This window comes from Armigeres subalbatus, chromosome 1, assembly GCF_024139115.2.
Source record: "Armigeres subalbatus isolate Guangzhou_Male chromosome 1, GZ_Asu_2, whole genome shotgun sequence".
Taxonomy (NCBI): domain Eukaryota; kingdom Metazoa; phylum Arthropoda; class Insecta; order Diptera; family Culicidae; genus Armigeres; species Armigeres subalbatus.
Window position 1 is genome coordinate 88,500,541 of NC_085139.1, and position 144,179 is coordinate 88,644,719.

Here is a 144,179-nt window from a genome sequence, read left to right on the forward strand (position 1 = left end):
ACCTGGACTGGACCTGGACCGGATCTGGACTGACCTGGACTGGATCTGGACTGGATCTGGACTGACTTGGACTGGATCTGGACTGACCTGACTGACCTGGACTGGATCTGGACTGATCTGGACTGATCTGGACTGACCTGGACTGGATCTGGACTGATCTGACTGGATCTGGACTGACCTGACTGGATCTGGACTGACCTGGACTGGACTGGATCTGGATCTGGACTGGACTGACTGGATCTGACTGGACCTTGGACTGGATCCTGGACTGGATCTGACCTGGATCTGACTGGATCTGGACTGACTGGACTGGATCTGGACTGATCTGGACTGGATCTGGACTGATCTGGACTGACCTGGACTGGACTGACTGGACTGACCTGACTGATCTGGACTGATCTGGACTGGATCTTGGACTGACCTGACTGGATCTGACTGACTGGACTGGATCTGACTGACCTGACTGGACTGGACCTGGACTGGATCTGGACTGGATCTGGACTGGATCTGGACTGACCTGGACTGATCTTGGACTGGATCTGACTTGACTGGACTGACTGACTGACTTGACTGGATCTGGACTGACCTGACTGACCTGACTTGACTGGACTGACTGACTGGATCTGGACTGGATCTGGACCGATCGACTGACTTGACTGGACTGACTGGATCGACTGGACCTGGACTGACCAGACTGACCGACTGGACTGACTGGACCGGACTGATCTGGACTGGATCTGGACTGACCTGGACTGACCTGACCGGACCTGGACTGACCTGGACTGGATCTGGACTGACCTGGACCGGATCTGACTCCGACCTGGACTCGATCGGGATCTGACCTGGACTGACCGATCTGGATCTGACTCCTGGACTGACTGGACCGGATCTGACCGACTGGATCTGGACCGATCTGGACTGACCTGGACTGACTCTGGACTGACCTGGACTGATCTGGACTGATCTGGACTGGATCTGGACTGATCTGGACCTGACCTGACTGGATCTGGACTGGATCTGGACTGGATCTGGACTGACCTGACTGGATCTGGACTGACCTGACTGACCTGACTGACCTGGACTGGATCTGACTGGATCTGACTGATCTGGACTGATCTGACTGGATCTGGACTGGATCTGACTGGATCTGACTGGATCTGACTGGACCTGGACTGATCTGGACTGGATCTGGACTGACCTGACCGACTGACCGACTGGATCTGGACTGACCTGGACTGACCTGACCGACTGACTGGACCGACCTGGACCGACTGGACCTGATCTGGACTGACTAGACCTGACTGACCTGACTGGACTCTGACTGACTGACCGATCTGGACTGACCTGGACTCGACCTGGACCGACCTGGACTGACCTGGACTGACTGGATCTGGACTGACCTGACTGGACCTGGACTGGATCTTGGACTGACCTGGACTGATCTGACTGGATCTGGACTGACTGGACTGACCTGGACTGGATCTGGACTGACTGATCTGACTGACCTGGACTGACCTGACTGGATCTGGACTGACTTGGACTGATCTGGACTGACCTGGACTGACTTGATCCGACTGGACTGGATCTGGACTGGATCTGACTGGATCTGGACTGACCTGACCGATCTGACTGGACTGACTGACTTGACTGGATCTGGACTGACCTGGACTGACCTGACTGATCTGACTGGATCTGGACTGGATCTTGACTGGATCTGGACTGGATCTGACTGATCTGACCTGACTGGACTTGACTGGATCTTGGACTGACCTGGACTGACTTGGACTGACCTTGGACTGATCTGACTGGATCTGGACTGGATTTGGACTGACCTGGACTGGACTTGACTGGACTGACTGACCTGACTGGATCTGGACTGGATCTGGACTGGACTGACTGGACTGGACTGACCTGGACTGGATCTGGACTGATCTGGATTGATCTGACTGGATCTGACTGGATTTGGACTGACCTGACTGGATCTGGACTGACCTGACTGGACCTGGATTTGACTGGATCTGGACTGATCTGGACTGGATTTGATTGACCTTGGACTGGATCTGATTGATCTGGACTGACCTGGACTGACCTGGACTGGATCTGGACTGGATCTGGACTGGATCTGGACTGGATCTGGACTGACTTGACTGACCTGGACTGATTTGGACTGGATCTGGACTGGACCTGGACTGACTGGACTGGATCTGGACTGATCTGGACTGGATCTGGACTGACTGATCTGACTGGATCTGGGACTGGACCTGACTGGACCTGGACTGGATCTTGACTGGATCTGGACTGATCTGACTGACTGACTGACCTGACTGGATTTGGACTGGATTGACTGGATCTGGATCTTGGACTGGATCTGGACTGACCTGGACTGGATCTGGACTGGATTTGACTGACTGACCTGACTTGGACTGGATCTGGACTTGACTGGATCTGACTGACTGACCTGGATTGACCTGGACCGGATCTGGACTGGATCTGACCTGGACTGGACCTGGATCGACCTGACTGACTGGACTGGACTGACCTGGACCGACCTGGACTGACCTGGACTGATCTGGACTGACCTGGACTGATCTGGACTGGATCTTGACTGACCTGACTGACCTGACTGGATCTGGACTGACCTGGACTGGATCTGGACTGGACCTGACTGGATCTGGACTGATCTGGACTGACCTGACTGGATCTGACTGGATCTGACCGACCTGACTGGATCTGGACTGACCTGGACTGACTCTGACCGACCTGGACTGACCTGGACTGACCTGACTGGATCTGGACCGATCTGGACTGGATCTGGACTGACCTGACTGGACCTTGGACCGGATCTGACCGACCTGACCGGGACCTGGGACTGACCTGGACCGACTCTGGACTGGATCTGGACTGACCTGGACTGGATCCGACTGGACTGACTGGAACCTGACTGGATCTGGACTGGAACCTGGACTGACCTGACTGGATCTGGACTGGATCTGGACTGACCTGACTGGATCTGGACTGGACCTGGACTGACCTGACTCGACCTGACTGAATTCGATCCTTGGACTGGATCTGGACTGACCTGACTGACTTGGACTGATCTGGACTGACTGGACTGACCTGACCGGATCTTGGACTGGATCTGGGACTGGATCTGGGACTGACCTGACTGGATCTGGACTGATCTGACTGGATCGACCTGGACCGGACCTGGACTGATCTGACTGACTGGACTGGATCTGGACTGGATCTGGACTGACCTGGACTGGATCTGACTGACCTGGACTGACCTGACTGGATCTGGACTGACTGGATCTGACCGACTGGACTGACTGGACTGACCTGACTGACCTGGACTGACCTGACTGGATCTGGACTGACTCGACTGGACCTGGATCTGACCTGGATCTGGACTGACTGGACTGGACCTTGACTGGACTGACCTGGACTGGATCTGACTGACTTGGACTGGATCTGGACTGACCTGGACTGGATCTGGACTGGATCTGGACTGGATCTGACTGGATCTGGACTGATCTGGACTGACCTGGACTGACCTGGACTGACTGGACCGATCTGGACTGGATCTGACTGGATCTGGACTGGATCTGGACTGGACCTGGACTGACCTGACCGACTCTGACTGGATCTGGACTGGACCTGACTGGATCTGGACTGACTCTGGACTGGATCTGACTGACCTGACTGGATCTGGACTGGACCTGGACTGACCTGGACTGACCTGGACTGACCTGACTGGATCTGGACTGGATCTGGACTGACCTGACTGACCTGGACTGGATCTGGACTGATCTGGACTGGATCTGGACTGGACCTGGACTGATCTGATTGATCCTGGACTGGACCTGGACTGGATCTGGACTGATCTGGACCGACCTGACTGACCTGGACTGGATCTGGACTGGACCTGGACTGATCTGGACTGGATCTGGACTGGATCTGGACTGGATCTGGACCGATCTTGACTGATCTGGATGGATCGGACTGATCTTGGACTGACCTGGACTGATCTGGACTGACCTGGACTGGATCTGGACTGACCTGGACTGGATCTGGACTGACCTGGACTGACCGGATCGGACTGGATCTGGACTGATCTGACTGACCTGGACTGACCTGACTGACTGACTGACCTGGACTGACTTGACCTGATCTGGACTGATCTGGACTGACTGACCTGGACTGACCTTGACTGGACTGGATCGATCTTGACTGACTGACCTTGACTGACCTGGACTGATCGGATCGATTTGACCGATTGGATCCTGACCGATCTGGACTGGATCTGACCGACCTGACCGGACCTGGACTGGACCTGGGATGACTGGACTTGACTGACCGACTGGAATTTGGACTGGACTGGACTTGGATTTGGATCGACTGGATTGATTGGATTTGACTGGACCTGGACCGGATCTGGACTGACCTGGACTGGACCTGGACTTTGGACTGGATTTGGGACTGGATCTGACTGGATCTGGACTGACCTGGACTGGATCTGGACTGACCTGACTGACCTGGACTGATCTGGACTGGATCTTGACTGATCTGACTGGATCTGGATCTGACTGGATCTGGACTGGATCTGGACTGGATCTGGACTGATCTGACTTGATCTGGACTGGATCTGGACTGGATCTGACTGGATTTGATTTGGATCTGGACTGACTTGACTGACCTGACTGGATCTGGACTGACCTGGACTGGATCTGGACTGGATCTGACTGGATCTGGACTTGATTTGATCTGATTTGGACTGGATCTGACTGGACTTTGACTGGATTTGGATTGGATCTGGACTGATTTGGACTGATCTTGGACTGATTTGGATTGACTGGACTGGATTTGGACTGGATTTGGACTGATTTGACTGGATTTGGATTGGACTGACCTGGACTGGATTGGATTTGACTGATTGGACTGACCTGGACTGGATTTGACTTGACCTGGATTTGATCTGACTGGATCTGACTGATTTGACTGGATCTGGACTGACCTGGACTGGACTGGACCGACCTGACCGATCTGGACTGATTCTGACTGGATCTGGACTGGACTGGACTGACCTGGACTGGACTTGACTGACCTGACTGACTCTGGACTGGACCTGGACTGGATCTGGACTGACCTTGGACTGGATCTGGACTGATCTGACTGACCTGACTGGACCTGGACTGGACCTGACCGATCTGGACTGGATCTGGACTGACCTGACTGACCTGACTGGATCTGGACTGGATCTGGACTGACCTGGACTGGATCTGGACTGACCTGGACTGACTGATCTGACTGGATCTGGACTGGATCTGGACTGATCTGGACTTGACTGGACTGGATCTGGACTGACCTGGACTGGATCTGGACTGGATCTGGACTGGATCTGGACTGACCTGGACTGGATCTGGACCGATCTTGGACTGACCTGGACTGGATCTGGACTGACCTGGACTGACCTGGACTGATCTGGACTGGATCTGACTGGATCTGGACTGACTGACCTGACTGACCTGGACTGGATCTGACTGGATCTGGACTGGATCTGGACTGGATCTGACTGGATTTGACTGACTTGACTGACTTGGACTGATCTGACTGGATCTGGACTGATCTGACTGGACCTGGACCTGACGACTGGACTGGACTGACCTGACTGGATCTGACTTGGACCTGGACTGGATCTGACTTGACTGATCTTGACTGGATCTGACTGACCTGACTGGACTGACCGGATCTGGACCGACCTGACTGATCTGGACTGGATCTTGACTGACCTGACCGACTGGGACCGACCTGGACTGATCTGACTGGACCTGGACTGGATCTGACTGACCTGACTGACCTGGACCGGATCTGGACTGGATCTGGACTGGATCTGGACTGACCTGACTGGACCTGACTGGATCTGGACTGGATCTGGACTGACCTGGACTGACCTGACTGGATCTGACTGGATCTGGACTGACCTGACTGATCTGACTGACCTGGACTGGATCTGACTGGATCTGACTGATCTGGACTGGATCTGGACTGGACCTGGACTGACCTGACCGATTGACTGGATCTGGACTGGATCTGGATCTTGGACTGACCTGGACTGGACCTGACTGGATCTGGACTGACCTGACTGATCTGGACTGACCTGACTGGATCTGGACTGGATCTGGACTGGATCTGGACTGGATCGACTGGATCTGACTGGATCTGACTGGATCTGGACTGGATCTGACTGGACTGACCTGGACTGACCTGGACTGACCTGGACTGGATCTGACTGATCTGGACTGATCTGGACTGACCTGACTGGATCTGACTGACCTGGACTGGATCTTGGACTGATCTGGACTGGATCTGGACTGGACCTGGACTGGATCTGACTGACCTGGACTGACCTGACTTGATTTGGATTGATTTGGATTGGATCTGATTGACTGGATTGATTTGGATTGATTTGGATTGATTTGGATTGGATTTGGATTGGATTTGATTGGATTGATTGGATTTGGATTGATTTGGATTGGATTTGATTGATTTGATTGGATTTGGATTGGATTGATTTGATTGATTTGATTTGGATTGATTTGGATTGATTTGGATTGATTTGGATTGATTTGATTGGATTTGGATTGATTTGGATTGATTTGATTGGATTGGATTTGGATTGGATTTGGATTGGATTAGTATTTGGATTGGATTTGGATTGGATTTGGATTGGATTCTTTCTTTTTTCTTTTTCCTTTTTACGTCTTCCATCATCTTTCACTTCTCACTCTTCGCATTTCATTTCTTATTTCCACTTCTAACTTTTCACTACTCACTGCCCACTTATCCCTTTTTACTACTTACTTTAATTTTTTTTTTTCATAGGAAATAGGAAAACTGCTCCTTGAATTCATACCATGTACCCAAATCAACAACATTCGAAAACAAAGAATTGCAGGGCAATTTCTTTTGTTTCTCATTCTTGTGATTTTTTTCAGCAGTGCTCACTTTGGATAACAACAAAAATGACTCAAATTGAGCTTAAATTACCTGTTTTGCGAATGTTATTGATAAAGGAGCATGTTATTAATAATGGAACAGATACCCTAATTTCCTTTATTTTTGTAATTTTTAAGTTCTAAATTGCTAATTGCTTCTTGGCTTTCGGAAAAATCTCTGGTCATTATGACATTTTGGCATTATTTATGAGAGTTCTATAATACTCTTTCGCATCTGTCCAATTTTTTGTCATTTTCCTATTTTTCAATGGAAAAATTTGAATTCTTCATGCAAATTTTATCTTAATGCTGTCAAAAGATTTTTTTTCAAATGATAGTTCTTAATAATGGTTTTCAATAACATAATCAATTTGAGAAAAAAAAAAACTACATTTATAAAATTCTTTTGACTAAACTTATTTTTTTCAGGGAAAAATTCAGTACCGATGTCTGTTATCTCTGGGAGAATTAATACATGTTAGGGAACTCAACGGAACTGTAGTTAACGGAACTTAATATTAAAGATATGTACCTTGACCAACAAATTTTGAAAGTTGCTGATGATAGACTGTAATCATTGTCCAGCCATCCTCCTGTCGTTAATCTATTCGTTTATCATACTACCAACAAAATGTTTTTCGTACAGACATGAACATTCGTCAAGAAGGTTGACATTTAGCATAGAAGAAATTTAAGCACCCTATTTTCCCTTCAATCAAACCGCGAGTCCAGAACTAACATTATTTAAATAATTAATCATAACATTATTTATAAGAATCAAAATTAAGCTGCATGTTAAAACTTGATTTCGGCTTCGCAAAGCTTCACGGCAAATGAGCTTTTCAAATTTTCAATTTTTTTTACTATGCTATTTCTACTGGAAATACAATTCAGTCCGACAGACGTAACCCGTACTGCTCAGGGCTTTGATTTATTGAAATAAGAAATGGTGATATACATCTTATTTTCAACCTTTCTTCATAACAGGTTCGATGCTAGTTATCACGTGGAATCCCACGGCTAATGCCTTCCTATCCCATACAATCACCATTTTCCCAGCTTCCACCGGATCAAACAAGCTAACTAACTATGAAGTGGAAACTTTCCACGTCGTTGCTCAACTGTTGTTGTCGCCCACCTTAATCATCCCATATGTCGCGTTCATCCCATTCATCATTTTACGTACACCGGCCGTGCCAGCAGCATACGGCTCAAACATTCGGTGAAAAACGCGAAAGTAGATGCGGCCAGTCCTTTGCAGAGGTTGTACGCAAATCGCGCGAGAAGGCCGGCCGCCACCATCCTGTTAGTCAGGGGCCCGTTAGTTTCTATTCATCTCGTAGCGCATCGCGTCGTAGGTCGTTAGTGAAAACGGAGTGTTCGAAGTGTTGTAATTGAAATGCATTGTAGGAGTTGTTGTTTGCTAGTGCTGGTACCTGTACTCCCGTTGACTGACGTCGGAAGCGATAGAATACAGACTTTGAAGTTTACATTTTGAGCTTCGTTTGACACAATAATTATCGAAACGGTTGCTCACGGAATAGGGCATTGAGTGAGTTAATTGATTTGCATTTGAGACAGGTCGCGTGAATCGCTGGTGCTGCTAACGATTCGCAAGTTATAATGAGCGACTCAATGAAACAGAGCCTGCCGAATGGCAAGGATTCGGCGAACAAACGCGCAGAAAATGGTTGTAATGGGGCATCAACGGTGGACTGCGAGGGCGGTAAGTTGAGAGTTTCAGAAGGGTAATTGAATTTTTGATCATTAATTTTCAGGCTGCTTTCGTTGAGTTACAGTTTCGGAAGCAAGATCGTGAAAATACTGCAGGGCATTTCAATGTTCAGTAGAACCTTTCCAGAGTTTATGCGACTACGCATTATGAAAAACTGACGTTGTGAGCATGAAATTAACATGAATGGTTTATCAACACAATCTTTGAACAAGAACATCCTTCAACAAATAAATAGAATTAATTTGAAAAAAGCCACTTTCCACAAGTTTAAAACTCAAAGAAGTACTTTTACTTTATTATCATAACACTGCACACATACTCGTGCTATTGCTAACGATATTATGATGCGGATTAGAACTTGCTTTATTACAATATAACACTGTTTCACCGAGTAGTATCTTATCTTAATATCCGCATGCTGGAGTAATCCTGCGCCCTATCTCTCGAGCGGAGCAAGACCGAAGAAATGTGAATTGAGAGGGGCTGTCCATAAACACGTAGATACTTGAAGGGTATGGGAGAGGGGTTCCCGAAAAGTCTACGTTTGTCTATGAAGGGGGGTTTATCAAGAGTCTACCTACGTAGACTTTTCATGTTTTATTTTGGTATAATACAATCAGTACAACACACACCTACGCGCAAAGTTGATTTCTTTATTTTTTTATTTTTTCGGATTTTTGTGCAATATTTTAACGAGAAAATCTAATGAATTTTGCTTAAGTTAAAGTCTGAGTTTTAGCGTAAAAATATTCTGGATTTCTCTAAAAAAAATCATCTCTGTTAGGCAGGAAAATTAATTAATGGTTTTTGACTGTCATATTTTTGGAAGTCTAGCATTTAGAATAATTCTTCTTCTTCTTCAGACTTCCGGGTTCTTGAAATAATTTATTATAAACAACAGACGATGAAAATCATTAATTTATTTAGTACTATTTCTGAGTATATAAAATGTGGCAAAATTGGATCGTGAAGAAATCATATTAAAACTGTCATAAAATCAGGGGCAAACAAAACTTGAACATGTTAAAAATTGGGTAATCACTGTATCTTATACACATTCATTTATAGAATATTGATGCTATGACAATTTCTTTACAGAGAATTGAAAACAATCTCATTTGATGTTATATTATAAACAAATAATTAATCAGAAACCTGAATGTGTCCATTTTTGTGAGAATAGTGTGGAATTACATATGCCCTATAATCTGAACAAAAAAATTCACAATATCTTCAAAAATATTGAGAATGTGGCTAACACTAACCATGGCATTTCCATATCATTGACAAATTAAATTTTATTCGCTGAAAATATACTCTTCTGGGCACGCAACCGCGGACATATTTGTCACGTTCGTTCGGTTACGGTTTTTTAAGCGTTCTAGACTAGCTACCCGTGCAAAGCTTGAGAGCAAATCGATAACTTGTTTTGATGTTGTGAAATCGCCGAAAATGATATCTTGATGCATGTTAGTCTTGATTGATATCTTTTTGGTCGTTTTAACAGTTAAAATAACAAAATGTATAGCAGAAAAATCTTATTGTGACATCAAATCGAAAACTATTCCTGCTATCGATGGGAGCAGTGTTGTCCTACACTCAGTGCGAAAAATTCTGCTCTTTGATTTTACTCCATCTAAACGATTTTATAGTCTTAATCAAGTAAGTGCAACTAATAGAGAGATATTTGAATTTTCTAAATGTCATGTCAAACTATGGAAAAAATGCACACCAGAGCAACAGTAGCGCGCGCTGAAAATACACTGGAGTGTTTTCACTGGAGTGTATTTTCAGCGCGCGCCTCCTGTTGCTCTGGTGCATTTTTCAATAGTTTGACATGACATTTAGAAAGTTCAAATATCCTCTATTAGTTGCACTTACTTAGTTAGGACTGTAAAATCATTTAGATGGAGTAAAATCAAAGAGCAAAATTTTTCGCACTGATTGTAGGACAACACTGATGGGAGCAAACCAAAAACTAAATTTGATATTGGTTCAGATAACAAAATAAGTACACAGTTTGATGACGGATCATACAATTTAGAAATCTACAGCAAAATGAGATCAAAATATGTAATCAATCATGATGATTCATATTTGAAAACAAATAATGATTTCAATTTGATGTCAAAAATAAAAAATGTTTTCTATTTGAATCATTTGTTCGAGAAACTGCATAGGTATATCAATTTTCACAATTCCACAGAAAGATAGAGAGAAAACAAAAAAAAACTGTTTTTGAGCAAATTGGCACCGAATCTTTTGATTTCTTCGATACAGATCAATAGTTTTTGGCAAAACTCAACATTCTGAGGCACTTCCAGTTTGAAAACTGCAAGCAGTACTTCATAATTGCTCTTCAGAGTGCGTGTACATATGTAGTTTCTCAAACAAACAAACAAAATTTCATACACTTCCGATTTTTTTTTTTTCGTATTTTTTGCCAGAATACGTATTTTTGAACGAGGATTCAGAATATATGAAAAACTTATTTTGGCCAAAAATGTCACATATGCAGTTTCTCAAACAAACGGTTCATTTGCTCTCATTATGTTTAACAAGTGTCAGTGTGTTGTCCAAGATTGGTGAGATTTTACGCGTTTTGTATTCGTTTAAATTGCAAAAAAAGGAAAATAATCGTGGTTGTTAAGTGTAAAATGTCCCTGCTCCCACAAACCCTACGAACGCAGCCAACACTACACTACCCCATGGAAGGACGACAGTGATACCGCTACTCACCACCAGGGACGCCAAGAAAGACATCGAATGGGCGGCCATGGGGGTGGCGAACTGGGTGGTCAGCATGTGGCGGAATTCATGGGCGACAACGGGTCAACGGCTAGAGGCTTGGGGTCAACGGTCACAAGAACGACAAATCATTAGCCTGGTGATTGTCGAAAGGAAAGGTTGATTTGAGAGACAGAAAAGTTATTGAGTAAGCAGAGAAAAGTTATAGAAGTTGGAAAGTTGAAGAAATTGGAAAATTGAAGAAGTTTGTAGAAGAGAAAGTGAAAGGAAGTTAGTGGGAAAGACTGAACATCCAGGTAATTCTATTACTGTTCAGAAAGGGCCACGAAACCCTAAGCCAGGCCCTACTCAAGATATATTCGCTAATCGCCATTTTGTGTTCCCTATTGTGCCACCAGGTCCTCGCGGTTTTATTATAAAACGCCATCGCGGTTTCCCGCCGTTCTGAAACCCGATACCTGCCCTAGGAGAGTGTGTCCACCAAGTGCGCCATAAAACCAGTTTTTTTCCCAGTAAGTCTACGGACTACTGAAGCCTCGAGTTCGCCACTACACTCGAGGGGTGCACGACACAGGCAGAGGGTCCACGAGAGGATGCAGTCCGCCGAGAAGAAACTGGTTATTTAGGCATGTTCGACAAAGACCCCGGTTCGGCGCATGTTTAAAACGCTCACTCAAGTCAAGCTTTTTGAATTTCGAGCAGTCAGCCACTATGTGGCCCTCGCTTTCACAAACTGCAAACATCTTTGCTGGTCAGTCAAAAATTCGCCGAAGATTGATACATGATACCGTAGCCTGCTGCTTGAAGATCTTCTTCTCATTGGTATTAAATACATTGCCGCTTTGCAGCACTTTATTAAGGACATCCACAGTTATTAACTGCGAGGTTTATAACCCAAGTTACCATTTTTCATGAGGCTAACACGATGATACTTTTATACCCAGGGAAGTCGAGAAAATTTCCAACCCGAAAATTACCTAGACCGGACCGGGAATCGAACCACAGCCACTTTCAGCATGATCTTGTTTTGTAGCCACGGCTCTGGCAAATTCCTCCAGGTGTTCCTCCGGAAGTTCCTCCAAGGAATCCTCCGGAAGTTCATCCAGGAATTCCTCCGGAAGTTTCTCCAAAAATTCGACTAGGACTTCTATGTGAATTCTTTCAAAAAATCCTTCGAAGATATATCAAACATTGTTGCCAAGTATGTTTCCGTTATTTCTTTCTAATATAACCAACAAATATCCTTCTTTTCTCGGTGATTTCTTCAGCAATTTGCTTAGAAATTTCCACGTCTCCTTTCACAGAACTTCCAGCAGTAAATCATTTAGAAATTCCCATGTAAACTCCTCCTGACATTCTCTCTGAAGTTACTCCAGAAATTGATCTCTTCAGATCTCTTCATTAATTACTTCGAGGTCTTCCAGAAATAGAATTTGAATTTTAAAAATTTTCTTCAGAAACTCGCGTGGAAACCGTCGATTAGCACTTCCCATTGGGTTAGGGACAAAAGGTCGAAAGACATAAGGTCGAAAGGACAAAAAGTCGAAAGACAAAACGTCGAAAGACAAAAGGTCGAAGGGACAAATGGTCGAAAAGGACAAAAGGCCGAAAGGGACTAAAGGTCGGAAGACAAAAGATCGAAAGGACAAAAGGTCGAAAAGGACAAAAGGTCGAAATGGAAAAAGGTCAAAAGAAACAAAAGATCAATAAGATCAAAATTACACAATTTTAACAATTAATTAAAATTTATTCAGTGAGTACAACTAATAGATGGATGTTTGGGTTTTTTTTAAATATCACATCGATCCGTCGAAATGGCGCACGCCGCACATCAAATGCATCAATGCGCGCGCCTGCGCGCCCTATTTTGACAGATCGAAGTGACGTTTAGAAAACCTTGATATTCATCTATTATTTGCTCTCATTGAATGCATTTTATTTAATTGTTAAAAATAGTGAAAATTAAAAGGGCATTTTTTGCCAACTGTATAGGACAACTCTGTCTCGCGCAATACAAGTTTTATTCATTTCCAAAATCAACAATCTGCTTTATCTCTAACAAAACTATCTAGACAATCAAAATATTGTTTCATAGTAATTTCTCCTTCTTTGAAAATGGCTAATTCTTCAACTTTGATTAATGAGATGAGTGTGTTATTATTTCTGCTTGAAGTTAAATGCATAGCACAAACACCCAACTTGTTATCAACTTATTCTTGAACGAAATTTTGTCCCTTTCGACGTTTTGTCCTTTTCGACCTTTTGTCCCTTTCGACCTTTTGTCTTTTTCGATCTTTTGTCCTTTTCGACCTTTTGTACCTTTCGACCTTTTGTCCTTTCGACCTTCTGTCCCTTTCGACGTTTTGTTTTTTCGACTTTTTGTCCTTTCGACCTTTTGTCTTTCGACCTTTGGTCTTTCGACCTTTTGTCTTTCGACCTTTTGTCCTTTCGACCTTATGTCTTTCGACTTTTTGTCATAGATTCCTTCCCATTCACGCCTCTAAAACTCTCCTAAAAAATCCTCCAAGAACTCTTCCGGAAACTCTTTCGGAACTACCTCCAAAAATACCCCTCGAAATTCCTCTGGTATCCCCCGGAAGATCCAGCCGGAATTCTTAAAATTTCAGCGGATACTTCCCCTAAGAAACTTCCCTTAAGAAAAATCATCGATTTTCATGATTTTGCGAGATTTTTTCCAGAGATTATCAGCAATCCCTTCCCATTTACTCTCCCTCTTTTCCCAATGACCATTCCATCCCTTTGTTATATTCTCCTTAGGTTAGAGAATGTGTATCAAATTTGGTTGAAGTACCGAAGGGGTTCAGAAGTTACACTGAATTTCCCGTTTTCTGAACAATACCCCTCCCTCCAGACCTCTTCTCCCTTTTACAAATTCCTCCCCATATAATCGGCTCCTCATAGTGAATATGTTTACAAAATTTTGTTGAAATCGGTCCTTGAGGTTGGGAGATACATTTAATTGTTCGTTTTCCAAAGACAACCCATCCCCCTGTACCCTCCCCTTTTCCCAATGACCATCCCACCCCCTTTGTTATCTTTTCCATAGGGTAGAGAATGTGTGTACCAAATTTGGTTCAAATCGGTCCAAGGGTTCATAATTTACTTTGAATTACCCGTTTTCTGAACAATACCCCTTCCTCCAGACCCCTCTCTTCTTTCCTAAATTACCCATATGCGTCTCCTCTAAGTGAATATGTGTACACAATTTGGTTGAAATCGGACCTGGGAGTTGAAAGTTACACAGAATTTTACGTTTTCTAAACAAAACCCCTCCCACCACACCTCCCCCTTTTCCGAATGACCATCTCACCCCCTTGGTTAACTTTCCCTGAGGATAGAGAATGTGTGTACCGAAATTGGTTGAAATCGGCCAAGTGCTTCAGAAGTGGTTAGCGAACATACATACATAGATTGGTTTTTATATATATAGAAGATAGATAGAAGAGAAGAAGAGAAGGAGATAGAAGATAGCTGTATGTACCCGGCCTTGCTTGGAGTTGCCAGTTTGATTCGCAGTTTTTTCACAATCGGAAAATGGATAAACCAATTGGTCAACAGGATAATTATGTTTTCTTATAGATACTTCATCATTTGATTAAAAGAAGGCAGATTTCATTTGAAAACAATGACTGATTTTGAAAAGAGGTATCAAACCCAAATTCGCATTATCTATTTTTAAAGAAGGGATCACAATCACCATCCAGAATGAAACACATTAATCATTGCTTTTCACAGGGCAAACCATGATTTCGATGAAGGATTGAGATGATCGATAACTAAACAATACCACTCCCCCACACTCTCCCCTTTTCCATCCTTTACCCACTATCGTCGTCTCCTTAACATGAGTGTGTATTCCAAATTTGGCTGATATCTGCTAAGGAGAGATCAGAAGTTACACTGAGGTGATTGAGAGCTAAACAATGCTAGTCCCTCCACAACCTTCCCGTTTGCTAGATATCATCCCTAACACCTACCTTCGTCTTCTTAAGAAAAAGAATGTGTGTTCCAGAGATGAATGATTTAATCATAACAAATTTATTCATTCGCTGGAAGCTTTATTCATTAACTCTCTGATCTACAGATTTCTATACCCTCCCTCTTTTTTCCAATGACCATTCTATTCCTTTTGTTATCTTCTCCTTAGGATAGAGAATGTGTGTACCAAATTTGGTTGAAATCGGTACAGGGGTTCAGAAGTTACACTGAATTGCCCGTTTTCTGAACAATACCCCTCCCTTCAGACCCCTCCCCCTTTCCCAAATTACCCTCCCATATGATCGGCTCCTCATAGTGAATATGTATACAAAATTTGGTTGAAATCGGTCCTGGGGGTTGAGAGATACACTTAATTGCTCGTTTTCCAAAGACTACCCCTCCCCCTATACCCTCCCCTTTTTCCCAATGACCATCCTACCCCCTTTGTTATCTTGTCCTTAGGATATAGAATGTGTGTACAAAATTTGGTTCAAATCGGTCCAGGGGTTCATGATTTACTCGGAACTTCCCGTTTTCTGAACAATACCCCTCCCTCCAGCCCTCCCCCTTTCACGAATTACCCTCCCATATGATCGTCACCTCATAGTGACGATGTGTACAAAATTTGGTTGAAATCGGTCCTGGGAGTTGAAAGTTACACAGAATTGTTCGCTTCCTAAACAAAACCCCTCCCACCACCCCTCCCCCTTTTCCAAATAACCATCCCACCCCCTTTGTTAATTTCCCGTGAGGATATAGAATGGTTCAGAAGTAGTTAGTGAACATACATACATAGATTGGTTTTTATATATCGGGACCAATTTGCGATTTGGGCGTAACTTATTTTGTAATTAAACATTGTTTCATAGATTCCGAAGAATGCAAGTGCTTTTCCCCAAAACTAATTCCCTTACCTGATAGAGGAAAACTCATTCTGTCGGATACATATCGTGGTTTTTCCGGGAAATGCTTGTTTTAGGAGGAATTTGCCTTCCAATGTTTGTTTACAAAATAAGTTACGCCCAAATCGCAAATCAGTCCCGAGATAGAAGATAGAAGAAATAGATATTCTCTCTTAACTCAAGATTAAAAACAATCGTTATTATTTACATTGGTTCAGTGTTGTGCTGAATCATTATCAGACGATAATGATTGCAATTTTCATGTGAATACTTTTCACGTGATAACAGTAGGCGAGTTGTCGCCGGCGACAACTTCTCAAATTTTGTACTTAAATGGAGTTTTAATATCACGCCGACTGCGACGAATCTCTGATGGTCGTCTTCAACATTGATAATATCATATTATGCATATTATGCCAGAGGAACATTTAATTTGTTTTGGGATAAGCATGGTGAAAAGCGTTTGAAGTGAAATTTTATGAAATTATTCGTACAAAAATTACTTTACTCTTACATATAAATGTTTGTTTTAGTAACAACCACTTTCGTGCAATACAGAAACCAATTATGTATATTGTCGATTGCATGTGATGCGAGCTTTATTCAGTTCTAGGTACGCAATCCTCATTTATTGGTTAGACAGTCATCTCATAATACCCCTTGGATACTTGGAATACTTATAGAAATGGTAAACATATCGTACATCGTACGTGAACCTCAAACTAAAAACTCAATTGCAGTTCTGATTGAGAATACTGTAATATGTATAAAATATATAATATGTATAATATGTATAATAAGTATGAGAGTGCCAACTCTTTCGTGGTGCAACTTATTCTAATTTTGAACGATTATGGAGTAGCAACAATTCACAAGTACAGCCGGTCATCAAGGGACGCCGTGATCCGCACTTCTCACAAATTTATAATTGAAGCACTAGGGAAATACTTTTGCTATGTAACAGAAACACATCCAGAAGACTTAGGGTTAGAAAATTTTATATTTTACCTCTAAGTAAATCACTAACTTGACAATAGAATAAAATTTTACAAAAAAAAGTTGTACGAAATACTACGAGTGCTGAAAACTCGAGTTTTGCAACGAGTTGCACATGCTATTTTTGCAATGACGAAAAATGGACCATAATATGATAAATCTGTACCAAAAATTGTACAGTCTAATTTACTCCACATGATCATTCTTGCCAATAAATTATGTTGCTGCAGAGAACAATCAGATTCCATATTACCGTGCCACAATGCATAGTTCGATAAGACGTGAAGCGATAGATGTACTTGCCTTTGGAAATTTTTGATGTCACGCGTAATTATTGTTGATGACCGCACGGGGTCCTTTGGACCACCACATCATGTCCATCAAACTATTTAAATTGTTACGCGACGCAGAGAATACACTATCTAAACACTTACCCAAGCTAATTCAGCAAAATGTAGTCCTGTAACTACTGTTCTGATATTGGTTTTTCATTATAGCACCCAAATGAGTGCTATACTGGATTTTATGCAACTCATTTGAGTTGCATAATGTTTATTAAAGAACTCATTTCGTTGGTATGGAAAAGTAGGCCGTTTTATCACTCAAAGACGAACTGTAAACCAGGTATTATGATCAGAAATTGCAAAAAAGATATTTTTGTATCGAATATCGAATATCGACTCTACAGTTTAGGACCCAATTGCGGTTCGATCACACTCATCCATATTTTTTTTTCAAGCACGTATTTTCTGTTGTAGCCCACAATATCGAAGTGTGTTTGCTTACCTGTGTGCTCAGGAAGCCTCCTTTCAAGAGGCTCGGAAGCCTCCTTTCAAGAGGCTCAGGAAGCCTCCTTTCAAGAGGCTCAGGAAGCCTCCTTTCAAGAGGCTCGGAAGCCTCCTTTCAAGAGGCTCAAGCCTCCTTTCAAGAGGCTCAGGAAGCCTCCTTTCAAGGGCTCAGAAGCCTCCTTTCAAGGGGCCAGCAGCCTCCTTTAAAGAGGCTCAGAAGCCTCCTTTCAAGAGGCTCGGAAGTCTCCTTTCAAAAGGCTCGGAAGCCTCCTTTTAAGAGGCTCGGAAGCCTCCTTTCAAGAGGCTCGAAAGATTCCTTTCAAGAGGCTCGGCAGCCTCCTTGCAAGAGGCTCGGAAGCCTCCTTTCAAGAGACTTGGCAGCCTCCTTTCAAGAGACTTGTCAGCCTCCTTTCAAGAGACTCGGCAGCCTCCTTTCAAGAGGCTCGGCAGCCTCCTTTCAAGAGGCTCGGCAGCCTCCTTTAAAAAGGCTCGGAATCCTCCTTTCAAGAGGCTCGGCAGCCTCTTTTCAAGAGGCTCGAAAAATTCCTTTCAAAAGGCTTGGCAGCCTCCTTTCAAGAGGCTTGGCAGCCTCCTTTCAAGAGGCTCGGCAGCCTCCTTTCAAGAGGCTCGGCAGCCTCCTTTCAAGAGGCTCGGCAGCCTCCTTTCAAGAGGCTCGGCAGCCTCCTTTCAAGCGGCTCGGCAGCCTCCTTTCAAGCGGCTCGGCAGCCTCCTTTCAAGAGGCTCGGCAGCCTCCTTTCAAGAGGCTCGGCAGCCTCCTTTCAAGAGGCTCGGCAGCCTCCTTTCAAGAGGCTCGGAAGCCTCCTTTCAAGAATCCCGGTGGCCTCCTTTCATGAGGCCTGGAAGCCTCCTTTCATGAGGCTTGGAAGCCTCCTTCAAGAGGCCTGGAAGCCTCCTTTCAAGAGGCTCAGGAAGCCTCCTTTAAAAAGGCTCGGAATCCTCCTTTCACGAGGCTCGAAAAATTCCTTTCAAAAGGCTTGGCAGCCTCCTTTCAAGAGGCTCGGCAGCCTCCTTTCAAGAGGCTTGGCAGCCTCCTTTCAAGAGGCTCGGCAGCCTCCTTTCAAGAGGCTCGGCAGCCTCCTTTCAAGAGGCTCGGCAGCCTCCTTTCAAGAGGCTCGGCAGCCTCCTTTCAAGAGGCTCGGCAGCCTCCTTTCAAGAGGCTCGGCAGCCTCCTTTCAAGGGGCTCGGCAGCCTCCTTTCAAGAGGCTCGGAAGCCTCCTTTCAAGAATCCCGGTGGCCTCCTTTCATGAGGCTTGGAAGCCTCCTTTCATGAGGCTTGGAAGCCTCCTTTCAAGAGGCTCGGAAGCCTCCTTTCAAGAGGCTCGGAAGCCTCCTTTAAAAAGGCTCGGAATCCTCCTTTCAAGAGGCTCGAAAAATTCCTTTCAAAAGGCTTGGCAGCCTCCTTTCAAGAGGCTCGGCAGCCTCCTTTCAAGAGGCTCGGCAGCCTCCTTTCAAGAGGCTCGGCAGCCTCCTTTCAAGAGGCTCGGCAGCCTCCTTTCAAGAGGCCCGGCAGCCTCCTTTCAAGGGGCTCGGCAGCCTCCTTTCAAGAGGCTCGGAAGCCTCCTTTAAAAAGGCTCGGAATCCTCCTTTCAACAGGCTCTGAAGCCTCCTTTCAAGAGGCTCGGAAGCCTCCATTCAAGAGGCTCAGAAGCCTCCTTCAAGAGGCTCAGGAAGCCTCCTTTCAAGAGGCTCAAGCCTCCTTTCAAGAGGCCTGGAAGCCTCCTTCAAGAGGCCTGGAAGCCTCCTTTCAAGTGGCTCGGAAGCCTCCTTTCAAGAGGCTCAGAAGCCTCCTTTCAAGAGGCTCGGAAGCCTCCTTTCAAGAGGCTCGGAAGCCTCCTTTCAAGAGGCTCGGAAGCCTCCTTTCAAGAGGCTCGGAAGCCTCCTTTCAAGAGGCTCGAAAGATTCCTTTCCAGAGGCTCGAAAGCCTCCTTTCAAGAGGCTCGGAAGCCTCCTTTCAGAAGGCTCGAAAGCCTCCTTCCAAGAGGTTTAGAAGCCTCCTTTCAAGAGGCTCGGAAGCCTCCTTTCAAGACGCTCGGAAGCCTCCTTTCAAGAGGCACTGAAGATTCTTTTCAAGAGGCTCGGCAGCTTACCGTCGAGATACTCGGAGTTCTTCTCTAATGAGGCTTGGAAGCTTCCTTCCAAAATGCTCAGAAGCTTCCTTTTATGAGGCTAGGAAGCCTCCTTTCAAAAGACTTGGAACGTTTTTTTTTTCAAGAGGCACGGATGTCTACTTTCAAGAATCTTGGAAGCCTCCAAAAGTTTTCAAAGTCTTATAGGAAGCTTGAAGTACTTCTTCTTCAATGCCTCCATATTTCAACTGAAACTTGACCTGCTTTTCAACTTAGTATTCTATTAGCTTTTCCTCAGTTATTAATTGAAAGCTTTTCTATGTCCGCCATTGCATAAGTATGTAGCTCGTGTGGCAAGTACAATTGAATACACAGGGTGTCGAGAATGTTTCCATCCCGAAAACATCCTAGACCGGACTGAAAATCGAACTTGCCATATCCGGATTGTCAATTCTACGCCTTTGCTAACAAGGCCACTGGAGACCCCAGTAAGCTTGACGTATAAAAAACTTGATTTTAATTGGAAAGTTTCCAAAAATAATTAAAATTTTAGATAACTTTCTGAAGAGCCATAAATCCCGGTAGTAGTAATTGGCGCACTCCAGTCTGTGCCCTTTCTTAAAGAGAGGGCAAATGAGGCCGTCCAACCAGCTAGCAGGCATTTCCTCGTCTTCCCATATTTTCGACATAATATGGTGCAGAACTTCATAAAGCTGCTCACTGCCATGTTTGAGAAGTTCAGCCGAGCTGGTCCTTCCCGCAGCCTTATTGTTTTTCAGCTCTTTGACAGCTTTTTTAACCTCATCTAGTGTAGGTGACTCCACAGTTTGTCCATCGTCGCTAATATTTATTCTGTTCACCGATGCACCGTCACTTCCTCCATTCAACAAAGTCTCGAAGTGTTGCTTCCAGCAGGCAGCTACTTCGGTTTTATCTGTCAGCAAATTCCCTTGTTGGTCGTTGCACATGACGGGAGATGGCGCTGTCTTTCTCCGCACGCCATTGACAGACTCATAAAACCTCCGCATATCGTTCTGCTCATTTTTTTCTTGCGCTTCACTAATAACTTGTTCTTCGTACTCTTTTTCCTTCCTGCGGTGGGTTCGTTTTTCGGCTGCTCTTGCTTCCTTGTACCGATCTCTATTCGATCGGGTACCTGACACCAACATCCGGCTTCTGGCAACGTTCTTCTCGTCTGTCACTCTCTGACACTCCACATCGAACCAACCCGTCCTGGGTCGCCTCTGTGCAGTGCCTACCACTTCTCGTGCTGTTTTGCTCACCGCTCCATGGATCGACTCCCATAGATCGTTGATGTTGTCGCTAACGTTGATTGCACTTATCCGTTCGTCGAGCTTCTGGCGGTACTCAGCCGATACTCATTCCGCCGACAATCGCTGGATATTGTAACGCATCGTTCGCTGTGATCTTTCGTTCGATACAGTTGACAACCGTGATCGAATTTTACTGACAACGAGGTAGTGATCAGAGTCAATGTTTGGACCTTCTGATTGTCCGCACATCGATAACATCTGAGAGATGGCGCCCATCCATCTGGTTGCAAGTTTCACCATTTGGGTGTCTCCAGGTGTGCTTTCGGATATTTTTTCGTGCAAAGTAGGTGCTAGTGATGGCCATCTCTCTGGCAGCAGCAAAATTTCCTAGCCGTAGGCTGTTGTCATTGTTAGCGGAGTGAAGGCTCTCCCTACCGATTATGGGACGGAAAAAGTCCTCTCTACCGACCTGAGCGTTAGCGACCCTGCTTTGGAAACTCTCCATAGGCTTTATCAAGACATTCATAAAACGTGTTCTTCACGTCGTCGGATGTCGGTGCGTAAACGTTGATTAGGCTGTAATTGAATAATTTGCCCCGTATCCTCAACACACAGATTCGTTCGCTAATAGGCTTCCACCGCATCACTCGCTTCATCTGCTTGCCCATCACTACGAAACCAACGCCATGCTCTGCTTTTTCACCGCCGCTGTGATAGATGTTATACTTGGGTTAGGGACAAAAGGTCGAAAGACAAAAGGTCGAAAGGACAAAAGGTCGAAAGACAAAAGGTCGAAGGGACAAAAGGTCGAAAAGGACAAAAGGTCGAAAGGGACAAAAGGTCGAAAGGACAAAACGTCGAACGGGACAAAAGGTCGAAAAGGACAGAACGTCGAACGGGACAAAAGGTCGAAAGAAACTAAAGATCAATAAGATCAAAAGATCGAAAGAGACAAAAGGTTGTAATGGGAAAGGAACTGAAACGGAGAGAGTCAATCTAGCTCTAGAGTTGCCCTACACAATTAGCAAAAACTCTGCTCATTTATTTTTAACAATTAAATAAAATTCATTCAGTGAGTACAGCTAATAGATGGATGTTGAGGGATTGAATCCTGAAGAGAAAGAATAAGTCTCTCACTTATCATCTCTCTATACATATACGATATGCAGCATACCGCGAGAGACTTTTTTCGCAAGCTATCATGATAGAGAATCATGGCTTGTTATAATTCGGAACAGTTTTTGCCTCTCTTTTATCGTTGTTCGTTATCTGTTGAGAGCGATTTCTGCAAACCCTGATATTGAATTTTCTAAATGTTACTTCGATCTATCAAAATGGTGCACGCCGCAGATCAAAGACACCGGCGTATATTACACGCCGGTGTATTATCTATGCGTGCGCCTGCGTGGCTGCGGAGTGCACTATTTTGACAAATCAAAGGGACATTCAGAAAACCTAGATATGCATCTATTATTTGCACTCATTGAATGAATTTTATTTAATTACTCAAAATAATTTAAAATAAAAGAGCAACTTTTTTGCCATAGGACAACTCTGTCTCGCACAATACAAGTTTTATTCATTTCCTAAATCATCAATCTTTTTTATCTCTAACAGAACTATCTAGATATTCATAATATTGTTTCATAGTGATTACTCCTTCTTTGAAAATTGCTCATTCTTCAACTTAAATTGATGTGATGAGTGTGTTATTTCTGCTTGAAGTTAAATGCATTTCATAAATTCTTTTGGAATACACCCAACTTTTTATCAACTTGTTCTTGATCGATCTTTTGTTCCTTTCGACCTTTTATCCTTTTCGACCTTTTGGCCTCTTCGACCTTTTGTCCCGTTCGACCTTCGGTGCTTTTTGACCTTTTGTCCGTTCGACCTTCTGTCCTTTTCGACGTTTTGTCCTTTCGACCTTTTGTCTTTCGACTTTTTGTCTTTCGACCTTTTGTCCTTTCGACCTTTTGTCTTTCGACCTTTTGTCATAGATTCGTTATACTTGAATGCAGTATTGGTCGTGGGGTCCACGGCTCGGAATTCACGTTCTCCGGATCTAGGCCATCGGACTTCTTGAATAGCAACCTTCAGCCTTCTGCAGTTCACGAGTCAGAAGGCTCTTTCGACCAGGTTCATTTAGGGTCCTGACATTCCAGGTACCGAGTTGCCAAAAATAACGCTCTCTTTTTCTTCTATCTCCATTTTCCGTAGTATTTGAGAGGCTTCAGTAAGCTGCCTCGCGTTACCTACATCGCGCTGATGGGGCTGCCACCTTAGGTATAGCTGACGCGATGCAGCATTTCGCTAATCAGCCGCTGGGTACCAGGCAGACGCTGTTTGAGCCGCACCTCCTGGTGAACAGACGTTCGAGGTGTACCTTCTCACTCTAGCTGATGTAAGAAGGATTACAGTGCCCAGGCTGCACTACCAGCTAAGTACACAACCCTTAGCTGGCGGTCTTTTGACATCGGACGACCCGTGGAAGCGTGAGATAGGGACTTGTGGGGACCAGAGCTCTGTTGGGCGCTCCTTCCTTGATGTCAACCCACCATTTTGCAGCCTCATGATATACAAATGCAAAAATGGTAACTTGGCGTAGAAACCTCGCAGGTAATAACTGTGGAAGTGCTTAATGAGCACTAAGCTGCGTGGTGGCTCTGTCCCAGTGTGGGGATGTAATGTCAATAATAAGAAGAAGAAGATGCGTAATTATTTTCATTTCCAACGAAAAAAAATTTGGGTACCTCAAAAAATGAGAAAGTTCGAAGGGGTACCTCTCATGAAAAAGGTTGAGAACCGCTACCTTAGTGATTTCGACGGTAATGTTCCAAAGATTCCGACGGGAATCTCCAGATATTTTGCCGGGAATCCTCCAAGCATACCGAAGAGAACCTCCAGGAATGCTCCGGGGATTCCGAATCCTCCCGGGATGTCGACAGGAATGCTCCAAGATTCCAACGAGAACGTTCCAGTAATTCGGACGGGAATGTTCCAAAGAATCTGACGGAAATATTTCATGGAATATTCCAGGAATTCCAAAGTGGATATTCCATGGATTTTGTAGGCAATGTTTCAAGGATATAGAAGCAAATCGTCGAAGGATCCCGAAGCAAATCGTCAAGTGACTTCGAATTAATCCTCCAGGGACTCCGTAAAGAATCCTCCAATGATTCCAAAGGGAATCCTCCAGGAATGTTGAAGCAAATCGTTGAGAGATTCCGAACCAAATTTTCGAACATTCTGAAGCAAATCATCATTTACACCAATGATAACGGTAGAATTACAGTCCATGATGCTTTTACAACTAACAAACAAGCTTCAGAACCTATGAATCACTCTGTTGGTCTTTTAGGCCTCCAGTATCAGAACTCATGTATGGTTCCGTAGATATTCTGGGAATGTCGTATTTTGTATATACTGAATCTGATCTGAACTCAAGAATAGTTTTGAGTACTGTTGATGTTCTGGCACCACTGCAATTTGATAAAAAAATAGTTCAATTATGTCTCAAGTGTAGCATTGCGAACTTCAAATTAGGATTGAGACCCCGTAAAACGCTTTGTTGTTTATGTAGATCATCAAGATCTAAACTCAAGGAACGTTTGGAAGCCATAGAGGATCTCCAAAAAATATTTTTCCCTATATTTCTACTTTTTCATGGTTTGCATCCGTTTCTGAAGCAGCATGTCCATAAATTTGTTAAAATACGACGAAAAACAAAAATCCGTATTGAATAGATTAAGGAATTCTAATTATATGAAGAATCTTGGATTCATATTAAAACACTTAAGCATTCCTTGGAATTACTATCAGGAATCTGAAATTCCAATAATGTTCTATCTATCACTAGTTCTTTTTTCGGGAGTTCTACTAAAAAGCAGAACTGAAATGTCCAATGCAACAGTTGAGTGGATGACTTGAGAGGTCAGCTTCAAGCATCTCAGCTGATATGTGATCAACCCGGGGTTTATCCGATTTCACGCTATGAATGTCCGTTTTATTCACCTTTTGTAATGACGGACGTTCGGTTTTGACCGTTTTGACGATAGGCGAATCAAGTCGAGGAGGTGGTGGCCTGATTTGCACATGGAAAAGCTGTTCGAACTGCTCGAACCAGCGTTTTGGCTGGTCAGTTGGGTCAGTGAGTAGCTGACTAGACGAGTCTTTTACAAGCATCGTTGTATTCATCTTTGCTCGCTTGTAAAGTGCAATAGTGTAGTACCGAAATAGTGCTTGTCCTCACCTTGCAAGAATCAAAAGAGATAATTTCGTTTCCTACAAGCGAACATCCATGTCTTACGTCCACGAGCTACGTCACGCTCTAAGAGAGGAAAAACTGATGTGATGTTCAATGATTTCGTACAAAAAGGTGTAACAAACAATTTTTCTTTTTTTTTGTGACGTAATTAATGGGCTTTCTTTTACGTAACTTAGTTTCTATTCCCAGCTGCGGGAGCAAGCACGAACGTAGCCAATGGCCAACGTACAGATGATGACTGCTTCCACCAGCAGTAAATTGCTTTAATGAGTTAAACGTTCTCCCGCTTTACGCTGTACCTGAGCCAAACGTTCGAGCTTCCATGTAGGTAAACGCGTTTCAGAAAGCATTCAGAAGCGCTGAAATATTCAACGCCACTGCTATCCCATCAGAAGCATCATTTCAATAAGAGCTTTAATGATTTTTCCTCTCTTCTTATCCGATCCTGTAGGACCAGCAGACTTCGAAACGGCCATCGCGGCCACCGGTTATGGCAAGTTTAACTTCCTGTTGCTGCTGGTGGCGCTGCCCTGCTGCATGGGCACCGTGTTCGAGACCACCACTATGTCGTACGTGCTTCCGAGTGCTGAGTGCGATCTGCACCTTTCGCTGGTCGACAAGGGAACACTGAATGCAATTACGTATGGGGGTAGGTACTGGCCAAGATTGTACTTGCGAACATGTGCGATGGGAGAATTCAACATATCACAACGGCTGGCGAAATGCAATTTTCAAATCCCCTATGCACTTCCATTATACGTAAAAATTTCAATTTTTCAATATAGATGCGCTATTTGTTATCCTATTACTTTACAGTGAAACATGTGAAATAATTTTTGATGGACTTATATACCAATCGGTTTAGCTAAAAAAAAGCAAATGTTTTTCCGTTTCTAATGGAGTTTCAATGTCAAATGGGGTTTTTGTGTCAGCACTGTATTTCAATACTATCCCTCATTTGAAAAGATTCTTTAAAATCTTGTGCACCGTTATTTTGATAAGCTACATTGCTTGGAAATAGGCTAGGAGAACCGGATGAATTCTGTCATCAGAGAAAAAGTAGAATCACGAAAATTTGCCATGGCAAGGTATAACCAACGGAATTGAAAATAATTTTAAAAATTACAAGCTGATTTTTTTTGAAAATGTTTTGTTGCACGACATTAGAAATTCAATAAACATCAAAAATAGTACCTTTCCGGAATCAATTCGAGAAAAACATTTATTATCATGAACAATCAAATAAATATAGGGTTTCTTACCCCGTTCCCAGCCTAACATACCTACGAATGCATTATTTAATTGATATTTATGACAGGAAGCTACTTTTTCTGAATTTTGTGGGCCGTGCAATACTGCAAAGGGTTCACTTCTGGTTAAAAATAGCTTTTCTTGGTAAACATCGTTTGAAAAAGCTTTCATTTGATTTAAATTAACGATGTGCATCACTTATTTCTATTTCAGTCATAGCGATTGCAAATCCGGCCCACTTCCAGACCAGTTCCCGGCCTAAGCAAAATTTCGCTCAAACTCTCAACATTTTACTCTCATTATCTTTCGAGATTTAGAAAATGCGACGTAAACAAAAAATTTGAACGTGCATATTTTTGTTTACGTCGACATGATGCCAGATGGTATTGTTTATAATAGTATGTTTTGTTTGTTGAAAAGATATATTCACTCATCCAAATTACTTTCAAACGCTTAAAAACTATATTTTTTCACTTTTTGAAATCGAGAAAATTATAAATAACATGATAGCGTCAACGTATTAGATAGTTTTCCTATGAACGATGAAGGATTTTTTTTCATACTAAAAAAAGACTCCTGGCCTTTTGGCAGCACGGTGCGGCTAGAAGTTCATAAGCCAAGATGAATTTTTGTTCGGTTTGAGGATACAGTTTTAAATGTATTCTAATTTGTTCATATTAGTTCTAGTGAAACGAACAAATAGAAAAGATTAAAGTGCGTGAGTTTAGATATATTGTGTGATGATTAATAGTTTCAAGCAATGATTGTATATCGTATCGAGAACTGTGATGATTTTCAGGTAGGTGTTTATATGAAAATACCGTTTTGTAAAAGTGGAAAGATTCACTTCGGCTCAGTGGTGTAGCAAAGGAGAGCGAATGTTCGGAATCTACATTTTTATTTTCTATAATTGGACCATTTAGAAGTGAAATAAATGGTTGAAAAATATTGAGTATTGTGCGAAATAATTGGGAGACTTTTAAAATTATTAATCATAAACCTACGGCTTCCAAAAAGTATAAATCAGTTGACACCTATCATTCCCAGACTTCGGACGTGTTTATTCTATCACTTCAGTTTTCTTTGCTTTTGTTTCACAATGAGTGTTATGCGAAAGAACACTATGGTGGTTGATTTCGGCATTCTTCCTAAACGCCCTGACGCAGGAAAAGTGCAACAGTTTCTTGAAAAAATATTCAACTGCAGCTAGCGGACGTGAAAAACATCCAGCTGCATAATATTAAAACTGTGTCTACATCGAGGTAAAAGATGGCAAAACAGCAGAGCGCTATCAGCGGCCTCACAACAACAGGCACATGGTATTTCATGAAGTCAAAGGCTTCAAAATATCTGTGTATGTTGAAAGCGAATCCATTCCGGTGTGACTATATGATCTTCCTCCGCTATGAAACACACCACAGTGATTGATTTTTCGAAAAGTTACGGAGAAGTTATGTCAGTGACACGTGAACGCTGGAAAAATTATTTTCCTGGTATTTATAACGGTGTGCGAATTCTTCATATGAAGATCAAGCACCCCATTCCGTCCTTTGTAACCATTAATGGCCAAGGGACGACTATTTCTTATCCGGGGCAACAACGCACGTGTCAATACTGCCAAAAAGTGGCCCACCCTAAACAAAAATGTGCAGAAGCTTTCAACGGTATCAAGTGACAGCATGAAGAAAACAGCAACAACAAAACACCTAGTGTGGACATCCGTTTCGACGACTAGAACGAATTTCCATCAATAATCGAAAATCAGATTCAACCGATCACATCATCACTACAAACAGATCCCAAACCAATAATCGGACTGAATGTGCCTACGGTGGCGCAAACTGGGAAACAAGACGAACAGCAGAACGAAAAACGAACGACCAGAAGCGACAGTATCGACGATTGCAAGAGCCAAAAACTCCATATAAAAAAATGTAAACATTGCCCTCATGAAACTTCACTCGCCATCTGAACACGGGTAGAAAAAATTTGTGAATGGCGTGATGATGCAATGGTACGTCGACAACGATGACGACGACGAAGACGGCGAGAATGCAAACGACAGTTCATCCACACAGTACGATACAAACGAAGACAACAACAAACGACGGGTTTCAACTAAGCATGGAAAAGAGAGGAAGAAAATGTGCTCCAGCCAGGGTGCGCAAATGAATTGCGAATCTAGTAGTGTTGTTTCGGATAAAGAAATGTCCAATAGTTTTAATTATAATCTAAGAACCAAGAAAACCCCGGCCCCGTGAAGCCTTCGAGCGTTTGGGCCTTAAATAAAGAGATTAATAAAAAGTATAAATCATTAGTTTTCTATGTAGTGAGCCGAGAATCGGGTCCATAGGCCCAAGTAGTGATTTACCCTATGTACATTAATTATCATTAGCATTAGCATTGAGCAATTCGCACAAATTCGTAGGTGGTACAAGCCGAGACAAGTGAATGAAAGTAGTATCACTTTCATCCGTTACCACAGATATTGATTTGGAACTAATCAATATCTCTTAGATTGAAGCAATGCACTCTCTCAATTGTCGAGATCTGTCCTGGCCATGTCCTTGCGAATGCTGAGGAAGGGGAGGGATGGTTAAATTAACACCTACTCAATAAAGATGCAGAGAACTCTACGATCTCTCATAATTGCCATGGGTGGTTTTGGAATTGTTAGTGTGGAAAATTGTAACAGTAGGAACCGTTTTGGTAGCACGTGAAGCATAAAAAAAACTAAAATAGAAATACAAATAATGAAAAGGACGAGCCTGGAATTGAACCCACGACCTCATGCTTGTAAGGCAGAAACGGTAGTCACTAGACCACCGAGCTCGTCAACAATCAAATAAATATATGTACAATGTAGATAATCAAAAGTCAAACCCGGTGCTCCCCAAATTATTTTCAAATACCCCTAGTAACATTTTGGTTTTATCACTCTTTTGTAGAGTAAATTATGGTCTTCAAGAGCGCTATAAAACTTGAAATGTTACTTGGGATATCTTTTTGAAATTTATGAAATTATTTTTAGAGAACTGCATCCCATATCTCGCTGTGTAATTTTTTTCGTGATTCTATTTTTTCTTTTTGACATTTCTTCTAGCGTTCACTCAAAATAATTGTCACTGTCAATTGTCATTGTCAAAATAATTTCCACTAGAAAAATCAGGTAGGCTTTAAAAATCGACATTTATGACGACCTTACTTGTGTCTAATAAAACTTACTCACATGCCATACGTAACGAGACGAGCCTGCCTAGGGCTGAAAGTCTTGCTAATAAAGACAAAAAAACAGATTAATCCACCTAGCAGTGATGGAGCCTTTCTCGTGTGTTATACAAATAGTATTTTGACCATAACTTTTGAGCCCATAGTCTGATATAAGAAATTTTCAAGAGGAAACAATGGGACAGGATTCTGCGTCGAATGCAACTTGTTGTGAGCAAATCGGTTAAGGATAAGTGCCTAAAAATGACTTTTTCACGCGGTTTTTGTATAAAAAATATGTATTTTGGCCATGGTTTCTGAGCCCATAGTCCGATCAGGCCAATTATCAATAGTAAACAATGGGACAGCACTATGCGTCGAATGCAACTTGTTGCGAGCAAATCGGTAAAGGATAAGTGCCTGAAAAATGAGTGACATTTTTGCATAGTTTTGCGCACACACACACACACATACACACATACACACACACGCACACACAGACATCACCTCAATTCGTCGAGCTGAGTCGATCGGTATATAACACTATGGGTCTCCGGGCCTCCTATAAAAAGTTCATTTTCGGAGCGAACATATAGCCCTCACGTATACTTTGTATACGAGAAAGACAACATGTCATATGCATAGCAAAAAGAAATGTAGTAAAATTTAAATGAAAACGTAGAAAACAATATCTATGTTCTTTTCTAGTGAATACAACTTGTCACGAGTGTATAAAAAAAATACATGAATGGGGTCCTCAGACAAAACTATATGTTTTGCATCAATCGCTAATGAAAAATTGTGCAGAAACATCATGACATAAATTTACAAAAATAAGTCTTTGAGTATGAAATAAATAGTTCACAACTCAATTTTTGGTCCCGTCCGCTTCTAGTGGACGGGAATTATTATCACTAAGACGGATGTTGCGGAAACTATAATGCCAATTAACTTAAATTTAATTACATTTTTTTAGTGAATTGAGAGCAGTGAGTACCATCACTAACAAATATTTTAACTTTTACAAACGAAACTAGATGGCAAATATCTGCATATGTTTTCATGTAACTTTTAAGTGAAAATTATTTTGAGTGTTGTTTATTGTTTTGATCAGGAACTGATCACAAATTACGTAACGCTGTAGTAGTAGGGAGATTGTCAAGTCGAGCATTGGGTTCATACAAAACAAAATCAAACCTTCCATACAAAACGTGTTACGAGGGAAAGAATGGGGTCCACAATCGCTAAATTTGAACATGTTATGAATTTTGTTTTCTAACTAGGGTGGGTGTACCAATTGTCACCATACATAAGAACAATTATTTAAAAAAAATAATAAGTAAAAGGCATGTGGGTGGACTTTATATATAAGGCGAAAGGTTTTACTTCCTGTTCCTTAGAACAGCTGTGAAAACCACAATAAAATTTGTTATTATCCTCAAAATTGATTAATCCATAATAGGAACGCATGCACCAGTTGTGGCACTTATGGTTCCTTATTTGGCAAATCCCATTGTTTTCTTATCGGACTGGCCAAATTGGGATCACTAGTGCGGCAACTGCAACTAGTGCAAATGACGTCAAAAATTAAGCAAAATCAATTTTTACAATTATACTTTGCTTGTTTTGAGGGAAATCAAAAGTGTTATCGCATTATATGAATATGCTTTATCGATATGAACTTGGTTTGCGGTGATTTGATTGGCCATTTGGCATATAAAGCACTAGTGCGACAACTGGTGCTATAGCCACAACTGGTACATCTAGCCTGTTCGTGGTGAACTAACTGCGGAAAATGATTTATTTCTCGCGCTTACACTTAATTTTTTTCGCCAAGGCCGGCAAAATAAATTGCCGAAAATCCAACAGCTGATATCTCGGTAAAAATCTCGGTAAAAGTTCAAACTACCGATTGGTCGTTAAATGTTCGTTGCCACCCAGTTGTCAAAATTTACCACGTTCGGTAGTGCGTTGCCGAGTGGGCCGGTAAAGTGTTTTGCCGAAATTCAGTAAATAATTTTTTTTTTATTTTTTCCAGATTAATAAAAAAAAAATTAAAAGCATCAATCAATATAAAAGTAAAATGTATTTCGGGTCGTATTTTTCTTGTTGTACATACATATTGCTAAACAAAACTTTAGAAATGGTACTGCAAATATGAATTTGCCTACCAAAATGAATGTACTACCATGTACTAACCAAATATTACAAACCGCGTCCTGAGGTTCTTTTCCTGAATAGTTTTCCAGCGATGTTAAAGAATATTTTATTTAGCCACCTCTAGCGGGCAAAGCGGTTACGGTCGATCTTGCTTTGTCTGCAGCATTTTTTTTTTTTCAAATACAGCCGAGCTAAAGTTATACGAAAATATTATTACTTTCAATGTTAATATCAATGCAAAATGTAGAGTGTAAATAGATTAAATGCTTACCAAAAAATTTAAAGATGAAATTCTCATTATTCCTAGCTTCGAAGCGTTTTCACGTGTTTTTTTAACAGCGACAGATTTTTTCATGTATGACAGATGGGTTTACCGGAACTCAGCTGAATCACGAACTACCGATTACTATTGCAAATTTGACTGCCGAGTTTCAGTAACTTATATAAACGTCATACTTATTAACGAGATATCAGTGAAAATAAACTTTTACGGTCATGTTCGTCAATTTATTTTACCGAGAAAAAAATTGTCGATTTAGTGTAGTTTCATAGGGCGCAACTGCATAGATCAATTTCTCTTCGTCGATGTTTTCTTTTTATTATTGTACCGAATTGCACTAGTTTGAGGATGATTTAATGGTTTGGTGTGATAAAGGATGATTGTATCTTGCACCAGAATCAATAATCACGATTGTAGCTTTTAAAACAATTGAGTTATTAACAAAATATAAAATCGATTAAGAGAAATCGATCAATACAGTTACGCCCCTATGAAACTAAGCGCGAGAATTCTACTGACGTACTCTAAATCAATCGCAATGCTTTGGAGCAATTCTGAGTGCTGGCAATTCACAAAATTATATATCTGACTAGAAAAATATAAAAAAGTACTTTTTTCCGTAATTCAAATATGTTTATTCAACAAGTTATGTTCGCATGTGTATTTATGTAAATGTGTTCATAAAAGAATAAGACAATACATACATTTGTTCGTTTACGCTAGTTCACAACATTGCACTATACATACCGATTTCATTCAAATTCTACGGCATCAATTCGTTACGGGTGGAGCGGTGGAGTGCACCAAAAACTTTATCTCGCAGCTCATCAAACTCTTCTTTTATTGCATTTTCCAACGCACGTTTATCTGAAGTAAATGGAATAAGAAGAGAGTTTTTTTTTATCAACCTGTCTTCATAAATCAAACTTTTGCGTACCTCCCGAACTTAGATTTGATTGTTTTACATGAGCAATAACGTCAGCCGCCATTCGCCAAGATTTTTTGTTGTAAGTTTTTAATGCTCGAATTTTCTTCAACTGTAATATATACAAAAAGTGTTAATCTAAACATAATCACAAAATGAACGATCTTACAATTGCATGTTTCGCTTTCTGCTGCTTTTGGCTAGCAGGCTTCGGTATGTCACGTGTCGGCTCCTGAATGCGGTGTCGTTCCTGACGGCGAAGCTGCAGATCTAGCTGTCCCCAAGTCGTTTCTGGTGTCTGATTGGACGTTGACGGTGGAAAATGATGAAACTGTTGACGACGAGCTTGCAGATCTAGTTGTTCCCAAGTCCCTGGTGTCTGATTGGATGTTGACGGTGGAAAATGATGAAACTGTTGACAACGAGCTTGCAGATCTAGTTGTTCCCAAGTCATTTGTGGCGTCTGATCATACATTGGTGGTGGGTATTGTTCAAACTGTTGAATCGGGTGTTGTTGGCTGTGTTCCAACTCCAGATATTCTTTTTCTCGATTTCTATCCATTTCGTTCGGCTTTGTCAATATCAACCAACTATCAAAAGACACAACAAACCTCATGATTTTGCAACGCAAATACAATAGAAGAGATTTGCAGAGCCTCTGTGCACATTAGCCTATTACGGAGGTTCCCTGGGAACCTGGTGCCCAAGGGAAGTGGTCGCTTTTTGAGTAGTTCTGAAACCCAGCTTGTGACACATCAAACTTCATGATTTTGTAACACAAATATAATAGAAGACATTTGCAGATTCTCTGTGCACAATAGTCTTTTCCGAAGGTTCCCTGGGAACCTGGTGCCCTCAGGGAATTGGTCACTTTTAGATTGATCTGAAACATAGCTTGCGATGTATCGAACTTCATGATTTTGCAGCGCAAATACAATAGAACACATTTTCAGAGCATCTGAGCACATTGTCTACTTCTGAAGGTTCCCTGGGAACATGATGCCCCAAGGGAAGTGCCCACTTTTTGAATGGTTCTGAAATCCAGCTTGCAAAACTTCATGATTTTCCAAAACAAATATAATAGAAAACATTTACAGAGCATTTGAGCACATTGGCCATTTCCGGAGGTTCCCTGGGAATCTGGTGCCCTAAGGGAAGTGGTCACTTTTTAAGTCGTTCTGAAACCCAGCTTACAAAACATCAAACTTCATGATTTTGCAACACAAATCCCAAAGAAGGCATTAGCAGAGTATCTGGGCACATTGATCCCTTTAGAGGTTCCTTGGGAACCTGGAGCCCTCAGGGAAGTGGTCGCTTTTTGAATAGTTCTGAAACGCAGCTTGCAACACATAAAATTTTCTGATTTTGCAATACAAATACAATAAAAGACATTTGCAGAGTATCTGGGCACTTTAGCCAATTGCGGAGGCTCTCTGGAAACCTACTGCATTTCTCAACCTTGGATGGTTATGAAACCCAGCTTGCGACACATCGAACTTGATGGTTTTGTAACATAAATCAGTAGAAGGCATTTGCACATTTGCCGGATGTAACCGGATTTTGGAGGTCCAAACGTGCATTTTCCATTCCCACTATTGCAAAATAATGAATAAAAACGATTGCATCATTATTAAGCTTAAACTGATTGTACATATCAATGGTTGATACTCCGTGATGGATCAGAGCTGGTGCGAATTGCACTTCGATCCAAGTGAATAGTGGTTGGGATTTTCCATCTATTCTCGAACTGCACGTTCCAGCAGCTCTCGAATTTTGATCAATAACGGCGCCGGCCAAGTCCTTACAGTCAGTTGGGAAAGGAAGGGAAGGTTAGTGTGTGGTTATTGTTGCTACTAGAGACCGAGAATACCTCTGCATCTCCACAATTACCACGGGAAGGAATTTGTGTTAGTTGGGTGGGATAATCAGAAACATAGATCGGGATTCACCATGGAAAGCGATGTGATCTATGCAACTTCAATTTTACCAGTTAGTACGGATAGTTTTATCTGATTTTATCTGAGTATTATCTGTTCAGAAAGACTTATAATGTTGTATACATTATTAGCATTTCTGATCAGATCTTTTGGAATACGTGTTGAATTGTTCATCCATTTCAGGGATAAACAATCAATCACTCAAAGTAAGCGATTGTTCATTTGAATGTGGACTAAAACGTCAACGCCATCGTTATTGCTTCAACGCGAGGATATGTAATGCTTACTGTGAAGGGGCGACAATGTAACAAAGAAACCAAATTTGAAACCAAGCGAAAAAATAATCATCATCGACAAAACAGGCAACTTTATCCAGAATCGGATTATTAACTCTGTTATAACTGTTTCTGTGAGCAGTCGAAACTAGAAGGAAATCCCACAGTGCCGGATACATAAGCCATCAAATAACTGTTTCAAATTTATCGGGGGAAAACTTAGAGCCGGGGGGAGCTTAGAGCCTGACAGACATCATGCAATGCTTCTGCTAATGCAAGTAGTGTCCAACGCGTTTTGTAACTATAAAATGACAAAAACGAAGACGGTATTTATGATGGCATTGGAATGAATGTAATTTAGAAACTAATAGCACTCTAAAGTTGGACACAAAATCGTTCATATCGTATTAAATTTACATTAGAGAGCTATTGAGAGAAGTCCACCGATTATTGTGCACGTGTCATTTTTTTTGGAAGTTATGATTCTCGCGACAGTTAGAGGGAGCAGTTACACAATAAACGATATCAAATAAGGTTAATTTTAGGTAAAAAATTGTAATTTGTTGAATTTTCTTCACAGTTTTGAAAGCCAAACAAAAAAAATCTATTTTTTTAACTTGAAGAGTATACTAACATCTTAATAGTTAAATGCAACAACACAAGAAATGCAAACAGTAGAATTTAAGAAAAAGATAAATAAATAGGTGCAAAATACTTAAAATACAAAATACTTATACTATTTTTAGAGAAAAACTTGAAATGTCACCATACAAGATTCTCCAGTGATCTGCAACTTCGTGTTCTTGTAACACTGAAATATTCTTTCGCCTGGGGTTTATCACTCACTGCACATTTTCTTTCATGCACCCTCTTCACAGTGGAAACTAAATCTACACTCCATCGAGAGAAAGCGGATTCTACAACATAAAAATGACTCGGTTAGAACGGAACAATGCTTGCCTCTGCTCGAACTCCACTATCGACACTACAATATTCTTTTAGAATCACGCGGAAACGTTTGGCTGAAATCAGCTGAATTTTAAATTTCAATGCCCGGCAAAAATTTGCGACCGGTCGCAAGCATGGCACACTCCGATCTCTAAAAACGATTGCATCATTATTAGGAGCATTTAGGTACTACTCACGGCATACAAAAAACAAGGCAGGCTCATCACGTATGTAAACATTCAGTTTGAATGTAAACATGTGACGTCACTGCTATCTTCGCACAAGCTGAACCGAGACGATGCTCTACGGTCGCAGCATGCTTACTTTTGTACTCCAACATGTGGCGATAAAATATGCGTCACATTCGAAGTGTCATTTTTCTAACGAGCCTACCTTGTTTTCTGTATACCGTGGGTACTACTAGTTATCTAAGGGACGATTCAAATATGACGTCCACTACTTTTTGAGATTTCCAGACCCCCCTCCCCCCTCTGTCACGCTTTTTTGTATACCTAGTATATGCAGTGTCACAAAATCTTAGACCACCTTCCCCCCTAAAACATGTGACATCATTGTTGAACGACCCCTAAAATTAAAAGGAAGTTGGCGTATTTTTGATCCCTTTTGACCCAGGGGACCCTCGATAAAACCGTCCCCAAGGACCCAATCTCCAAATCAATACATCTACACAAAAATATAGGGTTTAATGTATATTTCGTCCAAATTTCATGCAAATCGGTCGAAAAACAAGAGAACGGTGGATTTTATAATTTGAAATCGTAGCCAGGGCCGAAACGGGTTAAGGAACATCGCTCAAGACCGACGATTATGGAGCTCTACAACAAGCCAGGCATTGGTTTATCGACGCCAACCAGGTACCAAGGTAGACTGATCGGAAGTATCCTTTATTTTCACAATGTCTAATATCGAATTTCAAATCATACATATTTCTGAAAAATCTTATGTTGTCCCATCAAGCTATATAGCAGGGCTGCCCAACGTACGGCCCGCGGGCCGGATGCGGCCCTCGGCTCCATTTTCTGTGGCCCGCGGCGTGTAAGAAAAATAACCTCATATTCGGCCCGCCAGCTCTTCTATCTAGCTCGAGAAGCTCTTTTTAATTATTCATTATTAAATACGTAAGTTTTAAATCAAAGCTCGCACTGCAAAACCATTTATTTAAATTTGAAACGAAAATCAATATTTTATACAATTTGAATTGATTGCATTAAGCGACCTCAAGACACAGAAGGTTGATGTGGAACTTCGGGTTTTCAATAAAGATTAGTCAGAGTAGTTCATGTTCACGTTGAAAAAAGGAAGGCTGGTTGGCTTAATTTGTTCGGAAATTTTTGATACATATATTGAAAGAATAAAATCTGAATCCAAGCATTCTATGAAATACTAGTTTATTTGTGGACGCTGTAGCGCCCGTGGCAAGTTTTTTTTTTTCAATCAAAATTTTCCACGTCTGTTGTCTGTGATTTTTTCATCAAATGCTGTGTCTGGTTGTCTAAGGTTGTCAATGGTTTTGTTTTATACAACTGATAGAAAAAAAAAATTGAAGAGTCAAAAGTTTTATTTTTTTTAGAGAATTTCCCCGCGTGCTGCGTCTGGGTGGCTAGTCACCGGACAGACAAACAGGGCTATTATATATATGATGACATTTGAAAGGGCCTAGTCAATAGAACTTTAAAGGCTCAAAGCTCATTCAATTTACATTTCTATTTAGGACGGAACACATATTTATTTCTTCTTTGACCTCGATAATGAAGGATGTAGGAAATAAAAATCACTTTTCGTAAAGTATTTTCTATGAAAGCTCAATATTTTATTATTTTTCCGGTAAAACTTTGTAATCCCCCCTAAATAATAATATTTAGCTACAAAATTTTGAGGTAACATTAGTTTGCGCGGAAGACGATGAAGAGTAAAAGTTCTCGCAGAAGATTTGAAAACTATGTTACGTGAAAAAGCCGCTATTCTACTTTCTCGCGAACAATGAAAATACTGACGTGAAACACGTGGCGAACGTGGCTGTCTTCATTACAGGAATTGATGGTCATTCTCAAATGACAGAGAAATTGGCAGTTTTGATCCTAATGCAGAGAATAACTAACGTAAAAAAAACTGACGGTTGTTGAGACCTGTATGAAGTAACTTATTTTCGCCTTCGAAAACTAAACTGGCCTAAAGATTGATTAAGAAGAACAATGGTGTTGTTACAATTCTAAGCAAGGAAAAACAATTACATAGGTATGGCGATATTTCCCTGCCATTGCATATTCACCAAAAGAGTCGTTGCATATCGAACGATCGAAATTCCTGAAGTTTTGACGCTCGTTATTAAGACAATCAACTTTATCTACGTTTGGGAACTCAACCTTGCTAATTTCAGTCACTAAGCCGTGGTACCATACTTGAGAGATTTTGTTCTTTTCGAAAATGGCACCATTTCTACAAGATGAAGGAAAACCACTGTCCGAGCTGAAAGATCCTGAAAAGACGAGTTACTTGGCGTTTCTAGCAGATAACGCCAAACATCTTAATGACTGGACTTTAGCACAGTGAGTTTCTGAAATCTGGTACATTTCTACAAATAGTTCGTGCAATTCTTTTCAATATGCTGGTAAAGTAACGAAATTTGCAACTAATGCAACGACGAAAACTAAATAAACAAAAAAAAATTGTTTGAACGCAACCAAATCGTGTTTAGTTTTTCTGGAAAATGAAAAAAAAAATGTTTTTTTTTTTGAAAATATTTAAAAGTTATATGTACCGAATATTTTCTGGCCCGCCAACAAATGTGAATTCTAAGAATTGGCCCATGGCTCGAAAAGGTTGGGCAGGCCTGCTATATAGAAACGTGGCGCACCAAGAGGTAAAAACTAAGAAGTACACTCCCGGCCAAAAGTTTGGGTTCACCCTCGAAAAATATAGGCAAATGTTTTTGGTCATACAGTGGGTCCAAAAAGTATTCGTCTAGCTGCATATTTTTTAGTAAGATGTAAAACTTAGGCGTGATAGAAGTGAAATCAAAAAACTTTTTTCTAAATTTGGTAGAAAACTTATCAACACATGATTATTATTCGAAAACAAATAAAAATTTCAATTACTTTTTCTGGTATGTAGAGAATATCTAAATTTCGTCAATTTCGCTTGCTCAAAAAGTATTCGTCTATTCAGAAAATAATCGAGCGAAACACGAATATAATAGTTTTATTCGCATGTAATTACACTAGCACACTCTAGTGATGTCTAGCAACATTTTGTCAATACTCAATGACAGATCAAATAATGTTTTTGTTTGTTTGTTTGAACTTGGCGCGGAAAACAGAAGCACCATGGGTGGGAAAAGTAAAAAGATGAGTCCCAATGAAAAAAACTTATTCTACGCCTGCATAATTAGTGCAAGTTGACTTATGACTTTGCATGAAATGTGGGTAGACCAAGGGTAGCAAGAATTCAACCATTTAATTGAGGATTGGTCGCATCAGCGCCACAAAAATCTATCAAAACAAATAACAGAGTGCTCATCAGCGATGGTAAACTGATAACGATGAGCGATTTATTGTGCGGAAAATAAAAAAATCCTTAAAAACGAGTTCACCCATATAGGGCAGTGAGTTGGAGAGAAGAAGTGCTCAGATATGATCCAATACGAACAGAAATACTTGTGAAAAGTATGGGTATAATGGGCGAGTATCACGGAAGAAAATTCAAGTGAGCCATCAAATTATCAAAAACAGCTCGATTTCAGCTAAAAATATCGCTGGAAGAAGGGTGACTTTCGGAATCAAGTCATGTTATCAGACGAAATCAAGTACAGCATATTTGGATCAAATGGCCAATGTATGGTATGGCGGAAAAGGAATATTGAGATACAGCCGCAGAATCTCTTTTGAGCAGTAAAGCATGGTGGGGCTCCGTCATGGTCTCTGAGGTGCTTGAGCGCAACCGGTGTGGGAAAATTTCACATTATTGAAGGAATTATGTATCACATAATGTTCATCCGCATTTTGAAAGAAAATTTGAACTCCATTGCTGAGAAATTAGGCTTACAGGTAACATACATCTTACGGGGTGATAATTACCTCGAGCACACAGCCCAAAGTACTAAGCTGTAGCTACTCTATAATACCCCAATCAACTCAAAACGTCTCTTCAGAGCCAAGATATGAATCCAATTCAACTCCATTTGAAGGTTCTGGACGACCAACTTTTCGTTAAATTCGTGAAAGTCATATTTCCAACAACAACGAATTGAAATTAGTGTTGAAAGAAGAATGGAAGAATATTCCGTCCCCCGTTACGGCTAATTTGGTCAGTTCCATGCCACAAGAACTACAGCCCGTCATAGATACACAGGGGAATCCAACGAAATATTGAATTCCATTCTACAACTCCTTTTTTCGTTTCAAAAGCGCGCTAAACCTGAATAGACGAATACTTTTTGAGCCCGTATTTAATGAATTGTTTTGAGCTTACTAGATTCTATTTTTGACATTTTCTAGAAAATGAACAGTTAGACGAATACTTTTTCGACTCACTGTATTTTCGCCGTCTTACATCCGATTTCGGGTATTGTTAGCTCGATACAAATAATATGAGTAGATCTTGCACCGTAGATATTTTAAACTAACAATTTTCATTTTTTATGTACTAAAATATTATATTAGAATGCTCATTTTTCCTATATTTATGTTGTAAAAATATGTTGATTTTTCTCAAAATTGAGCCCACAAAATTTCGAAATGAAAAGTGAAATGGAACCCAATTTTAATAATCTTTGAGGAGCATTTATGGTTTTTCGGCGGAAAAATTTTATTTTATTTTTAAAAATCAAAATGTTTATTCAATTGCATAGTATGCATCGGCCATCAATGCCCCTCGAAGATGTGGGGCCCTCCGTAGCCGTGCGGTAAGACGCGCGGCTACAAAGCAAGACCATGCTGAGGGTGGCTAGGTTCGATTCCCGGATTCGATTCGGATTGGAAATTGTCTCGACTTCCCTGGACATAAAAGTATCATCGTGTTAGCCTCATGATATACGATTGCAAAAATGGTAACTTGGCTTAGAAACCTTGCAGTTAATAACTGTGGAAGTGCTTACCCGAGCACAAATAAATAACTAATTGATAACAAATTCTGTTATCCGGTTATCGGACATATTGATAACTGAACTTGTTATCATTTTGGCTGACTTAACAGCCAACATAACAAAAATGATACCAGAATTTTATTCGTGAAATAACTACATGAAAACAAATTAAGTTATCACTGATACCAAATTGATAACACATTTTGTTATACATGTTATTTACTCAAATAACTAATTTAGTTATTATTTAGTTATCAGCCATCACTGTTTTATCGACCAAAATAGTTGAATCTTCTTTGCCGACTTCGTTACGCATTGAAAAAAATGTTGCCATTCACTGGGATTCGAACTCGAATCGAGTGATTGCACGGCGTCGTCTCTAGGTACTCACCCAATTACGCTATCTTGAGGAGCAGAAGAGAAGAGCAATACGCTTTCTACAATCTTGCATTTACTGCAAATTATTTATAATCAAATCATGATGCAGTGTCAGCTGTACAAAGTTGAGAACAGAATAACTTATTAATAACAAACTTTACTATCCAGTTATATTGATAACTAGAATTGTTATCATTTTGGTTGAATTACCAGTCAATATAACAAAAATGATAACCGAACTTAATTCAAAATAGCGAACCAGCAATCAATTAGAATAAATACGGTTTATCGTACTTATTGATGATTTTATGATTTTATTGATTTTTCCAGTATAATAGGTTTATACATAATAGGCCAAATAATAGGCTTAGGTTAGTTTTTCTCTCTAATTGTCAATCATTAGGTTACTAGCAGCGCCATGCTGTAGATCGATTTCGGTTCTAGTTTTATTCTAACTAAACCACAACCTTGTAATTCGCAGTGAAATGCTTCATGTTTTCATATGCATATATAAACAGCAACACTGCTGATCCCAGCAAGAATTAATCCGTGAAAAATTTTGCCATTTGGCGAATCCAGGGTCGGGGTCGACAGTTTTCGGGAGCCAGGAGTACGAAAAGTTTGATTTTGGTACATACGGTTATGTGAGGGCCCGGGGCCATGACTCAAAGCCCCCCTCCCCCTCTTCCTCAATCCGGCCATGAGTGAATCCTCTCGCTAGTCAAATCAACCTCAAGTAGTTTTTATTTATATAAAGTCAAATCTATCAGTTCAGTCAATGTTCTATGACTTAATTCCTTCTGCAGATATGTTTTTATCGTTTCCGGCGGGTTTATATGATATTTGCTCATGCGAAAATCACGAGTAAGGTTGAGTAAATTGTGGAAAACTAAAATTATGATTCGTATGGGTACCGAGTCCACAACGTGCATTTTAACCTACAATGTCTGCCAGGTTTGCCGGGTCGACTAGGTAACATATTTTTTGGGTTACTGTGACAAAACACCTTCCAAAGGATTTTCTATTTCACATATCAATATTCCCATGCGTCGACCGTCCTTTCAACATCGACTATTGAAAGTTTGCCTGCAGATAATCTAGCTCTGGTTTGTCTTTTGCGTCCAAACCTAGGTTTAAACTGTCAATAGTTGAGCCCATTGCTAGATCGACTAAAGTGCGAGCATGATTGTTTTCTCCACAACAGACCAGATCGTTGCAATTTCTTGATTATACGACATTTCCAGTTAAAATTTCCGCTTCTCCATATATATAAGCACTGTGGATCCCAAGATGAATTATGTTGCGGTTAGCTTGGCGGTTAGTCAAGATTATTCACCGTTCCTGAATGAGCACATGCCCTTGGATCATATGTTCCGGGAGCTGCAAGGCCATTTTAAGTACTTAATAAACTACAACGCTTAATTGGTTCTCAGATTCATATTTCATTACTCAACGACACCTGAAACGAAAGTAAAGTTAATAAGCATAGCATAAAACAAATAAGAAAATTTCAACTCTTGTGTCAATTCCTTTGTTGACAGAGTAATAAACAAATCAATAGATATCGAGGGTAACGGGGAAAATCACTCTCTGCTTAGACGAAAATTTCAGTTCAGTGTTTGGAAACAGTTCTTGTCACAATATTCATAGCATAGGCCGGCTACATTTAACAGAAGTAGTATGTTGGCAAGGGTAGAATGCTTAGCCCCATTTCTGAACGACGCGAAATTTAGAAGGAAATTTGTATTGATAATAAAATTTGTTATTATTCAGTTATCAGTTAATCACATGATTGATAACTGAATATCAAAATGATAATAAGGATAACTAATCGTGTTATCAGTTTGATATCATTTCAGTTATCTGCCTTTGCTCGGGTAATGAACACTAAGCTTCGAGGCGGCTCTGTCCCAGTGTGGGGCCAATAATAATAAGAAGAAGAAGCCCCTCGAAGATGATTAAAATCAGGTTCTATTTCACTTTTCATTTCAAAATTGTGTGGGCTCAATTTTGAGAAAAATAACATATTTTTACAACATAAATATAAAAATGAGAATCTTAATGTAATATTTTAGGGCACAAAAAATTGGAAATTGTTAGTTAAAAATACCTACGGTGCAAGATCTACTCATATTCTTTGTATATAGCTAACAATACCCGAAATCGGATGTAAGACGGCAAAAATACGACCTATATTTTTCGAGGGTGAACCCAAACTTTTGGCCGGGAGTGTATATCAGGTAACTGTATAAAAAGCGGAAAGCGGTACATAGTTGTCTCAAAATAAAACGCAATGCAAACCCTTAGTGCGGGGCTCAGATTTCCGAAACGCTTTTGCGTTCTTTCGACTCACGCAGGAGGTGAAAGAAAGGTGTTGTTGGGCTTCTGTTACATTTATATGATGACTCGTATTTTGGAGATAATGGAGCACACATCTGACTGACGAATTAAGCTAAGCGAATCACACTCACTCAAGCCATTAATGCGTCAGAGATAAAAAGTGCTTCGGAAGAAGATAATGATAACTGTCAACTATGAGTTTGTTTCAGTGGTGATGAAACCGACGACTTTGCTGTAAAACGACACCGTTTTGGTGTCACTCCAGCTTTTCAACTGGGCGAAAATCAGGGCTGACAATAGTCATTCTCGTCGTATGAAGGAAGCGAAAAAAATTTAGTCTTCGTCATGACATTGCACGACGCAACACCTATTCGTTTTCTTCGCGCCGCATGCGTACCACGACGATAGTCGCGCAGCCAAAAGTTATAACGATTTTCGTCCTCACTTCTTCACACAATTGATTGCACGTCACTATAGATGGCCTGGTTTAAAACATAATAGCGTCTCAAATAAACAAATAACAGGAACTTTGGTAACATAAATATATCGATAACATTCATAACGCTTTCATACGTTGCTTCAAATTCATTAATACAAAGAATTAGTAAAAATCTTCGCATGGCAGCTGCCGCTTGAAGAATAACGGTATGAAGTCTTCGTTCTTCGATGTCGTCATGACGATTTGGTTACACGACGAAAGCTAACATCATGCGCGTCATTGACTATGTGTAGAGTAGCAATGAAGACACTGCAACTCGTCGCTACTGTGGCATTTCGTGCTATGACGATGACTATTGTCAGCCCTGGCGAAAATATTTAGTAGCATTAGGCCGTTACAAATATTTAATTTAAATTATGCCCTACTGGTCTCTGAAAGGCCAAGGGGGGGGGATAATAAAAAATAATTATTAAAATGGAAAAAAATCAATAAAACTCCTCAGATTTTTTGTTAAATATCTTGGCTGTGCATATGCACAGCACATGTTTCGAAATGGACAAATTGATATGAAATTTGCGAAAAAGAATCCACGTGTCTTGGAGGGACTCGAACCCTCAACCTCCTACTCTCTAGATAGGCTTGATAGCCCCTACACAACAAGACCACTTAAATGGTTTTCGTACGGCCGAGTTGCCGAATAATATGCAATTAATTGTCCTCAGATTTGTTAAAGAATGTTTTGAAAATCCTCAAAATTGTCCGAATTTTTTATTGTTGCCCCCTCAAAATATTATTTTTGGGCAAAAAACGGTGGGGGGGGGAGACATAATTGTTTTTAAATATTTGTATCGGCCTTATTATGTCGTTGCAAGAAAAAAAAAGAAAACCGAAAGATGTCATTATAATAAATGCACAAAGAAGTTGCTGTTTTTACAGTTTTGATAAACATTGCTATATGAAAAAGGAAATTCAAATGAATTACTTATTACTGTGAAAATACTGAGAAAAATATTTTCTGTGGAAACCGAGAAGAGCATAATGTGGACACTGGGAGGAAATCACTGTGTAAATGTAAAGATAATGAATGTGAAAATTCATTGAGAAGAGTTCTCCCGGGAAAATCAGAAGAATTACATGGGGATTTCCTGTGAAACGAACGCAACGTTAAAAACACAGCGCCGATTCACGCCAGCACTACCCGCCTGCTGAAATTGCTTCCGGTGTGATGCCGAAACACCGCCGAAGTCGATGTCCGAAGCGGTGCACATCTCTGCAAAGCATGGTTATACGCATAGGGAATAAAATTATAAAATATCTTCTAAAAAAGTTCAGGAATATTCGATCAGAAAGTAATTGAGATTATGGTCATCTTTTTCCTTTGGCTTATTGCGACGCAGCAAATAGCATAAAAACATGACAGCTGCTCTTTGCTTCAGTACTAATAGTGGTGCCCATGAAAAAACGCATCAAAACTCCCCATCATTCACCCTTTTTTCCAACCATGTTTCATCGAGGCTTCGTCTCCACAAATAATGCTACGTTTAGACAAGGCAAGTGAATTGAACAAGTCGCTTGAATCCAACGCGAACTGAACGTGTAAACACCTTAATTCAATTCACTTGAACGAAAAGAAAGTTGAACATGTTCAGTCAATTGAATTCAACTGAGTTGTTCATTTCACTTACCCTGTCAAAACGTAGCATAATCTTCTAAACATGACGTGAAGAGATTTCGATACCATATGGTTTGGTACCCCACGATAAAATGAAAAAAGAAACGACTCACCTTTTTCCAGAAGGGTGGATTTTGTTCTATTCCGCAGGGTATTTCACTTTCTGTCACTAGTTTTTATTTCGTTCTCAAAGTAGGTAAGGATTTCTGAAATTAATTTAGCAAGACGTGGAGTAACTTTTTGGTTTCATTCGTTCATTGGAATCGAACAACTTTGATCAATTTGAAACGATGGACAACGGAAGCAAATATTGAGAAAATCACCCCAATGCTACGCTTTGACAGTGCAAGTAAATTGATTAACTCAGTTGAATTCAATTAACTTGCCAAAAACGAACATGTTCAACTATCTTTTCGTTCAAGCGAGTTGAATGAAGTTGTTCAGACGTTCAATTCAAGCGGCTTGTTCAATTCACTTGCCTTGTCTAAACGTAGCTTAAGTGATTTTGTAAACAAACCCGATGGGATTTATTTTTCCTAAAATTCACTAGTAATTTCACTTAAATCACGTGTGTAACGAATTAATGCTTTGGGAGAATGTTTTATCAAAAGCTTGTTCTAAACATCACCTTACCTAATTCAATAACAAAGCGTGCTATTTAACTATGAACTTCGCGAGACTTTTCAACGTTGAACGCTTCGGCTGTGCACACGACGACTGTCCTCCGATTCGATAAATAAAGAATAAAGCGGCGAATAAAGAGAGTACACTGAGAAAAGCGACATGGTAACGCCTACTATATCAAGGGTCATGCTAAAAACATTCTACCCACGGCATACAAAAAACAAGGCAGGCTCATCACGTATGTAAACATTCAGTTTGAATGTAAACATGTGACGTCACTGCTATCTTCGCACAAGCTGGACCGAGACGATGCTCTACGGTCGCAGCATGCTTACTTTTGTACTCCAACATGTGACGGTAAATAATGCGTCATATTCGAAGTGTCATTTTTCTAACGAGCCTACCTTGTTTTCTGTATACCGTGCATTCTACCAATTGATTTCGGTAGAACACGAAATGTATTTGAATCGACCAGATAAGCAGTGGATTTTACTATGTTGTTTACTGATTAAGGGCCAATTTCTTCACCTTTGCTTAACTATTAAGCGGTGCTTACCCATACGTTAAAACCTGGTTTAAGGCTTAAGCGGAGGTGAAGAAATTGGCCCTAAGAATAAGTAGGTTTTACTATGCTTAAGGGTCAATTTCTTCACCTCCGCTTAGTGCTTAAACCAGGTTTAAACATATGGGTAAACACCGCTTAAGAGTTAAGCGGAGGTGAAGAAAACGACCCTAAAGAGAGGTAAAAAAAACCAATTAGACCTGTGCGCCGCTGGTGGTTTTACTCGCGTCTCCGCCGCCGACGATTTTGAGCATAATTTTGCCACGCCAATGACTAATCGCAATAAAAAAAAATCAATTAACTTAAGTCGAGTCGAGCCAACACGAGACACTGAAAACGATCTAATAATTGAGGTCGAAATACGTATCTGTGAAGAAATACAGCGTGGTGGAGTTAATTGGAATAGTACTAAACTAGTCTTACGACAGTTCATGAATGTTGTTAAGGTGGCTCTCGTCAAAATTCAATTTCAAATCTTAAATTAATAGGTTGGTCGATTAGTTTTAGAGTTTGAATAAGGCTTTATCTAGTACATATAATAATATATAAATTGTTAAATTGTTCTTTGGATTGTGTTGAGCCAAGGCCTCATTCAGTCGGCACCTAAACTTGTAGGTGACTCGCAAAATGGGTTTGTTGTTATTCATAAGCTGGGGCCTGGGGCCTGGATACATGCCCAAAGCGTCCCCATTCTTAAAGAATCTGGCATTGGTGCAGGTAAATTAGGCCGCTACAAATATTTAATTTAAATTATGTCCTACTGGTCTACGATAGGTCAAGGGGGGTGGGATAATAAAAAATAAATATTAAAATGGAAAAAAAAAATTATAAAACTCCTATTTATTAAAGAATGTTTTGAAAATACTCAAAATTGCCTGATTTTCTTTGTTGCCCCCTAAAAATATAATTTTAGGGTAAAAAAACCGAGGGGGGAGACATAATTGTTTTTGAATATTTATATATATTTATATTTATATTTGTGCTGGCTTATAAGGCAAGCTGATTTAGCAAAATATTTAAATCCCAACTGTGAATGCTTTACCGATTTTTTGTTCCGACTCCCCAGTAAGTAATTTATATTTTGAAATCAATTTCTGAATATGTATAACAAAACCACTTGCTGAGCATCAGCAAAGCAAATATTGATGTGCAAATATTACGACTTACGAGCATCAGTTAAAAACTTATTTTCTTATTTTATTACTCACAGCTATTGTAACCCAGAACTGGGGCGTTGTCGCCTCGCTGCATAGTATTCAGTCAAATTATTTAGTTAAAACGTCAGGTATTTTCAAACATTACGAAAATTTAATTCTATTGTCTTGAAATTATTTAATACTGTTTTGTAAAAGCCTTATTGTAAAATTTCAGGAATTTCTGAGAATATTCGACGTAAGTATCGTTTAAACATTCATTTATGAATTCCTTCGAAAAATACCCCAGAAATTAGTTCGGAAATAAATCAAGAAATTTATTTGATAATTCCTCCAGATATTCCTCCGAAAAGTTTCTTTTAAAAACCTTAGGAGATTATTTATAAATTAGAAATTTAGGTTTTCCTTTGGAGGTTCCTTACAAAATTACTCTGAAAATTCCTTAAGAATTTTTATTACGGATTTCTTCAGAAAATCCTTTACGAATTTCTTTCGGAAATTGCTTAAGGAATGCTTTTGGATTTTGTTCCAGGAATTCCTACATTCTCCTTCGGAGACTCCTTGAGAAATTTCTTTGGAAGTTTCTTCATTCCTTAAAACAATCCATTCGTCTTTTTGAGAATTTCTTCAGACATTTTTGGAGGATTTCTTAGGAAATTTTTCATGAATCGCTGGAGAAAAATCTTCTAGATATTCAAAAGCAATTCATTAAAAATTTGTCTAAGGAATTTCTTCAGAACTTCTTCCAGCAATTCCTTTAAAACATTCTCCGGGAATTCACGGCTGTTCGGCCACATTGAGAGTTGACGTAAAGTCAATGTCAACTTCTCTCCACGAACAGCCTAGATAGCCGTGTGGTGTCGGCAGCTGGTTATCTGGCTAAGAATAACATTGCCTGTGAAGCACCAGGGCCCCCTTCACAGTATTTTAGCCCTCGCTGCGCTAACCGGAGCTATGGCGTAGTTGACTTTTTATTTCTCCGAGATAATCGGCTACTCTTATTCAACCTCATCGTGAGGTTAAATAAGAGTGGGGTTATAAATATGTGTTTTACTTAGTTTTCAACAAAATGTCACCTATAGGGATTCGCATTATGCGTTTTTCACAGTGTACTCTGTGTCTCGTCTTTGACGTTCGGCTTTGGCTGCTCTTGTTCAATCTCAACGTGAGTGTGGGGTTAAGGATATGTGTTTTACTTAGCTTTTCAACAAACTTTCACCTATATGGATTCGCATTATGCGTTTTTTTACAATGTGCTTTGTGTTTGTCACCTATATGGATTCGCATTATGCGCTTTTCACAGTATACTCTGTGTTTCGTCTGACGTTCGGCTTCAGCTACTCTTGTTTAATCTCAACTTGAGGTTGAATAAGGGTGGGGCTATGAAAATGTTTTTTTTACTTAGTTTTTATTCAACAAGTTGTCACCTATATGGATTCGCATTATGCGTTTTTCACAGTGTACTCTGTGTCACGTCCTTGACGTACGGCTTCGGCTACTCTTGTTCAATCTCAACGTGAGGTGTTTTTTTTTACTTAGTTTTTTTTTCAACAAATTGTCACCTATATGGATTCGCATTATGCGTTTTTTTTACAATGTACTTTGTGTATGTTACCTATATGGATTCGCATTATGCGTTTTTCACAGTGTACTTTGTGTCTCGTCCTTGACGTTCGGCTTCAGCTACTCTTGTTCAATCTCAACGTGAGGTTAAATAAGAGTGGGGTTATGAATATGTATTTTACTTAGTTTTCAACAAATTGTCACCTATATGGATTCGCATTATGCGTTTTTCACAGTGTACTCTGTGTCTCGTTATTGACGTTCGGCTTTGGCTACTCTTGTTCAATCTCAACGTGAGTGTGGGGTTAAGAATATGTGTTTTACTTAGTTTTTCAACAAACTTCCACCTATATGGATTCGCATTATGCGTTTTTTTACAATGTGCTTTGTGTTTGTCACCTATATGGATTCGCATTATGCGCTTTTCACAGTATACTCTGTGTTTCGTCTTTGACGTTCGGCTTCAGCTACTCTTGTTTAATCTCAACTTGAGGTTGAATAAGGGTGGGGTTATGAAAATGTTTTTAACTTAGTTTTTTTCAACAAATTGTCACCTATATGGATTCGCATTATGCGTTTTTTTACAATGTACTTTGTGTATGTTACCTATATGGATTCGCATTATGCGTTTTTCACAGTGTACTCTGTGTCACGTCCTTGACGTACGGCTTCGGCTACTCTTGTTCAATCTCAACGTGAGGTTAAATAAGAGTGGGGTTATGAATATGTGTTTTACTTAGTTTTCAACAAACTTTCACCTATATGGATTCGCATTATGCATTTTTTTACAATGTACTTTGTGTCTGTCACCTATCCAGCTTTCCACGCTGGGTAATGGCGGCTTGTTGGTGCGTAAAAGTCAATCGTTCACTGTACTGTTTGACACTAGGTGGAGGAAAGCCCACTGGCGTTCCTGGGTGAGGGGAAGGGAAAAAGGCCTTTTCGCCTGTGATTTTTCCTCCAGCTAGTGTCAAAAAGTACAGTAACCGATTGATGTTTACACATCGACAAGCCGCCATTACCGAGCGTGGAAAGCTGGATATGGTTTCGCATGATGCGTTTTTCACAGTGTACTCTGTGTTTCGTTCTTGACGTTCGGGCTCGGCTACTCTTGTTCAATCTCAACGAGAGGTTCAATAAGAATGGGATTATGAATATGTGTTATACTTAGTTTTCAACAAATTGCCACTTATATGGATTCGCATTATGCGATTTTTACAATGTACTTTGTAATTGTCACCTATATGGATTCGCATTATGCGTTTTTCACAGTGCACTCTGTGTTTTGACGTTCGTCCATTGTTACGTCCTCTGTGTTTTTGTGACACCTCTCTTTAGTCCCTAGCTGAATGCGTGTGAGTCTCCATAATTGGCTTTCCTATAAATGGTTCCATTCTCCTTTCCAACTTCACTTCCTCTTCCTTTCCCCTTTTCACTTCCTTTTCCGTCAGGTAAATGATGAGAAAGGCCAGTGAAGGCGATGGCACAAATCTCCCAAATTGAGGGGAACGTGCCTCCTGAGCCGACGTTCTGATACCTGATACCTTCCTACATTCTCCTTCGGAGACTCCTTGAGAAATTTCTTTGGAAGTTTCTTCATTCCTTAAAACATTCCATTCGTTTTTTGAGAATTTCTTCAGACATTTTTTGAGGATTTCTTAGGAAATTTTTCATGAATCGCTGGAGAAAAATCTTCTAGATATTCAAAAGCAATTCATTAAAAATTTGTCTAAGGAATTTCTTCAGAACTTCTTCCAGCAATTCCTTTAAAACATTCTCCGGGAATTCTTCCAGAACTTTCTACAGGAATTTCATCGAAAATGCCTTCATCTTTCCGAAAGTCTTTCAGTGTTTGTTTTTCACTTTTGAATTTTTTTTTCTAAAATTCAATAAGTAACATCGCAGACAACTTCATTTTCAATTTCAAAGGTTTTCCTGGGAGATCTACCGAAAAAAAAATCTGGAAAAAACTCCGAAGGAAATCTCGGAGGTTTTCCGAATAATCTTTTAAAGAAGTCCCAGAGGAATATCCGAAGGAATTCTGGGCGATATATTTTTGATTATTTAAGAAATACAATTCTGGAGGAGTTCCCAAATAAGTTTTTGGAGGCGTTTCTGAAGAAATTTGTGCTGGGTATAGTGCAGGAATTTCCAAATAAATTGTTGAAGGCATTCCAAAAAGAGAACCTAAATGAATTTTCGAAAATAAATCCTAAAGTAACTTTAAAAGAGTTTTTGAAGGTAAAATACTTCCCTAAAGAATTCCTAAAGGAATTTCCAGAGAAATCTATAAAGGTATTTTTGAAGGATTTTATGATGGAATTTTCGAAGGAATTCTCAAAAGAATATACGAATAAATTATCAATAGGATTTCAGAGAAAATGCCTACTGGTATTTCTGGTGAAATTCCTAGATTTCTTCAAGAATTCCTTTGGAATTTTTCCCAGTAATTTATTCGCAATTGGGTCCTAAAATGAAGAATCGATATTCGATTTTCTTTCAGGGAACGATGAAGGTAATCATTCTAAACGTGTCAGTTTTTCTTTAGACTCAAAAATCGAAAAGAACATTGTTTAATTTGAAATCGAAAAATAGATGAAAAATGCTTCCTCGACATTTTCGGTCTTGTTTGACGTACGGATTCAAACGCACTAGCAAAACACCGCAGGGCACTTGACTCAACCTTTGACAGTTAATATATGGGGCTGACGTTTTGGGCTGATGGTTCATTCGTTCTGAAATGTTGCACAGCCCAAAATTTGCCTTAAAATGTCTTAAAGACAAAAATATTATTTTTACTGATTTAGAATTTTACCAGAATTTTTTTAACAACGGTTCAAGTATTCTTGGCCGACGTACTATCGTTTGCAACCATAAACAAGGTAGGGTTTTAGGACCCAATTTCCTCCAGAGATTCCTTTGAAGATTCGTCCAGGAAATTGCCTAGGAAATTGTCTAAGAAATTGCCTCAAAAAGTTCTACAAAAACTCCTCCGGAAAGTTCTTTGGTAATTCATTCGGATATTCCTTAAAATTTACCTCAGAGTTTCCTACACGTATTCCTTTGTTTAAGAAAACCATAGGAAATTTGTTAAGGTTCGTTCTTTTGGAAATTCCTTTGAAAATTTCGTAGGAAATTGCCTTAGGAATTTCTTCATAAAATCTTTTAGGAATTCTTTCGTAATTCCCTTACAAATTCTTTCGGGTGTACCTTCCGAAAATCATTCGCAAATTGCTTTAGAAATATCGACGGAAAATATTTTAGAATTTCTCTAAAAATTCTTTCAGAAATTCATTTACAGATTCCTTCGGAAATATGTTTAGTCTTTGAAAGTTTGTTTAGGAATTTCTTCGGAAATTAATATGGAGGATTATTTTAGGAATTCCTCCGATTTTTTTTAGAAAAAAAAACGTTGGATATTTTTAAGAAATCCCTCTAGGAGTTTCTTAGCAAGTTCTTTGACATCTTTTCCTGAAATTCCCATAGGAATTCTTTCAGAACTACCTTAAGTAGTTCCTTGGGAATTTCTACGGGTAATCCTTAGAATTTTTTTTGGTAATTTTAGGAAGAAACTCTTGGTCATTTCCCACAGTAATTTCGTCTCAATGATCCCCATTTCTTTTGATTTTTTCGGGAATCTCTTCAGAAATTCAGTCAAAGAAATTTCTTCGGAAATTACTTTTGGGAACCATTCGGAAATTCTTTAATTAATTATTTTAGAGCGTCTTAGGGGAAATGCTACAAGGTTAAGGAAGAATAATAGTCTTTTAACCTTTTTGCTGAAAAGATTCTTTCTGATTTGTTCTGCGGGAATTCCTTCGGTTTCCTAATGTAAACTATTTTTGAAGTCGGTGCTTCCGGGCAAAATTATAAAATACCTATACATTTAATCAGTGGCGCCGGGAGTGGGTGGGACAAGTAGGACATGTCCTACGCATGTAAATACCTGGGTAGGACAGTGGAAGCATTGTCCTACCCATGATTATGGTAAGAACATACCATATGGATAACTAAAGGATCTAATACTTTCGATGATGTTCCAATTTCTTGATCTAAAAAATAACATTCAACCGATTCAAAGTTATTGAGAGGATTGACTAGCAAGCTTGGAGGTTTCCGAGATTTTAAAGGAAAAATATATTTCGAAAGGCTTCTCAGGCTATTTCGTATGGATTCCTGGAAATTATTTCTATTCCAGAAAGTGCTCAATGATGTATTGGATTTTTCCAAAAAGTTTTGTAGTATTTAATAATTTCTGTTCTTTCATAAAATTGTGGAAAATTTTCTGGAAGTGCGTAATTAGTTTTGCTTGTCCATAAATAGTTGTGAAGGCTCAGAAAATTTCCGAAATTTTATTAGAATTGACAGACCGGTAGGTGAGTTAACCAAAAGTCTAACATCAAAATAAGGAGCTTAACCCAAATTAGCTTACACTGACTAATTGTTAATGGTTGCTTTTCCGTGACTGATCAGAATATGTGTAAATTACACTACGATCCACGTAAATAGAGGTTGGGATTTATCACCCTTTTCTCGCAGTACACGTTTCAGCAGCACTCAAGTATAGATCAAGAACAGCGCTAGCCAAGTCCTCACAGCCAGAAGGGGGAAACGGGAGGAATGGTCGTGTGTAGTAATTGTTGCTACCAGAGACCGAGAATACCACTGCATCCCCACAATGCACTTTGCCTCTTAAAAGTAGGCTTCCGAGCCTCTTGAAAGGAGGCTTCCGAGCCTCTTGAAAGGAGACTTCCGAGCCTCTTGAAAGGAGGCTTCCGAGCCTCTTGAAAAGTGGCTTCCGAACCTCTTGAAAGGAGGCTTCCGAGCCTCTTGAAAGGAGGCTTCCGAGCCTCTTGAAAGGAGGCTTCCGAGCCTCTTGAAGGGAGGGTTCTGAGCCTCTTGCAAGGAGGCTTCCGAGCCTCTTGAAAGGAGGCTTCCGAGCCTCTTGAAAGGAGGCTCCCGAGCCTCTTGAAAGGAGGCCTGCGACCCTCTTGAAAGGAGGCTTCTGAGGCTCTCTTGAAAGGAGGCTTCCTGAGGCCTCTTGAAAGGAGGCTGAGCCTCTTGAAAGGAGGCTCTGAGCCTCTTGAAAGGAGGCTTCCAGGCCTCTTGAAAGGAGGCTCGAGCCTCTTGAAAGGAGGCTTGAGAGCCTCTTGAAAGGAGGCTTCCAGGCCTCTTGAAAGGAGGCTTGAGGCCTCTTGAAAGGAGGCTTCTGAGCCTCTTGAAAGGAGGCTCTGAGCCTCTTGAAAGGAGGCTTCCAGGCCTCTTGAAAGGAGGCTCCCGAGCCTCTTGAAAGGAGGCTCCCGAGCCTCTTGAAAGGAGGCTCCCGAGCCTCTTGAAAGGAGGCTTCCGAGCCTCTTGAAAGGAGAATTCCGAGCCTCTTGAAATTTGGTTTCTGAGCCTCTTGAAAGGAGTCTTCCGAGCCTTTTGAAAGGAGGCTTCCGAACCTCTTGAAAGGAGCTTTCCGAGCCTCTTGAAATAAAATTTCTGAGCCTCTTGAAAGGAGGCCTGAGCCTCTTGAAAGGAGGCTTCCTGAGCCTCTTGAAAGGAGGCTCTGAGCCTGAGCCTCTTGAAAGGAGGCTTCCTAGCCTCTGGAAAGAAAATTTCTGAGCCTCTTGGAAGGAGGCTTCTGAGCCTCTTGAAAGGAGGCCTGAGCCTCTTGAAAGGAGGCTTCCGAGCCTCTTGAAAGGAGGCTTCTGAGTCTCTTGAAAGGTGGCTTCCTGAGCCTCTTGAAAGGAGGCTCTGAGTCTCTTGAAAGCAGGCTTCTGAGCTCTTGAAAGGAGGCTTCTGAGCCTCTTGAAAGGAGGCTTCTGAGCCTCTTGAAAGGAGGCTTCTGAGGCCTCTTGAAAGGAGGCTCTGAGCCTCTTGAAAGGAGGCTTCAAGGCCTCTTGAAAAGAGGGCTTCAAGCCTCTTGAAAGGATGCTTCCAAGCCTCTAGAAAGGAGGCTTCTAAGCTTTTTGAAAGGAGGCTTGAGCCTCTTGAAAGGAGGCTCTGAGCCTCTTGAAAGGAGGCTTCCTGAGCCTCTTGAAAGGAGGCCTGAGCCTCTTGAAAGGAGGCTTCTGAGCCTCTTGAAAGGAGGCTTCTGAGCCTCTTGAAAGGAGGCTTCTGAGCCTATTGAAAGGAGGCTCTGAGCCTCTTGAAAGGAGGCTTCTGAGCCTCTTGAAAGGAGGCTTCTGAGGCCTCTTGAAAGGAGGCCTGAGCCTCTTGAAAGGAGGCTTCTGAGCCTCTTGAAAGGAGGCTTCTGAGCCTCTTGAAAGGAGGCTTCTGAGCTCTTGAAAGGAGGCTTCTGAGCCTCTTGAAAGGAGGCTCTGAGCTCTCTTGAAAGGAGGCTTCTGAGCCTCTTGAAAGGAGGCCTGAGCCTCTTGAAAGGAGGCTTCCTGAGCCTCTTGAAAGGAGGCTTCTGAGCCTCTTGAAAGGAGGCTTCTGAGCCTCTTGAAAGGAGGCTTGAGCCTCTTGAAAGGAGGCTTCTGAGCCTCTTGAAAGGAGGCTTCTGAGCCTCTTGAAAGGAGGCTTCTGAGCCTCTTGAAAGGAGGCTTCTGAGCCTCTTGAAAGGAGGCTTCCAGGCCTCTTGAAAGGAGGCTTCTGAGGCCTCTTGAAAGGAGGCTGAGGCCTCTTGAAAGGAGGCTTCTGAGCCTCTTGAAAGGAGGCTTGAGCCTCTTGAAAGGAGGCCTGAGGCCTCTTGAAAGGAGGCTTCTGAGCCTGAGCCTCTTGAAAGGAGGCTCTGAGCCTCTTGAAAGGAGGCTTCTGAGCCTCTTGAAAGGAGGCTTCTGAGCTTCTGAGCCTCTTGAAAGGAGGCTTCTGAGCCTCTTGAAAGGAGGCCTGAGCCTCTTGAAAGGAGGCTGAGCCTCTTGAAAGGAGGCTTCTGAGCCTCTTGAAAGGAGGCTTCTGAGGCCTCTTGAAGGGAGGCTTCCAAACCTATTGAAAGAATTCTGAGCCTCTTGAAAGGAGGCTTCTGCATTTCATGAAAGGAGGCTTCTGAGCCTCTTGAAAGGAGGCTTCTGAGCTCTTGAAAGGAGGCTTCTGAGCCTCTTGAAGGAGGCCTGAGTCTCTTGAAAGGAGGCTCTGAGTCTTGAAAGGAGGCTTCTGAGCCTCTTGAAAGGAGGCTCTGAGCCTCTTGAAAGGAGGCTTCCTGAGCTCTTGAAAGGAGGCTTCTGAGCCTCTTGAAAGGAGGCTTCTGAGCCTCTTGAAAGGAGGCTTCTGAGCCTCTTGAAAGGAGGCTTGAGCCTCTTGAAAGGAGGCTTCCAGGCCTCTTGAAAGGAGGCTTCCAGGCCTCTTGAAAGGAGGCTTGAGGCCTCTTGAAAGGAGGCCTGAGCCTCTTGAAAGGAGGCTTCTGAGCCTCTTGAAAGGAGGCTCTGAGCCTCTTGAAAGGAGGCTTCCAGGCCTCTTGAAAGGAGGCTTCAGGCCTCTTGAAAGGAGGCTTCCAGCCTCTTGAAAGGAGGCCTAAGCCTCTTGAAAGGAGGCTTCTGAGCCTCTTGAAAGGAGGCTTCCTGAGGCCTCTTGAAAGGAGGCTTCCTGAGCCTTCTTTGAAAGGAGGCTTCTGAGCCTCTTGAAAGGAGGCTTCTGAGGCCTCTTGAAAGGAGGCTTCCTGAGCCTCTTGAAAGGAGGCTTCTGAGCCTCTTGAAAGGAGGCTCTGAGCCTCTTGAAAGGAGGCTTCCAGGCCTCTTGAAAGGAGGCTTCCTGAGCCTCTTGAAAGGAGGCTTGAGCCTCTTGAAAGGAGGCTTCTGAGCCTCTTGAAAGGAGGCTCTGAGCCTCTTGAAAGGAGGCTTCTGAGGCCTCTTGAAAGGAGGCTTGAGCCTCTTGAAAGGAGGCTTGAGGCCTCTTGAAAGGAGGCTTCCAGGCCTCTTGAAAGGAGGCCTGAGCCTCTTGAAAGGAGGCTTCCGAGCTTCTTGAAAGGAGGCTTCTGAGGCCTCTTGAAAGGAGGCTTCTGAGCCTCTTGAAAGGAGGCTCTGAGGCCTCTTGAAAGGAGGCTTGAGCCTCTTGAAAGGAGGCTTTGAGCCTCTTGAAAGGAGGCTTCCAGGCCTCTTGAAAGGAGGCTTCTGAGCCTCTTGAAAGGAGGCTGAGGCCTCTTGAAAGGAGGCTTCCAGGCCTCTTGAAAGGAGGCTTGAGAGCCTCTTGAAAGGAGGCTCTGAGCCTCTTGAAAGGAGGCTGGAGCTCTCTTGAAAGGAGGCTTCTGAGCCTCTTGAAAGGAGGCTTCTGAGCCTCTTGAAAGGAGGCTGAGCCTCTTGAAAGGAGGCTTCTGAGCCTCTTGAAAGGAGGCTGAGCCTCTTGAAAGGAGGCTTGAGCCTCTTGAAAGGAGGCTCTGAGCCTCTTGAAAGGAGGCTTCTGAGCCTCTTGAAAGGAGGCTCTGAGCCTCTTGAAAGGAGGCTTCCAAGCCTCTTGAAAGGAGGCTTCAAGCCTCTTGAAAGGAGGCTTCTGAGCTCTTGAAAGGAGGCTTGAGCCTCTTGAAAGGAGGCTCTGAGCCTCTTGAAAGGAGGCTCTGAGGCCTCTTGAAAGGAGGCTTCCTAGCCTCTTGAAAGAAAATTTCCAGGCCTCTTGAAGGAGGCTTCTGAGCCTCTTGAAGGAGGCTCTGAGTCTCTTGAAAGGAGGCTTGAGGCCTCTTGAAAGGAGGCTCTGAGCCTCTTGAAAGGAGGCTTCTGAGCCTCTTGAAAGGAGGCTTCCAGGCCTCTTGAAAGGAGGCTTCCAGGCCTCTTGAAGGAGGCTGAGCCTCTTGAAAGGAGGCTTCCAGGCCTCTTGAAAGGAGGCCTGAGCCTCTTGAAAGGAGGCTTCCAGGCCTCTTGAAAGGAGGCTTGAGGCCTCTTGAAAGGAGGCTTCTGAGGCCTCTTGAAAGGAGGCTTCTGAGCCTCTTGAAAGAAGGCTTCCGAGGCCTCTTGAAAGAAGGCTTCTGAGCCTCTTGAAGGGCTGAGCCTCTTGAAAGAAGGCTCTGAGCCTCTTGAAAGAAGGCTTCCTGAGCCTCTTGAAAGGAGGCCTGAGCCTCTTGAAAGGAGGCTTCCGAGCCTCTTGAAAGGAGGCTTCCGAGAGGAGGCTTCCGAGTCTCTCGAAAGGATAATCCAAGTCTCTTGAATGAAGGCTTCTGAACATTTTGGAAGGAGACCTTTGAGCTGCTTGGGTGAATGCTTCCGAGAAGCAAAGCGCTCCGATCGAATAGAGTTCGCCGCCGTACCAAACTGACTATCTACAAAAAAACTCATTAGACCGGTAGTTCTCTTACGGACACGAGACCAAGGACCAACGCGCACTTGGAGTTTTCGAAGGAAGAGTGCTGCGTACCATCTATGGTGGGGTGCAGATGGTGGAGGAGGGGAATGAACCACGAGTTGCATCAGCTGTTGGGAGAACCATCTATCGTTCACACCGCGAATATCGGAAAACTGCGGTGAACTGGGCACGTAGCCAGAATGTCGGGTAGTAATCTGGTGAAAGTGGTTCTTGACAACGATCCGACGGGAACAAGAAGGCGGGGTGCGCAGCGAGCAAGTTGGATCGATCAGGTGAAAGACGATTTTCGGAACCTCCGCTCAGGCCTTAGTCTAAACATAAATAAATAATGCATATTATGTACAAGACAAAGTTTTGAAATAACCAAAACTTTATCAATTAGTTTGGATTGTAATTGTAATACGTCCGCCATTACGCATTTGTGTACGAGGTACCCCCTAGCACCAGCGAAGGTACCCCCAGGGGTACATGTACCCCAGGTTGAGAACCGCTGATCTACATAAAGCACTTTCTAATTATAAACTACTAGCACCATCTTTATAATGGAAAGATTTTAGCTCCAACTAATTTCAAAATCAGTAGTGAACAAATGTTGAATACCTATTATTATGCATGAATTTTCAGCGATATTCCACAGAATTCTAACAAGAAAAGTTCATCGTTTACAATTCTGAAAAATTCTATTAAGGTACACTGGGGGAAGTGGAAAAGGAAAAATCGATAGTGCATGTTTGAATTAGTGTAAAACTAGTTTAAATGATCTAAATGCATTCAATCAAAATGGACTATCAAAAACAGTCAATTTTGCACCAACTGTGCGGTAATTCATGCCATTTTGGTTGGTTGAAATTTATAGAAAAAGATTTGAAAATTAGGAGTTGTTTTTCCACTAACCCCAGTGGGATGAGGTAAGTGGAAAACCTCGGGAAAACACATGTTACCTTAACCTTCAATTGTGATGAGTAGTTACATATAAATAAAATCAAAACGATAATTGCTTTGAGTATCTTTTGTTGTATAATTTCATTGGCTTAACGGAATAGGTCCCCAAGGAATTCTCATAATAGCTAGTGGAGGGTGGTTTTGCCTTTTTGAACACTACCTTTTGAACACTTTTGAACACTAAGTGTACGTAGAATCTATATGTTCGCTCCAAAGATGAATTTTTTTTTAGGAAAAATGAAACTTACAGGGTTATAAACTAATCAACTTAGTTTAACGAATTGAGGTGATGTCTTTTCCTTTTTTTTTTTTTTATATAGAGGGATGAAGGCAAATCTGCATACAGACACCTGAAATTATCACTCAGGGAGTGGGGTTGACGCGGTTGGCAGAAGGCCAGACCGCCGGACCCACTAAACCCACCCAAGCAACAGAAGGTTACTTGAGTTACCCTCTCTTCTAATGCACAATTCCCCCCGGGACTACCTTTCAGTATTACTTCTGTGGGGGAAAGCAGTACTAAAAGTACTCCTCCCAAAACAACACCTTTCACAGTGCCTCTCTTCGATGTTTTGTCATACGTCTGAGCCCTTTGGCTCCCTTATTGGTGCCAGCAAGCACACAAAAGCGTGGGCCCTTAAGCCCTTTACTTTTTTTCTTGTGCCATTCAGCAACGCATCTACTTTCCTTTTTATTTTTAGAGCCATTTAGCTCTCAACGTGCTCGCAAGCTACTCAGATAGTCCCCCGGCGGCGGATCTACCCTACTCCGACGGGGAGTCCCCCGGCGGCGGAAGCTCCCCCGATACCGACGACCCGCATTCGTGGATGGCTGTTACATTACCAACACTACACATTCACCTGGTATGCATGTTCATAGATCCGCTCAAGTCCTACGCACATTCTCACTTCAACGGGTGACCGGACGAGTGCCGAGGTCAGGCCAAAGATTCCGGGGGGAGATAGCTTCCGGTTCAGTGGTGCCCCGACGACCCGAAGCAGGTGCATTCACGCGGCACGATCTACTCAACTGGTCCCCGGCGGTGGACCTAGCCTACTCCGATAACCCGATTTCCCATGAACTGCGCCTTTCAGCTTCTTGCTTAACCGATGAGCCATTCAGCTCTCACCTTGGTCGCGGACTACTCAGATAGTCCCCGGCAGTGGATCTATCCTACTCCAAAGGGAAGCTCCCTGACATTGGAAGCTCCACCGTAACCGACGACCTGTCTCAACGAGTGATCGGACGAGTGCCGAGGTCAATCCAAAGATTCCGGGTGGAGATAACTTCCAGTTCAGAATCTATGACAAAAGGTCGAAAGACAAAAGGTCGAAAGGACAAAAGGTCGAAAGACAAAAGGTCGAAAAGACAAAAGGTCGAAAGGACAAAACGTCGAAAGGGACAGAAGGTCGAAAGTACAAAAGGTCGAAAGGACAAAAGGTCGAAAGGGACAAAAGGTCGAAAGGGACAAAATGTCGAAAAAGACAAAAAGGTCGAAAGAGACAAAAGGTCGATCAAGAACAAGTTGATAACAAATTTTGTGTATTCCAAAGGAATTTATGAAATGCATTTAACTTCAAGCAGAAATTACACACCCATTGCATTAATCAAAGTTGAAGAATGAGCAATTTTCAAAGAAGGAGTAATGACTATGAAACAATATTATGAATAGCTCGATAGTTCTGTTAGAGGTGAAAATATTGTTGAATTAAAATTTATATTGCGCGAGACAGAGTTGTCCTATACAGTTTGCAAAACATTGCTCTTTTATTTTTCATTATTTTTTTCACTCACTTTCACTTAACTTTTTACACTATTTTTTAATAAAATTCATTCAATGAGTGCAAATAATAGATGTATATCTAGGTTTTCTAAATGTTACTTTGATCTGTCAAAATAGTGCACGCCTCAGCCACGCAGACGCGTGCATTAAAAATACACCTATGTGTAATACACGCCGGTATATTTTATGTGCGGCGTGCGCCATTTTGACAAATCGAAGTGACATTTAGAAAACTCAAACATCCATCTATTAGTTGTACTTACTGTATGAATTTTGTTTAACTGTTATAAATTGTGAAAAATAAAAGAGCAGATTTTTTGCCCTGTGTAGGCCAACTCTGCGGCGAGATTGATTATCTCCGTTTCAGTTTCTTGTCTATTTCGACCTTTTGTCCCTCTCGCATTTCTTTTTGTATTTTTTTTTCTTTCGACCTTTTGTCCCGTTCGACGTTTTGTCCTTTCGACCTTTTGTCCCTTTCGACCTTTTGTCCTTTTCGACCTTTTGTCCCTTCGACCTTTTGTCTTTCGACGTTTTGTCTTTCGACCTTTTGTCCTTTCGACCTTTTGTCTTTCGACCTTTTGTCCCTAACCCTCCAGTTCAATGGTGCCCGACGACCCTAAGCCGGTGCATTCGCACGCCACGGTCTACTCAGCTGGTCCCCGGCGGTGGACCTAGCCTACTCCGATAACCGATTTTCGATGCCCTTGAGCTATTCAGCACCCACCTTATTTGTTGAGCCATTTAGCTGCCGCCTCGGTTGCGATCGCGAACAACTCGGATAGTCCCCGACGGCGGATCTAGCCTACTCCGACGAGAAATTTCCCGAAAGCGGGAGCTCCCCCGAAACCTGTCTAGGCGCCACGTTCTGCGGCTACGCGCTCACCGCACGCTGAATACAGTTGCGACGCTGTCGTTCCCATCCATTATCGACATATATATTCACGACTTCCACGACTCATTGTCCGAGGTGATGTCTGAGTGTGCGTGTATGTATGTATGTGTGTGCGAAAAACACGTCGCACAAAAAAATTGCATTCAACGGAAAAACTTACTATAAATATAAATGAATGTGAATTATGAAATATATTCACCTACCGGTGCTACCGATGGTATTTTTTTTTTCTTGAATACCATTGAGAATTACAATTTGAAGCATGTGAATTACAATGACCGTTAACTATATGACCACAGAGTTCTTAATTGAACTAATTCTAAACTGTTTAGATTTAGACTAAAGAAACGCAACACTGTTCAGTAGGGTGGCTCAAATTAGTATGGGAAAAACTTTTTTCAATTTTTTAGATGGGCCGCCCTCTTATTCGGTTCTATTTGATGTCTTGATGCTCTGGACAAAATTTCAGCCAAATCGGTCAACGTTTGGGCGGTGCTAAACTCGTTGGACGTTTATATGCAAAAATGTATGCAGAAACATCCAAAAACAGTAAATTGCAGTTGGACGGCACAACTTACGATGAAGAACTATGATACTCATTCAGATATTGAAGAATTTAATACAGAATATTATGCAGAAAACCGCGAGAAGATTAGAGTTTGCCCGGCTAAGTTATTAGCATTTCTCTAAATTGGGGTTTGAGCAAATTTCGTTTCTATTACCTTTGAAAAGAAATAAATTCACCCCTACAACACTCCAGTAAAATGCTAATATCTTTGCCTAATAAACTCTAGTCTTCTCGCGGTTTTCAGCATAACATTCTGTATTTAATTCTACAAGACCATAATAAGTATCATGGTTCTTGATCGTAAATAGTGCCGTCCAACTGCAAATCACTGTTTTTGGATGTTTCTGCATACATTTTTCCATATAAACTTCCAACGAGTTTAGCACCGCCCAAACGTTGGCCGATTTGGCTGAAATTTTGTCCAGAGCATCATGGCATCAAATAGAACCGTATAAGAGTGCGGCCCATCAAAAAAATTGGAAAAGTGTTTTTTGAGCCACCCTACTGTTCAGACTAGTATAAAGTAATTCTATTCCATTCTTCACATATTCAAGAAACACATTTAAAGGTAAAGTGGGCCGTTATATTATTCGAGCATTAAAAAAAACTTATTTATCCACCTAGCGGTGTTTGTGCCTTTCTCGTGCATTATATGTACTAAAAAGACTTGAGTGAGATTTTCTTAGCGTGTTTTTTTGTAAATAAATCGTATTTTGCCATAACTTTTGATACCATAGTCCGATCTGGCAAATTTTTAATAGGAAAGATTAACGGGACAGGATTCCCCGTCGAATGCAATCAGATCAAGAGAAGTGCCTAAAAGATGAGTGAGTTTTATTATGCGCACATACATACACACACATACACACATACAGACATCCATCATCTCACTTCTTCAAGCTGAGTCGATTGGTATATGACACTATAGGTCTCCGGGCCTTCTATCACAAAATATATAGCCTTTTCGTTGCACCTTGGTGTACGAGAAAGACAAAAACAGGTATTACGATTCGGAATTACAAAATAATTATTTAAACCATTTTTAAACTTTTGATCCATTGTTCAATATACATTGCGTCTGGTCATCTATAAAGCATCCTCTCCATAGTTCCGTCATTGTTTTTTTATTATTGATGCATCAGCATCGAAGCATCTTTCAAATCAGCAATTATTCATCGATTATTCTTTCTCTTCGTAGGCATGATAACGTCCGCCTTCTTATGGGGCGCCCTCTCGGATATGTACGGCCGCAAGCGCCTTCTTATCTACGGTTTCCTCCTGGATGGGACGTTCAATATTCTGTGTGCCACCAGCCAGAACGTGGTCGCAATTATGATCTTCAAGTTTATGGGCGGCTTCATGTAAGTACTCTGACGGAATGCGTTTCATAGTAGAGAATAACAATCAGGACTGAGATAATATCAGACTTTGGGTTATGTAAAGAAATTTATTCAAACACTTATTTGTATTTTAATTGAAATTAAGTAATGTTACAATCACAAAAAATAAATAAATCTGACTCGCTAGCTACATTTCCTTATACTTATAGAATTGAAAACTAGAAGTACTAAACCAGTTCAGGCACAATGTGGTGGATGCAGATAACTTCCTACAACCCAGCTACAATAAGACGATGCAATTAATAACAACAGATGTGAAAGTTCTCAATCTGAATAAATGTACCACCACCTGTCGCCGGACATCTCACATGGTCAAGCATCATGTAAAAAAAATCCAATTCCATTCTGAAACTAATCTCCGGCTTTTTCGTTCTATCCTGTTCTCGATTTCACCCGCAGCATCTGTGGGCCGTTTGCGGTGCTGATGTCCTATCTGTCCGAATTTCACAGCCTGCAGCATCGATCCCGGGTGATGATAGTGGTCGGTATCTTCTACAGCATTGCCAACGTCATTCTGCCATCGTTGGCTTGGATCATCATCCCGCAGCAGTGGGGCTTCACTTTGTTTGGCGGAAATTTCGGTGAGTTGATTACCCATCGCGCGAGCTGTAACGTGACGGCGGTTATCAAGTCAATATTGACAGTAGTTGTGGCGTGTGCCATGTTTGCCGACAGGAAGAATTTTTCAGCGCACGATGAAAAATGTGCACGTCAGTGTCAACTGTTCTGGATTATAATTTGCTTCACATTTCGAAATCTGTGCCCCTTATATTCAAAAAACGATAATTCTAAACGATACGAAACCGTAAGAATCGTCTCAAACCATATTCGAACCGAGTTTTGGCATGATTATCCTTCATTTTAGTATGGCTAATAAGAATAGTACAGGGAGGTTGGAGAAAACTAACAATCTAGTAAAAATCCTTTGCGGGAAAATGCGATGGGTGCGGAATGTCGAAAGTAACGGCACAGACAATGTAACGGTTTGCCATCAATAATCAAATAGCTCCTTGACAAACGCTTCCGCATATCGAAACTCACCGTCACTAGAGCAGTTACCAGTTTCCACGACTGTCACCAGCACTTTTAACACAGAGCCTTTCGTATTGACCTACAGTCGAAATCTTAAAAGTGACGTATGCAACATACCAAAGTTTGATGAACACTGTCCGAAGACTAAAATAATAAAATGGCGCATACGCCACATTGCCAGATAACCGCAGGATAGCCAAGACTGAAACGGACTGACAAGGATAACGAGATAGAATGCAAGAATCGAACTCCAAATTGCAATTGCAAGCACTTCGTTTCCCACACCTTACACTTTTAGCCTTTCTGACATTCGCAGCCATATGGGCAGCGAATTCTGGCTTAATACCATCGCCATCGTACCTTCAAAGGCAATGCATATCGTTAAATGGATTCAACTTTGATTGGAATCAATTTCGATTACACTGTGACGATCTTTTACTTTCTCGCGTACCGGGAAATTACAATCTTTCAAACCTAGTAAGTATTCGCTATCGTCATAGGACTTTGAAAGATGGACAGCATCAATCAGTCTACGAAGAAAGAAAAAACAGTTAGATTTCGTTATTAACTCTTTCGGTACGGATGGGTCATATATGCCTAGCTTTTTAGATTGGCTGTTTAAAATCACAGCAAAGAGCTAGGACCCCGCTTTCTTCAGCAAAATTGTTCATCAAGATGTTGGCTTTACAGGAAAAATATGGAAGGGCAAGTGTGACTGACTGACCCTGAAGACCCAGATATCCGAAAGCTTGAGAAAATTTCGCTTCTAAGAGCATGCAAATGAATATGAAATATTTGAGTCCTATACCGCATTGTATGATAATTTTGAACACTCTGTACGGTTTAATCATCGTGAACGTCAAGCCAATGATCAATTTTCAGGAATACGAAACGCTCAAGGTTCTCCAAAATGTTCTCGAGATCATCTCACGTTATCTACCAGATCAACCAAGTCTTTGGCAATGTCCTCATCATCGGCATATACCAAATTCGGTTCAAAAAGCGTATGCGCACTATGTAAATTGAATTTCTTGAACACGAGATATTCAAGGTATTCCAAAATGTTCTCGTTATGTCTCCACGTTATCTACCAAATCAACCAAGGCTTTTGAAATGTTCTCATCGCACCATACCTGAGTTGCGTGCTCTTGCCTACGCAATGCGGTCGGGTCTGAGCTTGACGACTGACTGGCAAATAGCTCACACAACCTCACTTGATCAGTACAGTTGCTGATGAAGAATGTGTGTAGTCTTCAGACATTATAAATACTCACGCTCCCCTAATGTGAAAGTGTACTATACACATGTGGAAGTGTTGACTTGAGAAATGGATTGCGAGTGATTTGACTATGCGTACAATTTGGGAATCTCGAGCTCATTCAGTAGCCGATAGGTTGCGAAGGCCGACGGAGGTCTTTCGTAGCATAGTTGGTTAAAGCACCAGTCCAGCGTACTGTAGGGTCATGGGTTCGAGTCCCACCGAAGGGAATGTGGTTTCCTCCAATACATTTTTCAAATCAATATCTTCCACATAATGTACATATTCACATATGAGTTTTCACAACTGTATTTGTTCACATTTGAGTTGCAGCAACCAAATCGATCCGAATTGGGCTGCTACGGGCAACTGAAGCTTGTGAAATAAATTAGTAAAATCCTATCTGCTCGATAGTCCTGCTTGGATGTGCAACGATGCACGGATGCATATTTTAGAACTTGGTTGATCTGGTAGATCACATGTTCTGAACTCCAGGACGTTTTGGAAGATCAAAAAGGTCTGTAGTAGTTTGTAAAAGTAATTAGTCAAGTCCTATCGGCTAAATGGGCCTGATGGGATGTTTAGCTCTGAACGTATAAATCTTTCATGACTTGATTGATCCGATAGATCACATGTTCTGAATTCCAGGACGTTTTGAAGAATCATAAAGGGCCTGTTGTAAATGGTTGTTAAAGTAATGAGTGCAATCCTATCGGCATAATGAACCTGGTAAGATGTTCAGCGATGCACGAATACAATGTTCAGCATTTGGTTGACCATATGTTCTAAACTCCAAGACGTTTTAAAGAGCTATAAAGGCTTGTAGTAGTATGTAAAAGAAATGAATGGATATCTTTTGACTAAATAGACCTGCTGAGATGTTTAGCTATGTACGGATACATCATTCAGGACTTGATTGATCGGGTAGATCACATGTTCTGAACTCCAGGATACTTTGGTGAACCATAAAGGGCCTGTAGATGCTTGTAAAATTAAGGAGCGCAATCTTATCGGCTGAACGGACCTGCTGCGATGTTCAACAATGTACGGATACATCGATTTGACTTGGTTGATCGGATAGATCACATGTTCTCAACTCCATGACGCTTTGGAGATCCAAAAAGGTCTGTAGTAGCTTGTAAAAGTGATGAATGAAATCCTACACGATATATCGTTCATGACTTGGTTGATCGGGTAAATCACATGTTCTGAGCTCAGGATGTTTTGGAGAACCTGAAATAGTTTACGTTTATCCAAAACTCGTATAATTCATGTATTATGATCACATGAATATTCTTGGACATACTTCTCGGCTTAGGACAATTTATTGTCTATATTATAGAGATTTGCAGCCCTGGGCTGGCTCACCCCCTTCGGACATTTTGTTTCTAGACATATTTTCTGATGCACTTGAGGATATGTAATCCAGAACAGTAAATAAATATAAAATTTTCCTTCTTTATATTGGCAATACATCCCCCACTGGGACACTTTCGCCTCGCAGCTTTGAAATGTTATATTTTTATGGAAAATTTAAAATTCAAGACAAAATTTTCAAAACGACTTAGCTGCTTTTGTAAACAAAGATTCAAATGACGATTTGACGAACCTGATAGCTCTCCCACGCAAACCAACACTATCAACAGGTAGCGGAATCCTTCCCCTACCTATTGATGGTTTGGTTTGCGTGGGTGAGCTATCAGATTCGTCAAATCGTCGTTTGAATCTTTGTTTACAAAAGCAGACAAGTCGTTTTGAAAATTTTGTAATAACGAGAGATTCAGGAGCTGACGAAGGTGGCGGACTGGCGATGGATTCCGACCAAGCTGAACATCGCAGACGTGCTGACGAAGTGGGGTCAAGGTCCGCCGTTACAAAGTGAGGGAGAATGGTTTTGCGGACCCTCGTTCCTATATCGGCCGCAAGAACTGTGGCCAACGCTTGAAGTAGGGTACGAAGAGACCAACGAAGAAGCGCGAGGTGTCGTCCTATTCCACGGGGCGATCAACGTCGAACCGATATCCAGTTGGGCGAAGCTACTGCGAGTGACAGCGACCGTGGTACGCTTCATCGCCAACTGTCGGCGAAAGATACGAGGAGAGCCGGTAGTTGCTGCACAGGCTACAGCAAAGCAGCAGCAGCTGAAGAAGACGACGGCAGTGAACTACGAAGCCATCAAAGCGCCACTTCGGCGAGAAGAGCTCCAGCAGGCGGAGACAATCCTGTGGCGGCAGGCTCAGTGGGATAGCTTTCCGGATGAGATGAGCACGCTAACCAACAACGTAGCACGACCGCCGGGAGCACGGTTGGAAAGTATAAAAAGAGTAGCCAAATCTACAAAAGTTCACCGGCATTAGACAACAAAGGGTACTACGCATGGATGGAAGACTGGCAAACAGCGTGGAGAGTTCCTTCGACCAACGGTACCCGATAATTTTGTCGCGTTCACACGCGATAACGCAGAAGCTGATACAGCACTACCACGAGCAGTTCGGACACGGTAATTCGGAGACCGTATTCAACGAGATGAGGCAGCGGTTCCAGATCCCGAAAATGCGTCCAGCGATTCATCAGGTAGTAAGCAAATGTATCTGGTGCAAGGTCAACAAGTGTCGTCCACGAACACCGAGAATGGCTCCACTGCCGGTTGAACGGGTAACGTCTAGTCTTCGGCCATTCAGCTCCGTAGGTTTAGATTACCTGGGTCCGGTGGAAGTCACGGTTGGCCGGCGAAAAGAGAAGCGTTGGGTGGCAGTCTTCACCTGTTTGGCTGTACGTGCGGTGCACCTAGAGGTTGTGCACAGTCTCACAACCGAGTCGTGTCGGATGGCCATCGCTCGTTTCCGCAGCAAGTTTGGCAAGCCAAGTCAAATCTTTTCCGACAATGCCACTTGCTTTCGCGGAGCAAATAACGAGATGGTGAAGATGGACGTCATCAATCGGGAGTGTGCAGAAATCGTGGGCAGCTCATCTACCGCGTGGCAATTTATTCCGCCGGGTACCCAACAAATGGGCGGTGTCTGAGAGCGGATGATGCAGTTGGTGAAAGAGGCGATGCGGGCGCTTGATGACGGGAGAAAGCTCAACGATGAGATCTTGGCGACAACTCTGGCGGAAGCGGCGGACATGATCAACACGCGTCCGTTGACCTACTTGCCGCAAGACTCTGGCGAAGCAGAAGCACTGACGCCGAACCATTTTCTACGGGGAACGGTGTCGGGTGCTGACTTGGAGGTGGAGAGGTTTTCCACGGGTTCTGCCGAAGCTCTGCGGAACGTTTACAAGCGGTCCCAGCTTCTGGCAGACAAAATGTGGGAGAGATGGTGCCGGGAGTATCTTCCGACGATCAACCAGCGGTCGAAATGGTTCGACGAACAAAAGCCAATCGACGAAGGCGACCTGGTATTCGTGGTCGATGGGAAGAACCGGAAGTCCTGGCGACGAGGTATTGTGGTGGCGGTGATAAAGGGTTCGGACGGACGGATTCGAATGGCGGACGTGAGAACTGCGGACGGCAAGGTTCAAAGACGAGGTGTGGTGAATCTAGCGGCTTTGGAGATTCGGTAAATCCGGAGAGACCGGATGTTACGGGCTGGGGTGTTACGACGCCGCATTAACAGCCCTGGTTGCAGCATAACGGGCAACATGACAGTTCGCGCGTAGCAGTGGTGGTAAAAATAGGAGAGAGAAAAATATATTGGTAGTAGAAGAAACGGTAGGAGGTATAGAGAAGACAAAATAAAAACAAAAGTTCGCCATCGTTTTCGAATGCAAAATTAGTTCGTGATTATTGAAAGCAATTAAAATATACTGTTTCTTGTGACATAAAAGCTTGAAATAAGTAATTAAAATCAGCAGAGAAGAGTTCGGTCAGTTGCGATACCAAGTCCAGTGAGTAAAACCTGAAAAGAAAAAGAAAATGATTAATAATACATGTAAACAATATTGAAAATTCTTACCTGCAGACACGGTGAAGCTACAATTTATTATTCGGATTAATAAATTCGGATTCTGGCGACAAATTAGGTTGATCCGCTGAACCAGTATTGTGGATTGTAAGTAGTTCTCGAAAAGTGCTAGGATAAGGATCAATAAATGAAAACTATGTTTGAGTAGCAGTTTGACGACGAACCCGCTGGCCAAAAGGTAGGGTAGTTGAACCGTACTTCAACACCCAAAACCAAAAGGAATCGAGGAGCATAGGTAATTTATGAAAATTTTCTTTTTATTTATTGCTTCTACCCAGATTTATTTATTGATAATTTCCTATTTTTTTTAAAGTTCCTAATTATTCATGGAATTTTCATTTTGCTAGGGCGTTTTGTTCATTGTTTATGTCTTTTAAATAAAGTTTTATTACGTTTTCTCTATAATATTTTCGTATAACTACTAACAGGCATCACATTTGCGGCTTTTGACAACTAAATATACTACTAAATAACACATAGTTAGCGTTGAAACGTAATAAGTTATCTAAGTATTGCCTTAAGGGGGAATATAATACCGTCTTACATTATATCTCCCTGCTTCAATCCATCTAATGTCACCAACGAATAAGATATCTCATCGGATATTTTTGGCGCTCAATATAGACTCAACCAGCATCGTATCAATCAGCCTCAGCTGTGTCCATATTTTGGCATTATCTGCCACAATAAAGCTTAGCTTAGCTTAGACTGACTGTACTCCGTGATTAATCAGAACTCAAAGTGAGCGATTGTTCATTTGAATTTTGGATTAAGCGTCATCATTTCCTTAATGTAAGGAAAGTAGAAAAGAAGCGAAATTGAAAATCAGGAGATATTCACGGCTGTTATGCAACGTACACACCAGTCAAGCAGTTTGACGAACATTGACTCCGCCCCCAAGAAAACGCTTCGGTTGCTGCTTTGTTTGAACGTGTATGAAGTTGTTATAATAACCATTTGACAGTTGGCGGCTCGGCTGGAAAAAATAAAAAGGGTTTGATTTTGGTTTGAGTAGTCGAGGGCGGAGTCAAGGTTTGACGAACATGTTTGAGCATTTGTAGTGAACAGGGCTGACAATAGTCATCGTCATAGCACGAAATGCCACAGTAGCGACGAGTTGCAGTGTCTTCATTGCTACTCTACACATCGTCAATGACGCGCACGACGTTAGCTTTCGTCGTGTAACCAAATCGTCATGACGACATCGAAGAGCGAAGACTTCATACCGTTATTCTTCAAGCGGCAGCTGCCATGCGAAGATTTTTACTAATCCTTTGTAATAATGAATTTGAAGTAACGTATGAAAGCGTTATGTATGTTATCGATACATTTATGATACCAAAGTTCCTACTATTTGTTTATTTGAGACGCCATTATGTTTTTAACCAGTCCGTCTAAAATGACGTGCAGTCAATTGTGTGAAGAAGTGACGACGAAAATCGTCATAACTTTTGACTGCGCGACTATCGTCGTGGTACGCATGCGGCGCGAAGAAAACGAATAGGTGTTGCGTCGTGCAATGTTATGATGAAGACTAAATTTTTTTCGCTTTCTTAATACGACGAGGATGACTATTTTCAGCCCTGGTAGTGAACCCCATATATTTTTTGATGGTTGGTGCTCAAGTTGGCGCTTCGGTCGTTCGTGTGTGATATTGTTGGTAGAATAAATTGATTGTTCGTACGGCGGTTGGATGTTTGAATAAACGAGAGGTGGAATCAATGTTGGTTAAACTGCTTGACCGTGTGTACGTTCTATAAGGAGCTATTAGTAAAAAGAAAGAGCAAGGGACAAAAGGTCGAGACACAAAATGTCGAAAGGCAAAAGGTTGAAACACGAAATGTCGAAAGGACAAATGATCGAAAAGTACAAAAGGTCGAAATGGCAAAACGTCGAACGGAACAAAATGTCGAAAGGACAAAACGTCGACAAAATGACAGCAAAATTTGAAATACCGGAAATACCAGTATTTTCCGTTTCTAATACCGGTATTATCAATAATTGACTCCGCCCCCAAGAAAACGCTTCGGTTGCTGCTTTGTTTGAAGAACGTGTATGAAGTTGTTATAATAACCATTTGACAGTTGGCGGCTCGGCTGGAAAAAATAAAAAGGGTTTGATTTTGGTTTGAGTAGTCGAGGGCGGAGTCAAGGTTTGACGAACATGTTTGAGCATTTGTAGTGAACCCCCATATATTTTTTGATGGTTGGTGCTCAAGTTGGCGCTTCGGTCGTTCGTGTGTGATATTGTTGGTAGAATAAATTGATTGTTCGTGCGGCGGTTAGATGTTTGAATAAACGAGAGGTGGAATCAATGTTGGTCAAACTGCTTGACCGTGTGTACTATAAGGAGCTATTAGTAAAAAGAAAGGGCAAAGGACAAAAGGTCGAGAGACAAAATGTCGAAAGGCAAAAGGTTGAAACACAAAATGTCGTAAGGACAAATGATCGAAAAGTACAAAAGGTCGAAAGGGCAAAACGTCGAACGGAACAAAATGTCGAAAGGACAAAACGTCGAATGAGACAAAAGGTCAAAAAGAACAAAAAGTTGAAAGGGACAAATGGTCGAAATAGACTAGAAACTAAAACGGAGATAATCAATCTCGCACAATACAAGTTTTATTAATTTGTTAGATATTCATAATATTGTTTCATGATTCTTACTCCTTCTTTGAAAATTGCCTATTCTTCAACATTGAATGATGAGATGAGTGTATTACTTCTACTTGAAGTTAAATGCAATTCACAAATTCCTTTGGAATACACCCAACTTGTTATAAACGTGTTCTTGATCAACTTTTTTTCCCTTTCGACATTTTGTCCTTTCGACATTTTGTGCTTTTCGACGTTTTGTCCGTTACAAGCTGTTGTCCCTTTCGACCTTCTGTTCCTTTCGACGTTTTGTTCCTTTGTCTTTTCAAATAAATTGGTGAAATAAACAGAGTGTAGGTCTCTGTTATATTATAAATATCAATATCAATCAAGTCAGTGTAGGAATTATATTTCAAGATTTTAACTATACGCACAGAATTATATTTCAACAATATATCGTATTTTGGCCATAAGATTTGAGGCCATTGTCTGATTCGTTTATTGCTTAAATAATATCTTAGCCATAACATCTGGGCTAGGGTGGCGGTTCAGCAAAGGACAAAAGGTCGAAAGGGCAAAAGGTCGAAAGGACAAAGAGCTGAAAGGATAAAAGGTCGAAAGGACAAAAGGTCGAAAGGATAAAAAGTTGAAAACAAAAGGTCAAAAGGTAAAATGTCGAAAGGACAAAAGATCGAAATGACAAAAGGTCGAAGGAAAAGAGGGTCGAAAAAATAACAGAAGGTTGAATGAAAAACAGGTTGAAGAAATCAATTTTGAAATCTTAACAATTAAAAATTACAAAAAAAATTAAAGTATCCCGACTAAAGGCGGTCTTGGGCGTTAGAGGGTTACTAGTTGACTTCAAAATGAAACACAAACGTTCACAGATCACGTACGGAAGCGTACATAAATTACGTAACGCTTAGAAGGGGAGGGAGGTTGAGCGAAGTGTAACGATCCATACAAAAATTTCAGATGTTTTTTGCAAAAAGTGCGACATAGGGGGGGAGCGAAAATGCCCAATTTGTGCGTTACGTAATTAATGGATGTTCCATAACGCAAATTTTGGCAATTCCATACCCCTTCCTACTTTACAGCGTATTTCTAATAATAAAAATAAATGTATTATATTCGTACATAGTTACTTGAAAACAAATTTTGTGAACAAAAATATATCATCTTTTGAGCACATAAAAATAAAATTACTGTCATTAGAAGATGGTATGTTAAGCTAAAATGATATCTTTGATGAAAATTAGGGGAGAACTATTTTCAGGAATTACAATTAAAGTTAATAAAGCTTGGCAATACTTTGATAAACATATTGATTTGACAAAACACCTCTGTTGAATACCCTTTGTTTTAACAAAAGGAAAATTCTAGAATAAAATGCTATCAGGTGTTTTTGGTATTTCATTCGCGGGCCCTCCTTAGCCGTGCGGTAAGACGCGCGGCTACAAAGCAAGACCATGCTGAGGGTGGCTGGGTTCGATTCCCGGTGCCGGTCTAGGTAATTTTCGGATTGAAAATTGTCTCGACTTCCCTGGGCATAAAAGTATCATCGTGTTAGCCTCATGATATACGAATGCAAAAATGGTAACTTGGTTAATAACTGTGGAAGTGCTTAATGAACACTAAGCTGCGAGGCGGCTCTGTCCCAGTGTGGGGATGTAATGTCAATAAGAAGAAGAAGAAGATGCGGTATAAAAATGCGGAACTCGAAAGTAAAGGTTAGGATAAAAGAAAGGAAAAAATAAACAATTAAAATAAGGTTAAACACAAATAAATATTAATGTTCGAAACTCGAAGGACAAGCCTTTGATTAAAAGAAGCAAAAACTTCAACAATAAAATATGATCAGGTGAAACACAAATAAATATAAATATGCGAATCTCGAAAGAACGGCCTATGACTAAAGCAGACCCCAGACGAGAGATATATTGACAATACTTTTCTCGTCAAACTTTTCGTCGAACTTTTCTTCAATATTTTCACTGATTAGCCGTAGTTGTAGAAAATTTGTTTTTTTCTTGAACTAATACGAATCAAATAGCGGTATAACGCACAAAACACGTACACACTCAACCGTCATCGACTCCTGTGGACAAACTGCGGGGGAGATGAGGAAAAATAATCAAACTTTTTTGATTTCCCTCAATACACTAAGGTTTTTTTTTACGTCGCTCCATGTACCGCGTAAAAAAAACCGCGTTATTTAAAAAAACGACGTAAAAAAACCGCGCTATTTTAGAAAAACGACGTAAAAAAAACTATTGGGGGACTTAGAAAATTTTAAATGTTGGTGCCTACTGGGGACTTAGCACATTTTTTATGCCGGTGCCTACTGGGGACTTAGAAAATTTTAAATTGGGACTTATAATGGACGGGGCTTCTTCCTATTTGTATGCTAGGTGTTGTTTGTAGGTCATAGTACACGTGATATGGTACATGGTTTTTGTGATATGAAACCAAGAATGTGTTCCGATCTATGCTCAAGCTCATCCAAGAATCTCCTGAAATAAGGCCTTGAGATCTATGAAATAAGGCCTTGAGATCTATAAAGATCTGTCCTCTTGTTTCAAATATGGTACTTGCTCTGTGTGACTCATAGAATAGATTGTGTTCAAAGCATAAGTTATTGGTCATCCAAAAAAATCCCGTAGTAAGGCCTTTAGATCTACACGCGTAACCAAAGATCTGTCCGCCTGTTTCAAATATGGTACATGCTCTGTGTGACTCATAGAATAGATTGTGTTCAGAGCATAAGTTTGGGTCATCCAAAAAAAAAATCCGAAGTAAGGCCTTTAGATCTATACGCGTAACCAAAGATCTATCAGCCTTTTTCAAATATGGTACATGCGCTGAGTGACTCATAGAAAAGATTGGGTTCAAAGCCTAAGTTCTTGGTCATCCAAAAAAAATCCGAAACAAGGCCTTTAGATCTACACGCGTAACCAAAGATCTGTCCGCCTGTTTCAAATATGGTACATGCTCTACGTGACTCATAGAATAGATTGTGTTCAAAGCATAAGTTATTGGTCATCCAAAAAAATTCCGAAGTAAGGCCTTTGGATCTATACGCGTAACCAAAGATCCGTCCGCCGGTTGCAAATATGGTACATGCTCTGTGTGACTCATAGAACAGATTGTGTTCAAAGCCTAAGTTATTGGTCATCCAAAAAAATCCCGAAGAAAGGCACAGAGCATGCACCATATTTGAATCAAGCTAATAGATCTTTGGTTACGCGTGTAGATCTCAAGGCCTTACTTCGGAAGTTTTCTGGATGACCAAGAACTTATGCTTTGAACACAATCTTTTCTATGAGTCACACAGAGCATGCACCATATTTGAAACAGGCGGAAAGATCTTTGGTTACGCGTGTAGATCTAAAGGCCTTGCTTCGGGATTTTTTGGCTGATCAATAACTTAGGCTTTGAACACAATCTATTCTATGAACCACACAGAGCATGCACCATGTTTGAAACAAGAGGACAGATCTTTATAGATCTCAAGGCCTTATTTCAGGAGATTCTTGAAAGAGTTTGAGCATAGATTGGAAGACATTCCTGGTTTTATATCACAAAAACCATGTACCATATCACGATCCATGCTAGCGTACTATGATCTACAAACAACACCTAGCAAACAAATAGGAAGAAGCCCCGTCCATTATAAGTCCCAATTTAAAATTTTCTAAGTCCCCAGTAGGCACCAACATATAAAATTTTCTAAGTCCCCCAATAGGTTTTTTTACGTCGTTTTTTTTTTAAATAGCGCGGTTTTTTTTACGTCGTTTTTTTTAAATAACGCGGTTTTTTTACGTCGGTACCGCGTAAAAATATCCGCGTAAAAAAAAATCGCGCAAAAAAAAAACCGCGTAAAAAAAACTTCAGTGTATTTTCTTCAATATTTTGGGTTCGCACTCACACCTTCAATCTTTTTCTTCAATAATCAAGAGTTTGTCTAACTTTTTCCGTCGTCTGGGGTCTGCTTAAAAGAAGGAAAAATTCAACAATGAAATATTATCAGGGAAAACATAAATAAACATAAATGTGCAAAAGAATGATTGATTAACACTCGACGTTTTGCCTATTTTTTCGATCTTCGACCTTTTGACCCTCGACTTTTTTACCTTCGAGTTTTTGATCTTCGACTTTTTGGCCTTCGACCTTTTGTCCAACAACCGCAATTTCTATCTTGTGTCTTTCGACCTTCTGTCCTTTTGTCCTTTGTCCTTTTGTCCTTCGATGTTTATACGTTTGACCTTTTGTCCCTTCGACCTTTTGACCTATCGACCTTTTGTTCTTTCGACCTTTTGACCTTCGATCTTTTGTCCTTCGACCTACAACCTACAACCGTTCCAAGAGCGCCGAAAATCAGTGTTAAGTACTTGCCCTCAATCCCTTCAGATTCATAGTAGGATTTCATATGAGGATCCCGGCAACGGAAATGTTTTGCTGTGTTGTAGTCTCTTCACGAGTTGTTCTGTAACCGATACACTTGAAAAATCATCTATAGAGGTATCTTCTTCGTACCGATCGTCAAGTACGATCGTTGTCTCAGGTTCAACGATCGAATCAGTAATGTTTCAATATCTCGTCCGCTTAATCAAACTTAGAGATGTGCGTTCGGATCCGGAACCGGTCAAATGATCCGGATCTCCAAAATGAGTGAATGATTCGTGGATCATTTTTTAAAAGATCCGGTTCACCAGATCAGCAAATTATTTGACCATTTGTAAGTAAATAATAAAATAAAAAGTCCATTCTTTGTAATCCGTACGCTTGTAAACAAGAAAGGGTAAAGTTATTGTACATAAGTACGGTTCAAAAGTGTGATCCAGAATGACGAAGGTTTCACTTTTTTGCATTTTCTAAGGATCAGATCCGGTTGAAAGATCCGGATCATTAGAATGAATGACCCAGATCTGAGCCGTATTGAAGAAAATCACAAAATCGTTTCTGATTAATTGCTTTACGGCAGAATTATTCAAAAAAGCAAAAAGATACATAAATTGGAGAGCAACGTTTTACAGTTCGGAAAATGTGTAAAGAGATTAGGTCTCCCGTGCATTTCTAAAGGAACGGGATCTAAGGAATTTGGACACGGAAAACGAAATTCCCGCTCCTTGGAAAATACATCAGGGACTAAATCCCGCGACACGTTTTTCAGCCTTAACGGAATGTTCTCGCAGAATCATACTAAAACAAAACATAAAATATAAATAATCGGACCGCCGCAAAACGTCTCATAAAATACCTTATTGGAGAAAAAGTCATTGGTAATTTGACAGATGGTTAAGAGAATGAAGCAACACGTATGATTAATGACAATAATTATCGATTTTTTTTTGCTATAGCGTGAACGCCGTCAATGATGTTTACCTGTGCATATGTTCATTAAAGCGCCTATTCAATTGTTGTATGGCGAGTGTTTAGCTGATATATTTAGATGAAAACTATTCGAAATTTTTTACACTGACAGCAAAATTTGAAATACCGGAAATACCGGTATTTTCCGTTTCTAATACCGGTATTTTCGGTACTCAATAATTACCAGTAATACCGGTATTACCGGTTTCGGTACTACCGGTTAGACAACCCTAAACTGCGTCCATAATACGATCTGGCCAATTTTCAATAGGAAACAATGCGGGACAGGACTCTCAGTCGAATGCAACATGTTGCGAGTAAATCGGTTAAGAGTAAGTGCCAAAAAAGAGTGCTAGAGTTTTTGCGCACATTCACACATACATACATACACACATACACACACAAACAGCACCTAAATTTGTCGAACTTAGTTGATCGGTATATACCACTATGGGTCTCCAGGCGTCCTATAGAAAGTTTGGTTTTGGAAAACCTGCAATCTTTCTGAAAATTTTGCAGAATATTCTTCATCTATATACATTGCTATGTTTTTTTCTTGATTGATGACTTGTGAGGGAAGTCAGATTTTCTTCTTTTTTTTGGAAAAGATGTTTAATTTTGATACACTCAGTTAAGTTTGCCATTTTAAGGTGTTTTTATGAGATATTGCGAAAAAAGATTCGGCTGCCGGTGGGAATTGAACCCACACTATTCCATTAAGTACACGGACGTATTACTAATTATGAAGAAAAAATGAACAAATTGGATAAACAAAAAGACGTGTTCTTTTGAGACAGAGTCGATGGAAAAGTTCAAGCAAAATGATGCATTATTGGATGACAATTTTGTCAACCTGCTGTCTGGAGATTAGCTTGTTATCCAATTAAAAAAAACATGCCAAAAGCCATTCAAATCATATGACTTTGATTAGTATTAATCAATCTTCCTCCTTTATTTTGCCGTTCCAGAAATCCACACATGGCAAATTTTCCTGGCAGTGTGCTGCATCCCCAGTTTGCTGAGTGGCACATGCGTTATGTTTTTCCCGGAAAGTCCCAAGTTTTTGATGTCTAAGGGACGAAACGACGAAGCCATGCTCGTTTTCCAGCGCCTCTACGCAATGAATACCGGACGCAACCCGCAACAATTTCCGGTAGGTTTTCTGCACATGTGTGCCCACGTGTACCTCGCCAGCGGGTATGCCGTTTAACACTTTGTAGGGGGAATGTAATTTCCGACTACCCACCCGAACTTTATTTTCCTGCACAGATTAAAGAGCTGGTGGATGAAACTCTGTGCGGTGGTGCTGCCGGTGGAACTGCAACTGGTGTCCATGCACAAGAGGATGATGAAAAAGTTAAAGCCACCGGTTTGGAGAGCGAACCGAGACCCGGTGGTTTCCACACTGGACTGAAGCAAATTTTGGTCATGTTCCGGCAACCGCACCTGGGAAAGTCCCTGCAGGCTTATGGGATACAGTTTGGAATTTTGTTTGGGTAAGTTTTGCGTGCATGAAATTTCTTCAATCGAGTTGGGATTAAATAATTCAATATGCTAAATGAGTCCATCCACTTTATGGATGGGAGCTTACGCAAACTGAAAGACCGGTGCAACTTTCTTGGTCTATAATTATGAATCGTCAGATTTAATCTGCTCCTTTGCTGCGATGAATAGGGGCTTTCTCTCTTGGCTTATATAAGACTCTCATCCTTCACTGAGAACTGCCGGACGGATGTCTGATCAAACTATACAATGCAGGTATTTAGTCCTTATCTAAGATCAATCGGAACTAGTGAGTTGTTTTCCTTTAATCGTTTCCATCTGTCTAGTCTCACGCAGTTTACAGAATAACGATACATTTTGTATCTATTCATTGATTGTGCATTGATTTTAAAATAAATCATAATGTTACAAACCTTTTTTTTAGTTTTCAAGAATTGGACAAAAGAATTTTCCAATTTCGTCTATTCTTTTAGTTAAAAAATCATTACATATGTTTTTTTATTTATTTATGTTATTCATAATCGTATTTCAAAATTTCAAGTAAATAAAAACCGTTTGGCCTTGAGGTATTCACAACCAAAAATTCAGTCTGTCGTATTTCCTATCGTTGCGTAGAGGAAAAGTCTGCCTTTCCCTAATCATTCTTCCTCTTGTAAAATCTCATGTAGTCGAAATAGGGCGAACGTGTAGCCAATCACGTTTTGTTTGTTGGCACGTTATCCCCCACTGAGACATTGCAGATTAAAGTTCATTAAGCGCTTCCACATTTATTCAATTCCAGGTTCTAAAGCCAAATTACCATTTTTGATATCACGAAGCCTACAAAAGAAAATTCTTAAGCTAAAAGACGTCGAGAAAATTCCCAATTCAAATATTACCAACACTTCCTGGATCGGGAAATGAGCTCAACCACCAACGCCATGGGCATGGACTTGCTTTGCAGCGGCGCGGCATATCTCACCGCGTGGAAGGCATCTACTTTCTATTCAATGTGCTTAAGGTTGAGAGACACCAGAAACTGGGATAATTCTGGGATTATTTTGTGTCTTATTTAGAATAGAAGGAAGAGACAATCAAAACTAAGTGAATTATTCTTGGTTTTTTGAACAATAGGCATTTTAACGATACATGCAATTCTATTCAATCATAATTTAAAAATCCATTTTCGCAACATGATAACCCCCATAACAGTCTTACCACTTAATCTCCATTATCTCTCCCCTCTAGTCTCAACACCTTCCGCCTGTGGATGCCTCAGCTTTTCACCATCATTGAGGAGTTCGAATCGGATCCAAATTCGTTCCAGGATGGTACCCTGTGTGACATGTTGGCCTACAAAGTTAACAAGACGAGTGCTCTGCTTATGCCCACGACAACAATGATGACGAGCGATGTGCTGCAGACATCGGCACTGGACGGCGCTGGGACAGAGAATGAACTGATTAGCATCATATGCAAAGCGGTACGTTGGAAGTGGCCTTGGATTTGTCATTGTATAGTACCAATTAGACCCCTCCGTCTTCTGGATACGAGAACAAATATTGGCTTTTAAACTGAATTTAAAACACTAGCGACATCTGTTGAGCCGATCTAAATAGACGGGTTCAACAGATATGTACTGTATTGAAACGGTCTACGGTTTTGTACTACATGTATCTCGTCCATTATTTTAGACAGTCGAGGGCAACATGTATCTCTACTCATTAATCATCGGTTCGGTCGGAGTGGGGGCCTACGTGATGACAACGGTGGTCATAAACTACATTGGCAATCGAAACATTCTCGGTAAGTTGGCATCTAACTGGCAACATCTGGAGGTCGGTTCAATGGTGTGCAGTAATTTACAATCTAGAAAGTAACGACCAAGAACGGGTTTCCTTTCAGTCATTGCCATTGGAAGATATAATACCTACATATAATATAATAGATCCAATAGAATAGTACACTATGTGTACCGAAAAACTTTTCAAACGAACAAGGAACTGACATTCCAATTTTGGCACTGGACGACACGGTTCCTCCAATCACTGTGGTCCTTTTTAACATTACTTGCAGCATTCAGTCAATTGGTTTGATACCGTTTGGCCGAATGTCATTCGTTCAAAGGATATACTCCCGTTAGGCATAATGCATAAAATACACCTAAGAACGATTGTATGATTCTCCAAAAACTAACTGCTCAAATGCAACTCCTCCAATATAGAGAAGTGAAGAATGAGATGTTCGAAGTGAGTACTTCTCACTTTTATTTTCCTCTTTACCTTTTACTTCTCACTATCCACTTCGAAATTCTCACTTCAAAAATTTTCCACCAATTTTCCAGGATGGAGGAGGAATGATGAAAAAGTATAAAGATTAAGTAAAAAACAATTCAATTTTCACTTCTCACTCCTTGTTCCTCTGACCTCTCAGTTCTAACCTTCCTCTTCTCACTTTACACTTGTCACAACTCACTGCTCACTTCTCAATTAGCACTTCTTACTTCTCACGTCGCACTTCTCGCCATTATCACTTATCACTTCTCCCTTCTCACTTTTCACTACTCACTTTACATTTCTCACTTCGAATCTCTCGCTTCTTACTTCTCTCTTCTCACTTTTCACTACTCGTTTCATACTCCTCACTTTTCTATTCTTACTTTTTACCTTTCGTTCCGCACTGCGACTCTCTTCTCAAATTTTTCATTTCTAACTTTTCTCCTCTCACCTTTTACTTATCGCTTCCCAATTCTTACTTCTCACTTTTCCCAATTTACTTATCATTTTTTGCTTTTCTCTTCTCCATTTCCATTTTCTCTCTTTTTTCTCTTCTCTTTTCTCTTCTCCATTTCCATTTCTCCCTCTTCGCTTCGAATTTGCCACTTCTCACTTCTTACTTGTTACTTCTCCCTTCTTACTTTGCACTTCTTACTTTTCACTTCTCACTTCTTACTTTTCACTCTTTTTTTTTCACTTTCTACTTCACAGTTCTAACTTCCCAAATTTCTTACTTCTAGCTTCTCTCTTTTCTCTTCTAAATTCTTACTTCTCACTTCTTATTTTTCACAATTTACTTTTCATTTTTTACTTTTCTTTTCTCACTTTATCATTTCTGACTGCTTACTTCACACATCTCTCTTCGAATTTGTCACTTCTCACTTCTTACTTTTCACTTCTCACTTTTTACTTTTCACTTCTTCTCACTCCTTCTTTCCCCCTGATGTATTTCTTAATTGCGGTTGGGGGGATGCGGATTGCCGAAAGGGTTTTGGTTTTAGTGGGTCGGGTAAGAGTTATATGACATACCCATCCCAACACTAGCTGAGTTAACCACCTCAGGTGTCTGTTCGCAGATTTCCATTTACCCTTGCTCAAGAAAAAAAACAACTCCTTCCTTTTCACTTTTAATTTTTCACATTTCACTTCTTACTCTCCACTTCTCAGATCTTACTTTTAAAATTTCTTATCTCTAACTTCTCACTTGCCAATTCTTACTTCTCACTTCTCACTTTTCATTTCTCATTTTCACTATTCACTTCCTATTTCCACGTCTTATTTCTTATGATGTGTGCGAAATGTTTCATTTCTCGCTGCCCACTTCATGTAATTCTTACCAGTGACGGGAAATATCATTCCGATTTCATGATACTAATCTGCTAATAACTTTTCTCACAAGTTATTTACAATTATTTTTTTTTCATATAAACACTGCGTTGCTCGAGTTCATCACGCTTTCCGTTCAAAATGACATTTTCTGCGTTGATAGCGACGCCGTACTCTAGATCAATTTTTGCGCGATCGTATTGGGTGTACTCACAACTCGCCCCAATATTGTATTTTCACAATTTTCCACCTTTACTCTTTACATTTACTAATAAGATAGAAGAAGAAGAAGAAAAGAGAAACAAGATATAGCAATTTAAGGATCCTAAAACTTTTTCTATTAGGTCATTGCTCTAAATCTGAAATTGACGGCGCGAGAGCCGAATAAGCGTCAAATTCACCCCCTCCCCCTTTGAAAACGAAAATAAAAATTCTTTGGTATATAACTTTTTTGTCTTTTTACATTTTTTATCGCAACTTCCACCAAAAAAAGCTGAATTCATTCAAATTGTTGGGACTTTATAGATGTCCAGCATTGGTCACTTGGTTCCGGAGTTATTCCGCATTCAAAACGAGTGTTAGCTTTGGCCATTTTCCAAAACGCATACTTCGGAAATGATTATTTTAGATATTTTGATTGGAAACGGCACATAAACTATGCCAAATTTGATCAGGAATTTGATGGGTCCAAAATATTGCCTGTACTCCGGATTCCGGACACATCAAACTTCATGATTTCATAAGTTATGGCAATCTATCGTAGTTTTGTATTTCCTGGATCGTATTTGAACCGATTGGAACCGGTGAACGGATTTACCGAGTACCGGTTCAAGGGTAAATTTTGGTAAATAAGCAAACTCCATCATGCATATCAAACTTCATGATTTCAATAGTTATGACATTCTATGGTAGTTTAGTACTTCCTGAACCGTATATGAACCAGGAAGTACTAAACTATCATAGAATGCCATAACTTTTGAAATCATGAAGTTTGATATGCCGCATGATTTTTTATTACCAGACTAAGGCCGGAGTGGCCTGTGCAATACATAAAAGTCTTCTCCATTCAGCTCGGTCCATGGCTGCACGTAGCCAACCACGCAGTCTGCAGAGGGTCCGCAAATCGTCCTCCACCTGATCGATCCACCTTGCCCGCTGTGCACCTCGCCTTCTTGTTTCCGTCGGATCGTTGTCGAGAACCATTTTCACCGGATTACTGTCCGAAATTCTGGCTACGTGCCCGACCCACCGCAGTCTTCCGATTTTCGTGGTGTGCACGATGGATGGTTCTCCCAACAGCTGATGCAACTCGTGGTTCCTTCGCCTCCTCTACGTACCGTCCGCCATCTGCAGCTTACCATGGATGGTACGCAACACCTTCTTTTCGAAAACTCCCAGTGCGCGTTGGTCCCACACGAGCATCGTCCAGGTCTCGTGTCCGTAGAGAACTATCGGTCTAATAAGCGTTTTGTAGATAGTCAGTTTGGTACGGCGGCAAACTCTATTCGTTCGGAACGTCTTGCGGAGTCCAAAGTACGTACGATTTCCAGCCACTATGCGTATCCGAATTTCTGGTATCGTTATCGGCGGTCACCAGTGAGCCCAAGTACACGAATTCTTCAACCACCTCGATTTCGTCACCACCGACAGAAAATCGTGGTGGGTGGCTCACATTGACCTCTCTTGAACCTTTTCCTACACAGCAAAAAATTATTCAATTTACATGGCCTGTAAATGAGAAATGATGAAATAATAAATTGATTGAATCGATAATTTGATTGAAAATTTAGTAGATTTTTTAATTGATGTAATAATAAATTGATTGGAATTGAATCCGATTGAAAATTGAGTGTAATTTAATGCATATAATAAGAGCATCGAAAAACACATAAATTTAAATTTTATTCCACATGATTTTACAGCATAATGTACTTTTCAACAGCTTCTTTAAAAATAAATAGATATTCGTTGAATTTCCAATGAATATTGATTTAATTTTCAATCATCGTGTAAAATTACAGCAACATAAGATAAAAATTAATAGCGGATACCGCGAGTGCGTTTCAGTTTTCCTCACTCAGTGAGGTGGTGCAACATTTTTTTTTGTTCCAGCGAGATTAATTTTTGCTCAGAATGATTTGAATGTGCAATTCCGGAGTGTTGATTACGGTGCAATCATTTGGATTTGTTCGAAAGGCATCTGTGTCAGTTTCGCCGTGTTTTTCGCAGTTCGGTTTTGTCAGTTATGATTCGTTGGAGCAAAGTGTCAAGTCAATGCAATGGCAGAACACATGACCAAACACTTGAGTTCCGGACAACCAGTGTTGTGCCTGTTCTGATTTATAAGAGGCTGAGACTACTGGTATTATTAAGACATGCATCGTGTAATTGTATAAATAAAAAAATAGAACTCGATTCCACACTATTTAATTTAAATAATACTGTCGCAATTATTTTTAGTTACCATTCAATTGAACTGACATTTAAGTGCTTTGACGTATATTTATATTTCTATCTTTTCACCCAGGTACACTAATAATAAGACAGGATCACCGTCTTCTACCATAGGTCACACAGACTAAATACTTAATACCTAAGCATTAGAGAACGGACAGGACTACACAACACCCAATGGGTCGGTTTACGAAACAGTTTTCTCCTTACTGGGTTGGGAATCGAACCGACATAAACGTGCTGCAAATGCGCTTAGACAACTGACGCCGTTAACCACGACCACGAATCCTACATAAAACTATTAGGAAGAGCGATATAATATACAATTTTCTGTTTTAAAATTGTGATTTTTCGTTCCATTCAAACTATTCCGTCAATAAAATAAACTATTTCGAAAAAAAATTTTGTTTGAGGAAGAAAAAACATTAGACCAATGTGCATATGCATCCTTCATATCGCCTTTTAATATTCCAGGCCAATATTTCAAAACGACATAATAGCCTAAATTTGCAGATATCAGTTCTTCGTCTATATGGAATAATTACTGACGCCCTTTGCAAATGTTGACCTAAATCGTCCATTGGAATAATCGAGTCCATTGATTTTTGGATCAAATCTACAAAAAAGAACAGCAAAATAAGAAATTACATCATCGTTTAAAATTACACGATCGTGTAAAATTAAACGATTGGAAAGATTCAATTGAAATTACATGTAATGTAATTTCACATGACTACATTTTCAATCAGTGTAAATTTAATATCTGACTCATTTTTGCGTTTATTTTCATGCTCCAAATATGTGCATGAAAATAAACGTAAATTTACAGGAAAATTAATACTGTGTATCATGTACTTCGTCTTCGACGTGTTGATGACTAGTCCAATCCGTTTAGCTTCGCTTTTCAGTCTGATGTAGGCTTCCTCCATCCTCTCAAAGTTACGTGCCGTGATATCAATGTCGTCGGCGAAACCAAGTAACTGGACGGACTTCGCGAAAATCGTACCACTCGTGTCAATCCCTGCCCTTCGTATTGCTTCCTCCAAAGCGATGTTGAATAGCAGACACGAAAGACCATCACCTTGCCGTTACCCACTGCGCGTTTCGAAGGGATTCGAGAATGCCCCTGAAACTCGAACTACGCACATCACCCGAACCATCGTCGCCTTGATCAACCGTATCAGTTTATCCGAACACCTGATCTGTGGTAGAGTGTTCACCCATAAATCCCGCCTGGTACTGCCCCACGAACTCTCTTCCAATTGGTGTTAGTCGGCGGCATAACATTTGGGAGAGTACCTTGTAGGCGGCGTTGAGCAATGTGATTGCGCGGTAGTTGCTACAATCCAGCTTATCACCCTTTTTGTACGTGGGACACACGACACCTTCCATCCACTCCTGCGGCAGAACCTCATCCTCCCAAACCTTGGTAATCACCCAGTGCATGATGCCGCATGATAGGGTTTGCTTATTTCCCAAAGTTGACCCTTGAACCGGTAGTCGGTGAATCTGTTTACCGGTTACAATCGGTTCAAATACGGTCCAGGAAGGTTAAAACTACGATAGATTGACATAACATATGAAATCAAGAAGTTTGATATGTCACATGCTGGTAATTCCGTAAAATGACGCCGTAACAGGTTCTGGTGGAACGTTCGGAATCCGGCCATATTTTGGATCGATCAAATTCCTGATAAAAAATTGGCATAGTAAAGCGTCGTTTCCAATCAAAATTAAAAAAAAACATTTCCGAAGTATGCGTTCTGAAAGATGGCTTAAAGCTAACACCCATTTTATATCCGGAATAACTCCGAAATCAAGTGGTCAATCCTGAAACTTATTAAACTTTCAAAAAACTCTCAAAACTTGAGTAAATTCCGCTACTTTTGGTGAAAGTTGCGAAAAAAGGTTGAAAGACAAAAAAGTTACAACCAAAAAGATTTTCGTTTTCTAAAAAGCGGTTGGTAACGGAAGGGTTAATTTCGTTCTCGTGGCTCACACTTTGTATTTAGAACAATGTTCTGTTTGACATAGTTCTAGGATTCTTTGAGCATTATATGTTAATAAAAAAAAATGCGAATTTTAAATAACTGTTACAGTCAGTTGGGAAAGGGAGGGAATGTTAGTGTGTGGTTATCGTTGCTACTAGAGACCGAGAATACCTCTGCATCTCCACAATAACCATGGGAACGAAGTTGTGTTAGTTGGGAAGGGTAATCAGTAACATAGATCGGGATTCACCATGGAAAGTGATGTGACCTATGTTACTTCTATACAACAGTATTAGCATTTCCTTATCTTGTTCAATTGTTCCTCCTTTCGCGAGAATAAACAATCAATCGCACAAAGTGAGCGATTGTTCATCTGAATTTTGGATTCAGCGCTCGCGTCATCATTTCTTTAACGTAAGGAAAAAAGAAAAGAAGTGGGATTGAAATCAAAAGTAAGGATATATTTACGGCTGTTCAACCATATTGATAGTAATCAGAAAGCTAATGTCCATCAGCAACCCTTATTTTATCTCAATTTGAGGTTAAATAAGAATATACGGGCAGCAAGGACCGTGTCCAAGGGCTTGACGATCCTTTTCCAGGCCATCTGCGAGTTTTGGGGCTTGCCTAGGATGTGGTGGGGTTTGACAGTGGGCCCTGTTAAACTCCTATGAAAAGCTGCATGCATCCGCAAGTAGACCCCACCAAAGCGACCATGTGTCGCTTAAAGCGCACAAGCCTAAGTCCTGGTGTCAGGTGGGACACAAAACAGACCTGACACGACAGCCCTCCGACGAGACAGGAGGTTTGCGCAGGCCCAATAAGCCGCCTGGAAAACCAATAATTACGAGCAACATAAGAGATAATACGACTCGATATAATCGGCATAGACTTAGGCGACGAATGAAGATCACGATTGGAAGCTTGGAACTGCAAGTCGCTAGCTTTGACAGGATGACCTACGATGAATTACATCCCCGCAACTTCGACGTCGTGGCGCTGCAGGAGATTTGCTGGAGAGGAAAGAAAGTGTGGAAAAGTGGGCATCGAGCGGCTACCTTCTACCAAAGCTGTGTACCACCAACGAGCTGGGAACCGGCTTTATAGTGCTGGGTAAGATGCGCCAACGTGTGATTGGGTGGCAGCCAATCTGCGCAATTATGTGCAAGCTGATGATAAAACGGCCGTTTCTTCAACTATAGCATCATCAACGTGCACTGCCCACACGAAGGGAGACCCGACGACGAGAAAGAAGCGTTCTACGCGCAGCTGAACGACATACGATGGATGCCCACTGCGGGCACACAATCGTCATCGGTGACATGATCGCACAGGTAGGAAGGGAGAAAATGTATAGACCGGTCATCGGACCGGATAGTCTACACACCGAATCGAACGACAACGGCCAACGATGCATAAACTTCGCAGCCTCCCGCGGAATGGTAGTCCGAAGCACCTTCTTTCCCCGCAACAATATCCACAAGGCCACATGGAGATCACCTAACCAAGAAACGGAAAACCAAATCGACCACGTTCTAATCGACGGTAAATTCGTCTCCGATGTCACGAACGTCCGCACTTACCGCAGTGCGAATATTGAATCCGACCACTACCTCGTTGCAGTATGCCTGCGCTCAAAACACGCGTCGCGGCTTAACATTGGGCGGCTACAAGACGGTAGACTAGCCCAAGAATACGCGAAGCAGCTGGAAGTGGCACTCCCAACGGAAGAGCAGCTAGGCGCAGCGTCTTTTGAAGATGGCTGGAGAGGAATTTTTGGATCCATTAATATTTCCTGTAAGAACTTTGTGAAGCTCTGTCCAGTTAGAATACGGAATCATTTCGGAAATCAGCGGAACGGAAAGTGACCGATGCAAGAATTATTTTACAGCGGTATGTCTACCTAGGCACCTTCTGTGATATAAATTCAATGGTGTTTCGTGCAGCGAGAGGAGAGAAGATGGTGCAGATGGAAGCCGAGAGGAGAGAAAAAAAATCTGCACACCCCCGTTGATAATCCTTCTTATCGACGGTGGAACCTACGTCAAAATGGATTTAGGACTAGACCAGTGCGCCGAAGTATTTGTGAACGGCGGCGGTTTAAGGCCATTTTTACACCGGCAGCGTCGGCGGCGGCGGCGTGATTCGGCGTGAAGAAGTTTTAGCTGAGAAAAAAGTTTCACGAAGCAAGCCATATGATGCTTTTTATTATTTTTATGTACATCTAGCGAAAGAAACCCAGCTTTGCCCGGATGTTGCAAATGTCACAATGTACCATTTGCAGCACCGCACTCTACATCAATTTCCATGCCTTTGTTTTGTTTTCCTCAACAGCCGACCCAAAATAGTATTATAATGATGTTTTACATTTCCCCGTTAAATTCACCAACTTTTTGTTTATACAAACCTTGCGGATCCCAAAACGAATCGATTAGGGCAAAAATCTTGCAAATCGATCAAGCGAGTTAAATCGTCAGGAAAGAAATCTCAACTCATTTTTATTATATAAGATTACTAGCTACAGTCAGACTGATGGGGTGAACATCCTAATAGGTGTAGCTTGTATGTCCACAGTAAAAGTTTACATCACATCCTCCACTAGGATATTGCCGCATCACAGGACATAAGTTCATTGGAATGTAATTTAGATACAAATCCAGAAATTCGTTTGGAAATTCCTTAAGATATTCCTCAGAAAACTCGAAAAAGGAATTTCCCTTATGAATTCCTTCAGAACTTCCTCTAAGAATTCCCTTAAAAATTTATTTGGGTATTTCTTCGGAAATTCGTTGCGAAATTTCTTCAAAAGTTTCTTCAGGAATTTCCTTAGAAATTACTTTAGGGATTGCTTCGGAAATTCCTTTACGGAGTATTTTGGGAAGTTCTTTAGAAATAAATTCGAAAACTTTTTTAGGAGTTCCTTTGAAAATTCCCATGGAAAATCTTTCAAGAGAAATACCTACGGACACTGTTTTAGGAATACCGGGAATACATTCGGAAATCCCTTTTGGAAAAAAAAACCTTTGAAATTTGATTTAGGATTTTTTTTAGAAATTCTTTCAGGAATTTGTTTTTGGAATTTCTAATAAAAATTCTTCCAGTAATTCCTCAACAATTTCTTTTAAAATTCTAGGAAGATATTTTTGGTATTCTCTCGAAATTTCCCTCTAGAACTTTCTCCAGGAATTATTTCCAAATTTCCTATAGGAATTCCTTCGGACATTCCTCCTGAAATTCCTTTAGCAACTTTCCCAGATTTTCTTGTAGATCTCCGAAAATTTCTTTTAAAATTCCTCTAAGAATTCTTTCGGGAATCTCTTCTGAAAATCTTTTGAAAATCTTCGGAAATTTTGTTTGTAAATTCATTCTTTTTTTGTAAATCGTTGTTTACGTGTTTTTTTTTTTAATTGGAGTTTAACACTAAAAATTCCCTCGAGAGTTTCTTCCTTTGAAAATTCCTCCATTCGTTCCGGAGTTATTTCTGCTGAAATTTTGTATAGTTTACTGAAGGAATTTTTTAAGGACTTCCTGGAGAAAGTTCCAAAGGAGTCTCTGAAAAATAAATAAAAGGCCTTTCCAGAAGGTTTTCTGAAGGAATCCTTGGATGATTGTCCAAATTAATTCATGTGGCTTTTCTAAAGAGATTTTTGAAGAAATTCCTGGAGGAACTTCGACTCTATTCTTGAAGGAATAACCATTCGAAAACCTGAAAAGATTTTCGAACAGAATTTTAAATGAAGGATTTTTTAGTGGATGTCCCAAACAAATAGCTATTGGAATTTAAATAGAAATTCCTATATTTCTCTAAGAATTTCTTCGAAAATCTGGACAGTAGTGAAACAAACTCAGTTTTGACTCTAGAAACAAAACAAGAAAAACTCCCAAAATATCGAGATGGCGGATATTCGGATATTCTCAAGAAATCCTTGGGAATTTACTGCAAGAGTTCCTTTGAAAGTTTCTACAGATTTTCTCGTAAATACCTTAAATAATTCACTAGAAAATATATTCAGGAATTAATTCGGTAAGACATCAAGAAACTCATTCTAATATACCTTCAAAAATTCTGTCAGGAATTTCATCGGGAATTTCTCTAGGAATTCCTACAAAAAACGTCCACAAATGAAACCAGCTTTTTCTTTGAAATTTCCCTTAGGGATTGCTTCGGAACTTCTTAGGACCTTAGGAAATTCTTCTAAGATTGATTTTGACAATTCCATCAAGAATTCCTTCAGAAATTCTTTTTGGAATTGGAGATAAAAATGTCTACCCATGTAGATGGGTACACTTCCCCACAGTTGTAATGGATTTGACGCACCTTCCTCAAAGAAGCCACCGCTCGAAAAGCTCAAAAAGGATTGTGAATCTATTTATTAGTCTGTTGGGTCACACTGTCCAAAGGAGATTCCGATGGCTTCACGTAAGTGTCACTGCTTACGGGTCTGCCCGGTTGCCTTTTTTTGCCCTTCATACAGCAGTGCATTGAAACCAAAATGGTATTTAAATTCGATTGTAATTTTAGGTGGAGCCGCATGCAGAAAAGACTCAAGCCAGAATGATGGATAACTGTACATACACACATACTTTTGAAAAATTCCTTCGGAAATTATTTTAACAATTCCTCTGAAACTTTTCCAGATATTCTATAAGACATTCCATTCCCTCGGAAATTCTTCTAGTAATTCTTTCGGAATTTTCTCCGCCATTTCCTTCCAAAATTCTAGAACAAATTTTCAGATATCAGGTATAATTTCCAAAGGAATCACCGACATTTTTTTTAATCTTTATTAAGGAGGCTTTCAGCCCTTGGCTGGCTCACCTCCGGGATTACCGACATTCTTAAATTCCTTCAAGATTTGTTTTTGGACATTCCTTTTGAATTTTCTCCAGGGATTCCATCAGAAAATCATTCAGAAATTACTACGGGGATTAATCCAAAAAATCCTCAAAACTCTAAGAATTTTCTTCAATTATTCCTTCAGAACTTCCTCCAGGATGTCCTTAGGACATTATTTCAAGAAAACCAAGAATTTTCTTTGAGCATTTTTCATCAAAATTAATGAAACCCTATTTTCAGAACAATTCTAGCAATTTAAGTACAAGGAGTAGTGAAGGAAATGTTTAATTTGATTGATCACGTGTCCCATCGTGCTCCAGGTCCAGAAGTAAGTTACCATTTTTGCATTCGCATATCACGAGGCTATCACATTGATACTACATGCTCAGGGAAGTTCAAAAAATCCTACCAGACTGGGAATCCAAATCCAACTTTCATAACGTTGACTTGTAGTCACGAATATAAGACCAATTAAGATATGTAACATTCAAACCTTTAAAAAGATGATGAACCACCCAATGCGACCAGAATGAGGTTATTCCACATGAAGTTACATATGAGATTAGAAGTTCATCACTGCGCTCGATGATTTGTAGGTCTGTTCCCAAGAAGTTCTTGAATGACCTTGCATTTAACATGCCAATGCCGGTAAAAGTGACAGAGATAAAAACAAAGCGGCTAAAGGTCTAACAGCTATTTAAGGGCACTCCTCACGGAATCCAATTTTCAAAGTTCTCGCGTTTTCAAGGGCACACCATTCGATACGGAAGCAACGCACAACTGTCATTTTTATTTTTTTAGCTTTGCTGCATGCGTGAAAAAACAGAAATGACAGTTGTGCGTAACTTCCGGTGGTGTGCCTTTGAAAACGTGAGTACTTTGAAATTTGGATTCCGTGAGGAGTAGCCTCAATTAATGCCTGATAGGTTGCCTTGGTTCAGTAGATGGAAACACATTACATACTGTGATTTTTGTGTTGTCCAATCATCGGCGTGAAATACGAAATTCGGCGGCGTGGAGCCAATCGGCGTATATATATATATATACCGGCGTCAATAAGTGTGGGCGGCGGCGGCGCACAGGTCTATTTAGGACAGGTTCCTGGCCAATAATTCTGCATGGCGACGACACGAGGAGTTGTTCCTGCGAGATTAAGTTTGCTTTTATGGACAAATTTGCCAAAAAAACTGATGATTTAGCGAGGGATATGCAGCTGCAAAGCAAAGACCAAAGTGTTCGTGACGAATAAGACGATGGACTCTAAGCTGTACAAGGAAGAATGTCTCAAAAACCGCGTACTAAGTTTCATGAATGCCCACAAAAGTCCCGTGAAGTTTTGGGCAGATTTGGCGAGTTGCCACAACAGCGGGAAGTCATCCAGTTGTACTACGATAATAACGTTCAACAATAAAAACACAATCCACCCAACTGCCCGCAGTTCCGGCCCATCGAGACATTTTGGGCAATAACGAAGCGGATGCTTAAGACAAGTGGATAATCAGCTCGGGCACGACTCAGATGACCAAAATGTGGAACAAATGTGCCAAGGAAGTTGTCTCCGGAGGTGTTTTTTTTTTTTTTACAAGAGAGAATGCATTTACACACTAACCCAGTACACGTGCATTGTAGTTGCCAAACTACCACACGGAAGTGTACTGGAGTGTCGGACTCGACCATACCGGTAATCCCGACTAAACTCCCTTGGGCCCCACCATCGCTCCCCCCAGGACCTACCTCGCAGTACTACTTCTGGGGGGACGGCAGTACTAAGCGTACTCGCTCATTATCGCTCACACAGGCACTCGTCCCACGCGAGACTGACTTGGGTGCTCGCACACCATTCACTCCATTTGAGTCTTACTTGGATGCTCTCCCGGACGCTCCGCTGCCATGCCTCGAGGTGTCAATAGCGGTAACTGCCTGGGCCTACAGATATTGCGCTACGACACTCCTGCCTCAGCACGAGCAGATCAATCACACCACTGCCGAAGCAGACCACACGCTACCCTGCCGAAGCAGGGACACTCCCCATGCACCACATGTGCACAACTGTAGGTGTGTGGGTACAACCCACTGCTACCCTGCCGCCGAAGCAGCTTCTCCAAAGACCATTCGCTCCATGTGACCCTTTTTCGGGTTCTCACTCTAACACTCCACTGCAATGCCTCGAGGTGTCGATGGGTACCTCGACTCCTACCTCAGCATGTGCAGTCCATACTCAGACTTCTGCTGCGCTTCGAGGTGACAATAGCGGTGACACGCTATGACACTCCTGCCTCAGCACAACCAGATCACTCACTCCCTGCCGAAGCAGCTCACGCGCTGCCCTACCGAAGTAGGGACACTCCCTAACTCACTCTAACACTCCACTGCCATGCCTCGAGGTGTCGATAGCGGTATGTAGGGACGAATCAACGATACTACGCTACGACACTCCTACCTTAGCATGTGCAGTCCATACTCAGACTTCTGCTGCGCTTCGAGGTGACAATAGCGGTGATAGCAGATCACTCACTCCCTGCCGAAGCAGCTCACGCGCTACCCTACCGAAGTAGGGACACTCCCCATGCCAATTGGCACTCCCTGGGCTTGTGCTTTTGAAGCGGCACACAGTCGCTTTGATAGAGTCTGCTTACGGGCACTTGTGGTTTTTGGAAGGGATTTTAACAGAGCCCACTGCTAAATCCCACCACGCCCTAGGCAGTTCTCCCTGACTCGCAGACAGCTGGGGAGGGGTCGTCAAGCCCTTGGACATGGTCCATGCTGTCCCTACTGTCCCTGCTGTCTCCGGAGGTGTGCAGCGTTTGATGAGAGGAATAAAGTAGAAAGTGCGAATTGTCACTATAAATGCATTTATATTTTTTTCTTAATGTACAGTAAATTATCTTTGTTTTGATGTTTTAACCTTAATTGTATGTCAATCCGTAACCTTGATACAGATGCTTTATTATTCCGGATGCTAAATGGACATAGCTTTAATTACTTCATGCAATCCTGATGAAATACTGGAATTCCAAATGATTTAGAACAATTCTCGTGAAAATTAGAAAAAATCTCTAGTTGAATCTCTAAAAAAGAATAGCTGGGAAATTAATACGAACAAAGCAATCTCCAGTATAAAATCCAAAAAATCTTCTTTAGAACTCCGAAGAAATTTCTATGGGAATTCTGTTTGAGAATTTAAAGCAATTCACATAATTCCCGGTTGAAAAAAAAAAGTTTTTTTTATTTTTACCGAAGCTTCCTTCGAATTTCTTCGGAAAATTCTTCCGAATTTTCACAAGAAATTCTTTTTCATTTCCCTGAAAAGTTCATCAACATTTTCAAAGAGAACACTTCTAAGCCCTCAAGAAAATTCTGAATTTCCAAGGAATGTTCAACGTCAATGGCACATGAAACACTGCATTGAATTTACGCTGTTTTCTTGTAATTTCGACCAGAAAAGCATTAGAATAATGGAATGAAAATGGAATTATTCGAAATTCCCATTTCCCGTTCCTTGAGAATATTATCACAAATTATTCAAATTTTTTTTCGGTCTATTAGGGTAAATCACTACTTGGGCCTATGGACCTCATTCCCGGCTCACTGCACAAAAACTAATTATTTATACTGTTTGGTAGCCGTAGGTTTATGATTGATATTTTTAATGTCTCCTATTTATCGCGCACAATACTCAATATTTTTCAACCATTTATTTCACTCCTAATCGTTCCAATTATAGAAATTAAAAATGTAGATATCAGATAGTTGCTCTTCGTTGCAACACCACTGAGCCGGAGTGATTCTTTCCTCTTTTGCAAAACGGTATCATCAAATAAACACTTACCTGAAAATCTTCACAGTGCTCGATACAACCATTGCTTCAGGCTGTTTATCACCACACAAAAATGCTAATATCGCGCACTTCAATCTTTTCTAATTGTTCGTATCACTAGATTTTATATAAACATATTAGAATACATTTAAAAATGTATCCTCAAACCTAACAAAAAATCACCTCGGCCCAAGAACTTCTAGCTGTACAGTGCTGCCAAAAGGCCATGAGTCTTATTTTAGTATGAAGATAATCCTTCGTCGTTAATAGGAAAACTGTCTAAAACGTTGACGCTTTACTTTTAGTCTTTGAAATTTAGATAATTATAAATAACATAAATATTTATAATTATCTAAATTTCAAAGACTAAAAGCAATATTTTCAAGTATTTGGAAGGAATTTGGATGAGTGCATATATCTTCTCAACCAATTAAAAATTATTATGAATAATACCATCTGGCATCACGGTATCGTGGAACGTGCATATTTTTGTTTACGTCTCATTTTCTATAGTCCCGAGAGAGAGATTGAGAGTAAGATGTTGAGAGATTGAGTAAAATATTGCATATGCCGAAGAGATTTGGGGTATGCCAGATAAGCAATCGCCTAAGACTGAAATGAGTGCTGCACCATGTTAATTTAAATCAAATAAAAGCTTTTTCGAGCGGCTTTTAGCAAAAATAACTATTTTTTAAGCAGAGGTGAACCCCATCGCAATATTACATGGCCCACAAAATTCAGGAAAAGTAGCTCCTAGTCATAAATATCAATTAAATAATGCAGTCGTGCGCATGTTAGGCCGGGAATGGGGTAAGAAACCCTATTTAGAAGCTTTTCCACAGCAGAGCCCAGAAGCGAATCGCACTGAACTACGGTCGAAACGAGACTCATCTTATCACACGCAAAATTTTAGATCTTTCAAAAAAAGTCTTAACACAAATACAAATCTTATAACAGGCCATTGCCCGAGCCGATATCACTTGAAGCTGTTAGGAAAACTTGAAGATTATGTATGTTGTTTCTGCGGCATACATGTGGAGGACTCGAAACATCTGTTATGGCATTGCCCGGCAATTTTTAGAAAGAGATTACAGTTTTTCAACAGGGGGCTGATAGAACCCTCTGAAGTTTGGAGAAAGAGTCCCAATACGTTAGTACGATTCATCAGAACCATAATTCCGTATTGTGAAAACGCTGGTAGTCAAAGTGATTCGATTACTCTACATAGTAATGGTGCGTCAACTTGACATAGCTACATAAAATGGGGCATATATCGCAATAGATCCAACGAATGGTCGCAGTGATTAAAATACTCAACAAGGAAAAATATCAGCGTGTTTTCATATGTTTTCAGTATTACAAACCATTTCATTTTTTTTGCGCTAGGAAAAAACGCGTGGTCATACGTGGGGGGAGGTGGTCCGACAAATGACCTCGGTAAACCTCATAGGGGCAGGAGGGGGTTGAAAATCTTCAAAAACCACGTGGTTTCTGGATGGCCCCTTAATCAGCCGTAGCTTAGTCAGCGTATAATGAGAGTTTGCACACTTGAATAAAGCATATGTTCAGTATGGAATGTTTATCTTTCCATCAAGAGATTGGCAGCATTTGCTCGCTGTAAATAGCTTGACTAGTCATCAATTCATCAAATGCTATATCTAGAAAAAGGGCGAATGCCGCAATAGATAGTTCTCTTCACCAGTGACAAGCAAAGCATTTGTTTGTACTTTGCCACCCCACAGCGATAGAAAATAATGAATACTTGCATTCTGAGGTGATAAGCCACAAACAAATCCTATGATTATCACTTTCATTCAAAAGTGGGGAAGTCGACAAAGAGAACTCTTTCTTGGAACACTCGCCCTTCAACCATATAGAGCTTGAATTCATGAATAAATTTGAACTCAAGGTGGTTCCGACAAAACGATTTCACAGTCACTGCAGAACGTTCGAATCGAAATGCTTCGAGCGTTCTTCTCGTTGAACACCCCCGCAAATAAATGCAAAATTTAAATTCAAAACCCATTCAACTGTTTTCCTTTTCCCACACGCATCCATACTCACACCCACAGTATACGGTCTGCTCACATCCGGAATGACGGGTTTGCTGCTATACTGGTCGAAAAGCTCGATGACCATCCTGGCGCTGTCGTCAATTTACATCACCACCGCCAGTATAGCATCCACGGCCCTAGTGGGGTCGGTCGTAGCCATGTTTCCCACATCGATGCGGTAAGTAACGCCACGAAACCATACTGCTCGCAAGCAGCTGCACTCCAATCCACATACACTATGCTAAACTTTCAACCGTCACCCACTGCACAGAACCATGGTCGTCTCACTGACAATGATGTTCGGCCGAACCGGATCCATCATCGGTAATCTGCTATTCCCCTATCTGATGTCCATGGGCTGTTTGCCACCGTTCCTGATGATTGGCAGCATACATATCGGTAAGTCGCCACCACGCCGCCCTGCTGGCCTCAAGTGCAGAGCGAACAAACGTGTTTGTGCCTCCAAATGCGTCTGAGACTTCGTCCCAAAATAGTGCTCCATTCCGAACGACATTACACCAAGTGCCATTACCGCGAGTATTAATACCCATGATGTGGCATTATCCTTATCGTTATTACCTCGAAATTGAAATTTGAAGTCTGGGCATGTTCAAGCTGCTCTAAGAACTAGTCTTGGTTTTTGATGTTTGGCGGAAGAGGCCGCTCGTAAACAGAAGAAATTAAATTAAAGATCAATTACGGTTCAAAAGAATAACGTTAGTCAATAGAATCAAGTTGGGCTATGAGAAGGGCCATTCTTTTTTAGACAGTGTAGGTTCTATACAGGTAACACTCCCCAGCATGGCATTGCGTCAAACTCTTATCATCAGTACCATCTAAGGTGCTATTATTTCCGATGGTGTGTTATTGTACCTTGCTGTAGATTGATATTTGAGATCATTTCCCAAAGCTCTCATTGATATAGAAAAATAATATACAGTATAAATAGCACGTGTTATCGAATCATAATCCAGAAAGCAGAGCTCCAACTAAAATTATATTAGCCACTTCTCAACATTTTTAGAGATGAAATATAGATGAGAATGAATGCGGGTGATGATCAAAAGTGGATCCAAAGACACAATAATAGAGTAGCTGACTAGCACTGGACATGGACACATGAAAACTTGCGTTTTAGCTATGGGGAGGACTTATTAGTGAAATCTCTTTTATCATGATTCATTTAGTGAGCTATAACAGTGGCGACGAGTTTGAATGTTTCAGATTTCATTGCTCTTGTTTCAAAAAATGTGTCTTATGTATGAAACACTTTTAACTGTGTCGTGAAACTGTGTTTATTTTGTGAATACTGGATTCTGTTTCATTTAACAATAAAGTAAGAAATAACTTTGTTTGATTTTTCGTGGAATTTTTCAATTCTACTAGGGTGGGATTTTTTCAATTCTTTTAGCTTGATTTGAAACAAGCATTGCACTTCTACTTGATTGTAGATCTGACGACCTTAACTCAAAAATGCTGTGGATGGCCTTCAGTGTATTGAAATGCTGAAAGATCGGTATAACGTTTCTTAGCAGGTATCCTAGGATCTGTTGGGAAGGTTTTGACAGCTACCGAAAACATTTAGGAGGCCGTTGTTGCATAGGTCTTACGAGCCGAACTTCCGAACATTTTGCGCATTCTAAGATGTCATTTTGGGGCACGCAGAAAAAATTCCAAGCAGTCATTTGATTTTTTTTACTGGGCAGGATGGTCTGAACTTGATTTTAAACAAGCATTGCACTTTTACTTTATTGTAAATCTAACGACCTGAACTCAAGAACATTTTGGCCTTTAGTGTAGACAGATCGGTATAACGTTTATTGGCAGGTATCCAAGGATCTGTTGGGAAAGGTTTTGATAGCTGCCGAAAACATTTTGGAAGCCGTTAAAGGGGTACATTCCACGTACATTTCAGAACGTACATTTCAGAACATTCCAAGCATGCCACACGTCTTATGAGCTGAACTTCAGAACATTTCGCGCATTCTAGACTGTCATTATGGGGCACGCAGAAAAAAAATAAAAGAAGTCATTTGATTTCTTTGAAGAGAGCAGGATGACCTGAGCTTGATTTGAAACAAGCATTGCGCTTCTACTTTATTGTTTTGGATGGCCTTTAGTGTATTGAAACGCATAAAGATCGGTATACCATTTCTTGGCAGGTATACAAGGATTAGTTGGGAATGGTTTTGACAGCTGCCGTAAACGTAGAGCATTCCACGCATTCCACACGTCTTACGAGCCGAATTTTGGGGCACGCAGAAAAATTTCCAAGAAGTCTTGGTTTCTAAAAACGAAGCAGGATGACCTGCGCTTGATTTGAAACAAGCATTGCGCTTCTACTTTATTGTAGATCTGACGGCCTGAACTCAAGAACGTTTCGGATGGCCTTTAGTGTATTGAAACGCAGGAAATTCGGTATATTATTTCTTGGCAGGTATCCAAGGATCGGTTGGGAATGGTTTTGATAGCTGTCGTAAACATTTTGAAGGCCGCTGTTACGTAGGTTTTACGAGCCGAACTTCAGAACATTTCGCGCATTCTACAATGTCATGATGGACGCAGAAAAATTTCCAAGAAGTCATTTGATTTCTTTGAACGGAGCAGGATGACCTGAGCTCAGTGGTGTAGCCACGGGGGTGGTTTTGGACAAACCCCCCCCCCTACAGACAAAATTTTTGGAAGATTTTTTTTTCGAATAAGAAAATGTTCAGAAAACCCCCCCAGACCAATTTTCTGGCTACTGCTGAGCTTGATTTGTAACAAGTATTGCGCTTCTATTTGATTGTAGATCTGACGACCTGAATTCAAGAACGTTTTGGATGGCCTTCGGTTGCAGAAAGATCGGTATTGGTATTGAAATGTAGAAGATCGGTATAACATTTCTTGGCAGGTATCCAAGGATCTATTAGGAAGGGTTTTGATAGCTGCCGAAAACATTTTGGAGGCCGTTGTTGCGTAGGTCTTACGAGCCGAGTGTACTTAAATGCAGAAAAATCGGTATAATATTTCTTGGCAGGTATCCTAGGATCTGTTGGGAAAGGTTTCGATAGCTGTGGAAATCAATTTGAAGTCCGTTGTTAAGTAGGGCTTACGAGCCGAACTCCAGTACATTTCGCGCATTCTAGAATGTCAGTATGGGGCACGCAGATAAATTTCTCATGAGTCATTTGATATGTTTGAACTGGGTAGAATGTACTCTGAGTCAATTCAAACTCCAAAATAGTATCTTCAACATGTAAAACACACACCGTTTGGTTTATTTCGTGATCAGATTTTAAGATATATGACCATAACTCTTAGGTCAGGGATGTGGCTCTCAATATCGGTAATTACAGTAATCAAAGAACTTTGAAACGTTCAAAATCACTTCTACTTGATATATTTCATGTATCTACTTTATTTTATAACGCCAAAACTTTATTGCACTTGATAACTAAAAAAATTGGCCATAATAGCAAAAAATAAGGAAAAACCCAGATTTATCCACCTAGCGGTGATGGTGCCTTTCTCGTTCGTTGAAATGAGTCAAGAAATATGAAAGAAAAATTTAAAATAACACCAATAAGTGGATAGATCCTATTTTCCATATTTGATTATATGTATTATACATTTTCTGTGTCAAAAAAGTGATTTTGTATTTGAATTAGTATTTTGGCCGTTACGAGGCGAACCGGTCCAGGGCCGAAAACCTCATTAATAAAGATATTAATAAAAATATTTTGGCCATAACTTCTGATCCCATAGTCCGATCTGGCTAATTTTCAATAGGAAACAATGGAACAAGTATTTTTAGGTTTAGGGTAAGTACTAAAAAAATGAGCTAGAGTTTTTGTGCACATACACAAACACACACACACAGACATCATCTTTTTTTTTTTATTCCTAAGCAATGGAGGGGGAATCTGCTCAACAGACATCCTGGGTTGACCAGGAAGTGCGGGGTTAGGAATCACCAAAGGAGGCAGGACTACATCCCCGCTAAACCGTTTCCATTGCCGCCAAGCCCATTGTCCCTTCGGTACAACGAGAAAGTAATGCTTCAAAGGGGGCCAGTGCACAACGCACCCTCGAGGTTAGCTGCGTGTCCTTGCAGCACCGAACATCGTAACTCGCTTTTTTAGAAGAACACCATGGTATCGTGCCAGCGCGTTGCCGGCTTTCCAGGTGGCCTTACCACGCCCTATGTCTTCGGAAGGTGGGAAGGGTCGACTTCGCGCCTGCTTCCCTCTGCACGACTGGTATCAAGAATGATGATGCCGCGTGCACCCCAAATTGACCTTTCTGCGATAGGGCCTATTCGCCAGCACACAGAGGGACTTGCCGGCACGGTGCCTACGCCTGCTCCAGCCTTGACGAGGACCCCTTTCCGTCCTCGGGCTCGGAACCCGCCCGGTTGACCAACGCCGCGAAAGCGACGATACCATGTTGTTCTTCGCGCGGCCACTTGTTCGATAAAAGGATCGAGTTCGACCACAGAGCATGACCACCGGTATGACCCATGAAGCCGACTCCGATCCCTTGGACCACCTATTATTTGCGCCTGAACTAGCCATCCTTGAGTCCACGCGCCACCTTCTGTGTAGCTCCGAGACGATTTGGGCGATAGCCAATAAAACGGCGTTCCAGCCAACTTCATCTTTACACATCCTCCGAACTAGGTTGTCCGGGGTAGTGTCCAGACCACATGTGGCAAGCATGTGGTCACGCATTGCGCGAAAACGTGAGCACACGAACAACACGTGTTCCGCCGTTTCCTCTAAACCTGCGCACACCAAACACTCGGGCGAGGCCGAGCAAGCCAGCTGCGTTACCTGCACTGTGATTTTGCAGCACGATTAAACGCCGGGCACATCGAACCCCCCATGGGGTGCTTGCTGTTCACAGCTTTGCTGGAACAAATCAAACAATTGGGAGGGTTCGTGCAGCATTGTGCCTTATGTCCCTCCAATCCGCAGCATCGGCCGAGATTGCTTCTGTCAGAGCCTTTGCAGTCCCATTGCTTGTGCCCCGCTTCCAGGCACTTGAAGCAAACTTCTGGTTGCTCGTATATGCACACAGGGCCTACCGACCATCACACCTTGACGCTCCCTAACTTGACTACCTTGGAGGCGTCCGCTGCAGTTAGCCGAACCAATGCTACCTGCGTCCCTGTCGGACCTTTCCGTAGCCGAACGGCTGCGGTGGGCGGTTCCACTTCACACTGTCGCCGCACTGCCGTGACGAGCTCTTCGACTTCGGTGATCTCGTCCAGGTCTTTAACCCTTAGATTCACCTCCGTAGTGAGTGCCCTCACCTTGACCGTCTCGCCTAGAACTTCCTCCGCCAACTTCTTGTAGGCGGCGCCCTTTTGCGAGACGCCCCGCTTCAGCTCGAGGATCATCTCGCCCATCCGGGTACGTCTTATTCGACGTACGTCGGCGCCGAGTTCACCGAGCTTGACGTCACTCCTCATCGCCTTCAAAACGTCCGAGTACTTAGCCTCGTCCGCCGTGATGATCGCCCCTGGAGCAATTGGCGCCTACCCTAGGCTTCTTGCTACCCTCATTCGCCTGGGCTTTCTTTTCGGCCCTTGACGTCTTCGGTTTCCTCTTATTCTTGACCAGGGTCCAGGAGGCGTCATCCCTCTCTATTTCCCTGGTCTGGTGCGGCTGAGAACTTTCAGCCTGCCGTAACCCCTTACCACCGTCTTTCCTGAGTGGACGGACCTTTCCAGGTCCTTCCTCCCCCGGTTTTGGAGGTACCTGGCCGGGGTTCAGCTTCCCAGCCCCACTACCCTTGTTCGGGGTAGTAACCCTCCGTGTTTTGGAGCGGCCCCAGGGAACTCATCCCCTGGAGACTGTTTCCCCCATTTTTGTGTCTGCTCCGTTGGAGCAGTCACCCCCGACGTACCCGCAAATACTTGAGCTTTAGTCTGGGTAGACTTGGGTACCACCGTCTTCGCTGGCACGCCCTCGGTCGATTCGACCTTGCCCGAGTCCGCGAATCCTTAGGCCTTAGTCTGGGTAGACTTCGACTCCACGGATTTTACGGGTTTACACTTGGCTGTCCCGACCGCCCTCTCCAGCTTGGCGTCCAGCATCGACTTTCGAAGTTTCTGCAAGCTCCTCTTGAGGTCCTTGCTGATATTATGCTTCGATGACGCAAAGTCGATGATGGCGTCCAGCTGTTCCGTCGCCACCTCGAAGGCCGAAAGCCAATTGCGTTTGCGGTTCATCGCCTCCACAAGCCATGGGCCGTCAATAACCCCTACCGGCGTTTTTTTAGCCGAGAGGAAGGTTGAGTGACCAACGCTGGCGCTGCGCACTGAGCTGCCGACGGCGGAGACCTGAACAACCCACCTCTTGCGAAGGGGTTGTCGCATACACTACTACCACTAATTGAAGAATTGACTTGGTTTTCCATTTTGGTCCCACGAGTTGCTCGGGAAAAGAGGTCCACCACGCCAGAGCCCAGCATGACGCGGTAAGGAACAGTTACTGGTTACCAGGTACCCTACAGGCTCCGTTAAAGGCCTAGCTCATTATTTCACCCGCCTGGCCATGCATCCCCTCGGCACGGGTCGCTTGACGCCTTGGGATTAGGGGTTAGGGACGATGGTCCCGGTCTAACTCGCAGTGGCCATGGGGAGGGGTCGTCAAGCCCTTGGACAAAGTCCCTGCTGCCCCACACAGACATCATCTCGATTCGTCGAACTGAGTCACTAAGTATATACAGTCGACTCTCTACATCTCGATGTTATATATCTCGATATCTCTCCCTATGTCGATGGTTTCCTCAGTCCCTTCAATCTACATACATGTGGGCTGTCTACATCTCGATATCCTCCCTATCTCGTTATCTTTTTATCTCGATGTGTTCTGATCATATTTTGTTCAGGATTTACTCTCCTTATGTCGATATGTTTCAAATTTTTAGGCCACTAGACCATCTTTGGACAATAACAAACTCACCAACAACAGAATACGACATTTGTTTTGTTGTAGTTTCTCATAGCAACGAGCTTTTTTTGGATCTAGTGACCATTTCAATTTTCCTTCCATTTCTCGATCTCTCTCTATCTCGATGGTCTCTTCAATATCGTGATGTGGAGAGGCGACTGTAACACTATGGGTATCTGGGCCTACTGTAAAAAGTTTGTTTTTGAAGCGAATATATAGCCTTTACCCGCTCTCAAAGTACGAAAAAGGCAAAAACACAGACATTTTCGAAACTCATGAACGCGGGGAGGGGTCTAGCGGGGCGGCACCTAGGACAAAAGAAAGCTGTACTGATTGAGAACGAGCACTTTCAAAGAGGTGACTGTCGCTCCGGTCTTTTAAGGGTATCCGAAGAAGGTTAAAAAGTAGGCGCTTGCCCGGATTAAGGCAACGATGAATTTGATCATTTTTTTGGAGTTAGGTGCTTGCCCGGATTGAGGCAATGATGAATGTAATTCCTTGTTTTGGAAGTAGGAGTTTACCCAGAATAAGGCAATGGTAAATTAAATTCCTTCTTTTAAACTAGGCATTGGCTCGGATTGAGGAAATGTTGGATTTGATCCCTTCTTCAAAAGTAGATGTTTGTTCAACATCAAGCAAGGGGAATGTAGATTCCTTTTTCGGAAGTATTCGTTTGCCTTGAATAAGTTGATGAAGGAAGGATGTGATCCCATCGTCGAAAGTAGTTCATCCGTCCGTTCTTCCGAAAAACATCCCTCGAGCAACTTTATCTACAGGGTGTTCAATAAGTTCGAATACAAATGTTTGATCATTGTGTTTGTAAGCCCAAAATCATTGCGGCATACAACAAAACTGAGGTTTTGGGGGCGATTGATGCCCCTGTGGCCCGGTGCTTAAACGGAGATGAGCCCTACGTGTTCCAATAGGACGATAACTCTCTATACACGGAAATTGATGTTTTAGCCTAATATGGGGACAATGTCATCGACTTTTTGGACAAAAATTTTGCGACCTCACAGTTTCCCAGATTTGAACCCACTTAACTTTTTTGTGTGGTCCTTTATTAAGTTAAAGCTGTACGCAGAGCTTAAAATATTCATCTTCATGAAGCAACTTCGGTCCGAATTTTGACAAACATCGCATGAATATTCAAAACATACACAGATAGAAAAATCCACTGAAATTTACGCTAAAAATCATGCACATAAATGGAACGTCATTATTATTGCGAGAAAAGAGAAAAATTCTATTTTTGCGGAGCAAAGAAGAAGAAGCAGACTGAGTGTCGGAAACTTCAAAATGGCATGCACTGTACGAAAAGTGTTGATATTTCTTGATATCAAGAATATTCGAGAAATCTAAAATGTTTCTAAATCACATAAATATATGACAAAATGCCTTCAAAGTATCATAAAACTTGTTTAAAAAATATAGCGGCATGTAACACTCGTTTAAAATTGCATATTCCGTTTATTTTAATAATCAACATTCACACCGAAAAAATATACCAAAATTTTTACCGTGCAACAAGTGATTTGACGTTTGCGGAACAGCTTTCCGACAGTCGACCGTCGGACCCCGGTTCGAATTTTAAATCTTCTCGCAATAGCGTAATTCCAGAATGGATATAGCCTAAATGTATACAATATTTGACGTGAATCGTCTATATTGCATGCAAGTTGTAAGCAATCTTGTTAGGAAGAGGGCCATTTCTGCGAAGAATACTGTTACTATTGCGCATGGCAAGTTTTACGCGCTGTTTACTTTTCATCATTGTTTTTGTTTAGACGACTACTCCACGAACTCATTCATTCGACTGTCACTGAATGTGTTTACTATGTGCAGAAAAAACATAATTAGCATTGTTTATGTTGATGTTTACCGCTGAAAGTGCCTCGCGGATGAAAATCGGATTCAGTCCTGTGTGATAAATCACTTTACTCATTTGAAACGTGTTCAGATTTCAGATAATTTATCAATTTGTAAAATGTGCATAAATATTCAATGACTAATATTCAACTGAAAATTGACTGTCCGGAGCCGACTATGAATGTGTCGGAAGTGTACTGACAAATGAAGAAAAATAGACTTCAATAAAAAATTTCGATTATTTTACACTCTGGCTGTACGAATACAAGGTCAGTAACTTGGACCAGTTCAAGACGTAATTCTCAAAATCCGGAACGAAATGCCCATGCAGACCGTGCGTGCCGCTTGCGATGGGTTTTAGAAACGTTTGAATCTCGTGAAGAAGTACAAAATAGAGGTCATTCCAAAAGAAATGTTACAAACGTTCCTTATAAACAATACTTTCAGTGAAATGCAACCGGGAAAAGAAATAATTTATTTTCAATTTTTAAATATTTTTTGAAAGTGTATTCGAACTTATTGAACACCCTGTATATATATGAAAAATACACCGAATAACCCTTTCTTTTTCACAGTTCTAAATTATGCCAAATTTCCGCTATTCCAAATAACCGTTATGTCAAATGGCCTTTATGCCAAATGACGTTATGCCAAATTACTCTATGTCAAACGACCCAGACCTCATTGTTTTATTAGGTTCTGCAGCATGACGTCACGAATACGCTAGGAGAAGAATGAATTCTGTCATCAAAAGAAAAAGTAGAATCATGAAAAAAAAATCACAGCGAGGTATGGGATGCAGCTCTTAAAATAATTTTTAAAATTTCAAAATGATATTTATTTACAAATAGTTTATGGCATGAGGTTAGAAATGTGATTATCTACATTATACATATATTAATTTGAATGTTAATGACAATAAAGTTTATTTTTGAAATCATTCTGAAGATGGTACTACTTTTAATGTTTATTGAATTTCTAATCCCGCCTAATAAATCATCTTCAAATAAATTATTTTTTTTGGATTTTGTTCATCTAAAAGTTTGGTTTAAGCATGGGTAGCAAGCTTTCTCCCCTGTTAGCGGAAGTTTTCATGAGCGATTTTGATAATAGAGCCGAAAAGGAAAAATTGTATCCTCGTATGTGGATACGCTATGTGGATGATATTTTTGCTCCAGTGCAAGAAAGGTATGTTAGTCAAACGCTTGCTCTACTGAATTCTCTACATAGCACCAACAAATTTACGGTTGAGAAAGAAGTAGATCGAAAATTGCCTTTTCTTGATCTTATGATCAGCAGAAGAAGACAGCAGTTTGACAGTCCACTCATCGTTACATTACTTCCGACACCAGTCACTTCGGAGCCCAAAAACAAGCCGCCTTCCTTTCGAAGGCACATAGACTCTACAATATCCCTATGGAGAAGCCAGAGTTTGCAGAGGAGAAGGACAAGATTCACACAGCTGCCATGCTAAACGGCTATGACAAGTCGTTTGTAAATAAAATCCTCCGCAAGCACAAGCGCAAAAATAAACGACAGAACATCACAACACTCATACCAGCAACCAAGGAAACACGCAGAATAAGCTTGCTTTTTTAACCTTTTACGACAATGGTTACACGTAGTCCATAAAAGTGATAACACTTTACGAGACTTGCTCTGTAACCTGTAAGATAAAGTACCCCCAAATGACCTTTCAGGAATATATCAAATTCCTTGTAATGATTGCCCAGCCGTTTATATCGGTCAAACACGCCGAAAAGTGAAAACCCGCCTGAAAGAACACAAAAAACCCAACGAGTCAAGCGTGGCTGCACACACAGACGAACTCAATCATGAAATTGATTGGAACAGCGCGAAACTCATCAAATCTATCAGGAAACCATCACACCTCAACTCTTGGGAATCAATGTTCATCACCAACACCAAAACACAATTGATGAATGAAGATGATCTCCCCATTATGTCCTGCCTTTACAGTTCAACCATCGCAGCTATACATTAGCCTCCCCTAAAAGTAACCAGTCGGACATTGTCCTGAAGATGGGTGACATCGCGCCCGAAGCCGGTCGACAGAAAGGTAATTTTTAACTCCTTTGACGATTGTAAGAACAATAAGTGTTATGTCTTGTCTCGCGTCGCGTCTTCAGATGTCGTGTAGTACTTACGTTAGCACAAACAAAAATCCTTTTAAAGCTATCTAATCAAGCAACTAGTTTACATAGTGAATACAGAAAAAATATGCCATTTAACCCTAACTTTTGACGCTGTTCACAATTATGCCAAATGTCCGTTATGCCAAATGACCCGCTCCCACTTGGAACGTTAGGACCCTGTTGGAACCTGCAAGTATTGCAGCCCTTCAGGAGGTCCGATGGCGAGGAACAGAAGTACATAAATTCGGTAGCAGCGAGAAATCATTAGATGGAGGCAGATATATGATCGCATCTGGACGTTTAGAATAAAAGGCAAATTCTTCAACTAAAGCTGAATCAATGCGTACGCACCAACCAACGACAAAACCGATGATGTGAAGGACGAGTTCTATGAGCGTCTGCTGCCTAGACAAGACCCACGGAGAATGCTCAAAACATGACGCGAAAATCATCATAATCAAAAGCTAAACAATTTTGTTGCAGCCAGAGGAATGGCTATCTGTGGCATCTGTTTCGCTCGCAAGAATATTTTAAAGCACATCTGGAGACAGCCAAATGGCGATAAGTGCTTTCAAATTGATCATGTTTTGGTTTTCGGTCGGCATTTCTCTGATGTCATAGATGTGAGCCCTTCCAAGGTCCAAATATCGACCCTGACCACTATCTGGTGGTACGGAAGATTCACGTAAGGCCGTCCAGCATCACAGGTTCTAAGAGTGAACATAAAGCGACGACGGTTTTGGAGCAATCCGCTCATAAGCTCGACGAACGAATCAAAGGAATCAAAGTCCACGAGGCGGTGAATTTAACAGCCACAGAGGTGCTTCCACAGTAGCACAATTTAGTCAGATTCGATTGCAGAAACCTAAATGTGACTTAGTTTAGCCGTATATAGGTTATAGCAACTCGACTATGACTGTGCTGCTTTGGCTGATACCAGACAAGGGAACCAACGGAAAAGCTAGTTTGATGAGGAGTGCCAAAGAGCAAAAGATGAGAAAAACAAAGCCAGGAGCCGCATGCTCGTAGCAACTGCACGTCAAAATAGAGAACGATATAAAGAGCTTAGAGCAGCTAAGAAAAAACTTCACAGACATAAGAAACGGGGGTACAACGAAGAAGTACTCTCGGGAGGCTTTGCCAGAAACGACGCGTGGAAGTTCTACAAAACGATCAACAGCATGCACAAGAAAGTGCCCCGACGCTAGTTATGCTCAAGCAGGAATGGCTGCTAGGTGGAGGGAGCACTTTGAGTTATTGTTGAATGGACGACGGACAGGGAGGGCATACACAGAATTGGAATTCAGGATGATGGACAAACAGGGCGTTCTACGGTTTGCCTAGCCAGCTAAAGTCTCGCAGCTAACATACACGAACAAAACTAGCTCTGTACACATAGTTGATTCGTTCAATAGCCCTTTACTGTCATGAAGCAAATCCAGACTATCGAGTTCTCGGAAAATACTGTGTTCTATTAATTGATGAATGCCCAGACACATGAGACACGAGTTGTTCCAAGTGTACAAACATGCAGACATCAACATGTAGAGTGTATGCCGGAAGAGATACCAGCAAAAGCGATGTTAAGCAGAGATCCTGGAAGAGGACGCCATCTCCAGGGTAGACAGTCGCTGGCTGTGGTCAATCAAGAAAGATGCGCGATCGATTGGTGTGCAGATAGATTGGCAATTGACGGGCCAAGAACAAGCGACCTAGAATATTACGTTACATTCGGTTCTGCTCCGAACAACACGGAGTGTACGACCTAGGCTGACCATACGTACCGTATTTAACGAGACAGTCCCGTTTTCTAGACCTTATTGTGCTGTCCCGTCGTAATCTTAAAAATCATCAATTTGTCTCGTTTTTTCATTGATTTTTCCGAAGAGCTCCAAAATATTATTCAAAATCAAATACATAGAATGTGTCTATTAGAGTCTATTACAGCCCTCGGCTGGCTCATCTTTCAACAAAGAAAGTGGACGAAACCCATCAATAAAGTGTGAGATGTAATGTTATTAGTGTTGTTTTTAAAAGAATTCTATCTATGCAGTTCTGTATTTTCCTTTGATCGACTTTTTTAAAAGGTTTTTAACCGTTTAACAAGGCAACAGGTGCTTCTCCGGGAGATTTTTTCGTACAGTTTCATTTCAATGTTTTTTTTTCCTTATTCCGGAGGGATTAAAATTTGGCCAATTTCATCAGTTGATTGAACGGAATTAAGAACTTGGTAGTTAAGTATTTCCTGTGAATAAAATGAAGCGCAAGGACAGACATTCTAATTTTCAGATTAAGCTCATTTTATATTATTCTTAGTAGGTAACTCATTTTTTCTCAAATCTGCTTTGACAAATATTTTTCAATCATTTAAGTCTTTTCGAAACATTGAAAATCATTCAGAGTCTTTCTGAATAAATCGAAATCATCCACTGTAAAAAAAACTACGGCATGAAAATAGAGATGGGCGCTCCGCTCAGGTGCTGTTCGAAAGATTCGCTTCCTTACATTGAGCTGATGAGCCATGGATCTTTTTTTAAAGAAGCCCAGCTCAGCAGCTCACTTTAAATTGATGAAAATCATTGTCAAACACGCGCCTAGAGAAACTCCCTCGAGCGTACGCACTCGAGTACGCGCCCTGTTGTATTTTGTACAACACAAACGAAAATACCACGCTCGCGGTACACATCCCAAGCGACCTTGTATGAGCATTCCAGTCCAGTACCGCGCACGTGCTGATCGTTTATTATTTGCATCTCAAGCACCATCAAGCCAAGCTACAGCACCATCTAGTCAAGCAACCAGGCAGCAACAGAAATCATTTCTGCTGCAGAAAGGAATAAGAAACACACAACCAAAAATAATCTAGCTTGCCGTCTATTTCTTAACCCATACCCACATACTCGGCGCTACGAACGGACACACAAAAGATACCTAGTAGTGCGGTAGCGAACGACCCGTACCAAGCAAAAGATCCGAAGATCCGAACAACTCTCAGTTCCGCTCATGTCGTCGTCCAGCTCGAAATTGCTGTGACATGGAAGCGAGAGCTGCGCCACCAGCTCAGATCCGTGCGACACGGATCTCGATCCGGATCAGTCGCGACCGATTCTAGCGAGCGAACCGTGTGGTTCAAACGAACCGAACTGGGAGCTGTGTCTTGCACGGAGCGGATCTTTTACTTGCGACGGGTTTTCCCGCCAGCATACTGCTACATGTGCACTCGGTTTGTTTGTAGCACCGTGCTCTGCACGCTTAAAATCAATAACACAGAGATGTGTTTGCATCACACAAAACGGACCTAATGCGGAACATCCCCTAGATGAGCGATAGTTACACAGCCACAAAAATAGCTCGTGTGATTTTATTGAAGCTTGGATTTCAATATTTTCAACAGTATTTGGTTCCTCATGAAACAAGGAATCTGTACAAACGTTTACGTGTTGAAAAGGACCGTTATCACGACCGTACGAGGCATTTTTGTGCCTGTGTAACTGTCGCTCATCTAGGGGATGTTCCACATTAGGTCCGTTTTGTGTGATGCAAACACATCTCTGTGTTATTGATTTTAAGCGTGTGTATTTTTTACTCTCTTGTTTTTATTTCTCTCGCATTTCGGGAACCAATATAGATGAATGGGCTCGCTTGTATGAAAATGTCAACTACGCATGGTTAGAAGGGTTAGAAGCGCGCGCAAACAAGGCATTGATTTGCTGCACCCAGTATGAAGAGAAAACTTATGACACGTGATATCTCGCTTAACAATTGATTAGGGCCTACAATGAAAAGTAAACAAATTCAATTTTAACACCCTTCGATAGAATCCTCTAATAGCTACTAATAGTATAAAAATGTTCCGCATCTTCAATTAAATTACTTAGAAAAAACTAATTTTTAATTGGGCCTACAACGTGTTATTTTCAAAATATATGTAGGTCCACCCTAAAAAACGGTCAAGCCACTCGTTTTTTCTGTCTGGGATAAACTTATGTACCACCCTGGGATAAGCCTTCTCCAACTTCGGGCCGATAACGAGAATTTTTTCCGAACCGTCATCGGCCCCACCTCGGAGAGAGAAAATTTCCCCTCCCGAAAAGCCTTATCCCGTGTTTACTTTCGAAAAATGCCATAAACAAAGGGTTTATGAATGACAAGCAAATGCAGAATGACTTATCAAGAAGGCCTATCCCGGAGAAAAAATTAAAATAGACTTAAATTTTTATTTTAACGATTTCGACACATTTTTGCATGTTTTCGATGCAATTAAGGTTATGGATGGATTGATAGTGCTGATTATGTGCTTTTAGGAGTTTTGGCTGCTTAAAATATCATAAACCTGGGAAATAGGAATAGAAATTGTGATGCATTTTTTTCGAACGGCATTTTCTCAGTGTTTTCGTTTTGGCTGTAGGCCCTTTTCAAATGTTACGCGAGATATGGTTCTTATATATACATATCAGAGATTAGGGACTGAATTATTCAAATTAACGATTTGAGAAACGTTATCAACAAAATGAAACTTAGAATTATGAATAGAAAATAATGTTGAGTTAGTTTTAGTATAGAAATAAATGAACTCCTAGACTTCAAAACTAGACGGTCAGAAAAAGCGTAATAAATGTTATTAATTTAAAATTGTCGGTTTTTCAATAGAAATTATTACCTCACTATAGCTTAACATTTTAAAAATTTCAATGTGAGGTAAATAGATGAATGATGAATAAATAAATGAATGACATGAATTTTTAAAAATTTTGAACAATAATTAAAATTAAAATAATAATATTAACAATTATTGTCGACGAGCTTCCTTCGTCCAAGCCCCAACATCGATTAACTTTGATTATGTGGTCTGCCACGGAAGGTATGGGAAGGAAGACACTGCTGGTCTGATCGCCATTCCCAATCCCAAGATAATTGGGGGCTCCTTCGACACGTTGAAATTGGAAACACTGATTTAACATTAACACTACATAGTTCATACATTTATTCCACACATATTTACAGTCAAGTTAGTTAAAAGCTATACAAATATTAAAGGATACATGGGCCTTTCCTGACCACATGTTCCACGATCTGTGTCATACTAATTGGCTAGAACAAAAAAACTCCAAATTATTCATCTCCTCTGTTATGCACATTGAGGTTGGGCGATAATGAGTGATAATGAGATCTGCTTTTTACAATCCACCATCAGAGTCGTAGCTAGGGCGGGTCGATAATGCTGCTCCCGAACATACTCACCCACCCTGAAATGGCTTGCATTTCTGAACACATAAAGTAAATTGTTTCCAGCATGTGAAACTACTACATTTTAAACAACGGTAGGGCTCACCAACATTCGGACAGTTTTGTCGAAGCTCCGATTAACCTTTCTTTCTTGCTTCAACATTTCCTAGAAATATATGCGGCTTGTGGTTTTGAATCCGGTGAATCCATATGTGAATCATCTCCTGAACCGTGCAGCCAACGTCCATGCTGACTGATCGTAATTAATTGAGAAACGCCAACCGATTGTGTTGATCCCTTGATCATTGTAAACACAGTGGTCGTGTGAAACGTCTCTGTTGTAAAGACGAATGATGTTCCAACCAACGTCTCGTTCCACCTTGGAATTAAAAGCTGAGTAAAACGCCAAATCAACCCTGTTGACTTTGTTTATCCCCAGCAAAACTCATGGAAAATCGACAACATGAGAACCGTTTTCTCGTTGTCCTGCAGTATAACAGAAATTGGTTTCTGCTCCCAAGAATTTTCACATGAAACGCTACCATTAAGTTGGTTTGCTGTTACCCCAATGATAACAGCATCCACAAACTCCCTATGAGTTCATCTGAATCCACTTAGTAGTGGTAACTATCATCGTAATTGTATTACCTGCTTCTCACAGTGAGCCTCCCAGCTGATGAGCCGAAGTGAAGTCTAATAATATAGCATCGTGTGTGAAATATTCAGCATTGCGTTCCACATCTACTTGTCCACATCAAAACGTCCTATGTGTGGAGTTAGGTTTTCTACAGTACAACGCGTGAATTCGTAGATATCGCACATATCTGTACAACATCGATCGCATGTGAAGTAATACATTCGATTTCCGAGAATATACCAAATACGATGCTCGGGTGGTAATCGCGCAGTCCGTCCTCAAATGCGCGAAGCTATGAACAGCTGATACATGCGTCCATTACGAAAAGTGTTCCGACGATGATGTGAGATGCAGATCAAATTTTATCGTTCACTTGATGGATAGATATCATTGCCTTCGTTTCCTCGATCGTGTGTGTTGTAGTGCAAACGGGGTAGTTTTGAATGTTGAGAACATCTTCCAAATTACAACGGTGTGTAGATCGAAACTACCAAATCTGATCCAGACGAAGTGATGAACAAGAAATTCCTGATGACGTCACATCATTTGTGTTGATCTTTCGCCCGTGTTGTATTGGTGATTTAGCAGATAAACCGAAAAGTGCAGAGTGATTTAGAATGAGGAGTATCCATCGGGTGCATCGGTCCTTGCTTCGCAGGACATATACCATTTAAATTTACCTGGAATACTGTAGGTTGATATAGTCTTTTCGAGTTACAATACCTTCAATCGTTGGATAATCCTCATTTGCTGACGTCCTTGAAAGTTTATAGTTTTGCTCCTACTTATTGACCTTTGTGCGGCTGCTCGGATCGTCTCCATTTTGAAATATTGTCAATCAATCCTTCTGGTAAACAGCAGTAGTCCAGGTGAGCGAATATTGTAGCTTCACGAAATAAGAGTGAGGATTTCCTTGTTGCCTTCATTACCATGCTTTCGATGTTCCTTTCCTTCCTTCCGGGCGATCCGGTTCGGTGGACCAAATGTCGGCGAGCTTCCTTCGTCCAAGCCCCAACATCAATTAACTTTGATTATGTGGTCTGCCACGGAAGGTATGGGAGGGAAGACACTGCTGGTCTGATCGCCATTCCCAATCCCAAGATAATTGGGGGCTCCTTCGACACGTTGAAATTGGAAACACTGATTTAACATTAACACTACATAGTTCATACATTTATTCCACACATATTTACAGTCAAGTTAGTTAAAAACTATACAAATATTAAAAACATGGACCTTTCCTGACCACGTGTTACACGATCTGTGTTATACTAATTGGCTAGAACAAAAACTCCAAATTATTCATCTTCTCTCTTATGCATATTGGTTTGGGCGATAATGAGTGATAATGAGATCTGCTTTTTACAATCCACCATCAGAGTCGTAGCTAGGGCGGGTCGATAATGCTGCTCCCGAACAATTATGTTTTAATATATATAGCATTAAAGAACTGAAGAGCTGATCCAAGGAGCTGACTCTTTTCAATGAGCTGAACGGATCAGATCCGCTCACTGCAATGAGCTGTTTTGCCCATCTCTACATGAAAAAGTAATTTCAAACCGATAATTTGGTCGGATTAAAGGCTATATTTAAGATCCTCACGTACTTTTTGACTAGGGTACACATCAGAAGCTTATCTGCAAATTTCGCTACCATATTGTGGGGCCCTCCTGGCGCGTCTTACCGCACGGCTACAAAGCAAGACCATGCTGAGGGTGGCTGGGTTCGATTCCCGGTGCCGGTCTAGGGAATTTTCGGATTGGAAATTGTCTCGACTTTCCCTGGGCATAAAAGTATCATCGTGCTAGCCTCATGATATACGAATGCAAAAATGGTAACCTGGCTTAGAAACCTCGCACTTAATAACTGTGGAAGTGCTTAATGAACACTAAGCTGCGAGGCGGCTCTGTCCCAGTGAGGGGATATAATGCCAATGAGAAGAAGATAAGAATGTGTGGACGGGATTTATGGGACTCCGTTATGAAAAATTAGAAATTCGGCCCGATTTAAAATACAATCCGGTGGAAATCTCCGAGAGTTCGAACTGTAAATTGGTCAGGATTTTGTTTTACTTTTCGCGACGAAATTGCATGAGTCCCCCTTTTTTGGGAGCACATGGGAACAAAATCAATGGACAAGATTCCCGAGGTGTGAGGCTACTTTTAGCGTCATTCAAATCAGTTTCGATCAAAAAGGACTGTGAATTGATTAGATTTAACATTTGTTCTCATGCGCCAACCATATTTATGAAATAATTAAAATTACATTTTATTAATGTTCTTTCCTTGTAAAGATTCTTGTTATTCTTAGCCGCAGATTTTTTTCCACTTATATTCATGGCAAAAGGATTTGGCACAGGAAATCAATAATCTCACCCTACTGCTCTTCTCACATTTGTCTTTTCCTAAAACTATTTTTTATTAGCTATCTAAAAGCTCAAAGCCGGCCTTAGGCAGGGTACTTTGACTATTGTTTGTTATTTTCAATTGTTCACAATAGAAGAAGTTTTGGACATTGGTCAGTAATAAAATCCTTGATGCATGTCTAAGACTAGAATAAAATATAATTTAAAAATTTCCCTTTTTTTATCATTGAAAGATGCGTAAATTTCTGTTCCTTCATGTTTTTGTCCTCGTCCTTTTGAAGAGTGAAATATTTGTAGTTTAGTATTTTTCCACAAGTTAATACAATAGAGGTTATGATGGTAAATGTTTCACTCTAAAATATTTCTAATTTCTTACACGGAAAATGGCAAATAGGCCCATACATTTTGAAATTTCCATAGCTCTTGAATTTTATCAGAAGGTTTTTTGACATGACCGTTTTGCATGCGCATTTGTCCCGTTTTTTCACCGAAATGATCTGGTCAGCCTAGTACGACCATCATAGGTGGGTAAATATTCATTGGGTCAAGATTTGCCTGAAGCTGGCAATGCAATGTGGCCACAAGTAGCCACATTTTTGCTTGAATTTCAATGCCAATAAGGCTGGTATGCAGTTCCCGACAGAATAACACTCATCAAAAAAACAATTTTACGGTGGCTTTCAAGACTCACCTTTTGGAGAACCAAACTTTATTATTTTGTGTGGGGAAAGTTTCCGATTGTTTTCCAAATTTATCATGTAACCAATTTATAAATAATTTGAAGATTCCATAAAACATATATTCATGTTTTTTCTCACTATATTCCTAAATTGGTGGGCTTCGTGGCCGTGCGGTTAGCTACGTCAATCGTCTAAACGCATGTGCTGTGGAGTGTGGGTTCGATTCCCGCCCCAGAAAGGAGAAAACTTTTCGTAAAGCAAAAAGTTCTCCACTGGTCCACTGGGTGTTGTGTAAATGTCCTTGTCCGTTGTCTCATGCTAGATGTTAAGTGTTCAGTCTGTGCGACCTCTGGTCGAAGACGGTGATTCTGTCTTTTTTTAATAATTCGTACATTGTATTTCAATCAATTACCTAATTCGGCGAAAGGAGTATCGGTTTTCCACTTCATTCAGCATAGTAGCGTTCGGAGTAGTGAGACTGGACCCCATCTTGCATTACCGTTTTGCGCACGATTTGGTTAACTTATTTGCGATGGAAGGAACAATTGTTCGAAATTCGGGGAACAATATCAACGGAATGGCATAACTATGCAGTTCCGCTGCAGATACATAACCGACTTGACTTGGCTACCAATGATGGAGGATGTTGCTATCCATGTTGTGACGCATCTTATGATGGTTATAGCCGAAGAGTCAATCATTGTAATAAGAGAAGCCGGTGAAGCCTTGTCAACTGTTTGGACGGCAATCTTACTAATTGATTGGAAAAGTGACTTTAATTTTCAATACCTCGAAATGTTGTTTACTGAAAAATCCTTATGGTAACATGCTTGACAGATATAAGCAAAAAATAGGAAATATCCTTTTTCCTTATGACCTGTGTTATTCAAATATGCTGTTTCGGCAGAAGTTTGCTTTTTGTTATCATTCCATATTTCGAGTATATGATAAATAGTTTATGTTTCCCGAACCTAATTAACCTCCAGGTAAAATTATTTTCCTTCTTTTTCAAGGCTGTACTAATTACGATGCAGAATTTTCGAAATAGCCAAACACAAACACTTTGCAGTAAAACTCAGGCGCATAGCTGCAGTCAAAGTTTGTTACAGAGTTACTGAATGCGGTCTGTCGGTCAACCGACGTTAAGTAGGTACCTACCGTGTTGATGAAAATAAAACATTCTGCAAATAGTCATCCATAATGTTAGGGGAAAGTTGGCACATATGTTCCCCATATTTCAAATATGGAAGCTAATAGTTGAACACCTTTGATGTCATGAAAACATACAGAGTTCGCAATTTGAAAACACGGATATATTTACTACGGAAATTTCTAAAAAACAAGAACTTTGTTTCAATCCATACCTTCCATGTTATGTCCAAACGTTATTTGATACACATTTTTTTTAATATAACTAGCAAAAATTTCCATGAATCATGGGCAATCGAATGACCCTGAGAATCAAGTGTTCCCATGTTCCGCTACAGTTTTAATTGGTTCTCCCCCTCTACCATCAGCACAAAGCCCTCTCACTTTTCCCAGTCTGACTAATAACATCGTCTGAATCTATGTCTCGTTGCAGTCGTCTCGCTGGTTTCGCTTACCATTCCCAGGACACTGAAGAAACCGCTGCAGTGAAGTTGTTAAAGTACTTAACCATTTGTCGTCGAACAAATACCCACACTGACTGGAGGATGACTGCACTGTTCGTGGTGAAGATAATAGATGTAATGTTGAAAGTGATATAAAAAATTAACTCATTAGCTTTAAGACTGGTCTTTACTGACTATACGTTTTAAAACAGTAAATGTATTTTCATTTGACGAAAGAAACTCCTTATTTTTCAAAAATTTAAATCTGTGAAACAGCAAGGCTAAGCATCAGTTACATCGTACATCGATTATCATCGTCGATTATCATATTACCGCATGCCATCTCCTGCTGCGAATGCCAGTTGCCGACATTTGACTCCTTCAGCTCAGTAGGTTCCAAAACTTTATCGTCTCACGTCAGCCGGCAAATGGGATTGAAAACGGTCGATAATTTAATTGCCAACCCGTTACTCAAAACCTTTATAACGACGAGTTGACGTCGTCGCCAGCATCCAACGACATAGGAGGGAAGTTGAGGGGCACGAGAAATTTAATCTAGCATCTAGCTAGCTACCTAACTTTGTTCCCACGTGGCTTATGACTTGGTAATTGACTTTCAAAAATTCTCTCTTCACTCTTTCTTTCTACTATGTATGAAAATTAGGAAATTAAACGATGTTGAAAGTGATAAGAAAGTACATCAAACGGAGAATGACACATACTAGAATTACGTAACGAACTTTTATATTTGCCATTGATTTTTAAATGAGAAATTGTTGAAATAACTGATTCCGTTGATTTAAAGTGAAAAAAAGATCGGTTTTGTGATGCGCCACTTCTAGTTTCCCTCACCGCATCCACTTTTCCGCGCTTTAGCCCTTTAAAGAGGAAAATAAAATGTTTGAAGAGAGAAATGAAAAATTACAGCAAATGGCGGAAAGGTCCGAAAGCTTGCTCAGCAGTTCGAGAGTGCCCATAATTTTAGTCTACGTCTCAATAGTCCAATTGAGGATCAGGTTACAATCAATCCAGAGAATGTTTTTGACCCTTCGTTGGGAACTAATTTGTATGAAGTGGATCTATTACTAGAAAATTTAAAAAAATATGAAGGCCCCGGGTGATGATGGTATTTTCTACATACACCCAGAGGTTTTTTTTATACGCGGTTGGAATTCATTAATTTCTCGGTTAACCCGAACTTTCACAGCTGTTTAAATACCACCTGAATTTTCTTTGATTTTTTGTGAATTTTTTCGTGGGGTTAACTCATTGTTTCATTGACGCTGAAGGTCTTAAACGACTAAAACCAAACCGTGTAAAAAAAAACCTGGGTGTACTTATCAAATAAGTTCCTGGGAGCTCTTTATCTTTTTTGGTTAATTTATTTAACAAATATTTTCAATTTGCATACTTCCCAGATAAATGGAAAAACGCCAAAGTTGTTCCAATTTTGAAGCCGAACCAAAATCCAGCTGAGGCTTCTAGTTATCGCCCAATCAGTTTGCTTTCTTCAATAAGCAAACTGTTTTGAAAGATTATTTTAAATAGAATGGTTCATATCAATGACAATTCTATTTTTGGTGATGAGCAATTTGGTTTTCGCCATAGGCATTCATTCGACTGGAGTTGCTCTTCTTGATATAGATAAAGCATTTGACAGTGTTTGGCATGAATGTTTGATTGTAAAATTGAAGAATTTTAATTTTTACTCTGTACATTGTTAAACTGATCGAAAATTATTTATCAGATCGCTCACTGCAGGTAAACTATCAGAATGTGAAATCTGATAGATTACCAGTATGAGCTGACGTTCTCCAAAGCAGCATACTGGGGCCCATATTGTACGATTTTGGAAAGGATGCCATCCTTGATGTACGGTCGATCATGCTCTTCATTGTAAAAATATATTCAATGTGGTGATGATATGAAGAATATTTTCATGACTAAGAATTTTAGTTATTAGTTCTTTGAATTTTCAGAAATATGATGATAATTGCACTGTTATGAACGACAGCGAATTTTTTTCGAGAAGGGTCTTGCGGATGTCAAGTTTCCGCATTTCTCTCCTAATGCAGGGGTGTATTTGCATCATATTTTTAAAGTATCATATTTTCATATCTTAAAGTGTTTATATTTTCATATCATCATGTTTTTGTGTTTTCGTATTTTAATATTTTTTACATATTCAAAATTGTGATATCATATTTTCATTATTACGTGACCACACAATCAATCTCATTCAGCCAAGTTTGATGCTTATGTAAGATCTGGCGCAAGATCATATAACAATGTCGACTTTAAATTAAAAAATAACTATTAATCCTATTTCAGAAGTATGCTGAACATTGAAAAATATGCTTTTTCGCCATGGAAAGCACTCTTTAAAAACCCATCCAAATTTCAACTCTCGATATCCATGAAGGTCGCGCGAGTTATCCGCGTCTTCTTAAGTAAGTATCTAATCAACACTTCCTACCAATATTCCCACCGATCGTAAGGACCAGGACAAGTGTTGAACAAAAAGAGGGTTGATTTCCTGGCGGATCTAACGTCTCTATCGACAGCCAACCCAGTAAAGTGTGCGGTCAGTTATGCTATGCTATGCTATGCTAAAGTTTGATTGTAAAATTGATGAATTTTAATTTTCCTCTGTTAATAATCTGATCCAAATTTATTTATCAGATCGCTCACTGCAGATAAACTATCAGAGTTCGAAATATGATAGGTGAGAACAGTGCATAACTAGGGTGGTCGGTATTGGCCATTTTTGACAAATACCGGTATTCGGTATTTGGTGGAGTCAATACCGGTAAATACCGGTTTTTGTTAACAATTCAAGTATTAAATGATGTTGTTGGCAATGTTTTAAATGATGTTGTTGTTGATTAGATGTTGTTGGCAATGTTGCCAACAACTGAGAATCCCCTCTCTCGTTCAACCGAAATTGGACGAATGGTTGCAAAGCCGTCGAAAATCAGTGTCAAGTACTTAGCCTTAATCCCTTCAGAGACATCTTCTTAGTACCGATCGTCAGGAATGGTCGTCGTTTCAGTTTCCAGGATCGCATCTGGAATATGCTTGCTGATCGACGCTTAAAAATCTTTCTTCCGCTTGTTTCGTCAAGGTAGCTACGGATGTATTGAAGAAAATCGTTTCTAATCAATTGCTTTTTATGGCAGAATTTTTCAAAAAAGCAAAAAGATCGTGCAGAACTCACTGCAGAGTAGTTCCACAGCAACTTGAATAGGTTATATATTATTATATTGTTTATTCAGACTAAGGCCGAAGTGGCCTGTGCGGTATATAAGAGTCTTCTCCATTCGGCTCGGTCCATGGCTACACGTCGCCAACCACGCAGTCTACGGAGGATCCGCAAGTCATATTCCACCTGATTAATCCACCTTGCCCGCTGCGCACCTCGCCTTTTTGTGCCCGTCGGATCGTTGTCGAGAACCATTTTCACCGGGTTACTGTCCGACATTCTGGCTACGAATCTGTGTCAAAAGGTTGAAGGTCAAAAGGTCGAAGGACAAAAGGTCGAAAGGACAAAAGGTCGAAGGGTCAAAAGGTCGAATGGACAAAGGGTCAAAAGGTATGTGTCTATGTGTCATAACGGCGAAGGTCAAAAGGTCAAAGGACAAAAGGTCGAAAAGACAAAAACACAAGAAATGAGTAGTGAAAAGTAAGAAGTGAGAAGGGAGTAATGAGCATAGATAAGTGAAATGTGGAAAGTGGGAAGTAAGAAATGAGAAGTGGGAAGTATAAAGGAAGAAATGAGAAATAAAAAGTGACATGTGAGGAAGAAACGAAGGAGAAATAATAAATGCGATAAATATGACAAGTGAAAAGGTAGAAAGAAGGAGGAAGGAGAAATATACAGTAAGAAAAAAGAAAGGATGAAAAAAGAACAGACGTACAAATATAAACCAAAAAGAAAGAAAGAAGAAGGAAGATGGAAGAAAGAAAAATTAAAGGAAAAAAAGAAGAAAGAAGTAAAACAAGAGAAGACACAAGGAAGGGAAAAGAAGAAATCAAGAAGAAGCAAGTAACTTACTTAATACTTGATGGGCTACAGCTCTTCGATGAACCTACGCCGAATGGAGTATCCTTCTCCACTGGACTCGATCCTGGGCCAATCGCTTCCAGTCGCCCTGAACATTGAGCGCCCTCAGGTCCTCTTCAACTGCAAAAAGCCATCGTGTACGCGGCCTTCCACGAAGTCTGCGGCCTCTTCCGGGTTCTCTACTAAATATTATCTTCGCTTGACGTTCTTCCGGCATACGAACAACGTGACCAGCCCACCGTAGTCTGCCGTGTTGTATAAGCTTAATAATATCCAGCCCTTTGTACACCTGGTACAATTCGTGATTCATGCGACGCCGCCAGATACCGTTCTCCTGTTTACCGCCGAGTATTCTCCGCAGCACCTTACGCTCAAGCTCTCCGATCAGCCTCCTTTAACGTCCATGTCTCATGACCGTATAAAGCCACCGGAAGAATCAGAGTAGTATACAGCGCGAGTTTTGTTTTCGTTTGCAGACTACGGGACTTAAGCTGGTTACGAAGTCCGTAATAAGCCCTATTTGCAGCTGCAATACGCCTTTTCACCTCGCGGGTAACATCATTATCGCACGTCACTAATGTTCCAAGATACACAAATTCTTCTACCACTTCAAATTTTTCACCATCCAGCACTATTTCGCTACCACCACCACTAATGAACCCACGTTGATTGCCAGCGACCATGTACTTCGTTTTGCTGGTATTGATCGTGAGTCCAATCCTCGCTGTCTCCCTCTTAAAAGGCGCAAAAGCCTCTTCCACGGCACGGCGATCAATTCCGATAATATCGATATCGTCCGCAAATCCCAGGAGCATATGCGATTATGTGATAATGGTACCGCTTCTTTGCACACCAGCTTCCTAATCGCTCCCTCGAGCGCTATATTGAACAGTAGGTTCGAGAGTGCATCACCCCGTTTTAATCCATCTAAGGTAACAAATGACGTCGATATTTCATCCGCAACCCTTACGCTTGATTTCGATCCGTCCAACGTTATACGAATCAGCCGTATCAGTTTCGCCGGAAAACCATGTTCAAGCATAATTTGCCATAATTCATTCCGTTTCACTGAATCGTACGCCGCCTTGAAATCAATAAACAGATGATGTGTCTGCAAGTTGTACTCCCGGAATTTATCAAGGATTTGTCTCAGGGTAAACATTTGATCCGTCGTTGATCGGCTCTCACGAAAACCCGCTTGGTATTAGCCGACGAAGGACTCTTCAAGCGGTCTCAATCTGTTGAACAGAATACGGGACATAATTTTGTACGCCGAATTAAGGAGTGTTATTCCTCGGTAATTGGCGCACTCCAGTCTGTGCCCTTTCTTAAAGAGAGGGCAAATGAGGCCGTCCAACCAGCTAGCAGGCATTTCCTCGTCTTCCCATATTTTCGACATAATATGGTGCAGAACTTCATAAAGCTGCTCACTGCCATGTTTGAGAAGTTCAGCCGGGAGCTGATCCTTCCCCGCAGCCTTATTGTTTTTCAGCTCTTTGACAGCTTTTTAACCTCATCTAGTGTAGGTGACTCCACAGCTTGTCCATCGTCGCTAATATTTATTCTGTTCACCGATGCACCGTCACTTCCTCCATTCAACAAAGTCTCGAAGTGTTGCTTCCACCTGGCAGCCACTTCAGTTTTATCTGTCAGCAAATTCCCTTGTAGGTCGTTGCACATGACGGGAGATGGCGCTGTCTTTCTCCGCACGCCATTGACAGACTCATAAAACCTCCGCATATTATTCTGCTCCATATTTTCCTGCGCCTCTCTAATCACTTGTTCTTCATATTCTTTCTTCTTCCTGCGGTGGGTTCGTTTTTCGCCTGCTCTTGCTTCCTTGTACCGATCTCTATTCGATCGGGTACCAACATCCGGCTTCTGGCAACGTTCTTTTCGTCTGTCACTCTCTGACACTCCACATCGAACCAACCCTTCCTGGGTCGCCTCTGTGCAGTGCCTACCTTTTCTCGTGATGTTGTGCTCATCGCTCCATGGATCGACTCCCATAGGTCGTTGATGTTGTCGCTAACGTTGATTGCACTAATCCGTTCGTCGAGCTTCAGGCGGTACTCAGCCGATACTCTTTCCGCCGACAATCGCTGGATATTGTAACGCATCTTTCGTTCGATACAGTTGACAACCGTAATCGAATTTTACTGACAACCAGATAGTGATCAGAGTCAATGTTCGGACCTCTGAATGTCCGCACATCGATAACATCCGAGAAATGGCGCCCATCCACCAGAACATGGTCTATCTGGTTGCAAGTTTCACCATTTGGGTGTCTCCAGGTGTGCTTTCGGATGTTCTTTCGTGCAAAGTAGGTGCTACTGATGGCCATCCCTCTGGCAGCAGCAAAATTTACTAGCCGTAGGCCGTTGTCATTGGTAGCGGAGTGAAGGCTCTCCCTACCGATTATGGAACGGAAAAAGTCCTCTCTACCGACCTGAGCGTTAGCGTCTCCGATAACAATTTTCACGTCATGCTTTGTCTGTGCGTAAACGTTGATTAGGCTGTAATTGAAGAATTTGCCCCCTATCCTCAACACACAGATTCGTTCGCTAATGGGTTTCCACCGCATCACTCGCTTCATCTGCTTGCCCATCACTACGAAACCAACTCCATGCTCTGCTTTTTCACTGCCGCTGTGATAGACGTTATACTTGAATGCAGTATTGGTCGTGGGGTCCACGGCTCGGAATTCACGTTCTCCGGATCTAGGCTATCGGACTTCTTGAATAGCAGCCACGTTCACTCCAATTTTCTGCAGTTCACAAGCCAGAAGGCTCACTCGTCCAGGTTCATTTAGGGTCCTGACATTCCAGGTATCGAGTTATCAATCATCATCCTTATTTTTTTGACGGGTCGGTTGACAATAATGACGTTCTCCTTTTCTACTTTCTCCACTTTCGTGATATTTGGAAGGCTTCAGTATCCTACCTTACTGGGGTTGTGTTATCTACATCGCGATGATGGGGCTGCCACCTTAGGTATAGCTGACGCGATACAGCATTTCGTTAATCAGCCGCTGGGTACCAGGCAGACGCTGTTTGAGCCGCACCTCTTGGTGAACAGAACGCTCGAGGCGTTCTTTCTCACTCTAGCTGATGTCAGAAGGACAACAGTTTCCAGGCTGCACTACCAGCTAAGTACACAACCCTTAGCTGGCGGTCTTTTGTCATCGGACGACCCGTGGAAGCGTGAGATAGGGACTTGTGGGGACCAGAGCTCTGTTGGTCGCTCCTTCCTTGATGTCAACCCACCATTTTGCAGCCCAAAGCAAGTAACAGGGAAGGTAAAAAAAGAAGAAAGATGGAAGAAATAAGGATTAATAAAGAAAGAAAGAAATAAAAAAGAAGGAAAAAAGAAAAAAGAAGAAAGAAAGATAGAAAAGAGAAAGAAGGAAGAAAGAAAGAAAAGAGAAAGGAAGAAGGAAGAAAGATAGAAGAAACAAGAAAAAATGAAGAGAGAAGCATAAAAGGCAAAGAGAAAAAAGAAAGAAAAAAAGAAGGCAGAAAAAGAACGCAGAAAGGAAGAAAGAAAGAAGAAAGAGAGAGGAAAGAGAGTGGAAAGAATGAAGAAAAGCGAAAACAGGAAGGAAAAAAGAAGGAAGAAAGTAGGAAGAATGAAGGAAAAAGGATGGAAGAAAAACAAAAGAAAGAAAACAAATAAGGAAGAAAGAAGGTGGAAAGAAAGAAGAAATAAGGAAGAAATGATGAAGGAAAAACGAAAGAAATGAAAGAAAAGCAGAAGAATGAATGAAGAAGAAGGAGAAAAGACACAATGAAGAATACATCAAGAAAGAAGAAGAAGAAGAGAAGACAAAACAAAGATAGAAAGAAGAAGCAAGCAACAGAGAAGGAAGGAAAAAAAATAGAGGAAATAAAGAACAAAGAAGTAAGAAATAAGGGGAAAAGAAGGAAAAAAAGAGAGAAGATGAAAGAAGGTAAGAAAAAAGAAAGAAGGAGGAAAGACGGACGAAAGAAGTAATAAAGATGGAAGCAAGAAAGAAAGAAGAATACACAAGGAAACAAAAACAAAGATAGAAAGTAAAAGCAAGTAACAGGGAAGGAAGAAAGATAGATAGAGAAGATAAAGAACAGAGAAGGAAGAAATAAATAAAAAAGAAGGAAAAAAGGAAGGAAGAATGAAGGAAGAAGAAAGAAGGGAGGAAAAAGAAAAGAAGGAGGAAAGATGGAAGAAGAGGATGAAAGGCGGAAGAAAGAAAGAAGGAAGAAAAACAGGAAACAAGTAAGAGAGAAAGAAGGTAGAAAGAAGGAAAAAAAAACGAAGAAAGAAGGAAAAAAAAGGAAAAAAGGAAGAAAGAAAACAGAAAAAGGGGAAAAAACCAGAAAAGAAAAAAAGAAGAAAAATAGAAAAAAGAAGATAGAAAGAAGAAAGTATGAAAAAGAAGAAAAAAGAAGGAAAAAGAAGGAAAAAAGACGTAAGAAAGACGGTAGAGAATTAAGGAAGGAAGAAGGTGAAAAAAAGGCAGAAAGAAGAAGGAAAAAAGGAATAGAAATAGTTAGAAAGAAGTTAGAAAAAAAGGAAAGTGAAATCTGGAAGGAAGAAGGAAGAAAAAAGCAAGAAATAAGAAAGAAGCAATAAAGAAGGGAGAAGTCGCATCTGAAGGGATGGCTATTAGTGTGTGATAACTATTTGGTGATTCAAATGAGAAATTTGTACTGTTTCTTCCAAAATTTATTCCGTTATTGAAGTCTGTTGTGTTGCTGAAAAACATTTTGTATGTACGAAAGTGTTCGGTGCTGGCTTCATGCCATAAAAACGCTATTTTTCGTTTTCAAAGTATCTAGAAACGAACTCGTTTTGTCTATATTGAAACGCAAATTTCATACATGGAGAATCATTCGCACTTCTACAACAGCACACGTTAAACAGGCACTCACTATTGTCTGGAAGAAAGTTGAATCCATGCAGTTAACCGAATTGTCACATAAACAACAACATCTCGTTAAAATGGATGCTTCCTTTCTGTCCCGGCTGTTCCAGGTTTTCCGTGAAGGGAATGAGCTTCTTCTACTGAGGATACTATTACTACCTACGATCTCGAAATCGCTGATGATGAAGCTGATAGTCAAACGATATCTACGTCCGATGATTGTTTGGTTGAGGATTTGAATCACGAGAAAACAAAACAACAGCATTGTTCCGACCAGCTATATCTCTCACCACTCAATGAACTTGTTCCCGGAATATCAGCGATGGATACCAGTTTACCGATAAAGAAACTACATCTCAACCCATATAATGATTCAGTTCGCACTATCAAAGCATGACAGGCCTATCAAAGCATGACATGATCTTTGCCTCTTTAAATATTTTACGGTCTACCAATACAGTCCCATCCCGATTTCGGCAACACCCGTTTTTGTCTACCCCCGATTTTGGCAACACCCGTTTTTGGCAACATTTTCTTCCCGATTTTGGCAACAACCTCGAAAATATTTATTTTATTACTTTTTAGAGCTAAAACCTTTTTATTAATATGTAATATGATAAACAAAATCAAAAGTGAATGTCATTAAGGTTTATATGCGTATTATGGGCTCGAATAGTGGGCACTTTCACTGAAATAATGAACCACCACCGTATTACCGCTCATTGCAAATAATTTCTATTGGAGCTTTTCTACTCTTTTTATTCACGTTTTCCATGTCCCTATTCACACTACCCTAATCTAACCAGCCCACCGTAGAATGTCGTATTTTTTGGTATTCGCACTGATTTTGTCATCGACAAGCTGACGCACACCGTTGTACATAGTACAACACCTATTAAGCGAAGCCTGCTGTTTACATCACAATGCAACCGATACTGCATGAGTGATCCAGGACCAAGTAAGCCCCAATAGGTTTAATTGCTAATGATTAGTACATTCTATTTTCTATTGTAATTCTAGCTGATTCGATAGGCGAGTGATGCGTCACATGTGGCTTTATTATTATTTATTCAGCCCAAGACCGGAGTGGCGACTGCGGTACATAACAGTCGTCTTCGTCCACTGCTGTACTGTACGTTACCAGTCACACAGTCTACGGAGAGTTCGTACATCGTCTTCCACCTGATCGATACACCTTGATCGCTGCACACCTCCCTTCTTGTGCATGTCGGATCGTTGTACAGAACCATTTATACTCCAAATGCGCGTTGGTCAGCATTGTCCAGATCTCGTATCCAAGGAGAACTAATGCCACCGGTTTAATGAGGGAGTCTGTTATCACATCATGCGTTCTAGTACGGCGGCGAACTCTATTCGATCGGAGTGTTTTTGGAGTCCAAAGTACGTACGCTTCCCTGCCACCATGCGCCTCCGAATTTGTCTGCTAGTATCGTCATCAGAGGTCAAGTGTGCCCAAGTACACAAATTCTTCAACCACCTTGATTTGTTGATACATTTTTGAGCCATTGATACAAGCTCGTGGTTAAGGTAACTCCTGACGGAATCCAAGTTTAAAGTGCTCGCGTTTTCGGGGGCACACCACTCGATACGAAGGCGGTGCCCAACTGTCATTTTTGTTGATTTAGGTTTGCTGCGTCGCAACATGCGTGAAAAAATAAAAATGACAGTTGTGCGCTGCTTCCGTATCGAGTGGTGTGCCTCCGAAAACGCGAGCATTTTGAAACTTGGATTCCGTCAGGAATGACCTTAATGGCCGTTGTCTTCTCTTGAGCCTCCTTCGTCTTCAACGTGTCCGATCTACTTTGCTTCCCTCTTCAGTCTGATGTAGGATTCTTCCACCTTTTCAAAGTTATAATAATGAAAGTAGTGCATGGAGAACTGGAGTGCGATGACCTGCAGCGAGCACCAGTTTATCCGAAATATTCCTGGGTTGAGTGCTAGTAGACCGACTAGTGCAAAGGGATTTGGTTTTAGTGAGTCGAGTGTAGTTAACCCATACTCACACTACATTGGATACGCTTGACCAATGCACAGAATGGATATTTCCTTTACCATTTTCTAAAACATCCAAATCCATTATATAAGTATTCGAAACTTATAGCACATTTAGTCATCTTGCATCCGTCGGATCACTATTTGATTTATACAGTGAATTATGATAAAAACAAGTATTTTTTGTGGACTTAAATTTATATGAGATGTCAATTTGAAGTCAGCACTTCAATGGACTGCAATTAAAACGTTTTTTTATCACCACAATTTTTTGTAAGGACTTGGCTAATTAGTTAGATTATCGTTTGAACACCATTCTTGAGTTTGATTCAATTTTGTTAGAACTACAATCTCCGAGTTGTGAATAATATCGCAAGAATGTCAATTATGATGCACGTGCATCACTTAAACACACTCCACATACTCATAAACACAATCATGCAAACAAAAAAAAATGAAATTTTGTATGAAATTTTTTTCCCGTTTTTGGCAACATCCCCATTTTGGCAACATTAAAATCCGGTCGTGTTGTCAAAATCGGGAAGGGACTGTACTCCCATTAAAACATTTAGAGATTATGCTCATACAAATCTGGTTGCACTCAACGAAGCTCTTGATTTAAATGATTGGAATGAATTATACTCAATAACAGATCCTGACATTGCTGTAGATATGTTCAATCTTTATTTAAAGGAACTTCATGATTGCTTTGTACCATTGAAAATATTCAAACCTAAAAGTCAGAACAATTGGTTCAATGATGATATTCGTTTTGCGATTCTAGAGCGAGACACCGCTTATCGGCTTTGGGTATCAACAAGGAATCAGGCCAATCATGATCAGTTCAAACGTTTACGTAATCGTGTTAATCATATTATTAGATTGGCTAAAGCTAACTATGTTTCACATACTGTTAGCAATTCAATTTCTAGTAAAGACCTTTGGCACAGGCTCAAACAACTTCATGTCGTATCAAAACCTCCACCTACAGCACCTACGAACACCTGTGATGAAATCAATTACTTTTTCGCAAGCCATTTTTCAGAACCCTCAAGTACCTACCCTTTTCCAGCGGCTAACCCTCATGGGCTTAAATTTGCTCCACTTTCCGAACATGAAATCATTATGGCTATTCATTCTATAAAATCTAATGCAGTTGGCTTTGACGATATTCCACTGAAGTTTATCAAATTAATATTACCACACATTACAACTCCATTAACTTATATATTCAATCTGATTATAAGTACGTCAAAATTTCCTAGAGCATGGAAATTAGCCAAAATAATTCCAATTCCTAAAAAAAGTAATGGAACCGATTTGAACAATCTTCGTCCGATCAGCATCTTGAGTACATTGTCCAAGGCATTTGAGAAAATACTCAAAAATCAAATACAAACTTTCATTGATAACTTTGACCTACTTTGTCCTCAGCAATCAGGTTTTCGAAGTCACCATAGCACTACTACTACTCTCTTAGCTGTTCATGATGATATACATCAAGCTGTGGACAAAAAAGGAGTTGCTTTTCTGTTGATGCTAGACTTTTCAAAAGCATTCGACAGAGTGTCACATTATAAACTGCTCCAAAAACTTTCAAGTCATTCCTTTTTTTCACGTGATGCAATTATGCTGATCAAGTCATATCTACAAGATCGCAAACAGGCCGTTTTCATTGATGGTCAAACTTCTGAATTCATTGAAATTATATCAGGCGTACCACAGGGGTCTGTGTTAGGACCGGTTCTGTTTTCACTATTCATTAACGACCTTCCATGTGTTTTAAAATTTTGTAAAATACACCTTTTTGCAGACGACGTGCAGATTTATTTGTGTTCTAACAGTGTATCTATAACAGAACTGGCACGATTAATAAACCTTGATTTGCAAAATATTTTCCAATGGTCAGAACGAAACCTCTTGCCTTTAAATCCAGTTAAATCACATGTCATGTTTTTCAACAGATCTCGAAACAACCCTGACTTGCTACCTCTGATAGTAATCGACAACCAGACTATCGGGTACGTTGACAAAATTTCAAATTTGGGCATAATTTTTCAGAATGATTTAAAATGGAATAGCCAAATCAATAGTATGTGTAGTAAGATTTATATTGGACTTCGTCACCTTAAATTGTCAGCAAGTATGCTACCTAGCGCACTTAAAATTAGATTATTTAAAACTCTACTACTACCCCATTTAACGTACGGATGTGAATTACTGTCAAATGCTCCAAACAGTATCCTTCGCAGATTACGAGTTGCTGTTAACTGTTGCGTTCGGTGGATATTCAATTTGTCATATTACTCTAGAGTTTCTCATCTTCAACCTCAACTGCTTGGCTGTTCATTTTCTAATTTCTTTAAGTTCCGTTGCAATGTAGCCTTGTTTAGAATAATTAACACATCTAAGCCGAAATATTTGTATGACAAACTTCAAGCGTTCCGTGGTACTCGTGAAAGAAATTTTGTCTTATCACGTTTTAGAACGTCCTATTATGGAAATACTTTGTTTGTACGTGGCATTGTTTGCTGGAACCAGCTTCCAGCACATATTAAAGCTTCTCAAACAATGAATGAGTTTCGCAGGGGGTGCATCTCTTGGTTAAACACAGGTAACTAATGGTTTAAAAAGTATCTAGGTAGAATTAATTAATTAGTTTAAATGTATGTACGCATTATAATTATTTGAATTCGCAAACCAGCTATCCGATTGTAGAATTAAAAAAGTATAAGCCTTACTCTACAAGAATTAGAAGAAATAAATAAAATAAAAGGTAAAAGGGAGAAAAAAATAAGAACGAAGCACCTTACTCCCTTTCGACCTTTTAACGCAGTTTTTTTGTTTCAACCTTTTGTCCCTTCGACCTTTTGTCCTTTCGACCTTTTGACCTTCGACCATTTGTCCTACAGCCGTTCATTCGCCTCCTCCATGTACCGTCCGCCATCTGCACCTCGCCATAGATGGTACGCAGCACTTTCCTTTCGAAAACTCCAAGTGCGCGTTGGTCCTCCACGAGCATCGTCCAGGTCTCGTGTCCGTAGAGGACTACCGGTCTAATGAGCGTTTTATAGATTGTCAGTTTGGTACGGCGGCTAACTCTATTCGATCGGAGCGTCTTGCGGAGTCCAAAGTATGTACGATTACCAACCACTATGCGTCTCCGAATTTCTCTGCTGGTATCATTTTCGGCAGTCACCAGTGAACCCAAGTACACCAGAAGTACCACCTCGATTTTGTCACCACCGATTCAAACTCGCGGTGGGTGGCTTACATTGTCTTCTCTTGAACCTCTTCCTATCATGTACTTCGTCTTCGACGTGTTGATGACTAGTCCGATCCGCCTAGCTTCCCTCTTCAGTCACGCTGTATTCGCGGCATTTCTGCAGTACTTGGCAAATTGCGAAGACCTGGTCCGTGGTGGAGCGTTCGTTCATAAAACCCTCCTGGTACCGCCCCACGAACTCCCTTGCAATTGGTGCTAGTCGACGGCATAAAATTTGGGAGAGTACCTTGTAGGCGGCGTTCAGCAATGTGATTGCGCGGTAGTTGCTACAATCCAGCCTATCGCTGTTTTTGTAGATGGGACACACGACACCTTCCATCCACTCCTTCGGCAAAACTTCCTCCTCCCAAATCTTGGTAATGACCCAGTGCAGCGCTCTAGCCAGTGTCTCACCACCGTGTTTAAATAGCTCTCCTGGTAGTTGGTCAACCCCAGGGGCTTTGTTGTTCTTCAGCCGGCCAATCTCCTCCTGGATTTCCTGGAGATCCGGAGCCGGTAAACGCGGCGTTCTCCCAGGTCCATCACCATACCGCCATCTTCGTCTGCCACATCGCCATTTAGGTGTTCTTCGTAGTGCTGCCGCCACCTTTGGATCACCTCACGCTCGTTCGTAAGAAGGTTCCCGTTTATGTCCTTACACATCAGGCTGTGGCACGTGGCCTTTACGTGAACGGTTCAACTTCTCATAGAACTTACGTGTGTTATTAGCGCGGTACAGTTGCTCCGTCTCTTCACGGTCTCGATCTTCCTACTGGCGCTTTTTCCTCCGGAAAATCGAGTTTTGTCTATTCCGCACCCGTTTATATCGTGCCTCGCTCTCCAGCCATCTTCAAGAGACGCTGCGCCTAGCTGCTCTTCCGTTTGGAGTGCCACTTCCAGCTGCTGCGACACCGTCAAGAGTTTTGAACGCAAGCATACTGCAACGAGGTAGTGGTCGGATTCAATATTCACACTGCGGTAAGTGCGGACGTTCGTGATGTAGGAGAAGAATTTACCGTCGATTAGAACGTGGTCGATTTGGTTTTCCGTTTCTTGGTTAGGTGATCTCCATGTGGCCTTGTGGATATTTTTGCGGGGAAAGAAGGTGCTTCGGACTACCATTCCGCGGAAGGCTGCAAAGTTTATGCATCGTTGGCCGTTGTCATTCGATACGGTGTGCAGACTATCCGGTCCGATGACCGGTCTATACATTTCCTCCCTTACTACCTGTGCCTTCATGTCACCGATGACGATTTTGACGTCCCGCAGTGGGCATCCATAGTATGTCTGCTCCAGCTGTGCGTAGAACGCTTCTTTCTCGTCGTCGGGTCTCCCTTCGTGTGGGCAGTGCACGTTGATGATGCTATAGTTGAAGAAACGGCCTTTAATCTTCAGCTTGCACATCCTTGCGTTGATTGGCTGCCACCCAATCACGCGTTGACGCATCTTGCCCAACACTATGAACCCGGTTTCCAGCTCGTCGGTGGTGCCACAGCTCAATGCCCGCTTTTCCACACTTTCTGTCCTGTCCAGCAAGTCTCCTGCAGCGCCACGACGTCGAAGTTGCGGGGATGCAATTCATCGTAGATCATCTTGTCGCAACCTGCGAAACCTAGCGACTTGCAGTTCAATGTTCCAAGCTTCCAATCGTGATCCTTTATTCGTCGCCTAGGTCTTTGCCGATTATATCGAGTCGCATTATTTATTGGTAATTGGTAATTGAGCCTGCGCAAACCTCCTGTCTCGTCGGAGGGCCGTCGTGTCAGGGCCGTTTAGCGTCCTACCTAACACCAGGACTTGGGCTTGTGCACTTTGAGCGGCACACGGTCGCTTTGGTGGGGCCTACTTGCGGATACATGCAGCTTTTTATAGGAATTTAACAGGGCCCACTGTCAAACCCCCACCACATCCTAGGCAAGCCCCACAACTCGCAGATGGCTTGGGGAGGGATCGTCAAGCCCTTGGACATAGTCCCTGCTGCCCGGAAACTTGAATAGGTTCTAGGGCGTAAATTATTTCCCCAACCACCTGAAAATCATTAATGAAGTACAATTCAAATTAAAGCTTCAACTCATACATCTGTTTGAGCATAAATAGCGTGATATTCCAGCGTGCTTTGGGGTCAGCCACTAATTTAAATTCTTTTTCGAAATAAGAATGGACATATTTTTGCAGCAAATCGTTTTTCACAGGTGATCACTGGAGAAGAACTACTATGGCTTAGTGATGAACTCTAGAATATGTAGGTGAAAACTGGTGAAAACATATGAAATACCGGAAATACCCAAAATTACCGGTTTCAGTACCACCGGTTAGTCCACCCTATGCATAACGCACCCCTCTCTGGGGCAAAATGGCCTCACTGGCAAAATCACTCATATAATCTTTTGTAGGACATTTAAGAACAAATATTACCATTACAAATTAATATTAGTTATTCATTATTGGGCTGCAATGGAAAAAATGAGCAAAATTCTTCCATTTTCGCTTAAATTTAACGATTTGAAAATTATTCCCCTCAACCGTAAGATTGTCGTTCAATCCATTAAGATAAAACAAGCAACCATGCGTTCACCATTATTTTATACAGGGTTTGCAGAAATCGCTCTCAATAGATAACGAACAACGATAAAAGAGAGGCAAAAACTGTTCCGAATCATAACAAGCCATGATAACAAATTTATCAAACTTGTATACAACCTTCTAGCATACATATTGTCACTATGAATGGGGTTCCAATTCATTGGTCTAGCGAAGCTAGATATTTAGGAAAAAAATATAAATATGAAGCTAAATATTTACATGCTACATGCTAGATCGAAAATTAACTTTTTTTTAAATAGCATTGAAGGCATTCAAGCCAAATATAACAAATATATTAAGTGTAGACACTTATAAACATCTAAACTTTGTCTTAAGAATAAAAAAAAGATCTTGTTGAGGACTTGATGCGAGACGATTGTTTTTTACGCACAACTTTTCTTCTGTCAGTTTTTTTAATAATGAAAAGGTGAAAATATCTCTTTTTCAATGTGTGTTTAGTGCTATGCCACAAAGATTCGGATTCACGAGTGTTGAAAAAATACTAACAAGCAGTGAATTGCAGTGGTAGTGAAATTTTCCTAACATCTAATTCCGTGCGTTAGGTTGTAACTGTGGAAGTTCTGTTACGCAAATCCAATTATGTCGATTGTCAAAGTCAAAGACATGGATAGCCTTGGTTATATTGCCCTCTAGATGACTTGGAATAAACGGATGCAAGTTTTGTGGTTCAGCTGAGTGACGGATCATCGTACAAATCTGGTGAGCCCGTTTCAGTATAAATATTCAAATCAAAACTTTGCTATAATTCAAAACTCATCGGAAAAGAAGCTTTTTTTATTAATCTGCTTCATACACAAGTTTAATCTCAGACCTGTATCTTTATTACAGTGCATTCCTTTCTATATATTATTTTGATTTATGTTTTGATAGTTTAGATAGTTTTGATCTCCTATTTATCAGTGGAGAGAGACATTTCAAAAGAAGCATACATTTGTTCTTGATTTTTTTCTGTGTGAGACTTGAAAAGTAATTTAGCATCGAGTATAACTCCTAGCAGAGTGACTTCGGACGACCAGTTGATGGCATTATTTTCTACAGTGATCATACAATTGCTAGGATTGCCTATGTAAAATCATTATAGTTTGCGTTTTTGCTGAGTTGATTTTGATTTTCCAGTCGGTCATATATCTAATAAGAACCTCCATGCTTCTTTGAAGTTTATTTGTAAGTTCTCTGGGCTTCCTTTCCTTCATCGCAATGGATGTATCATCCGCAAAGAGTGCAAGAACGCACTCGCCAGATAGAGTGGGAAGGTGAGACGTGAAAATGCTATATAGGATGGGCCCAAGCAGGCTACCTTGCGGAACCCCTGCAGGTATTGAGTAACTATCGGAAAGTGATCTCCTAGGAGATAATTTTTAATAATTTTCGTCAAACACAGCGGATTGTTAAACCTGGCTAGTTTGTAAATGAAACCTTAAAATAATTTACTCAGCGAGGACAGTATACTGATGGGTCTGTAGCATCTTGGAGACGTTGGATCCTTGCCAGGGTTGAGGATGGGGACTATCTTCGCCAACCAGGGAAGTAGTTAAGCAACCAGGGAAGTAGTTGAGTTCAAGAAAACGATTTCATATGTTGGCCAGTAGAAAAAGAACCTTGTCGGATAGCTTCTTGAGGACTAGATTGGGGCTGTCCACAAACCACGTAGACCGAAATTTCACATTTTCAAACCCCCGTCCCCTTAGTAGACTTTTCCGAAATCCTCCCTCCCCCTTGAAGTCTACGTAGACTTTTTTAAATTTTTCAAAATATCATATGCGATTTTAAAATATGGAGTTCAACCACGTTTTAAGCAATCCACCTATTCAAATCCATTTCAGCCCACGCAGAAGAATCTTGCAAGATTGAAACAACTATTGCGATTGTTGCATCAAACAACGGGAATATTGTTGTTTCAATCTTCAATGTTGTTGTTTCAGCATGTTCACATACTTTATTCAATTGAATAAGGCTTGCTGACGTTTAATCATCTTTCTCTTGCACGCTCACAGAGCGAGTAGGACTTGTTTTCATCGGGAAACGCTTCGAGGTAATTTTAAGTTTAAACAAACAGTTTGAAATATTTCCAGTGGAATTTTAGAATGGTTTCCTACGATACATATTTTTAAATATCTGTTTCAAATTTGGAGCATTTTCCACATTCTAAAGAATTTTCCGAATAATTTTCGATGGAAATTATGAAGAATTTTCAGTTGAAATTTTGACTTTCTTACAAAAATTGCAAATATTTTATTTGTGGAAACTCTAAGAGTTTTTGGTGGAAAATTCGAATAATTTCTCAACAATTTCTATAGCAATGGCAAAGATTTTACATCAATAATTCCAAATAATTTGAATTAGAACTCCCGAATAAATTGCCGTAAATTTTCTAATAATGTTTCATCGACATTCCGAAAAGTATCGCTTATATGTCTAAAGAATTCTTCGCGAAAATTTCTAAGAATTATCGAAATTAAGAAAAGGGACTCTATGGAATCTCAGCTGAAATTCTGGAGGGTTTCTCGCGGAGATTTCGGAGAATTCCCTTACAAGTTTTAAAGAATGTTTTTGAAAATTCGCATGACTTTTTCTTTGATATTCCAAAAAGCTTCCTATGGAAATTCCAAAGAATTTTCCGTTGAAGTACGACATGATTTCCCGTGAAAATTCTCAGGAATCACCTGTCGTTTCCATGGAAGTTCCTGCCGAAAATCAAAAGATATTCTAGTAAAATTTGCCATAAAGTCCGAGCGGAAATAAAGAAAAAAATTAAGGATTTTATAGAACACTTTGGAGAATTTTCCTGCTCAACATAGAAGAATTTTCATTTTCCAATTTCCAAAATCCATGATAGTTTTAGGCCATAGTTCACCCAAAAAAACCTTTAAAATCAAACAGGTGAACTTCCCACAAAGCTGCTGCATGAATTGTTATCCAAAAGAAAAGTCTACGTGGACTTTTGGTATACCCCCCCCCCCCCCTTCGTAGTGATACAAAATGTAGAGTGTTTGATAGATCGTGTTGAAGTACGCGTCGGTTTGTGAGATTTTTGATGTAGAACTACGTCTGTCTTTTCTATATTGGGATACACTTCACGTTTTCGAAAAATCAAAAAACGTCACGAAAATATGATAGACTTTGATCGTTAATATCTCAGCCGTTTCTCGATGGATTTTCAATTTTCTTGGACCATTCGATCAAGGAAGAGTCAACGCTTCAGAACCGATGTACACTAAAGTCATTTTTTACGCGGTTTTTGTACACGATTCGCTTTTTATGCGATTATGTTTTCACTAGAATTTCGGGATTTCCATGGCTCATTCAGACACATTTTGGGATTTACGCGGTTTTTTACGTTGTTTTAATTCACGCGTCTCACATCCTCCGCGTAAAAACTGATTCCAGTGTGTTACAATATTTAGGTATGGTAATATTTAGTATTGAAAACTTGCTAACAGTTTAGCAATAATAATAATATTTAGCAGTTTAGGTTTCGGTGAATCAGTCAATCTCGTAAGTGTATCGCAAGCTTCTTCTTCCATAGCACTACATTCCAACTGGAACTTGGCCTGCTTTTCAAAGTAATCTATTAGCATTGTTTAGTTATTAATTGAAAGCTTTATATGCCCGATATTGCACGAGTATTGAGTATGTATCTTGTGTGACAAATACAATGAATACACTATGCTCGGGGTGTCGAGAATGTTTTCCACCCGAAAATATCCTAGATTGGATAGAGAATCGAACTCGCCATCTCCGGTTTCTGAACCTTTGTTCGCAAGGCTAACTGGAGACCTCAAGCAAGCATAGAATTCAAATTAATGCAACTTACAGGGCTGAACCCAACATCTTGATAATTATATCTATGACCAGAGTGCGTAATGCTCACTCAATCTCGGGGGCGCTGGATAAATTTGAAAAAAGCGTAACATTCAAATTTTATTCCTTCTGATTCTTTGTCCACATATATAGCTATATATGTAGACGAAAATTCAGAAGGAATAAATTTTGGCTGTTACACCCTTTTCAAATGTTGGTCTAGAAATAACGAAAACAGATTCAACCTGGGCTTGAAAAACGCTTGCTTTGGTTTCTCTCATCGAACAGAAAAGTCGAAAACCTGTACATTACATACAGCCACGTAGTTCAACGTCACCTTTGCGTACAACCCGATTGGGCTGCACCTTTGAGTTTTTCTTCGTCGCGGGATCCGTGGATTATCCGTGGAATAAATATAAGTTGATAAATAGTAAAGAGTGCAGATTTGTTCGTGTTTTGTATTGGACGTGGAACGATCAGATATCGCGTCCAGACGAGTTTGCTTCGGTAAGCAGAACGATCGGCCGGTCATCGAAATTTTGTTCTGCTTTGTGCGGTAAGCAGAACGATCGGCCGATAATCGAAAAAAAAATTGTTCTGCCTCGTGCGTGTGTGTAAATTAATTTGAAAGTAAAAGTTAAAATCGCATCCAGACATGTTTTCTTCAATAGGCAGAACGATCGGCCGGTCATCAAAGTTTTATTCTGCTTTGTGCGGTAAGCAGAACGATCAGCCGACCACCGAAATTTTGTTCTGCTTTGTGCAGCCTTCTAAAAAAATAGTATTGTTTTCATCGATCAAACTACACGTTATACACGGCATAACGTTTACCAAAACAAACCCTGCCACACTCCTTACTCCATATATCCATCATCCCAGTGATCAATCGTGGAAGTGCAGATGACTCGTCGGCTTCTATCAAAGCGGGTATCACGTCAACAATTTCCTACCTATTCCCTAATTGACCTGCATTCGGACACGGCCGGCGCTGGTATTGCTTATTTTTGGGTCACCAGTTCTTACACATTGAAGATGATGTTAGTCCCAAACGTCATCTGTTGGTTCTCTGTGTAATTACAGCTGATCTGGCAATAACGGAGTAGCAACCGTGGGCGGTCAATCATGCTCATGCTCATGCTCAGAATAAAAAAAAGCTCTTGTTTACAAAAGCAGATACGCCCTTTTGAAATGTTGGTCCCGATATATTTAAATGACGGAAACTCTAAGAGTAAAATCAGCAGTGATTCAAATCGTTCGGGGCTGTCAGTTTGAATATGAATCTGAAACAATAATTTTCCCAGCAGCTGTTCTAGATTCATTTTGAAATTCATGATGTTCATGCGAAATCGACCAAAGATCCCACGATTCTTTCATTTGGTCACCTGAAATAGAAAAAGGCGCTTTGCTCTCTGTCTTATGACGATCACGACTTAGTACTGGTCGTGGCTGTAGATCGCAAGTTCTGAACTCAAGGACAGTTAGTATGACCCAGGATATCCCGAAACCAACTAACCATATCTCCTGATCTTCACACATATATTATAGATCATATGGTTGAATACATATCAAAGCTAGAAGCGACGAAAAAAGCTAGAGTGGTAGCTGTAGATTGCAAGTTATGAACTCAGGGACGTTTTGGATAACCCAAAATCATCTGACCGTGTTTTCTGGTCTTCAGGAATATGTTATGGATATGGTTGAATATATTTCCAAGCTTGGAGTGACGAAAAAACTCGCATGGTAACTGTAGATCGCAAGTTCTGGACTCAATGACAGTTTGGATGATCTAGTAAATCCCAAAACGGAAGGATTATTTATCAATAATTGGAATTTACAAAACTAAAAGTAATGCGATAAGCTGTCGATGTGTTAAACAAATGTATGTTCCCGACTAGATGGACATCATTACTTCAATCCAACGAGCTGGGTCTCCGAACCTTCTATTAAAAGTTCGGGTACGATGTGATCCTATGGCCTTTACGTACACTTATTTCGCGGAAAAGGTAAAAGGATAACACGAACGAGAGTGATAAAAGGTTTAATCATAGTTGTTCACCTTGACATCCCCTAGGAGATAACCAAAATACTAAGTAATACTAAGTCTTTTACACCACCTGCCAGGGGCATCAATGCTTATCAATGTTTCCGCTTGGATTCCATTGATTAGCAACTTTTCTCTTTGCGTTAACACAACATGCAGTAT

At 40.9% G+C, this 144,179-nt stretch overlaps 2 protein-coding genes across 6 annotated transcripts; one reads left to right on the top strand and one right to left on the bottom strand.

The window, feature by feature from the left end:
• The first annotated feature begins 8,165 nt into the window (after positions 1–8,165).
• On the top strand, positions 8,166–121,521 carry LOC134227938 (synaptic vesicle glycoprotein 2B). The gene is made up of 11 exons (XM_062709652.1): positions 8,166–8,721; positions 26,240–26,437; positions 65,201–65,363; positions 65,802–65,983; positions 80,593–80,777; positions 80,894–81,120; positions 82,355–82,589; positions 82,801–82,912; positions 99,880–100,039; positions 100,133–100,260; positions 121,318–121,521. The coding sequence occupies exons 1-11, from the start codon at positions 8,619–8,621 to the stop codon at positions 121,371–121,373; spliced, it is 1,749 nt and encodes a 582-aa protein (XP_062565636.1). The 5' UTR covers positions 8,166–8,618; the 3' UTR covers positions 121,374–121,521.
• LOC134227947 (uncharacterized) lies at positions 33,320–47,462 on the bottom strand. Of its 5 annotated transcripts, XM_062709691.1 has the most exons (6): positions 47,335–47,462; positions 46,815–46,907; positions 34,033–34,201; positions 33,781–33,951; positions 33,624–33,723; positions 33,320–33,553 (listed from the first exon to the last, which is right to left on the bottom strand). In XM_062709691.1, exons 3-6 carry the CDS (start codon positions 34,171–34,173, stop codon positions 33,450–33,452), a joined length of 516 nt encoding a protein of 171 aa, XP_062565675.1. In that variant the 5' UTR covers positions 34,174–34,201; positions 46,815–46,907; positions 47,335–47,462; the 3' UTR covers positions 33,320–33,449. The 5 variants fall into 5 exon arrangements, with proteins under 5 accessions (XP_062565675.1, XP_062565649.1, XP_062565661.1 ...); XM_062709665.1 differs by having other exon boundaries at positions 33,781–34,201; XM_062709677.1 differs by having other exon boundaries at positions 33,781–34,201; positions 47,330–47,403.
• Positions 121,522–144,179: the final 22,658 nt, after the last annotated feature.

Coding starts and splice junctions, on each gene's coding strand:
- LOC134227938 (XM_062709652.1), top strand. CDS start 8,619: ATGAGCGACTCAATGAAACAGAGCCTGCCGAATGGCAAGGATTCGGCG. Junction 8,722..26,239: donor AACGGTGGACTGCGAGGGCG/GTAAGTTGAGAG, acceptor CCGATCCTGTAG/GACCAGCAGACTTCGAAACG. Junction 65,984..80,592: donor TTTGTTTGGCGGAAATTTCG/GTGAGTTGATTA, acceptor TTGCCGTTCCAG/AAATCCACACATGGCAAATT.
- LOC134227947 (XM_062709665.1), bottom strand. CDS start 34,173: ATGGATAGAAATCGAGAAAAAGAATATCTGGAGTTGGAACACAGCCAA. Junction 33,724..33,780: donor AGAAAGCGAAACATGCAATT/GTAAGATCGTTC, acceptor TATATATTACAG/TTGAAGAAAATTCGAGCATT. Junction 33,554..33,623: donor ATCAAATCTAAGTTCGGGAG/GTACGCAAAAGT, acceptor CATTTACTTCAG/ATAAACGTGCGTTGGAAAAT.